General features: G+C 41.9%; 6 protein-coding genes across 9 annotated transcripts in view; 4 read left to right on the top strand and 2 right to left on the bottom strand.

Annotated features, from left to right (window-relative positions):
- The window catches only part of LOC118775189 (connector enhancer of kinase suppressor of ras 2-like), a 48987-nt gene extending 30072 nt beyond the window's left edge, over positions 1–18915 (top strand). The window contains exons 10-22 of the mRNA XM_036524954.1: positions 750–883; positions 1279–1481; positions 1634–1723; positions 3932–4134; positions 6403–6448; positions 7013–7185; positions 7839–7912; positions 8125–8196; positions 10007–10074; positions 10162–10262; positions 12002–12515; positions 16039–16238; positions 17502–18915. Of these exons, the coding sequence (XP_036380847.1) occupies positions 750–883; positions 1279–1481; positions 1634–1723; positions 3932–4134; positions 6403–6448; positions 7013–7185; positions 7839–7912; positions 8125–8196; positions 10007–10074; positions 10162–10262; positions 12002–12515; positions 16039–16238; positions 17502–17543 (1920 nt within the window). The 3' untranslated portion in view covers positions 17544–18915. The remainder of the gene's footprint in view (positions 1–749; positions 884–1278; positions 1482–1633; positions 1724–3931; positions 4135–6402; positions 6449–7012; positions 7186–7838; positions 7913–8124; positions 8197–10006; positions 10075–10161; positions 10263–12001; positions 12516–16038; positions 16239–17501) is intronic.
- Positions 18916–20696: 1781 nt separating this feature from the next.
- Positions 20697–34650, top strand: sms (spermine synthase). The gene is made up of 11 exons (XM_036524803.1): positions 20697–20855; positions 26487–26607; positions 29056–29143; positions 29247–29311; positions 29817–29992; positions 30773–30927; positions 31057–31146; positions 31310–31424; positions 32956–33035; positions 33500–33615; positions 33788–34650. Exons 1-11 carry the CDS (start codon positions 20810–20812, stop codon positions 33816–33818), a joined length of 1083 nt encoding a protein of 360 aa, XP_036380696.1. The 5' UTR covers positions 20697–20809; the 3' UTR covers positions 33819–34650.
- Positions 34651–54306: 19656 nt separating this feature from the next.
- LOC118775325 (patched domain-containing protein 1-like) lies at positions 54307–63830 on the top strand. The gene is made up of 3 exons (XM_036525191.1): positions 54307–54654; positions 58766–59426; positions 61936–63830. Exons 1-3 carry the CDS (start codon positions 54307–54309, stop codon positions 63582–63584), a joined length of 2658 nt encoding a protein of 885 aa, XP_036381084.1. The 3' UTR covers positions 63585–63830.
- An 8095-nt stretch (positions 63831–71925) lies between these two features.
- Positions 71926–99701, top strand: LOC118775542 (mucin-5AC-like). 4 transcript variants are annotated; one of them, XM_036525511.1, is made up of 36 exons: positions 72136–72194; positions 74278–74358; positions 75845–75948; positions 81643–82221; positions 82753–82776; positions 83864–84643; positions 84758–84814; positions 85334–85381; positions 85820–85893; positions 86024–86142; positions 86493–86544; positions 86665–86702; positions 86812–86942; positions 87520–87637; positions 88040–88116; positions 89968–90015; positions 90125–90192; positions 90467–90522; positions 90831–90873; positions 91023–91048; positions 91414–91541; positions 91633–91753; positions 92327–92751; positions 93122–93344; positions 93788–93944; positions 94310–94477; positions 94996–95118; positions 95231–95276; positions 95440–95543; positions 95749–95873; positions 96073–96344; positions 96562–96661; positions 97117–97400; positions 97840–97941; positions 98134–98286; positions 98787–99701. In XM_036525511.1, exons 3-36 carry the CDS (start codon positions 75849–75851, stop codon positions 98888–98890), a joined length of 5073 nt encoding a protein of 1690 aa, XP_036381404.1. In that variant the 5' UTR covers positions 72136–72194; positions 74278–74358; positions 75845–75848; the 3' UTR covers positions 98891–99701. The 4 variants fall into 4 exon arrangements, with proteins under 4 accessions (XP_036381402.1, XP_036381403.1, XP_036381404.1 ...); XM_036525509.1 differs by lacking the exon at positions 74278–74358 and having other exon boundaries at positions 71926–72194; XM_036525512.1 differs by lacking the exons at positions 72136–72194; positions 74278–74358 and adding an exon at positions 74823–74907.
- Positions 99702–100407: 706 nt separating this feature from the next.
- Positions 100408–111968, bottom strand: LOC118774892 (gamma-aminobutyric acid receptor subunit rho-3-like). The gene is made up of 9 exons (XM_036524479.1): positions 111760–111968; positions 110457–110569; positions 105587–105654; positions 105264–105487; positions 104488–104570; positions 103788–103925; positions 103363–103515; positions 101523–101716; positions 100408–100874 (listed from the first exon to the last, which is right to left on the bottom strand). Exons 1-9 carry the CDS (start codon positions 111891–111893, stop codon positions 100575–100577), a joined length of 1407 nt encoding a protein of 468 aa, XP_036380372.1. The 5' UTR covers positions 111894–111968; the 3' UTR covers positions 100408–100574.
- A 19394-nt stretch (positions 111969–131362) lies between these two features.
- LOC118775738 (SH2 domain-containing protein 1B-like) lies at positions 131363–142668 on the bottom strand. Its single transcript, XM_036525795.1, has 4 exons — positions 142484–142668; positions 136274–136337; positions 132211–132373; positions 131363–131908 (listed from the first exon to the last, which is right to left on the bottom strand). The coding sequence occupies exons 1-4, from the start codon at positions 142615–142617 to the stop codon at positions 131865–131867; spliced, it is 405 nt and encodes a 134-aa protein (XP_036381688.1). The 5' UTR covers positions 142618–142668; the 3' UTR covers positions 131363–131864.
- Positions 142669–144179: the final 1511 nt, after the last annotated feature.

The following is a 144179-nucleotide window of genomic DNA, read 5'->3' as shown; positions in this document are numbered from 1 at the left end:
TTGGGTGCGGGTGCCTGCCTCTGTCACGCCATACATATGCCTTACAGCTGTGACAGGATCTTAGTGTCTTTTTGTTTTACAATGGGAAAGCCTTTCAGGAAGTGCTCTTTGGCTTTACACCCTCACATAGGAGTTTGAAGCGTATTCAGGGCTGCCTTTGTGTGAACTAAACTCATGTGCAGTCACTGCAAACTGCCAGTAGAGCAGATTCGAATTTCTGATTCTTTTTCTTTAAGATCACCCTGTCCCTGGCTATGAATATCTGTGCACAGGGATCTGCCATCATAGAATCTGACTCCTCAGATTTTGAAGTATTTTGTTCCTGTAATTACCTCCCAGCCATGACCTGAAAATCAGATAATATAAATTTAAACCCAGGAAATTAATTATGGGAAATGACACTTCATTTAATCTCAAGGTGCACTGTGAATCAGAGTGAAAATGTAAAATGTAAATGTAAATATATATTTTTTCCACTTTTGTCTGTCCCATTATTCAGTAACAGGAAGGATGTAGGCTTTTGGTGCTCAGCATAGTAATTTGTGTTCTCCTGGCCAAGTAGCTGCTCCTATACAGAATTCATACCGGTGTCTCTTATTCATTGCGTTTGATTGTTACCATTGCAGAGTTCACCTCTTTTCACCCTCACCTTGATTGCCAGACACCCGTAAGAACCATGTTGTATCATCATGACTTTGCATTTCTCCTGTCTGTGCACTTCAATTGGCCATTTTTGTCTGTCTTTACAGCCAATCATCCCACAGAGCCCAACTAGCAGCGTGGCCACACCCTCCAGCACCTTCAGCACCCCTACCAGGCGGGAGAACTCTGCCCTGCATGACCTTTTCATCCCCCCTCCCCCATCAGAACCCTACACTCCCAGGTGAGGATATCCTCCCTTCAGCACAGATGACACCAGTTCTTCCCTGCTTCTGTCAGACTGGCTGGTTCTGTCAGTGACTATTATAAATCTCTTTTGCCTTTTGTTTCATACATGTATTTTTATCTGTGGAACTATGTATGTTTTGGAGTGGTTATTCATGTGTCCCTTTACTTGTGCTAGAGGCCTGTGTGATAGCACATCTGTATGCTTACTGCTCCAGGAGGGTAGCTGTGTGTTCATCTGTGAGATATCTTATTTCTGTGCTTACTTTTTCCAGTAGAGTATATGTGTATTAAGCTGTACTTTAGGGTATGCGTGTGTAAATCTGTACAGTAATTTTCCTTTGTGTCTGTTTATCTCCATTAATGGATAAGAGACACTTTTTATTGCTACAGGGATGAAAAGGGAAACCTGCCTGGAGATGAAATGTTGCATCACCATGGAGGTGTCCCTGTTACTAAGGGCTCCGAGTCTCCCAACTCCTTTTTGGACCAGGAGTGCCGAAAACAGTTCACCCTCGTGGACGAGGACGCAGTGCTGTACTGCTATGAGTATGACAAGAGCCAGAGTCCACAAAGAGATGGCAACCCCACATATGGTACACTTAGTTTCTTAATGGGGTGCTGCTCCTTTTGTGTGTGTGTGTGTGTGTGTGTGTGTGTGTATGTTTTTTTTCTGTGTATATTTTTGTGTTATACACTGCTATGTTGCTACTGATTATGCATGTATGTGTGTTTTTTTCTCCCTCAGGAAGGCTGAGGCCGATCTCTATGCCTGTTGAGTACAGTTGGGTGGGAGACTATGAGGAGACTGCCAAGCTTAGGAGAGAGAGCAGGAGAGGTGAGTGTGGAAGGGGAGGGGAAGAAAGAGGGGGGGTTCCCATGTGGCTTAGCTGGCAAGGCACTCGTCTTGAGTGCAGACAGAACACTATGTCCTGGCCTTGATTCCAGTTGTGTCATCAGCTGACAATGACCAGGTCTCATCAGTGGATCTCCTCATCTGTCCACTCTTAAGCATGTTTCAAGTTATCAGGCATATACACTTGGCTGACAGAGGAGTAGAACCTCTCCTGCATCTTATGTCCACTTCACTGTGGTGCATCATGGGACTTGTAGCGTGTGGAAAAAAAGCCGTTGGCTGTGTGCAAGTGTAACTGAGGATTGCATTGTGTTACTTCACCACTCCTGTACGACTGCAGTGGTTGTCGCTGTGAGATGAGCCTGGTGTGTTGTTGGTGATTTCAAAACACGATTGCATGAAGGGAAAAGCAGACGGAGGGAGAAAGAGGGAGACAGTGAGCTGTATTCTCCCTCTTTAACTGGTCTACTGTGACTCTCTCATGGTGTAACACTGCTGGCGCTCAGCTGAGCTTGGAAGGGGGGTCTCTCTTTTTCCCCTGTAAAGCTCTCCCCTTCCTGAATGCAGTGACAGAACCGCCCTCTGGCACAATGCTGTGAATCAGAGCTGTCTCTGCCACTCTCTATACATTTGAATCCTAAATGATTGCACACAGATAGGGAACACTATACTGCCACTCTAACTCTAAAGTATACACCTTTCTGTTTCCTCTTTCCTGTAAGTGTGTCCCCCAGATGTTGGGTTACTTTAGGTGGTTGGTGGGGTGGGGGGTTGAATACAGTACAGTCTGAATGCACGATACTAGCGTTGAGCTGAATCAGAAAGCAGTTGCCAACATCTCTTTCCTCCTTAAGCTCTCGGTGCGCCTCAGCTCCGTCTTCCCCCTCTCAGCAATGCACACGCTCGCGATCCCTCTCTTCCCCCTAATCTCTGTCTCTTCCCAAAACGTCAACCCCACTGCTTAATAATGTGACTTATAGATGGAGACTGATCACCATGTCTCAGCACATCATATCTGTACTAGGATCAGCTCTTTATGTGACAGGCAGGTAGTCCGTCCTTTGATTCTGTATGACAGGAGGGACAGATCGGATTAGATAATAGTGGCTGTGTTTAATCCCCAGGAAATGGCAGAGATGTAAGATCCATGTGTCCTGCTGCAGAATGAAAAGATGACAGTCACCCCTCCCACCCTGCTCCCTCACGATGTTCCCCCTGTGCACGTACTCCAGCAACGTGGTGGATGATGGGAGGAGAAGTCATGGTGGCTGGAGGAAATCATTAGACACACTCTATAGGCTCATATTCTGGACTTCACCTTCCAGCATCTGCTGTGTCAATGTTATTTGATGCTCTGCTTTTCTGACAGGCTTCATATCAGGCAGTCTGAACTCCTGACCCTGCCTTCACGAAGCAAAGTGTTTCTGTGACTTAGTTAACTGATTAAAGTTGTCTTAGTTCTGAGCATGCTTTTCTCATTTTATCTGCCCCTTCCTCCCATTCCCCCACTGTCATTCCTTCTTTTTTTCTCTCTCTCTCTCTCTCTCTCACTTTGTCTTTCCGTAAATACTGTATACTCATAAATACTCAGTGCTGTGATCACTCTGTTGCCATGGAGCAGTTCTCCCAAGCGTCTTCCATTCCATTGGCTGCTGTTGAGCCTGGGGGATTGAGGAGGTGGGAGCAGCAGGAGAGAATCCAGGGGTTTGCCTTGATTTATTTATGGAGACAAACAGTATGATATTCTCTGTGGTGTGTGGAGCCTATACATGTAGATTTGCTCAATTAGAGTGGGAGAATCCAGTGGGAGGACAGGTTCCTGTAAGGGTTCCTCCTGTTTTTTTTTTTTGAAAATGAAGAGAAATGATAGAATTTTCAGGTTTGGTACTGAGTGTAACCTAATTTGGCTGTTATATTGGATGCTGAACACCAGAACAGTTTTCTTGTATTCCCTCCTACACATCCCTGTGCCAGAATATAGAGATCACAAAGGATGACCTGTTGTGGGTGTATGTACTGTGGCTGGTGTCCTCTGTGATGAGTGTATATCTGTGATTTGTGTTTGTTGTGGTGTGGGTGTGTCCAGTGTCAGTTTCCTTTGATGAAAGCATGTCTCGATGTGAGAGCTTTTCCTGTGAGGAGAGCGCCTCTTGCCTCTGGAGGCAACCGTGTTTTTTGTCGCCCTCTTAGACAACTCCCTCCTTCGCTACGCGAGCGAAGACAAGGGGCCCCCAGAAGAGCACCCGACTGGACGCAGTAGCAGGCGGTCCAAGAGGAAGGGCGACAGGGGAGGCAGCCCTGGCCACTACGCCCTGCTGCCCTCCCTTCAGATGGAGATGCTGAGACAGGAGTCCTCCTCGACACCCAGCTCCGACTCCTCCTCTCTCTACCACGTGAGTGTCAGACCTGTGCTCCATCTGTGCTCCTCATTCAACGTCCAGTCACTGTCATCACTGATCACTCAAAACAGGCATGCTGTAACCACCGATTACTGACACACTGTAGCTGGTCACCGAACACAGATAGCCCATTGCTGCTTATTACTGAAAACAAGCACGCTTCAATCCCAGCGGCTCTCTGTGATAGCTGAGCATACCCTTGTCTTCTCTGGAGTGGGCAAATATGTGTGGTTTAAAGCCGTCTCAGACCACCCAATTATTATTACCACAGAGGGGGCAGTGTGGTCCCAGTATTGCTGCTGATGTGTGGGATGAAGTTGTTGTTATTTTGGGGAGTGAACAGGTGTGTGTGTACGTGTGAGCATGATTCAGGCAGAGTGGGATGGAGAATAGGAAGTAGTGAGATGGAGAGGCAGTGTAAGAGGGTCTAGCGGGAGTAATTACATCCCCCTGCAGGTGTCTCCCTCAGGCATCTTGATGGGACTTTATTTCAGCCTGGAGGACCTGGGGGGGGGGGGGGGGGGGGGAGCAGAGACATGGTTCTCATGTCTCTGCACAGGACAAACACAACAGCCACGCTGATCCAAAACCAGCGAACTCTACACAGGAACTGGGGCATGTTATTCTGCCATCTGGAAGACAGCAGCACCAGAGCTGACGCGTCTATCTGTCTTCCTCTCACTTTCTCTCTCTCCCTCCCTCTCTCGCCCTCCCGCTCCCTCCCTCTCACTTTCCGCGGAGATGCCTCTCGGCGTGTTGTCCCCTCCCTGCTGTAGAGACAGATCAATGTTTACATCATTGCTCAGTGGGATCCGCCTGCTCTGCCAAACTGGTCTCTATATATAGGCAGGGTGGGAGAGGCTCCACTGAGCGTGCACAGCCTGGTGCACGTGACCAGCTGATGATGACTTACACAGGGTCACAAGCCCTGCTGAGAAACACTGGACACAGACAGTGAGAGATTTTACAGCCTCTCATGCCAAAAGCCCTTTTTGGGCTTTGGAGGACAGAGGGCTGAAGGCCTCTTGCTAGAAGTCATGTCCTGTATTGCAAAGGTCACTAGATCGTACCTTGGGGTAGGGGGAGTTGGAAACTTCAAAGCTCCTACAGACATATGCGCTCAAACATGCACAGCTCTCATGCAGGCAGACACACCTGATGTAGCTTGGATTACATTTGCTTCTCCTTGTTTGCCCACTGTTTGTGCTGCAGGCAAATGTTACAGTGCCACTGTAGTCTAACTCCAAAGAATCTGGCCACAAAGACAAAGCCATATTTTAAGCATCAGATTTAGAAATCTTATTTTCATTTGCTGTTACAATTTTAATCTTTTAGAGAAACATCAGTTCTATAAACTCTTTCAATCAATTTTTATTGAGCTGTGAGGCAAAATGCTTACATGGAGAAAAGGAAGAATAATCACACATACAGTACTAGGAAAAGCCTGAGCACATAATCATCCAGCATGACTCATTTCAACATATAGTGTTCTACTGAAATTTGTCAATGTATGAATTACAGACTTTTTCGTAGAGTTGCGAAGTGTGTGGTTACTGTTCCTTTTCTTACGGTATGCAGTTATACGGGGGTGTGGGGGGGGGGGGGGGGGGGATAGTGTGATTTTAAGTCAGTTACGGTAATAGGCTGTTTAATTACTGTGAATCACATGTGCAGTGCAAGAGAGTCTTCAATGGTGTATGAAACAACCCCGTCAAATGAAAGAATATGAGACATTCAGGGTGTTACTGTTAAGCAAATTAAGGCTCACAATTTAGAATAACCAACCCAGATTTTTGGAGAGCTCTAATATGTGCTTGACATTTTAAACATTCAGTTTATTAGCTATTAAAAATGCTTCTCATTAGCTGTGACTGCATACCTGACTGGTCCAATTAAAAAAACAGGCCATTTCCCTCATGACCTCCCTTATAAACGCAGAAATCCCTCTGAGCAGCTGAGCATGAGACTCACCTCTAACAGTGAGGTGACCAGCATGCACATCACATCCTTACTCCACACACTGACTCAGACAAGGTTGGCTGTGTCTCACCATTGGTCAGACTTTTTCAGCTACAGCCACTTACACTAATCCGAGACTGTAAAAACAAATAAACGGCAGCTGGAAAATCGTTACCCACTGCCTCTACACCTCAGGGTGGTGTGAGCTTGCTCAGCCACAGGTGCTTGTGTGAGTTTGTGAAATTATACAATTCTTTGGGTCCTGATGTCTGTATGTCTTTTATGGTGTGTTATGTTTTACAGACCTTTCAGCGGTCCTCACTGCTGTCCCGGTCCAAGAAGAACAAAGGTGAGAGCCATGGCATTCTGTGCATCTGTTTGTCAGTGAGTATTTCACACAGTCAGTGGGTGATTGAGTCAGTCAGCGTGTGACTCAATGGTGTGGTAAGTTAGTCATTCAGCATGTGACACAATGGATCAGTCAGTCAGATCACTCATCTTTGTAGGTACTCGTTTATGCATTGCATACCTTAATAATGGTTTCTATCGTTTACATTCATACATGTGAACTTATTTTTGCAGCTTTATGTTTAGAAGACTAGTTTCTTCACCACTACACCACACTGCCAAACTCCGTTTACAGTGTAATTTCCTCACTGGTATTGGCAAATTTATTTTAACCATGGGTCTCAGCTCTCACCTGTGCACTTTACTCTCTCTCTCCCTGCGTTCTGTCTTGTGTGGTTTGTCCAAACAAATCTCTCCTGTTTCATCTCTCTACACTGGTTTCTTCTGTTTGGTTTCTCCATACCAATCTCTCCTGTATGGTCTCACCATGCTTATCTCTCCTGTGCGCTCTTTCTCTTATTGATCTCTCCCCCCTGAACCTGATCTCTCGCCCTTCCTCTGGCAGGGCCCCTGCCCTCCAGCAGTAAGCGCAGGATCTCCTGCAAGGACCTGGGGCAAGGCGACTGTGAGGGTTGGTTGTGGAAGAAGAGGGATGCTAGGAGCTACTTCTCTCAGAAGTGGAAGAAGTACTGGTTTGTTCTGAAGGACGCCTGCCTTTACTGGTATATTAATGAGGAGGTGAGTGTATTCAGGCGTCCTCTTTGAGAGTAGTGTGTGAGACTCCTTTCTGAACAGCCTCTTGCTTTAGATGAGGTGCCTCTGATGTGCTTCAGTGGTCTTGCTTCATAGCTGGAGTGTTTGAAATCTCCTGCAATGTCTTGTTCAGCACACCTCAGCATGATGATTACAGCACTCAGTGAAGCAATTAAAAAATCAGTTGTCCACGTCTTGAATCCAAGGCCAGCAAAAGCGTGTGCATCATCATCTGGCTATAATTAATGGCCAAATGTGCTTGTCTGCATTACGTCTTCATTCATGTCTGCTGTTTCAGCTGAGCGTGCAATCAAACCATGACAGACACAGCGTCTTCGTTCCAGACAATTTAAATGCATGGGAAAGGCATGAAATTCTCAGAATAATGAACTGGCACATGCACACTTGATCATGTGTGATGCCTATCTGTGATGAAGCAGGGAAATGAAAACCTATTGAAGTGTTGTGATGATGGAGTATTTTTTCTCTGCATTGTGTTTTGTTGTTGTGAGTGGCGGCAGTGTGTGGGGTTTATTAGGCGTGTGTGTGTATGTGTGTGCGTGTCTGTGTGTGTGTGTGCACGTGCGTATCAGTCGATGAAGGTAAAGTGTGTGAATTGACATGCTCCTGTCCCACAGGATGAGAAGGCTGAGGGCTTCGTCAGCCTCCCAGAGTTCAACATCGATCGGGCCAGTGAGTGCCGCAAGAAGTAGTGAGTATCCACAGGAACACTTAGTGCCCTCAGTGTAGCTGGGAAATAAGGGCCAGTTTAGATGTATGTTTAGATCCCTGTGTGTGTGTGTGTGTGTGTCTGCATATGCATGTGTGAGTATCCACACATGCAAGTGTGTTTGTATGTGTGCGTGTGTGTGTGTAACTACATGAATTTAAAATTATGATTTTGACTCTTTGTATGTGTTTCAGTGCTTTCAAGGCCTGCCATCCCAAGATCAAGAGTTTCTACTTTGCTGCAGATGGCATGGATGACATGAACAGGTGAAGTTCTGATATGATGGAGAGAGACATGGTGACATGTGACACAGACACAGTCAGAACAGACAGAGAGGTGTCATTAGAATTGATAGGTGAGACATTTGCAGTCTGATGAGCGAGTCAGTTCTTGTGTTTCTTCTCTCTAAGACAGGCCTCCAGCTGAGAATAGAGATCCATAGCTTCAGCTACTTGTCTTTTAGAAAGCTATGTCAGAATCAACCCTACTTCCTTGACTGTACCACCAATGCTAACTACCCATGATGGATCACACTTCCATGACTACACCACTGCGTTAGTACTGACTATACATAAGGCATCACACTGTCAACACTACCACTGTACCAGCACCTATCCATAGTATACCACATTGTCATGACTACCATTGCACCAGCACTTACTTCCCATAATGAATCACACAGCCATAATTGTACTGATGTACCAACATCGCATTACAATGCCATGACTGTACACTAGCCCAGCACTGACTAACCATAATACATAACACTGTCATAACTGTACCACGGGCTTTCATTTGAAGCTCATTAACCCTCTTGCCTTTTCCCTGATTCTCCAGCTGACTTAATTAAACCCTATTGAAAGCCCTTATTGTCATGCAGCGCCGTTCTGTTTTTCTCCTGAAAAGTACTCATTACTCAAGCGTCCAATTATCATGTTAATGAGGCCTTTGTCCTTCGCCGTGTAAAGTGCTCATGTTGGCGCCCCAACCAGGAGATTCTGTGCCATGTTCCAGCAAACAGCTGAACTCTCAGTGACATCATATTATATCTCCAGGAATCATAATCACTACAGGTGATTTCATGCAGAGGGGAAAAAGCCTCGGTAGAGACATCTAACATGGTATCATTTCAAATAAGGAAAAGCATATGGTGGTACATCACTGACCTTGTTGACATATCCCTTCCTGGCATTATGTCTTGTCATTTCCATGATGAAATCATGTAGCTTTGAAACAATTCCAAACAATACCAAGACCTTAAACTTTACAAGCAATATTTTGGTAATGCTTGGTACATTAAGGTTACTTTAGTTAACATGAACTAATGTATTAGTTATCATATGATTAATCAATACATTGACAAAGCATAGATTGGACTTAAGTAGACTCAGTAAATAGTTAAAAAATACATGAACATGAATACTGTGTGCTTGAACCCAAATGTTCCAAAACTATGTTGATGTTTTACCACATTAAATGGATTACAAGCTGTCATGACACATTAATTAGATATTGTGGTGACACAGGTCTTAATAAGACATGAAGCTGTAAATGGTTGCCACTTTCCCATAGGTGCTAGAAGAATTACTTCACAGTGAAGCACCATGAGTTAATGTTTTACTGTAACAACAGAAATGGATGGGCAGTAGTGTGGCATAGTGGTTAAGGAGCAGGACTCATAACCGAATGGTTGCTGGTTCAGTTTCCCATGGGGGCACTGCTGCTGTACCCTTGGGCAAGGTGCTTAACCCACAACTGCCTCAGTAAATATCCAGCTGTATAAATGGATAACATTGTAAAAACCTGTAATTGATGCAAGTTGGCCTGGATAAGAGTATCTGCTAAATGCCAATAATGTAATGTAATCATACATTAGGTAATCATTGCTAAAGGTGTGAATGATAAGTGATACATTAGTTCACATTAACAAATGTAACCTTAATGTAAAGTTTTTCACGTTTTAAACATTTTAAACATCATCTCACTGATTTATGGATGCTACACAGGACATCTTGGGTGCTTCTCTGTTCTCCTCCATTTTCCTTCCCTAACTTCCTGTTTCCTGTCTGCCTGCAGGTGGCTGAGTCGTCTCAGCATGGCAGCGGGTGGCTATGCAGAGCGAGAGCGGGTCAGGCAGGATCAAGGTGAGACTAGAGAATGGCTCACTCCTCCAGCAGGTAAAGGCAGCCATCACACTGTCTGAGCTGCTGTGTTATTCTCCCGCCCTGCAGAATACTGGAGCGAGAGCGACCACGAGGACAACGACACACCCTCTACACCCAAACAAGACAGCCCCCCGCCCCCTTACGACACCTACCCCCACTCCCCCTTGGTGAGTCCTGGTTTGTCTCTTCAGTTCGGGTTCATAGTCAGTGGATTATGGACATATTGTCACATGGGGTTGGAAAAAATCTGTCACCAACGAATATGAAAATTCAAATCCTCCCACACACGCCTCTGATCTCTACGCAACGCAAAGTAATTAATAAAATAAACCTGACCAAACTTACCCCACTGCGTAGTGAGGGGGGTTGGTGAAACGTTCTTCTGTGTGTGTTGGAGTGGCGTGAGGGGGTAGGCGTTCCCAGTGTTCTCTGTTCCTTCTAAAGCAGGTTTCAGGGAATAGGAAATGGCAGGCAATTTTTGTCACCACATTTAGTTGATTAATATCTGGTGACAAATATCACACTGCAGCAATACTGGATGTGCCGCCCTGCAGTTACTCCACTCTCACCCTGCAGTTACCCCACTGTTGTTTTCAGATCAAACTACTCTGCTGAATTTCTCTTGGCAGCTTGCACTACAGCCCCCAACAGGGCAAGTTCCATACTGTTCCTGCAGTGTCTGATGCTGGCTGTTTTCAATAGTTAATTTCAGTGAATCACAGTTCTTCACTCCAAGTATCTTCAGTCATCCCGTCCATGGTGTGACGCATTAGCATTTATTCTTCTCTTTCCAATTTGGGGGGCTGCTGGGGGGTGGAGGCTTTCGGTGAGAACTGGTGAGGTCGCACAGGGAAAGCCAAAAAGAAACAAATGAATGTGACACGGGATAATCCTACTTCACTGCCCTTTTCACGTCAGAGCGGGACGAATGGTTTTATTCCTTCTTTCTCAGACTCTGCTTCTCTCCCTTTCTCTCGCCCCCCTCTTGCCTGCTGGACCAGGAGGTTTGCAGAGAAAGATGGGGGAGGAGGGAGAGAGCAACACAGCAATTTCTGGATCCTTAGGAGTAATTTGCTGGTAGAAGAATACAAAAGAATGTGCAATTAAAAGTCCAGAGGACGTTCCCTGGCTTTGCTCCCCCCCACCCCCTTTTCAGAGGACAGAAAAATACATCATCCACTTAAATTTTAATAGCTGTGTAGAAACGGCAGGAAAATGTGTTTATTACGCATTAGCTCATTGAAATGTAAACAGAACCTGTGTGCTGGGGGTCTGCTTGAGTGACTGACTAAGCATTTCCCACGGGGTGCAGACAAACAGCAGCACAGGCTTTCTCACATCTAATCAGCACTGTGTCATTCAACATCAGCACCAGTCACTCTGCACTAGCCGACACCACGGCTTAATGCTGACTAATTTCCTCTCAGTTTTCCTAGAGTTGGTCGGGGTAGCACTAGAGCAGAAATTATCATGTAAATCGTGTGCGTAACACAGTGTTTGTCGGTGAAAAAGGGGTGCTTTCAAAGGTATCTCATTGCCCCCTTGCCTGTTAGCATGTAATCCATCATGCATTTCCAGGTCTTTCGAGTCAGCACAATACCGAGAACCTTGAGGCCTATTCTTTCTGGAGGGCTTGATTGGAAAATGGTCTTGTCTCTAACAGGGCCTGTCTGTACCCAGCAGCTCAACCCTCCCTCAGCAGGCTAGGACAGAGCACAGCTACTCACACCAGAACGTGATGGGAAGGGACAGGTGACACATTTAGGTGCACCTGTGGTAGTGTCATCCTCAAAAAAGGTAGCAACTGGTGTTAGCACTGTTATGATACACCACAATACCACTGTATTAGAGCTGGCTGAGCGGTGTCATAGGCAGGAGTTAACCCTTTGTGCTTCCTATGTCACAGATGAGCACCGATAGCCCCTACCTGGAGCCCAAACATGGCCGCCCCTCCTCTACGGAAACGTACCAGTCCCATTCGTCCCACGAAGAGTTCCGCTCTCAGCCTCCAGGGGGCAGCGGCAGCTGCAGTGGCTCCCCGGGACGCAACTCGAACAGCCAGCGCCGCTCGTGGCAGGACCTGATTGAGACCCCGTTGACCAGCTCGGGGCTGCACTACCTGCAGACGCTGCCCCTGCAGGACCCCAGGTTCTTTGAGGTGGGCGGCGGGGTGTCCGCGGAGTGCCGGCGCCAGTCCACCCTCCCGGCGCAGCGCAGCTTGCTGCAGGACCGCTACGGCCCTCTCCTTGTGGCACAGGGGGAGAGAGTGCGGGAGCTGGTGGGGACCGGCGAAAAACCGCGCAGCTTCACCCTGCCTCGTGACGGGGGCCTTCATGCCCTGCTCGCCCCATCTGCCAGCACTGCCACAAATCAGAACCCGCACAGGTACCAGCTGGGACAGAGCCATGACAGGGACAGAGGTGAGCTATTGTTCTCCGTAGAGACGTGGTTAATGGAGTAGATGGGCTTCACCACTATTAAGGGACGAATAACTTAGCAGACACTTCTGGCCTGTCGAGTCATGTTTGAGTATCCCTGTAGACAGTGTGCCCCTCCAGGACCAAGGTTTGAGTTGCACAGCTTTTAACTGTTTGTAAATTTTGTGTTGTGTTTTATGCCCATGTTCATGGACAGATATGCATCAGGGTAGTCAGGGCAACAGACTTCTTAGCACAACCTTGTAGATTTGAATCCATAGTGTGGCACTGCTGTTGTGGCACTGTGCTTGGATCTTAACCTGAATTCATTTTTTAGAATCTTCACTTATATAAATGGATAATATTCAAAAAGACATGTTAATTATGTTAACTATGTATGTTAAAATAAGATAAACAAGTAGCAAATTAACAACATACTGTAAATATCACATTTAGAGCTGAAGCATGTTGCCATGACTTCTCTGGGATTGTTTAACATCACTGGGCTATGGTTATACCTATCCTTGGTCTTGCTTTTTCACCACTCTGGCTCCTCAGTGCTGGAAAAATTTGCCTGGTCAGGACTCCAAGGTCTCCTGAGTAAAAACCCATCCCTTAAGGCTATTTCTCATGGATTGTTAGCCCTGTCTCCATATGCAGCATTACACTCTGTGCACTTTGTCTAGCAATGTTCATTTCAATTTGTAACTGAGTATTAGCTTAGCGCTGAACTTCAGTTGTGTCATTGTCCATTCTGTCTGTTGCCAATGGTTACCACATGTAATCTGCATTTACTGTAGCTCACCATAATGGCCTTGTATGCCACTTTGGATAAAAGCCAAATGAATAAAAGTAAATCTGAGTAAATTTACATGATAGCAAGGGAAAAAGAGAAGATTGAGGTCTGTGTCACACAGCGTGTTCTGTGTAATCTTGCTAGAGTAATACTACCACTGTGTGGCTAAGAGTGGTACTGACAAAAGTCTGTGTACTGTAAAAACACCAGGACTGTATCAGGATTCGACCAGAGGAATCATGAGGCTCATTCTCTCACATATACAATAGATCAGACTTCATTGAAGCAATAAAATCAAAACATTTTTACAACGACCTCTGTTTACTTCCTGCTATAAAAGAAAGCTAGACCTGATCCAGGGCTGCTATGGAAGCGTACTGTCAAAATGATTGACTTTTGCCTGTAGTTTACAGGATGAGAGCCAACAGAGGAAGCAATGACCACTGAAAATGATTATTAGCTAAAATGACCTACCCCTCTTCCCTGTTTAAGTGTTCAGACACACAGTCCTAGTCTTCTGTCCACATGCTTACCCTAGTACCTACTAAATGCTGTATAATGCATGTCTTTGTAAGGACTCAAAGATGATAGCAGTGCATTGAGGCTGACGGGCAGGTCTTTGAAAGCTTGAAATGCAATATGACAGTGTTTCTCAATCCGGATCCTGGAGGCACACTGTCCTGCACGTTTTCCATCTTTCACTGCTCTACCTACCTGACTGAACTCATCAGTGGCACTTTTGATTACCTGAGCAGACCTGATTTAATCAAGAGTATGTTAATCACACTAATCAGGTGTGTTTGGAGCAAGGATAGATAGAAGATATACAGGACAGTGGGCCTCCAGCAACACGATTGAGAAACACTGCAATATGATATGTACACTATGTGGCCAGTACGTGGTACATGGACACTCCTCCTAATTATTGAGTTCAGGTGTTTCAGCCACACCGATCAACAGGTGCATAAAATCAAGCACATAGCCATGCAACCTCCATAGACAAACCTTGGAAGTAGAATGGGTGGTACTGGAGAGCTCAGTGACTTTAAACGTGGCAGTGTCATAGGATGCCATCTTTGCCACAAATCAGTTCGCAAAATTTCTGCCCTGCTAGATCTGCCCCAGCCAACTGTAAGTGCTATTATTGTCAAGTGAAAGCGTCTAGGAGCAACAACAGCTCAGCCACAAAGCGGTAGACCATGCAAACTTACAGAGCAGGGCTGCCGAGAGCTGAAGAGCGTAGCACGTAAAAAACACCTAACCTCTGTTGAATCACTCACTACAGAGTTCCAAACTGTCTCTGGCTGCAAGTGCAATATCAGCACAAGAACTGTGCGTTGGGAGCTTCATGAAATGGGTTTCCATGGTCGAGCAGTTGCACGCAAGCCCAACATCACTATGTGCAATGCCAAGCGATGGCTGGAGTGGTGCAAAGCACGCTGCCACTGGACTCTGGAGCAGTGGAAACGTTCTCTGGAGTGATGAATCACGCTTCACTATCTGGCAGTCTGATGGATGAATCTGGGTTTGGCGGATTCAAGGAAAATGCTACTTACCGGAATGCACAGTGCCTACTGTAAAGTTTGGTGGAGGAGGGATAATGGTCTGGGGCTGTTTTTCAGGGTTTGGGCTAGGCCCCTTAGTTCCAGTGAAGGGTAACATTAATCCTACAGCATACAAAGACATTTTAGACAATTGTATGCTTCCAACTTTGTGGCAACAGTCTGGGGAAGACCCTTTCCTGTTCCAGCATGACTGTGCCCCCGTGCACAAAGCAACGTCCATAAAGACATGGTTTGACGACTTTGGTGTGGATGAACTCCAGTGGCCTGCACAGAGCCCTGACCTCAACCCCATTGAACACCTTTGGGATGAATTAGAATACTGATTGCGAGCCAGGCCTGCTTGTCCAACATCAGTGCCTGACCTCACAAATGCTTTTGGCCGAATCAGTGGCGTTGTTAGGTCTGATCATTCGGGGCTATAGCCCCGAATATTTTAAGCCTAGCCCCGAATATTTTTGTCCTGAAAAAGGAGGTGTTTATATGGTAGATATAACTTCCCCAACCTACCGATGCCGATCTCCCTTCAAAAAAAAAAAAAGATAAGCCCCAGGCAAACTTGACTTAGCCCCTGGTATTTTCAAAAGCTAGAAATGCCCCTGGGCTGAATGGGCGCAAATTCCTACAGACACACTCCAAAATCTTGTGGAAAGCCTTCCCAGAAGAGTGGGGGATGTTATAGCTGCAAAGGGGGGGAAACTCCATATTAATGCCCATGGTTTTAGAATGGGATGTCCAATAAGCTCATACAGGTATGATGGTTAGGTGTCCACATACTTTTGGCCATATAGTGTACATCTAGAAGAGGCCAGAGCTGGTATGTGTGTCTATAAGGAGTCAAGAGCTGTTGTGTGTCTCTGAGAAGGATTAGAGTTGCTGCTGTAACAGTGAGCAGTTTAAATTTCTTGCTGTTTTATTTGAGAAAGGAAAGCTTCTGCTTTTCTCTGTTTCATGCTCTGTTAAAGATGAAAGTGATTTATGATACACTTAACTATATTCTACAGGAGTTGTCCTCTCTTTTGCTAGGTCACTGTGTATGCTGTTTTTTGTCCTCCTGAACTCTTGTTCTATTGGTATGTAAAACAGCAAGACAGGTGAATGGGTGAGCATTTACAGAGCCCCGGCCCGAATGTGATTTCTAAACCTTGCTCTCTTGCTCCCCCATAAGGCATTGAGCGAGAAGACAGGCAGCACGCAGACTCCCTACAGGACCTGTACCGGGCGCTGGAACGGGTGAGCCTGTCACCCGTGGGCGAGCGCAGGCTCTCTACCAAACTGGAGTACAAGCGTTCCTTCACGCGACGCTGCAACAACGCACAGCTCAATGACAAGCTTCACCGCCTGCAAATCCTGCAGAGCGCGCTCAAGGTCCGTCTGCCCGTCCAATTGTCTGTCTGTCATCACTGATGGTCTCCACTCTCCTCTCCCCTCATGGGCAAAACACTCAGACACACTCAAACGCAGTGTCCTGTATGCCGCGCATGCAACATTCGGTGTCTCACGTATCCATGCTTATAAATCACGTGTCCCCCACCAGTTGCCAAACCTAATCCACAAAATAACATTTACTTTAAAAAGTACATTGTATTGAAGGAGTGGAGACAGTGGAGACTACTGGAGAGAGGCAAATGAGAGAGTGAGGTTATGTACTCCTGTACACCCAGTATTTAAATCTGTAGACTTTGCCTCCTTCTGTTTCTACACCACCCACACTCAGGGTAAGGAGAGGAAGTTAAGATTGACAAACCCAAGGGCAAGCATTTTCTAGGAGCGGAAGAGAACATACCACCAGCTGCAGCACAGTGCACAATCACAGTGAGAGGTCCACCCTCTGTTTCACACTCATGACTATATCAAGCCCCTTGCAGCGCACAGTTCATGAAGGAATCATTCTTTGTGAACAAACATTCTCAGTACTTTGAATGTGCAAGGTCACTGTTCCAAAACATTCACTCCTCTGAGTCCCAGCCACAGATGCTTTGACCAGCTCCTGAGTCAGCCTACAGAAAACCACAAAATCAGAAATGACTAGCTTGTGAATGAAAATGCTGCAGTGGGGCAGGCTGCTCTGAGCACAGTGTATCAGAACTATAATGTACGCCCACAAAGTCACTGAATGTAAATGCCCCCAGGCACTGAGCCAATCCACTGTAAAATTCAGCACACTGGTAGAGACCTAGGTCAAAGATTCCCCTCAAAAATTAAAAATAGAAAAGTAACTACTGTACATCACTTCAGTGTAAAATCATCTCATCTCATCAAATTATGATAAAATGATTGCAATAAACGGCTATTGAAGTGTATTCCTCAATTAGTGTCTACAAATAAAATAATAAGGATTGCACTGCTGAAATGAGGTATACTTTACAACGGTATACTTACTGTTTTTAACATTTTAGTTAAATCTGAGTGACACCGTGCCACCCTGTGATCGGAGAACGAAATGCATGTACTGAGGGAACACATAGACTGCTTATGTATGCTATGTTTGTGTGTACGTGTGCTATACATGTGCTGCATGTGTGCGTGCATGTGTGTGTGTGTGTGTACGTGCGTGTGTGTGTGTATGAGTGTGTGTGTGGCCTCATACCTAGTGTCCACTTACCCCTCACACCTCTTTTCTCTTGGCAGGACGTACAGCTCTCTGACACAAAGCCACCATCAAGATACTGAGATTAGCCTGTGGGAAATATCAGAGGAACATGGCTTCAGAAGAGTGAACCCACACTGCCGGTTCTTCATCATTCTGCCCCAGAGGGAGAAGTCTTGATGGAAAAACACAGAGAGACATGCTGATACTGTGCTGTCGGTACCTGGACTAAAAGCCCATCTGCCCTGCACAGAGGCATTGTGCTCTGAGACTTCCCCATCTCACAAACACACAATCATTGACATGGCAGTGAGGATGGATCTAGTTTCATAACAGAATAAGATCCTCTGTACTGTGTGTGAATACTGCATGTCCCCATGCCTGGCAGGTCTCTCACCTGACTGAATGAAACACGCCTGCTCTTTGGTCTTTGTAGCTCACACTCATAAAGACAGCCGATAAAAAGTGCTTTGGTACAATTATATGGAGGCCACTTCTTGCCTGAGATCACCTGATACACTAACCCCTTGATCAGATTGCCAGTATGACACCTGAACAATAAACTGCCCACAAGATTCCACCTCAGCTCTTTTTCAGTGCATGTCTGACCCCTACAGTGCCTTCAGAAAATACCACTGAAAACATGTCTTTCCTTTTTAAACAAGTGTTTCGGAGATCATAGATCTGATGAGTCTTACGTGGAGACCCAACATGTTATATTGGATCACTCCAGAAAACCATTTGTATGGTTACAAGAACCCACAAAGCTTCCTAGTTCATGTTTTAAACCATTCATAAAGCACTGACCTTTCCAATCAGGAGAAATACACAGAGGTGAATTATGGACCATACGGTGTGAAGGTCATCACTTACTGCAGAAGAGGCAAGCGATGTTGCACCAAGTTCAACCAATGAGAGACCCAAGAACTTTCCCATTCCCTTGGTGGTGCTGCGGTGACTGTGAAAGGGTCAAAGAGAGACTTTGCCCGATTTAACTCCACAGTCCATCTGAACGGACCCTTGCTCAATCTCAGTCTCCCAGTGCAGTCTGATGAATGCAAACCTCTTCTCTTTCAAGAGCAGTACATCAGGAAAGACCCCATCACTTTGACCTGCTATCAATGTGCACACAACATTTTTCATTCCAAACATAAAGTTATGATGTGACAAGCTTTCAGGGGCCTCTAATGGACAATGTATGATGACACTTCCAAAGCCTTTATTACCTTGGCAATTGACAACTAGCAGTGTACAAGTTGACACTGTTGCAGGTTATCAGAGTTAAGAAAGCAATTCTGCCATCTGTCTCTATGTTCCTCTTTGTGAGAATAATTCTGAAGAGGGGGCCTTGTGGCATCAGACATTGGAATCACTTAATCTACTTATGAATATTTACACTGCAATTAAATATGTATAGTGCAGTATATGTGTATACAGTCCTTTTGTTAATACAGAGTTTTTTATGAAAATAGCAAGGTGTTTATCTTGTTTGCTGGTGCAGTGTGTACATACAGTATTTGAGGGAACCCATGCTGGCATTTCAGTGTTGCAGTTTTCCAACTGGCTCTTGTGAAAGTGTGTGCTTTACTCTCCTAAAACTTGGTATTCTTCCTTCTTGCACAAACAGAAATGTGTATTAGTTGGCAATAACAAAACAAGAGTTATATTAATCTGTTAAACTAAACTAAACTAAACTTTTAAAGGGTTTATTTTTGTATGTGAGGTATTTATCTGAATGTCTCTGAGTGGTTTTGTATTCCAGGGTGTGTAAGTCTCAGACAGAAGTGTAATAGAGCAGGCATTTCCTCATCATGGATTGTGCAGACTATCACACTTTGTATGAGGTATTTTAACATGTTGAACCCTCTCTGTAAACATCATGTGAATCTGAAGTGCTATTAAGCTTTTGTTTCCATGTCAAAACAACCTGGTTTTAAGAATAAATTGTTCAAATGTTTAAATGATTTACAGAATGGAAAAGACTGTTAAATATAATAAGCAAAATGAAAGTGTACTTTCAACTCCAGATGAGCCGGTACCCCCCCCCCCCCCAGGAGTCTCCCAGGGTCAAAGGTCATAAATGCCCCTTAGGCTGTGTTCCAAGTAACATACTTTCATACTAGCCAGTAGGCACAGAAGCATGGAAATTCATGGCTGCCATATTAACTGCATTTTGAAAATGAAAATAACTTGCTGTTGCTTTAATCAAGAGCAACAATGCTTAAAAATTCCCCAGTAGTGTTTACACATTCTCTGTGTGATTGTGTGGTATGTATGATATTTAAAGCATGACCGTTGTCCAGTCTGGTTCCATTCCATAGCATACCTCATGGTTTTTCAAACCCACCCTGTCCTGGGGCAAAACGGGAGAGTTTTGCAAGAAAACGTTCGGTTTCCTCATATCATGTGGGGGCTTAGACCAATGCAATATCCAAGCGATAATGGCTTGGTTAGCTGTGGTTAGTGCAACAGGGTACTGATTGTCATGACCTATGTGAGATCTCTTTGTGTGGAGCTACTCGGAGATGGTCAAATAGCATCTCTGTTAGATCTGTAAGGATGCTGAATCTCTCCTGATTAGGTATACCAGCACTCTGAGGTCTTTTTCATCATGTTGTATTCCTTTTGGGACAGTGCATATTACTGCTGGGACTCTCATTCTGTCCCTCCTTCCATATCTACAAAAGATACAGAAGCACCATTATGTCTGCATATCTGTATGTAAGCAATGCATAGGAATGGGACACAGATAATGATCAAGACAAAACAAACATTCACAAGAGCCTGAAAAATATTTTAAGATGATTACAAATTACTCAGGTCAAGGCTGAAAAATACCATTATTCTGTACACTGTGTCACTGCCAAGAGTACAATATGTCGCGTTGACTGGTTCAAAAATACCTGTTCATTAAAAAAAAAAGTCAAATATTGACACCCCAAACGGCTGCTGCTTAAATGCCCTGCTCTGCAAAATGACAGATCTGGCAGATATATTCTTTTCCAAATGTTAATGAATAGGCTTCCGCTTAGAATTATTACGAAAGTTTAAAACGTAACAAGAAGAGTCCCAGCAAGTAATCGCGGTTAGCGAGTTACACAATCGTAGCCATGGGTCTTTAACGGAACGGCACTTGCGTGCTGCTGGCGTTCAGACACTACAGCGCCCTCCCCCAGCCCCTGAGCAGCAGTGGCCAGATCCTCCCCCTTTTCTGCTCACCTCCCCTCCCACCCCCGAGTCCACGAGAAGCAGCACGAGCGCACCTCCGGTATCTTTCTGTTGTCCCGTAGGCTCGCGCGGTTTCACACGGTTTGCCTATACCAGGCATGGCTGACGGTTGCACCTCATCATGGCCGTGCGACATTACACTCTCGACTTCAGCCTCTCTGCGCCAGGTAAACACTACATTTTGCTCATACGTGCAAAAAGGAAGCGCGGGCCACATTCAGCTGCAGACGGCGGGCCTCCGTCGGGAGACTGCGGCAGTTTTAAGCATGAAGCTGGCCTTTACGTTTTATTATGGTAGATCTAGTAAGTTTATAGTCTATGTGCTGTCCGTAACCTTTTGCTTCTCACAGCAGGGAAGGCTGTAGTAAGTCCCCATGTAGCTATTGATTGTGCTTATGCAATATCTATGTTTAGTAAATCAGCACGGGAGCGGCGAGAATTTGACCTTCCGCTGCTAATCTATCCAGGGGGCTTGTCCTCTGCGTCGTTGCCTCAGTGTGGGATTTCAGGCAATTGACTAGCTGCTGCTGATAGCTTGCTACCTAACGGCACTGTGTAGCTTCAGTAGATAAACTGAGTTTCTTTCGCTAGTTTGCGGAGTGTGGTCTGCACAACTCTTTTTTTTTTTGCTATGGATCCTACATCCAGTGTACGCATATTTGCAAATTATTCTAGCCCGTCTAAATTTGTTAGCTGGCTGATTCAAGGAAACAACGTTGATGTGTCTATTAGCCGACCGGCTAGCTAGCTAGCTAATATTTATTTTTAGAAATGCACACTGGCTACTATGGACGGTTGTGAATATCAAGATACAGCAGTGTTAGGTAGCTGGTTAACAGTGTTGTGCTGTTATAAGATGATATTTGATGTCATTCGTTACAATTAGCCATCTAGCTCAGTCGATTTTGGTGACCCCGTTGTCTGGTATCATTGTATGACCACCAGCCGTATCATCACATTACTCTAAGTAAATTTACAATACCGACACGTGCATTGCACGTGAAACGCAACTGCTCTGCATCTAGCTATCCAGTATTGTTACCCCCAATTATTGCTTCCTCGCATATGTGAATTCTGAAGCAAGTGTCATTTTTTCCCATTTCTCTCTGTTGTGTCGTTTTTAAGTTGTTCTCCCTTAATACATATCGTTTTCAAGATGTATTGTAAATTTCAGTACGACCTAAAGGTACATATCGTCTCAGTTAGGTGATGGTGCCTTTGACCTCGAATGCACGGGCGAGCGTTAGCTAGCTATACATATAAATGCCGCATCGCCGTGGCTGAATTCTATGCACCTGTACGTGTGCACCACTGCACTGCACCCTTGCGTTGACGCGGGGCTGTTTTGACATCTCCTCAGAGGGTGGGGGGCGGGTGGGTGCTAGACGTACTGCCGGATGGGGTGACCGAGGATATGTGTTTCAGAAACCAATATGGCGAAGAGAGCTCCGCCACTTTAAGATTGACTTTTATGGAGAAACTGCTAACTTTTTCTACGAAACCAGTACATTAAGATTTCCGTGTCCCTTTACTTTATAATAAATGTAAGCACACGAAGTATTGTGTGTGTTCTTTTAATAATGGAGCTTGGACCCTTTGCTTTACTCTTAATACGCTCAAACACTGGACACTGATTGGTATAAATCTTGGCTGTGATTGGTGGAAGTGTACTGTACTGTGAGTAGCCTACGATGTAGGATACTGTAAAGTAGTGTGACTCTCCAGTATGAGAGGATTCAGCACATTCTGTGGTGCAGTCAAGAGACTGTGGATTGTGCCAAGATCTGAATTTGAATGCTACGTAAGGTGGGGGAGTAGGATTGTTTATGTCATGGAATTTAACTTTATCTTGCTAGCTACCACCATTAGAAATTGTCATCTAGCTTGCTCACTTGCATAGGGAAAGAAATTACATGTGTCTGGCTAGTAAAATTGGCCAGTAACCAGGAAAGTGGTGATTCAGGGCAAATACAGCATTTCGGTTGACAAGATCTTTGGTTTCTGTCCGCTCGCTGAGGCAACTAATGCAGTTTCTGAGAATGTAGCTACAGCTTGTGAAGAAGCTCCTGAAAAAAAAGTGGAACCACTGTCACTGCCCAATCTGACCTGATTGACTCACCTGCTGCAGTAGATTAGTGCTGACATCATTCTGCAAATATGTGTTTACAGCATATAAAATTGCTAGCAAGATGTGTCTGAAACAAGAACTATCTAACTAACAAATGTAACCTCAATCATTATTGTTAGCCACATGCAAGTAAATGAATTTCCTGCTAACAGTCGGCCAGCTTGCTACCTAGCTGCTAGCCAGATACCTGTAGTAGGTAAAGCGAAGTCTTCTCTCGGAAAAGGTGGAGTTTGTACATTTTTATATTTCTCGACCTGCTGAAGCAGTGTGGTGCAGGGAGGTCATGCAGATTGGGCAGTGGCAGTGGCTCAGCGTGGACCCTGATGTGAGACTTGAGGTCTCCGGTTTGGAACCAGACATCCCCTCACCCACGTCTCATCAGGATGGGGTGAGTGCAGCTACAGTTGTTTAACCAGTTTTTAAAGGAAATAATTCAAAATGACGTTAATATTTTTTGAGTACAGTTTGTACAGCTAAAGCAGACAGTCATAAAAACCCCAGGGGGGTATGAATAGCAAAGCAAACACAGAGGTATTCAAAGTTATGCCAAGTCAATTTTTTTTCCCATTTTTATTGCAGTCAAACCATGCCATATCTGGGCAAGTATAATATTGGTTTGGACAAGTAGATTTCTGACCCCCTTGTCTGACCAAGCAAGTCAACATTCAATCTTAATGTTGAACCCAAATCGTATCAGCTAATTTGTTAGTTAAATAACTCAAGAGGAAATTTGCATCATCAGCAAACTGCTGCATTTTTACAGTGGCAGGTAGCTAATGTAGTATGAGCTAAAAAGTTAGACACAACTATGTTATCGTGGATAAACTGGGTAGATCACAATAGGGAAGGGGAAATGAAAATATACATATATATATATATATATATTGGTGTAAATTGCTGCATTTTAAGGCGGGTTTTTATTCTCCCATATACTCTTCAGGAGTAATGAACTAGAGGAGCAAATCTTAATGTTGAACCCGAATCGTATCAGCTAATTTGTTAGTTAAATAACTCAAGAGGAAATTTGCATCATCAGCAAACTGCTGCATTTTTACAGTGGCAGGTAGCTAATGTAGTATGAGCTAAAAAGTTAGACACAACTATGTTACAGTGGATAAACTGGGTAGTCAGATCTATGGCTAGCTGGCTGCTTTGATGCCAACTTTTAATTGAACACAAGTGGCCAGGTATGTTAAGTTAAACTCCTCATTAGGAATTTCTCTTTCTCCCATACCTCTTTCTGAATTCTGTCATTTTTGCCATGATTCACCCAGCTTGCTGGCTAGTAGTACAGTCTAGCAGTACAGTAGCTAAATCTGTGCTTCCCTTGCAAGAAAATGCTTGTCTATCTGTTTATTCAGAAATGGCATGTCCTTACTGCAGCACAAGATTCAAAATTAACACCTGTCAGCCCGGATGGGTTAAAGTTGGAGAGTAAAACTTGCAGAGTCACTAGCCATTCTTTCAGGTATTTATTTTACACAGATAAATAAGATTATTATGGCCTCTACTGTCTCAGTCAAAGAACCCTTGTAAAATGCAAGATGCCCAAATACATGCCCCTTTCAGTACAGTTTATGCTGATTTTGTAGGCTGTGTCAATGGCGGGGCCCCTCTCTCGTTTTTCCAGTTGTGAAATCTTGTGTTGGTAATTTCTGTACATTCTCTTGTCCAATCACAAGCAGCATATGACAGTGTGATGCAAATTCTTCTACCGCAGGAAAATTACACTTGACAAGGTGACAGCTAATTTGCTACTTTTAGTCTGAGAGGTAGTTAACTACCATTTGCAGTGTCTGTTACAATGCATATTTAGATAGCTGGCTCTACTACCAGTTTAAAAATGTAGACACATATTTTGGGTGTCAAACCACCTAAGTGTGAAGATGTGATGTGAGAAGCACCATAATAAGGATGGAAAATGTAGGTTTCTTGAGAAGTGCACTTAGTATGTGAAAAGTACTCAGATAATGTCTGCCTGGGTAGCTAACTAAATAGCCAGAAGTAGTAGCAAACGCCACTGTTTTACCTGTCAGCTGTAGTTGTACTGTTATATTCCTGGCTAGCTAGACTCTTAACTAATAATATACCCTTGTAATGTTGCTAATGTTACCATACAGATGTGTGGCTTGCAGGATCCAGCTAAAATGTAGGTAGCTTTATTCACTGTAATATTTTGCTGCTGATGAATTAATTCTCAAGTGGAATTAGATTGCCAGCTTGTCAGGACAATCACTGGTTCATCTGACTAACTACCACATAAAGAAAGATTTGTATGAATGATCACAGAGTTTGAATCAAAATTTGGAAAAAAAAAAACATTTGTATTGTAAGTTTGATTGAAAGTTCCAGAGTCTATTAGGTGGCCTGTGCAGGTACAGATATTCATAAACATTCCTACTTAAATCAGTAATATCCCAGCTGCCTTTTAGAAAGTAATCATTTTCCTAAACAGCTTTTCTCTAGAAGGTTCTTCTCCTACTCCAGGGCGTGACACTGCCCTGATTGGTGGTGTTCTTTTCCAGGGGGTTGTGGGTTGGGTGACTGTTTAAGCAGTTGCCCTGCCCAGCCTTGTCCTGTTGTCCTAATTCCCTCATCTTAAGTATAACCTCGGCTCAGTACTGCTGCAGCTTGCTTCCTCTTCCTCTTACACTTCTAAGCTGCATATCAGTAAATGTACACTGTAGCACCCATAATTCTTCTCTCAAAATGAATCCTGGGGCATTTTGCCATTTACCAGAATATTAGGCTTGCTCAGCTGTTGATGAAGTCTGAAAGCAAACTGATGCAGTGAATTAAAACAAGGGAGTCTATAATTGTTAATTATTGTGATGCAGTGCAGATTTTTGATAACCACATTTTCAAATAGGAGTACAATCGAGTACAATATATAAACATTACATAAAAGGGGAACAAGATCACAATAGGGAAGGGGAAATGAATATATATAGGCGGAATATATATATAGGTGGAAATTGCTGCACTTTAAGACAGGTTTTTATTCTCCCATATACTCTTCAGGAGTAGTGAACTAGAGGAGGAAGGTTTGGATTCTAGACATGCAGGATGTGGTTCAGAATGCGCAATCAGTTATACTCAATGCACACCGTAAAACATCAAAATTTGCTTTGTGACCAGGCCTCCACTTTATATTACATTATTATCATTTAGCAGGCGCTCTTATTCAGAGTGACTTATATAGGTTACAGTTTTTACATGTTATCCATTTATATAGCTGGATATTTACTGAGGCAATTCTGGGTTAAGTACCTTGCCCATGGTTAGAGCAGCAGTGCCTCTGCAGAGAATCGAACCAGCAACCTTTCAGTAATGAGCCCAGCTCCTTACTGCTATGCTACATTGCCACCCTTTAACCACTTATGCTGGAGGTGTCCCGTCTTGGAAATTATATCTGCTTTCTGGTTACAAAACTGGCTTCCAAACCACTAGTGCCACGCTGCCTCGTGTACCTTTGCTAGCGTATTTAAGTCAAAGCCAGGATGAAAGCTGGAGGTCAGTGCCACCATGTATGAAGAAATGAACCAGTGTGACAGAGTTGATGAAAGAACTCGGGAACTGTGTTAGGGCTTATTTGCAGGTCGTCTATAGTTTACAGATGATGTTTTCACTGTGTTTCTCTCTCTCTCTCTCTGTCTCTCTCCCTCTGCAGCTGACTGCTCCGCGACTGTGCATGGACTGCAGTCAATTTTTCAGGAACAAGAAATGACAGAGACTGTTCACAACACAGAAGGCCATGGCTACTTGGCAACCTTCATTGGCAAAAATGGCAGGTGTGTGTCCCAGCATCACTTTCACCACCAACCTTGGCCATCACAGTTTTCTGTCTTTTTCAGTTGAGGATGCTGCTGTAATGGTTCTTGTTGCCTTGGTCCATAGGCCCAGTCGGGGTTCCTCAGGTAGGGCGAATCCAGGTTGAGTTTAAGTAGTCCAGCATTCGTTACTAGATTTTTTCAGTTGCAGTGGTGAAGGTTTTAGCTCCTCTGTTTGCATTAACAGACAGGTTAGAGGCTACACTGTCTTAACCAGTGGAGTTACTTTGTGTCGTACACTGTGCCCTACATCAGTGTGTGTGCAGGTGTGTAACTTTGCATTGATAAGTGTATGCGTACAGCTGTGTGCACCATCTTAGGAAGTGGGTTACTGGGAGGTTATTATTATTTTATTACTAGTCTCTGTATAAAATTATGTCAGCTTGAATGTTCAACAAGTTCATGGTTTACGTACATTCATTGTATACCTCAAGCAATTTCTAATTTTCTTAAAAGAATTAATGGTTTAATGCACTTGTGTCTCTACCAGTTAGCTTGTAACTTGTCTAGCCAACTATTGAAACTTGGTCATGCAGCACTTCTAATATTGTGACTCCTTGTATGGCTTTCGATTGTGTTGTACTCTGCCTCACTTGTAAGTTGCTTTGGATGCATGAATGAATGAATGTAAATGTACATTATGCAATGGCATGTGATTTAATTAAATAGATAATAATGAATAGTTGATAATCTAATCTATATTCCCTGCAAAATAAAAATAATGACTAATCTGTCAAAGCAAGTGATCATTACACCAGTACACACACCAGCAGAACAGGTTATCATATCGGCGTGATCATTCTGTTTAGTGGAATTGGGAGATTTATTGTTCTTTAAATTCAATACATGTGAAGAGTGATAATACACCTAATGTTCAATGATTACTTATACCCATAAAGTAATGTTTAATTAAAGTGACCGTGATATATATGTGATGTAGATTCCTACCACCAGTTTGTCTCCTCGCATCTTTATACAAGCAATCAAGGAATGCCTGTGTATTAAATGCTGATGCTGAGCATTAGATCCATGACATCTTTAACATCCTCTCTCCTGGTTCCTATTACATGGATTGGTTTTGAAGATTATGTACTATAAATGCATTGACAATGTGACAAAGGTTCAGCTCTTTGCTGAACATTCTTAGGGAACCTTTGAAGGGGAATCTTTGCTCTTAGGAAATGTCAGCTCAGTATTTCTCATTGAGTTGAAGAGTTTTGGAATAATGATGATGATGATGATGACGATGATGATGTGAACGCTTGGCCCCCTGAGACTGTGGCTGAAAGCTCTGCCCTTAAAAATGCTGGCACTCCGCTCGCCTAATACTCTCCTGGTGTCACATGTCCACCAGGAGGGCACTGGATTGCCTGGTTAAGTGTTTCCTCCGTCCAACAATGGCCTAGGCTGAGCTGCAGGACCCGTTCTGTGGCCTGCCATTATAAAGGGCTTTGTCTCTCTGATTTAAGGGATTTAGGGTTTACTTCCTGTTTTCTGTGCGGCGTGAGGTAAACACAGCTGCGCGGGCCTTTGTTAGGGGCTAAGCCTGGATGAATCACTGTTTCACAGCGCTTAGCTTTTATGGAGTAAACAGTTTGCTTTGAGCAGGTCCAACATTCAGTACTGTTTCCATCCAGCCCTGGGGGGACCAGGTCTGGGACCTGTTGATGAAGTTGGACAGGGTGGGTGGGTGTGTGTTGGAAGAAGACACACCCACGTTATGCGTCCTCTCAACAGTTGGTCATCTTCAGAGAGCAAGAGGGATTTAGTCAGGTCATTAGGGCACACTACTGCCTTTGAGGCACTTTGGAATATTTGATGACCAGACACAGTAAGGAAAGTAGTTAATAGTTTTATTTCCAAGTCAGTAGCTCTCACAGCACAGTGTCCCAGTCATTGGAGCATTGGGCTTTCACTTGTATTTGAAGGAAGATTATTACTGATGGGCCAGTAAGGACATCTAGTATCACTTTCAGCAGCAACTCAATGTTGATTTGTTTTAAATGATGGGAGAGTGGTAGCACATGGTGTCTTCAGCCCCAATACTCATATTGCTTTTTTGTGGAAATTCAGACAAGTATTAACCAAGCTCATCCCCTCTTAACTTAAGATACTTGGTGAACAAAGGCTGCAGAATGGTATGTCTGCAATGCTAACACCAAATAACACACCACAGTAAGTAACATAGCCAGTCATATGGAAAGAATGAACTTGCTAGTCTAGTTAACAAATAACCTGCTTGAAGTTATAACAACTACAGTAGATTTTCTTTCGTAGGAATGTTTAAAAACTTCATTAAGCAACAGTATTTACTATTTCCCCTATGAGATTTGCAGTATTTTGAAGTGGTATGCAATAATACCTGTAATCTCATAATACTCTCTTTTCTACCCTATTACTCCTCTTTAGGTTTGTTGTTCTACGGTGTCACTCCCATGGGCTGGTGACCCTTGACCTGCAGTGCTACGAGGCAGACAACCTTGGGCAAGTTGACCATGTAGGTATTCCAGTTATGGCAGCCTGGAGTGTGATCTGTAGACCCAGCAATGTCAGGCACTCACCAGCGTCACCTGTCCCCTGGCTTTTCTCTTTTCTCTCAGCTGCTGAACGCACTGGAAAAGAAGCTGAAATCTGTGCTACATGGGAACATCAGGACGATGAAGAGGTCAGAACTGAACTGCCGCTCTGCTTTTCTTACTGCCTCCTCTCTCCAAAATGAGATAAATTCAGATGTCAGTGAAGTTCATAAACAAAAGTTTGAAGCACTGCGTGTTTAGGACGGGGAGTGTACAGGGGTGTTAGAGAATGTGTGTTAAGGGTGAGACAGAGTTGTACAAGCAGAGGGAGGAAAGAGGGAGGTTTGCTGTGTGTGGATGGAGGAAAGGTGGGAAAGGCGCTTCTTAAACTGAAAGTCACCCTCAGTCAAAAGCTTACCTGTGCTCTGCGGTATCAGCAGCAGTGGCTGCACCCGTTTGTGTATGTGCAACTGCAAATGCGGGTGTGTCCATGCTTAGTCATTGCAGTGTTGGTGGCCAGTGTCCCTCCGTGCGCAATGAGGAGTGCTGTGTGTCTGAGCGTGTGAGTGCAGTATCCATATCTGCACAGCAGCTGTGACAGTTGCCTCCCTGTGCGTCTGTCTCGGTGTGCCCTTGCGATCTGCGAATCCCCAGGCTCCCAGCACTGCAGCGCGGGTCGGAGGTGGACCGCTACTGGCCCACAGCCGACGGCAGACTGGTGGAGTATGACATCGATGAGGTCGTGTACGAGGAGGACTCCGCCTATCAGAACATCAAAATCCTACACTCCCGCCAGTTTGGGAACATCCTCATCCTCAATGGAGACGTCAGTGAGTCTCTCTGTTGTTCACACAGTTGAATACAGCTGTGAGGTTCTCCGTCTTTCATAGTCCATTATGGCTTTGCACACCCTTGCACACTCTCCGTTAATCACAGATGTTGGTCTCTACCTCTTTAACTTTAATTGATTACAGCTGTGAGTTTCCCCTTCTGTTACAGTTAATTACAGCTGTGAGTCTCCCTCTTCCGGCACACAGTTAATTATAACTGTGAGTCTCCCCCCTCTTTTTCCACAGTTAATTACAATTGTTTGTCTCCCCCCTTTCACACAGTTAATTACAGCTGTGAGTCTCCCCCTTCTTTCACACAGTTAATTACAGCTGTGAGTCTCCCCCCTCTTTCACACAGTTAATTACAGCTGTGAGTCTTTTCCCTCACAGTTAGAACTGTGTCTCCACTCTCACAGATAATCTAACCCCCCTTTAGCAGTGAATTACAGCTGAACATCTCCTTCCATTTCACAGTTAATTATAGCTAAAAGTTTTCTTCCTTCTTACATTTAGATCTGTGAGTCTCCCTCTCTTTCACAGTTAATCAGACCTGAAAGTTTCTCTCCTCTCACAGTTAATCAGAGTTGTTAGTCTCTCCCTCTAGGGGAAGAGACTAGTCTCTGGAGAGCATTGTGGACCTGTGTTAAGGACAGTGGACTCTCCATAGTGCCACATCTTCTGTATTTATTAGAGGCTCAAGGAGAGCTCCAGACGTTTTAATGGCAGAGGAAAGCCCACTTGAGCTGACTTTAGACTTCTGTCTCTTGTGCTCTCTGGCAGACCTAGCGGAGAGCGACCTGGCGTACACACAGGCAATCATGGGGAGCGGGAAGGAGCAATACGCAGGGAAGGAGGTGCTGATCCTGGGGGGCGGCGACGGGGGCATCCTCTTTGAGGCCGTCAAGTTGAAGCCAAAGATGATCACCATGGTAGAGATATCCTTTTAGTGCGCCACCTCACCTGACCCCTGGACCCTCCGTCTGTAACGTTACTGTTTCAGTCCAGCATCCCACAGTGCGCCAGGCCATTTCCCAGTGTAGGTTGATCCTTGACTCTGTGCCCACATTGACCAGCTGGTGATTGACGGGTGTCGAAAGCACATGAGGAAGACTTGCGGAAACGTCCTGGACAATCTGAAGGGAGACTGCTATGAGGTACGGCAGGATGGGGGGGCCTGTGGAGGAAGAGGAGGCAGAGAGAGAGAAGAGAGGCTCATACAGCTACTGATGTCAGCGTCTCTTCTCTCACCATGTCATTCTCTGTCCTTCTTCCCTCTGTCTACTCGTGCTTTATCCTCTCTCTCTCACTCACTGCCAGGTGTTAGTACAGGACTGTGTCCCTTTGCTGAAGAAGTTTGCCGAAGAAGGGAAGACGTTTGATTACGTCATCAATGACCTCACTGCAGTTCCCATCTCTACAGCACCAGAAGAAGGTAACACACAGTCTGTCCTCTCTTCCTGGACATTTGCCTGGTAGAGCAAAACTTTATACGCTATATTGCTATTGCTTTATCGTGATAAAATTTTATTGCTAAAAAACCCTTGCATGTTTTATTCTTTTACATCAGCCTGTTAAACAAATTGTATGTCAGATTCTCACTGCCGAAGGAACTTTTATCAGAAGAATGTGTTGCATTGGTGAATGGCTGAGGTATTTGATGTGGTGATGTGCTGTTTGTTCAGGGCAAAATATGCTTAATACTTACAAAGTGCAACAGTAGAAAGACAGCAGAAAGTAGAAAGACAATGGCAGAAAGAATTCCTGTTCAGTGATATACTGACCATGGATGACCTAGCCTTTTTAGTATAGCCTCCCACGGTGCTATACTAAAAAGATACTATTAATGTGATTTAAATTGACAGGCAGTTAAGATATTGGTGCAGTATTTGCTGTTACAAACGGAGTCTTTGATGCAAAATAATATGCAGGTAACCCCTAGTTGATGACCTACGTTTCAATTATATTTTTATCTAGCAGGTTTATTGAAATATAAATTGATTAAATAAATGTTCAAGACTGAGATTATATTACATTGTGTCATTTAGGAGAAGTTCTTATCTAGAGTGACTTCCAAAGTGCATTTAACAAAACAGCATGAAATGTAAAAAAAAAAAAAAACAAGGAAACAAAAAAGGCTTATTCAAAACATGGGTGTGTTCATGTTTTAATGCCCGAGTGAAATGCAAAATCTGTTATGTTATTACGCAAATAACTTATATGATTCCAACTTTGTAAAATGGAGAAGTACCACATACAATGTGACAAAACCACAACATATTAAAATTACATTAAAAAGGAACAGGAGATTGAGGGAAATGAGGTACAGCCTGTGACGGAATGTTACTAGCGATTCCGCTGTTCTGGCCACAGAAGGAAGCTCTTTTCCACCACATAGGGGCTTAGATAGACAGAGGATGCAGTTGGGATGGGCAGTTGCGGGGATGGAGGGCAGCAAGCATCTTAAAGAGATCCACTGTTGATGTGCTAAAACACAGAAGAAGCTCTCATGTGTTCATTAATCTGAGCATGAGCTAGTCTCCAGTTTTGTCTCTGTCATCAAAGTTAACACTATAAAACAGAACGAAATAAATTACAAGTGCCTAAAGTACAATTTAATTAACATAAATGGGTTGGGCTAGGCTGTGAATTCAGCAGGCTGAAATTTCAGGCCTGGTCAAAATCGTACATTGTGGTCGTTTCATTAATGATGCGCTTAGGTATTGACTGGATCTCTGTATGGATATATGGCATCAAGTGTTAGGTAACATTGTAGGTCCTTAAAACAGATGTCAGACATGGGATGTCTGTACCATTGAATAACACGACAACATTGAGCAAACATCCATTTCAGAGTAAGAAATTTGGCGCTTCATTGTGGCCAACGTCTGTCCGATCACACTAAGTGGGATGGAAGGGCAGTCTGGCATCTAAAGTCATCTTAAGTTCACCTTGTCTTCTGTCAGATTCCACTTGGGAGTTTCTACGGCTGATTCTGGACCTGTCAATCAAAGTTTTGAGACCCAGTGGGAAGTACTTCACACAGGTAAGTGGGAGACCTGTCAGTGCAGCATGGTGTATACCATACCTATGACAGCGGTCAGGTGTGGACCGTACCTTTTCCACTGTTCATGGGTGTGCTATACCTGTCATAGCATGCAGGTACTTTAACCATACCTATCGCACTGTTCAGGTGTGTTCTATATCAGTCTCAGTGCTGAGTCGTGTATCATATCTGCCTCGGTATTCAGTAGTATAACGTGTCTGTCTCAGTAATGAAGAGTTTATCATACTTAGCTCAACACTGAGGTGTTTATCATCCTTGGCTCAACTCTCCAGCATACATACTGTGCATATACCAGCCATATACCTAAGAATAGTGAAAATCTGAAGCATTCTGGATGCTCCTGGCCTCTGAAGTGTTGACAGTCAGAGCGGTTCCAGTATGGGTTAAATTCTGTAAATAAAGTGTTCTCTACTGTTCACTGCCATGTTTTCTACTGTATCTAGGGGAACTGTGTCAACCTGACAGAGGCCCTGAGTCAGTATGAAGAGCAGCTGGAGAAGCTTAGCAATCCAGTAGACTTCTCCAAGGAGGTAGTGTGTGTCCCATCGTACATGGAGCTGTATCCTTTTGGGGAGAGAGCCCATTCCTTTCGCCCCATGCGTATGTGAGTTGTGAGTCAGTGTTTAAGAGTGGCTCTGTGTGCATGTGTGCGCTTGTGTTTGTGAGTGTACGGTGGTGCACACATTGGATTAGTGCTTTGTATGCTGCTTGTCCTTAACTAACCATTTCAGGTGGGTTTTCTACACGATCTGGAAGAAATAGCAACTTCCTTCTCTCTCAAACCTGAGCTCCTGTCTGCACAAAGGCAATTGACACGGAAGTGTAGCTGTCCTCTGTGGCACTGAAGAGAAATACAGCTGTTTTTACTGTCCCTTTTGTGTTGAACTTGCAGATATTTTTTAGCTGTTGTTATTTCATTGTGTTGAAAGTCAAAAAAAGAATGTATTACCTTGTTTGTGAGTTTGGGTTGGGCAGTGTTTTTTGAATGCCTCCAGAGGGCGCTGGGTGGCAGCATGGAGTGAAAGCTGCTTGATACACTGAAGGCTGGAGAGTGACTCAGCATTTTACACAGAGCAGGCACAGCCAAACTCCTGCTTCTGTGGGTTTGTTTATACTTCTCATTTTAGATTAAAGACAGCATCCATAAACCCGGCTTTTTGATTCCCTTTCAGTTGTGACGGATTCTTTTGTAGTTTTAACTGTTTTATTTTTTTTCCTGTAACTTTTGCTTGAATGTGATTTGATTCACGGTGCTTCCTGAGGATGATCGGCAGTCGTGATGCATTCTGGGATTACCAGGGATTCAGGACCTGCACTGCCCCCGCCCATTAAAGTTGATGTGTTTAAATGTGGTTTAAAAGGGAAATGGGTCCTTTTGCCTTTAGTTTCTTGCTTGTTTTCTTTTTGCCGAACTGTGAAAGCCTATAATCAAGCCTAGTGTTCCATGCTTGGTTTTGTTTTCCCCACAGCTTTTTTTCTCATTTGAACTCAGTGCATTTCTGTGAAGTTGTTTGGTGCACATGCTGAAAATGCAAGGTTTTACTGTATGTAGCATGCACATACATACGCATTTATGCATATTTTCCTTAATGAGGTGATTTGTTGAAGTTTATTTATTAAATTTTACCAAATACCGATTTTCCAGGATGACAAGGTCGTTTTTGTGTATTTTTTCTTCTGTTTTAAAAATGACCTGCTGTGCAAGTGAATGTTTTTGCATCTGTCCACAGTAGAAGTTAAACGTGTGACAATGCTGTATTCATGAAGTTTTCCTTGTCCTGAAACAGCCAGTGCTGAGGCTAAATAAAAGGAAACTTGCCCTTTGAACAGACTTTCTATCCAAAACCTTGTATAGTTGTGTCTGTAGAGCTGCACATATTGTTGTTTAACATGTCTGATGGCTTTGATTGACAGAATTACGAACCAAAATCTTTGATTTTGTGTAGGTCAGCTGTAAGTTACACCTAGGGAAGTTAATCATGTATAGCCGCCCCATATTTATTATAGCCTGACTAAATATGCTTTCTATAAAATAATGTGCATATTAGATATATTTTTGCCTTAAAATGTTGTACTGTAATCAGTAGCATTGCACAGAGCAAAGTCATATTAACAAATACTGGTGATTATTCCAGAAAATAAAAGGGTACCATTCATTCACATCACTTTAATTGGTATTTTATGAATCCTCTTCTGTCATGGATTATACTGACAAGATGCTTCCTGAAGTGTTTCATGTGGTTCTGGCACATCTGAATTGAGTTTTACTCTTTCTCCCTGGCAGAACCGCTTTGGATGCTTCAGGTCTTTTGGTTTTTCATTAATGAATTGCTTTTCTGTGCAACTGGATTGAGGGCTGGGTTCAGTTGAGAACATTTATTTTGTGCTCAGTTACCTATTTCTTTGTAGATTTGGACAAGTGCTTTTGATTGTTGTAATGCTGGTCTGTCTAAGTTTGAGCTTCTTGGCAGTGGGAGCAAGGTTTTGCCCAAAATGTCCTGTTTTGTAACTCCATCAGTATATATTTATAAGGGCTCCATGACCGGTAGATGTAAAACAACCCCAAGCCCCATACTCCATAATGGCATGGGTTATTTTTCAGCATAAGCTTTAAGTTTTCTTGCCAAGCATAAAGCTCTTTAAAGCGCTTTTATATACAAAAATCTCATTTCGTCTGACCATAAGACATGATTCCACTTGTCATTCTAAAATAGTTTGGTCGTTTGTTTTAGTGGCATGCCTTAAAAAGAGGCAGCTTTCTTGCAATCTAGCTATGAATGAAATTTACTTGCATGCAACTTTCAAAGGTTTTATTTTGACACCGTAACCTGAAAATTCCAGTTTGTTAAGGATTGTTTGTTTGTCTCCAGCTATTGCCTTTGGAGTTGTGGTTGTCCCCTGAACCACTTGTCCTGCAGTCTATGGTGGCAAGATAGACATGCATATGCATCCTCTCCCTGGCAGGGTTACCAATGTATCAGTAGCCTTAAATTTCTTAATAATGGATACTACAGTACAAAGTAGTACATAGCTTTTTTAAAAAAAAATACCTTCAGTACAGTCAGTTTGGACCTTCAGACCATCCTCAGAAAGCTGTCTGAACCTAGCCGTGTTAGTGTGTGCTACTGATGAATCTCTTCTCTGTGTTACCACCTTTAATTCCACAGGGAAACAGGAACCCTTTGGATGCCTCTTTATAGTTCCAGAAGCTTTAAGCAATAAACAGAATGTTAGTGTAGATTTGTTTAGTCAGAATTTACTTCAAAGATTGCTTGAAGGTTGAATTAATGTGACCCCTAATTTCTTCTGTATTAAAAGTTATTAGGTTTATACAATCTGAATTTCTGCAGTGCTATTAAATTTTTTTTGTTCTTATTTATTTAAGGGCATGAATGAATATGGAGGGCATTGTGGATAGTCCAGTTGACAAAAGAAATGTGTTTAAAATGATGTTTATCAGGGCTCACTGGATGGATCTGCTCAGATGCATAACCTCTCCTGTCGTAATGGCTACATGGCACTAGGCATGAGACAATACATTCAGCTCACAACACAATATGTCTTAGGAAATGGAGTTCAGTGGAGCTAATTTTATCATGAAATGACATTTCCTGAGAAATAATGCCGATAAGAAAACAAAAAATATAACATGATTGAAAAAGTTCATTTCTTTTTCTTTCCTTTCTTCAGATATCAAACTACTAGCCATGCAAATATTGATGATGTACAACAGGTATGACTGCCATTCGCATTCATAAAACACATCCATAATTGTGTGAACTCTAGTTAGCTGCATAAACTAAAAAGAAACCAAAATTAACAACCTGTTTTGATTACATGAAACTGCCAATGAAAGTAGTACCTAGCTTGTTATGATACATACAACCTTCCTGAAATTGTACTTCTGGATTCGCTAGCTAGCCAGAAAAGTACTGTTTGTCGTAGCGCTGCTTAGTACTAATGGACAGAACAAGAAAAGCACATAAGAAATCCATGACCATTTTGGCTAGTTATCACATGGTAATTTGATCTTGTGGTATGTTCTCAGGGCTGCAAAACATTTCATTTATTGATTTTGCAGAATTAAAAATAATACAATTTTGTCTCATGCCCACATGTCCATGCCCTGGCAGGGGATCCAGGATGGTGTTATCGCTGGTGTGTTTTGGCAGCTGAAGAGTAGATATGTGGAGTGGTTGAGTTTTCTTTCTGACAGCCAAGAACTTGGGGGATTATGCAGGCAATTTTTTTAAATCCCTGCTCTGAGAAAGTGCACAACTCTCAACTGGAGGGCAACTGCCTGTGCTTTTGTTCCCCTTTAACATTTCCTTTGCAGCGCTGATCCAGCTTCCAGTGCTTGGCTGCTAGTTTTATCACAGGGTTCACTGGGCAGGACAGAAAGCCTGTCCATATTGTTTGCCATCTGTTTTACCATAACTCTCTGGAGCAACAAGTAATGTCTGCCCTTGAAACATGAAATGCTATTTCCTTCTGCTTTCTGCTTTTTTTTAAAAAAAAATCTTATTAAATACAGTGACCGAACAATAAACAGAGCCTTCAGGGAGGAAACTTCACAATTGAGTTAAAAAGCTTTTTACAATTACGTCCCTGAAGGACAGGAGCTCTGTCCTAGCATGTTCTGTATTTCCTGTCGGCAGAAGGCATGCCTTTGTTTTATGCAGGGTTTCAGAGATAAATGTGCTCATGTCAGTTTACAGTTTGAATGCAAAATGCAAGTCATCTGGACCATTTCAGTGCTGTAATGACCCTTTATTTATTTATTTATTTATTTTTTGGCAGATGGAAGTTAGGGGTCAGATGGAGTGAGCTTGAGGCCTCTTTCACCTGAACTCAAAACAATGTAGTGGGCACTCTGTAGGGGTTTTTCCACTGCCAGGGCTAGAACCAGGAAACTGACTGGAATTCTGGTTTGACCAGTGGGGTGGGGGTGGAACTGAAATCATGTCATGCATAACTGTGCTACTTCAGCCCTATAAAAAAATGGTTCTTTTGTCTGGTATTACAGGCAATGTAATTTTCCTAAATTGGGCATAAACCTTTTGCAGCGATGTGGTTTACAGAGGGGATCTTTTTGAATCCTGACTCCTTCGTGACAGGAGGGTGGTTAATGGGGGCTAGACGGAGCACGTAGGCTTTGGCAAGAGCAAAGAGTTCCCTATCGAGAATGCAGTCTCACTAGAATGCACCCCTGTGTCTGAAATTTGACTTGGAAGGATGTGCCCTAGATGTTTTGATTTAATCTAATTAATGCGTTTTGTCACCCACCAGCAGCACCTCCAGCTCTACCCACTCTCTAAACAGTGCCCACACTCTCTGCTGTACCTACATTCACAGCTCCACCCACTCTTTAAACTGTACCTATGACTCCTCCTATAACCAACCTCCCATTTCTGCCCTTGTGAAGAGGGATCAGATTTTTCCACCGCAATCAACACATCCCAAAAGCTTTAAACAGTGCCCTCTGTGGGTTCATGGCGAAATGTCTTATAGCTCTTTTTAATCCATGAAACACTGTATTTGTTGGCTGTATGAAATAAACAGCCAACAACAAGGGCAAGTTCACTGCCCTTGCAATTACCAAATTGCAAAGTCACTTTTTATAGATATTGAAAGTTCTAAACATGTCTTTTCCTTGAAATCCTCAGGTGGATGAGCCACAGAAATTGAGGCAAAAATAACTTACAGCCAGGCTGCATCACTCTGGGACTCGTCTTTAGATCTACAGTTCAGTCCTGTTTTTCTAGGCCAGGTCTTAGCGCAATGGTGCTTAATGACGTTAAAGTCTGCTCCAGGGTTTAACCTTTTCATTCTTCCCTAACCTTACTTCCGCAGTGACTTGAGTGTGTACTCTCTAGTGCCACTAACATTGATAGGATACAAGAGGGTGGTTTGGGACACAGTTCTTGGTCCTTCTTCCCCTTCTCCCCCCCTCCCACCCTCTGTATGCGCTCCTCCAGGAGAGGGCCACACAAAACTGCAATGTATTTCCTCACTGCTGCAGTTTCCATGGCGATGGAAGTTGCATCTGAAATAGGGTGTGCAGTGAGGCTGTGATGTGGGTTATGATACTCCTGTTTCATGACTGTGCATGTCTCTCTTGAGACAGACCTTAATCTCCATATCATTAATTGCCTGAGTAAAGGTTAAATAAAGATAATGATTGATAATGAATGAACAGGATGAATATGAGGACTCAGATTTCAATTTTGTCCACTACCATCTTTCCTTTCTTTTCTACCTCAAGAAACACTATTGTTGCTTCAGCTCTTTCATCTCAGTTACTCCTGATCTCCCTCCATTGAACTGCAAATGTTAATTAGTGCTGTTCAAAGGCATGCCCCTGGGTAATATTGATTTCAGTTTGATATAGCTCTGACCAAGAAGTGAAAGCTGTTCTCTGTTCCCTCTGATCCAAGAACTGTCCTGAATCCTCATGATTCACCTGTAGCCTAGTTCAGTTTCAGTGACTTGCTTTAGCTTCCAGTTTCAAACTAACTCCTCTCCACTTGTGCTCTCTTCATTTCAGAAGTTATTCGTGTATGCAAGCACACTTGCACTTTCAGAAAAGCTTCAGTTTAAGCTCTGTCTCACATTAGCCTTCCTGGGTATTCTGTTTGCTTGAAGTGTAATGCCATTATTTTTTGTGCCATGGAAAGACTCACTTTTGGAAGCAGTGTTCTTTATGGAACTTCAGCAGAGTTTGGTGCCCTCTTCAACAGTTGTTTCCCTGTTTTCAATTTTACTTGATTATTTTTTTTTTCCACACTGCACAAATGTTTAATGGAATAAAATTCAGAGACCTCCCCTCTCCAGTGGTAAGATTGTTTTATTACCACAGCCTGGTGTGATTGTGTCACTGTCAGAATTTACACACATAGCTCCAAAGGAAACAAACCAAAGTGTTCTTATATTTGAATCAAATGGGAAAACAAACTGTCTTTAAAACAGAACATCCTTGCATGTGCAGTAAAGATCTGACAAATCTGTACCTGCAGAGTGACAAGCTGAAACACCCTTACCTGTAAAGATCTGACATTTTAGATTTGACACATTCTTACCTGGGAATTCTGCTCCATTACAAAGAGAACTGTGGCATGTTTAGGCAATGCTGTGCAGCTCTGCATAAGGTTAACTCAGCCATCCAGAGTAACCAGATTTCAGTACCCCAATTAGTTGCAAGGGCTGCATTAGCGGCCTGTTATTGTAGCTGTTGTTGGGCTCTGTCTCTTATTATTCATTCCTCTCTCCAACATCAACTGCATCATACAAATCAGACAAATTATTTCCAATACCCACACACTCCCCTGAAGTAAAGCCTGCTTGATGAGACTAGATGAGATCAAACAACCCCCAGGCCCAGGCAGAGCATGCTTAATTGACGTCTGGCTGTTCCATTTAAATGGAATTAAATATTTTAAATGGATGGGCCATTATTGAAAAAATAATGGCCCATCCTAGTTTCTATTAGTCAAACAGGATTCTGATCCTCATTGACATTCACCCAAAATGTAAACGCACATCATTATTATGTCACAGTATGCCTAGCAGGCAAGCTTATCCATGTTGATTTACAGATTATAGAACTGTAAAAGCAGTGTATTCACTGATGAAATTCAGGTCAAGTGCATTCCTTAAGTGCACCTTTCTGGTTGTAAGTCCAGTTCCCTAACCAAGCCACACTGCCAACAATCATTACTGGCAGAAAATCAAGCCAAAATCCTCCCACAGTAATGTGAGAACAGATGAAATGGATGTCGGTATGAGACAGCTAAACATGATGAACAGTCCTCTTTAGAGGTTGCCTGGCAATTCAGCTAGTGAAGCTGTGGGATGCCAAACACCAACTCCGGCCCTATGTGAAGAGAACTGCAAACATAGAGCAGAGGAAGACAACCGAACATAGCGAAAGCATTAGACCTGCAGGGCAGGGGTCTGTACTGGTATTTTGAAATAAAATTTTGAAAATGCTTTGCTTTTGCCATTTTCTAATGTTAATTAATGTAAATGTTTGTGTTGAACGTCTTAGCTGAACACTGGTCCTGGAAGGCTGCAATGTCCAGCCAGGGTCTTAGTTAGTTAATCATTTAATCATTTTCTTGATTCGACAAATTGAGCTTTCCTTCTCGGTTGAGTGAGTCTTAATGGATTTATCAGAGTTGGAAAGCTGATGGATTGCAGCCCTTCAGGAGAATGCTACTGCTGAAAAACCCTGGTGAAGTTGTGTGCTATGTTCAAGTTCTCTGCCTTACACGTATTATCTGAAGGGAAGCCATTTCTCTCCTCCAGTGAACAATATCTCTGGTGATGACCGTTCCCATCCACATCCACTGTCTCAGGTGGTGAGAAGAGCAACAACCATCAACAGCCTCAGGTCACAACTGTTCCAAGCCAAATTGATAGTTTCTTACTTTGTGACAAAAGCCATGACTCCCAACAGTTCCAAATGTGACGACAGGAGCCACCAGGCCTGCTGCCAGGATAAATAAAAATGAAGCTTCTACTGAACATGAGGAAGCTTAACGGAAAGGGCATGTTTATCTTGTATCATACTGTACTGTACACTGAAGCTGTTTGTTGACCATTTTGAAATCATTACATTCTTTATTTGCTTTGGAGACACCCTTAAATAGAATGACTTGCATAACATCCATCATTAGAGCTAGATATTCGCTAACAGAGCTCAGCGAAGTACTGGTTGTGCTCAAGGGTACAACAGCAGTGCCCCACCAGGAAATGAAACCAGAAACTGTTCCCTACCACTACACCACACTGATGTCCCTCATAACAGTTGTTTGTTTATACAGTACCCTCAATATTTATTTGTACCTCTGACTAAATGGTATTAAATACAACGTATTAACATATTGGAGAATTTGTTTTCTGTTTAAAAACTAAAAATGTCATTTAAATAGCACTTCTACAATGCAAATACAGATTGTTAACAAATAATATATTTTAATACAGAAAACCTTAAGCAATCTTTTATATAAAATGTGATTAAACAAACCTCCACGGCATTCTGCGTACTGGAATTTCAATAAAAGCTTCTGGAACTATACAGAGGCACCCAAAAGCTTCCTGTTCCCTGTTGTTTAAAAGGAAGTGAAAGAAGAGATTCAGTACATCACATATTATGTGCCATTTTTAGATCAGTACATCATACACAAACAGTACAGGGAGTACTGTAATCCATGTCAGAAGAGCATCTATAAAATGCTAACTACAGGGGTGTGAATTAATAGATCCTGTTTTCCAGGATAAAATTCACGATTAGTGAGAAAAATTACTTTTGTATGTGCAATGTACATACAAGGAGACATTGTTTCTTGAACCTGTGAAATGCTTAACTCGCTCGCTACATATATTTTATATGATGAGCTAATAAATAAGGTGCATATTAGTATATTAGTTGCTCTGTAAAGAAAAAAAAACTGCAGCATTGTCTGTGTTTAAACATGGCTAAAACATGTCTCTAGCTAGACCTGGTAACAAAATCGGCAACACAATCTCTCTACAAGTTGTAATAAAGGAACATCAGATGAACATCAGTCCCAAATTCGCTGATTATAAACTGGAACTAACAGTGCTCTGAAATAAAGTTGAGTTTTTCCACTGTCATGGTGCTTTGCTTTAAATCACATAGAAGTTTTGGATCGTTGTAAGTTGATAAATTAAATCATTTTTAAAACTTCAAACAGGTCCAGCACAGACATACTTGTAGATGGTCATTAGCCAGTGAAACCCCTGATGGCACCGGCCATGGGAGCCAGGCCCATCAGCATTCTCTCAGGCGATAACAAGAACCACACCCATTGCATAGGCAATGTCAAGAGTCTACACTCACACAGAGAATTGGGTTTGGGAGTTACCACAATACAGTAGATGCATATTTCTTCTCTCTTGTAGTTCTCCTTGTGCCTGCCATGTTGGTACAGTGGGAATACAGACATGCCATCATGTTGGCTTTTATATTTTGAGATGCTGTTCATTTTTGTCCCAGTCATGTTCTGCCCCCTCCTTCATTTTTCTCTGTTGCTGAAATGTCAGTAAAGGCCACAGCCCGCTTTGAAAATGAAGCGCAATATAATTACAGTCGCATTTCATGAGACCAGTTTGTTATTAAAGATGTGTAAGTGGCAATCAATCAATGTCCTTCAAATGTGTCTCTGCCAATCAGGGACTGAGAGGCACTGTGATTTGCACTCAGGCAGTCCTCAGGCTGAACTTAATTAAACTATGCTTCCTCATGGAAATAACTGGCCAATACTTTGGAATTGGCATGTTGAAATAATGGAAGTGACTGTTTTTCAAATGAGTTTATTGTAAAAAAAATCCACAGAATTACACATACATGCATACACACATATTGTTTGGGAAGATTCTTAGACAGCATCAAGTTGTGCTCATAAAGAGTTTTAATCACTTTATTTCATGGCCTGGAGGTAGTTTATGTGTAATGTTGCAGAGCATCATTTTTTTCGGTTCAAGCTCATTTTCAAGCACTGGAGTCTGTAATCCCCACCTTGTTTCCCTACTCTGAATATTTATGCCTTGAAATCCCTTCCTATTTTTGGCTTGTAGTCATAGCTAGACTGTCACAGTCTGTACTTTTGATGCAAAACTGTCTGTGATTTAGTGCAAGTGCACACATACTTCATATGCACAGGCACACACAGGCAGGAGCAGGACCAGTGCATGGGTCTCCTGTCCTATTTCACATCAAACACATGCTTTAGTAACTCATCCTTTAAAGCAAAAACAGTCTCCAAAGAACTGACTTGAGGGAGCAGACCGTACTGTATGAAATGTCAGCTTTATCAAGGAAATCTCCCTCCTTTGCAAGAGAAGGAGAATTGAGGTGACATCTTCGTGTGCCTCCATACTGCACGTGCGTATCCACGTTCATTCTCTTTTTTTGAAAAATGAGAATGCCTTTCGTTTTGAAAAGGAGGGAGCGAGGAACTGCATGCAGCAATCGCCCAGCAGAATCTTCCATCTGTGCCCTTTCCAATCAGGCACTCTGCACTCCTTAAAGCAGCTCTTTTATCAATGTTTCATGTCACACCAAAATAGTTTTTTTTCTTCTCTTTTTCTCTCTCATCCCCTACATAAATAATGTACAAGAGAAATACAGCGTGAATAATTCAGCCCAGGTGAGCAGAGATAAGCCTGTCTCTCCTGTCACCGCCCCAGCACTCTGCATGTCGGCTCCAGCGCTGTTCACAGAGACGGATGGAGCCCCGCCGCCCCTACACTCTTCTATCGCATTAGTGTCCCTTTACTACTTTGGCTCATGGATCTTTTATTGCAAAACAAAAATAACCTGGAAAAAAAGGCACGTGAACGAAAACAACTAGACATGAAAGAATGATGTGCGTCATCAGGGTACTTACCATAGCACATCACAACATTGACACTGTGGATGTCCCTAAATGGTAAATAATTCGTAATTACTTTGTGTAGAAACCTTGCACCTGAACTAACGGCTAATCCAGTATGAGGACTGGTGACTAATTAGCACACCAAGAACACACAAAGGGAAGGAGAATAATATGTATTATTGGCCTGAATGTGTGAACGTGTCCTGAATGTAATGTCTGAACGCTAATACTGTCTATGGAGAAGACATTTGTAATCATTCTGTAAATTTAAGCAGTATCAAACACTCACACCTCAATATTATTAACACCAGCTTTTCTCAGGAAATTAAATTCAGTCCATAGTTAGTGCTGTGGGGGAGGCATGCCTATGTCTTTTTTATAAGAGCATATTAGTCACGCACACACACACGCTTCAGAAAACCCAGCATGATCCATGACTCCCAGCAGAGTCTGACCTCCTACACACATAGCACAGGCAGTCCAGATGCTCACAGGTCTGCAGTCTGGTAACCCTATAAAGCCACATGACCCAGATAACCCTGCTGAGCACCTCATCTTCTTTGAATCTCATGAGACAATCTTCTCATTTTTCAAATATTACTGCCAAAAAGTAAGGGACAAACAGCACGTCTGATGGGATTTTTCCTATCAAAAAGCACCGAAAGACAAGAACAGGTTCTTTAATTTCAAGGTGAATTCAGTCTCAGCCCACGAGATTCCTGTGCAAAATAGCCGACTGGCTTTCTTTGAGGCAAAAATAAAAAGATTAATAGTGAAAGCTCTTTGCCTGAAACTGTATTTGGTCTGGCACCTCCACAGAAGTGTGGGAGTAAAGGGGGGGGGGGGGGGGGTGACACCAGTGATTTGGTGAGACAGGTGTGTGCTGTGTGAGGGCCCACTCCCACTGAAGGAGGGGAGTGGGAGTTTCTCCCACTCCCCTCCTTCACAACACTTTCACTTTCTTGCCTTTCACAATAGCAGCTGCTGCTGTGACCTGCACACCCCAGTTAAATTGTTGGTCCTGCTGGGCCTTAATGTCAGGGTAATTACACCAAGGATTTTATTAAACCGATATATGCTTGCTGGGAATTGCTTTTTCACTCTAATCCTAACCCTTATCCTAAGGCTTTGGCTTTAACTTCATGCTTAACCCTAAGCTACCCTAACTTAATTTACCTACCTTAGTTCAAGCGTCGGTAACCTGTAAATCCGGAGCCACATGCGATTTTTACTGCCCTCTTGCGGGTCCGAAGCAATCTATAAAAATGAGCAATTAGTCCGCCATAATTGCCTGTTCTCAGACTTTTTAATTAGCCGGTTGTTCCTTGTTCGTACATTCGGACATTTATCCGACAGATTAAAAATGTGAAAATTACAAGATTACGTCAGAGCAAGAGATCACCATGTTTGTTTACAGACAAGTAACGGCCAAAACGTCAGCAACTTGAAGTTGTGAGTTACCTGCAATTGTCATATCAGGTCATGTTTTTTTGGTAATGTTAATCGATCATATTACCCATGTGTATTTCTCTGAGTCTGTAATTTAATTTTGTGAACAAACTCTCTGTTAATTAGCTGAGATAAGACAAGTTACCTTGCTTAATTGGCTTGTCTTGCTAGCTGACGTTAATGTTTATGTTAGTGGCTCAGTTTTCCGTATTGATACAGAGATGTGTTGCGTTGAAGCGTTTATTTGATGTGATATAAGTAATGTCATCTTGCTGTATTCATTGAATAGACTGCTGTAGCCTACTTGAGCTACGGCGATTGGGCCAACTGAGCACATTAAATTAGCTAAATTAGCTAACATATCTAAAGGCAAAGGTACTTTTGAGATAGTGCGTACAGCTTGACAGTATTGAAAGCATTATATTTCATCCGCTCCTAATTTGTCTAACTATCAGGTGCAGCTCAGTTGTTAATTATTTATGCAAGGTGTTTAATTCGCCAATTTTCCCCGTTTTAGCAGTGACTGCTTAAACCAGCACTTCCACTCAGTTTTATCGTTGGGTTTCAAGCACAGTTGGAAAGGCCAAGACGTGAAACGCACAGATGAATTACAGTCCAGATTAGCTTCAGTTGTATCCACAGAGGAAATAGTTTCAAATCGAATTCAAAGGGAGACCGTCCTAACACTAGGTGAGTTTGTATGTTGTTTAGTATTTGACAGCCAGCTATCCAGGTAACGTTGCTCGCCCATTGTACGTAAGAAAGTGCAGAGGCCGTTACATGACTTTGAACGACTGATTTAATTTCTCATTAAAATCCTCGCGCAGATTCTTGTTGCGACATAATGTAATAAAGATGGTGTTGGATTGCTAACATCCTTCTCGGGTATTTATATATTTATTTATTTATTTTCCACATACACATGACAAACGTTTAAGCACGTCATTCAGTTTTGTCTACGCTCGGAAGATGTATTGATAGAGTGGAGACCATTAAATGTGGATTATGGACTAGATACAAAAACTTCTGACAATAGAGCCCGTAAAACATTTAACTAGTTACTGGTATCTTATTTTTGGGTAATGAGACCCCCATGGTTATAAATGGAAAGACCCCCATAATTTAGCAACATCTTTATATTAGTGTACAGTCGTACTGCAGTACTATTTTGATGGTGAAATTAAACGGACTGTTCAAGGACATCAGGCGAGGGCGTCCTGCATTCTCCTGCTTAATTAAATAGCTGTTAAATAAATAACAATTAAATTAATTTAGTAAATTATCAGCCGTTAAATATTAATGTAAATAATCAAGCATTTGATTCTGTGTTTAAAAAAACAAATAGCATCTTATTTTTTTTACAGTTTTGTAAGGTGAAAATCTATGGCTATCAGAAGATTGTGTTTTGTGAAATTTTGAACAAGAAAAAAGGCCTCCCATCATTTTGATTCCTAACCCCTACCGCTAAATCCACCTCTATACCTTAACCTGTGCGTAATTGCACAAGCTTATTAAATACATATGCAGAAACGTTGCATGTGCTGGTTGCAGAAATACATCAATTCATATTTTTCCAGAGAATACCCCCTGCAAGTCTCTGACAGTGAGGCTGCTGAAACTGGATCAACACTGTGCCCACAGAGCCGGTGAACTACTCACAGATTCCAGGAGGTGTGAGGGTCAATGTAATTGAACTGGCAAATATGTCTCACCCAAAAAGCGACTCTGCATCTCTGCTGCAACTGCTTGTAAAGACCCGGGTTTTATATGATATTACTGGTGATGATATTACTGGTAATGATGGTGTGTCTGCCTGCTGCAACCTGAGTTACAGACGAGCAGAAGTAATGGTCTGTGGTGACCCTTCTTCACATTACTGACACCGCTCCTCACCTTTCATGACTAGTTTGAGGAAGGGAAGCCAGAGGGACACAGATGCCGAGAGTGAAATGATCTGACCGGGCTGTCCTCTGCCTGTTCCATGACCACCAAACACTGGTTCACTCTGAAAGATAAGCACAACTTATAATGAAGTAAAGCACTGGGTTTTGAGTTTTGTTTGTGAGATCTGTTTAAAAGAGACAGTGACACAGCGGGTACTTGCACCCACACACGCCGACGCAGCTCTGAGGCACAAACAGAACCTGGAATAGACAGAATCTCTGTCGCTCCGCGTGGGAGCAGCTCTTTGTCTGCACAGTTGATCCCTCAGACAGCCACACAATGTACACCACTGTGTCTCTGGAACCGGGGAGAGACATGGGGTCGTGCGGGGACAGATGTGCACATGCTGAAATTTTTCACACGTGGCTTGCCTCTCCTCTTTTTGCCTGCCTATGTCTCTCACTCTGTCTGCCCACATGTGTCTTATTAGCTTGTGTCCTTGAAGGTGTGAAGCTTTTCACAAATACAGACTGGGTACTGCTAATTCCCAGTGCTTGGAGAGACTGCACATTTACTAAAGGATGTATGGGAGATGAGAGCATGGAGGTTAAGGAGCTCCTGTACAAACAGTATATGTTTGGTTTGCCTTTATACCAGCTTTGGTAGGTATGTTCTCATATGCCATAGCCTGTTCCTCTCAGCACACAGGATGGTAAGGATAGGATAGGAGCTGTATGGGGAGGTGAACAGCTGGGGTCTAATCAGGCTTTAAACCTCTTTCTTCCATGCTTAGTCAGGAAGAAATCTTACACCTTATTTACACAGTCAAAGAGAAATCAAGTACTTGCTCCTTCTTCACTTAGACCTAGCTCAAGCAAAATTCACACACTCTCAGAGAATTTTCCGTGATTAAACAAGCACCATGTACAGAAAGAGAGGGAGAGGGGCATGTAAAAAAAACCATAGTGAAATCCCCATGCCATTTAATTCCAGTGAGAATAGACGCCCAGCGTATATGAGACAGGACCTGCATCTTCCTTTTTTGGTTTTGCAGGATGTGAGATAATGCCTACACACTATGTGCAATCTCTTAGTCTGTCACTCTGTTTCTCTCTATCCCTCTTTCAGTCCTCTCACTTTCTTCCATTTTAGGCCAGTTTGCCTGTAGACAGATATACCCATTACTGACAGCGATGCCCAAGAATGCTGACAGGAGCACTGCCAGTCCAGTTTGCTATAATACCACAGTCACACTGTGCACAATTTGGAAGGAAAAGTCCTCCACAAAATATGTTCTAAAAATATGCACTAAAAATGTGATGTGGTGAAATAGAATTCACAAGTTACTGCTGTTTCTCCTTCTTTATCACTTGTAACAGGGATATATATTCATTCACATACAGTATTCATTCTGTCCTCTGTGCATGATAAATGAGGAGAAAAGCAATGCTGTTTGTTTTGTGATCAGGGTAAATTTTCTTTGAGATTAAAGCAAAATATATTTCCAAACAAGAGAGAGGGAGAGAGAGGAAGGGAGGGAGGGGGAGAGAGAGATTTTTATGAGAAGTGGTGGCACATATCCCCTGAGTGCTGTGTCTGACAGGCTCGGGGGAGAGTGGAGAGTGGAATGAGACAGATGTACTCTGATATGAACATCTGCAGTTTTGCTGCCAAGCCATTAAGAAAGAGAGAAGTGCACGAAAGAGAAGTGCCTAAGCAAAAGCATTTCTTCTGCGGAGCAAAAGAGCACTATCTAGTGAAAAGGAGCACTATCTGGTGAAAAGGAGCACTATCTGGTGAAAAGGAGCACTATCTGGTGAAAATGGCATAGTTGAGAATATGAATGACCAGTAAGATATGTTTGTTCAGTAAACATACCGGCAGGCTTAACTGATCTGCTCTTCCATTTTAAGATTATAAAACTCAATATTTATGTATTAAATTTTATTTATATATTTTCCTTATCAAGACTAAAGTAAAAAAAAAAAGAATAATTCTACATTTAGGCCTGTATTCAGTATAACACAACATTCAAGTTGTGGTTTAAAGAGGGGACATGACAGGCCATGTATCAGAGTCTACTGCGTAGTGTCTCAGTGGTGTTCTTGGGGTTTGCTCTCTTCATTCTTATTCCCTCAGCCCGGGGCAAACAGCAATATATAACAGAATCAGCTTTGTCAAACCCAGGATGTCATCACCATAATGCATCACTTCTTGTTTCTCCCTGACATCTAGAGCCGCAGTGCAGTGGTGGAGTCTGTACATGCACGTGTGCATACATATGTGTGTTTATGTGTGTGTGAGTAAAGGCAGATTAAATTTAACATAAATAACTGCTTATTCTCATGGTTTATGCCATAGATCTTTTGAATGGGTTGATATTTCATTAAAAAATCTGCTGCTGTTACCCTCCTTGCTTCTTTCACCCCATCTTGTCCTGTTTGTCTCTCTATCTCCCTCTCTCATTCTGTATCTTCAGAACCATTTCTTATAAACTGTATATACTATAGACACCATGCAGCTGATGCTAAGCAATATGATACATTATTAATATCTGGCACAGAATAACAAATGAGGTTTGTGGTCACAGTGTGTATTAAAAGAGAGCTGCTATGTTTTATTGCTGTTGGGCCATTTCATTCTTGACTTTGGGATAAAAATATCAAATGCATCAGCAGGGAAAAAAACATGCTGACAGCACAAAAAAAGGAAGAAAAGAGATTCTCACACCTGCAGCTTATTTTGCCGCCTCTTTTACACAAATGTATGCAGCCTTGTGAAGGAGATAAGATGCCAAGCAGGCAAACTGCTGCCAAAGCAGTAATGGTGAGGGGTTGTTGTGTGGGTTATTAGTGCAGTGATGGAAGGAGTGGGTCATTGCTGGCCCAGTAATGGTGAGAAGATGGCAGATGCTGGGCTGGGGGAGAGGGTTCATTATTATAAAACTCCAGGCCTTCTCGTCTGCTGGGCATTTTGCTTGCGCTGCAATAAACTGCCTCAGCTTTACTGGGCTTCCCATTGGGGAATTGGGCTTCTCATTATTCACTTTGAGATATTCTTATCCAGTGGTGACCTGGATATTTCTGTGTTTACACATTTATGTAGGACTGTCCAGAGTTTCTTTTAGAAAGACTGCTCTGTCCGACTCGACGGTTTTGTGAGCAACAGCTTTTAGAGCCCTGTTGACTAAAATAGAGTTTATGCCTGCATTGATGCAATAGTGCACAATTGTACAAGAGCACACACACACACACACACAAACACATACATGCACTTAATTCATCATCTCCATGGGAACAGCTGTTCTGTTTGTCAGGTTCTGGGGAGGAGGAAGTGAACCCTGTCTACTGCCTTAGCCAAGGGTTACCGTGGAAACTACTCAGAGGGCTCCTTTCCTGTCACAAGAATGTGTCATTGACCTGTGAGTGAGGATAGCCTGGGCATAAACCCACCCCACCCCATCTCAGAGGAGTGTTCATAGACACATGAATCAGTCCATGTCCCTTCACTTTCACAGGGCTGATGATGATGATTTCAGAGACAAAGGTCTGGGATTCATGCCTCTGAAAAGGAGTCCTTTATCACTGGCATTAAAACCTGGCAACAGCTGAATGAACCTTGGTATTCAAGACACCTATCCATTCATTACAAAATTGCCATCATTTTAGCATACATTTTACCAAGGGCACATTATTGTGTAAATGAAACTTCATAAACTGAACTGTGTCTATTACACTTATAATCAGTTTTGGACCAATCTGTTTAGACCTTTCAAGAGTTATGTCTTTCTGTTAAACACAGAAAATATTCAGTGCAGCCAATACTGTAGTAAGGTAAGTACCAGTCAGTAAACAAATGTTTGTCTGATACCAATTTGAAGCTCAGAAGTTCTCTTGTGACAAGGCCTAGATTCTTCATGCCAGTTGAAACCAGTTATGTACATTTGTTTTATAACTGTATTACAAGGCTACTTTACTTTGAAATGTACTTTAAACCAAAAATCTTCATTAATGTCTCCAATTTACATAACATTATTTATTTTGCAAATGCTATTCTCTAAGGTGACCCGAATGGCTTAAATATTAGGCAATACTGTAAAGCTTGATGCTAACTGAAACAAGTACCTTGAACTAGTGTAGAACAGTCTGCCTCAATAATGCCCCAAGCCTGTTACCTTTTGCTTAAAAGCTAAATCTCTCAACGTCTTAGCAGACTACTGCATCGGGTCTTACAATGGAGGACATTGTCGATTGAAGTTCGTCCAAAAACGATTGCATTAATGTCTAACGACAGAGAAAACTTTCTCTGCGCTAGCCATGGTGCTGAAATGTGTCTTGTAGAAAGAAGGGCGGCTTGCGCTCGCCTTTAACAGTTCGAACGATAGAAATAACCTACCCGCGTTTTTCACCAACGGGTGTACGCACCATTACCAAAACTGGGTGGGGGTGGGGGCGTCCCCATATCGTTTGTCACGTGGTAATCAGCATGTCGACAGAGAAACAATTGGAACGCTGCTGGAGTTTTGCTTCGGGAATTTGTGTGCGTTTGCGTATACATTCGTGGTATATTGATCAGCCTTCCTTTGTGCTATGATAAACCACTTCAGTTCGCGTATTCTTTCAACTGGGACCAGTTATTCACACGTAGGTTTACAGGATTTATTATTCCTGTGTGCTGTCTACCAAAGGCGTCTTCCGTAAATTGGTGTAATGAATGGGTCTTGAGATAAATGGAAGTGCTGAACAGCTCGTGCTCATATTCCCAGTTAAGACAAAACATTCCTCTGCCCATATACCTATATCCGTCATAAACTGTAAAGGTTTAACATTCTGTTATATCAAAGGTTGTACCAACCCTTTCTTCTCCAGCTGCAGAGCTGCAAAAGCAAAATCCAATCTGTCTCGCCCCCTCCCCGTCTCTTTCGCTATCTTTACGCAATTCGCTGATCATCCAATAAAGAAATTTTGTATCTTGTCGATCTATCTGCGCTTCCAGGATGCGTGTAATGGAGCGGACAAAAGATAAGGCGAAGACACAGAGACCACATGAGATCCTGTCCTCCTACAGTCGAAACAACAAGCTGCGGGAGTCAAAGCGCGAGGGCTTCTGCAGGACCGGTGATTCAGCACTTGGCTTGCCTGAAACCACTGGCACAAACGGACTATTCCGACAAAAACCTATACGAACGAGAATGCGCATTCACGTCGTTGACTAAGGCGAAATGTCACAGCGTATCAGAAAAACATTCTGTAGCGCGATGTGTTTTCATATAGTGAGGAATTAACAGACACTTGCTTTGAAACCAGCGTCTGTCGTCTGAGGTCGAAGAGAAAAAGGGATTTTCTGGTACTTTCAAAGAATCGCCTGATGTCTCGTGGTAACTGATGGGAATAAGAGCTCACCATTCCCACTTCACAAGCCCTGCCATTGCACGCGCGGCAGAGGGACAGATGGATAATCACACAAGTGAAAAGGACGCACCTGTTTGGACCTAGCCTGTGACTGAGTTGGTCTGAATTGCGCTCTATAGTTGAATACTCAAACAACTTTGACGCATAGTTAGACGACGATTTTTTTGTCAATACAGACAATATACCTAAAACAAATGAAACACACACACAGCTGTTTTTATGCATTGGTCCATACGAAGGAAGACGGTTGTAGATAGCTATTGATGCACCACACCAATGCGCCGACAAGGAATTCTTTTGTTATTGGCTTACATTAACCTTGCTTGATTTAACCGTTGATATCGTGACGTGTAGCAAGCAGGTTACATGATGTCTGTAGCTGCGAACGAGAAATGCTTTACCTGTACAGCCGGATTAGCTGCGCATCTGTGGAAATACACGACATTAAGATATGACACAGCGAGAAATCTGCAGCGATGTGCCCGTTCATGTCAACCGTGCAAACTCAGAAATGCTGTGGTGATGCTGTAGTGCAAAACAGAAATGATTATAATTTAATATGTTCTCAGTCTTATTACGTTTCTGTAATATTGGGTAAAGAATTGACAAAAGAGAGTTAATAGCATTTAAAGCAGCACTTTGTTGTATTTTTTCTTTTCTCACGGTGCTTGCCTTGAGGGTTGCTCACGTTTCTGCCCGTGTTTCCATCGTGCTTTTTTAAAAAAATATAAAAGGTGAGGAAAAAATTCCAAACGGCATTATTTACATAATCTACAATCTTTCATGAACCTGCCTTCATAACGTAAAGATAAATTACCATAGAATCGATTTCTTTTGATACGTGAATCGCGTTATCCGTAATAGGAAAATCACCTCTGAGAGCGGGGAAGAAGCATGCTGCAAGTGATGTAAAAGTGGCGGAGCATAACCAGCGAAACTTGAGCGAAATTGATCTTACTGGCGGCACCCATTAGCCTGGCGTTCTACTCTCAGGTATCTAGGGTTTCCCTATGGTCGAGCCCCCCGATGGTGGTGTCTCGGCGGTGGGAGAGGCTCGGATCCCGCAGGCCTTTCCTCACCCTCCCGCTGTGGCTGCACTCTAGGATGTTGCGGCAGGTCTTGCACGAAGGGCTGAGGACGTCTTTCTACAAAATCGGTCACTTTATTGCCAACCACCCGGTGTTCTTCTTTTCTGTCCCGGTGCTCATCTCCATTCTGCTGGGAGCCAGTTTCAGCCGCTACCGCGTCGAGGAAAACGTGGAGTACCTGCTCGCGCCCAAACACAGTTTGGCCAAAATAGAGGGCAACTTGGTGGACAGCTTGTTTCCTGTCAACAGATCCAAACACACGCTATACTCTGACCTCCAGACTCCTGGGAGATACGGCCGAGTGATAGTAACTACGGGTCGGGGGAATGTACTGGACCAGCAGCACGTCGACCTCATTCTTGAGGTAGGGGTGAACGGGATGACCATGTGTGTGACAGAGAGGAATGTGTGTGTGTGTGTGTGTGTGTGTGAGAGAGAGAGAGAGAGAGAGAGAGAGAGAGAGAGAGAAAGAGAGAGAGTGTTTGGTGGGAGGTATTTTGTTAGTTCCACGCAATATACCACAAGATCATTTTGACAGCAAGTAGATCTGACAACTGACCTTAGGCATACATTAAGTTGCAGACCTCCACTAAAGGACTGAAACATAAAGAAGCATAGTACTGTGTGTATTTATGAAATTAAATTATATCTTCAGAGATATAAAGCATTGTCTGTATATGTTTAAACGCTTCTCTGTCGTCATTCAAGTATAATAATAATAGATAAGAGTAGAGAGAGAGGGGAGGATGGAAAGCAGCTCCAGTCTTACTTTTTAACATAGGCCTACGTGTTTGGATCATGCGCCATCATTCTGAGCGCATTTCGTTAGAAGATCTCCTCTGAGGCATTGTGTAGAGATCTAGATTGGATTTGATTGTTTGTAGAGGGCAAGCAATGGCCCCTAAGTACTGCGTCTGGTTTTCTGTTTGTGCAGTGCTGCAAGCGTAGGGTTATCCCTAATGTGAACTGTGCGTGCTCAGGGCTAAATGCTTAGTGCGTTCCGCATAATGCATACTGATGGCGTACTATTTACTCTGACCTCTTCTGTGCTTTTGAATTTTGAGCTTTACATTCAACAGCTGTGAGAAAGAGCAAAAGTAAATAGGAAGAAAGACAAATTGGAAGAAAATTTCTAAAAATAAAAGCAAACCACCAAAAGGGAATAAACAACAATGCGTATAATAAAAAGCTCGCGCTCAGTCTACTTAAATTCGCTTAAATTATTGTTCGGTTCACAGCGGCTTTGTTCAAATTGCAAATCTTGGTTTGACTTTTCAGATTCAAATGTAGCCAGTTTAATTTTGCCGAAACACGTAATATTTCTTCTTTTATTTAATTTCTTTCTTTCTATACATACATACATACATGCATACATGCTATAATACATCTCTATATAGAAATCACAGTTATTCAATCAATCAACAAAGTTTTATTTCTTATAGCACATTTCTGCAATCAAGAGCGTCACAAAGCACTGTACATAGTGCCTATGTAGTGCAATTTAAATAATACATAGTGCAATGTACATAGAACATTCTTCCATGAAGGATCCTCCACTGGAGGTCACCAGCAGGTTTATGCATAGGCCTACTTCTAAAAATGTCAGGATCTTCTGTATAGCTGCTAACCATGTCTTTCAATGTGTATCAGCTACGTTCTTAAATTTGAAAACAGATTTGAACCAGATTACTTAACACACTGCATGTATGACAACTTGTGAGCAATTTTAAAGGCAAAAACACACAGCTAAAAGCACAGTGTAAAATGGGTCCTCTGTAATTGTCTGAGAATGAACATAAAATTTACTCTGAGATTTAGCGTTCACCCAATAACTTTCACACTTGTAATTAGCCCCCAAGTTTTCAAAACAATACTGCAGAAATAAGGGCATATATAAACCTGAAATCTACTAATATTCAGTAGGAAAAGTTGGTGATCTGGTTCAAATCCCATGTTGTTCTGAGGACGGCAGATGCAAAGAAAAAATGAAATGCGGGATTGTAATAGAAACTGGGGGTGTAATTGTTTTTGTTCTGTTCTGTCCACTTCTGGAGCTCCCCTCTTGCTATCTCTTTTTCTCAGTTTTATCTCAATTTTTCTTCATGGAGTTTTATGTGCTAGGGGATCTTTCCCAGGGTTTTGAAACTCTTTCTATTCCTTTATACATATCCTGCGAGATGGAAATCTATTAAATAGACACTCAGAAAAGTAAATATGTATCCTTGTACATATTCAATGATTTTAAGCACATCATTTGTGTCATCTAGAAAAATCCAAAGCTGTAATTCTATTCAGGTGATCCTTTAAGGTGCTTTAGAGTGTGTTTAGCAATTGGAGAAGGAACTAAAGGAACCAATAGCCTTCAACATTTTTTTTTTAATTTAGGGCAAGTCACATTTATTTTCTTGTTCATAATACAGTGTATCTTATCAGTGAGTGTTTACTCATGACACTTATAAATGTTTTTGTCTTTTTAAGTGACTTGCTGTCCACTCCCAAAATTAAAACAAACTGCCAATTTTTAAACAGCAGGGGTCCCACTTGTCACTTGCCTCTCTGTATCTGAAAGGAAGCTTTCTCCTTTGCTAGCTTTCAGCAATTATATCAAAGTATCCTGCTGTAATTGGATGCCAAAAGAACTTAAAGAACTCTGCTGTAAGCACATCACACGCTGACAGGCACACATTATTCTGCTGAATCACGGCAGCAATCAAGTGACTGAGGTGTGTCATAAGTCTGTCACTCACATGTAGGTGGTTTGGGCAATGTCTGATGTGGTTCCTCCATTACATTGCTATTCTACCACTCAGCTCTGTGAAGGTCATTGTTGAAAGAGACAGCAGTGTTCCTACCACCTACTGGACTGGTCATGTCTCACCTACCTGGCAATCTCCAGCAATGAATGTTCTTCCTCACCTCGCTGCTTTTCTGTCTCTGACTAAAAATCAAGAGATGGATGCCATGCAATTCAAACATGTTAAACATGCATGAATGAGCCCCCAGGGCAGTGTCTCCTTTGAAAATGTTACAAGATCCCCTACAGTGAGAAACAGGAACTGGGTCCGCTCCTCCCTTCACCTGTTTTTCAGCAGCTCCAAAACCTTTCTCCACTTTTCCATATATTCTCTGACTGCGCTGTTGCCATTTTGTATGTAATGTTAGCATAAGACCGTCACTTGCACTTTATCTACACCCTGTTGCTATCTCAAGGACTCCTGTCTAACCTTCTCTGTCTTTCAGCTCTCCCAGAAGGAAGTAAAAGTCAGAACAAAGGAGTGATCATGCAAGAGCTTGTTATTAAAGTGTCAATATCTGGACCCATTCCAAGTTTGTGGAAGGGAAACAAAGACAGAGCAAACTGATAATCACAAAATTCATCCTGATAAGGACAAAAACAGATTTTTTGAGGCTTTAGGACAAAATTGGTTGAACCCCAGAAGTTTGATTAGAGTGTACCATTACCCAGAAATCTTGTATTTCACAAGGTTGTAATGTTCTGATGAATTCCCTGGGCAGAGTTTAGGATCATCTCTTGTTGAGGGTAGGGCTCCAAGTATAGAGCTAAAATCCCAGGCGAGTATAATTATACTTTCTAGCTGACATTTGCTTAAGATTCAGATAGTACTTTAGACATCCACCCTTGAGAGAGAGAGAAAGAGCGAGCAAGAAGGTGTGTATATTGAACAGAGACACGGGGAAGAGACAGACTGAGAAGGATATTAAACATTGAGTATAAAAGATTTTGGCAGGCAAAATTATGACCCAGGATAGTTTGAATAACCTTTTCTCATTCTAATAATGTTATTATGTTCATAGAGAGAAAAGGAAGTGAGAAAGACATAAAGAAAGGGAGAGAAAATTATGGAGACAGATGGGGGGGGGGTAGAAATTGAAAGAGAATTGAATTGAATTGAACTGAAAGAGAAAGAGATAGAGAGGGGGTAGATCCCCCCGCACTCATGCTATAGGACCCTCTCCTTTCAGTCAGTAGTGATATGCCTGAGGGTTTAAGAGAAAGACCTTGCCCCACCCACTCATCATGGTGGATGGAGATGGGTGACAGAGCACTGTTTCCCCCAGATAATGTCTCTAACCATCTGTTGTCCTCACACTTACCTCATGCAGGAGCTGCTAAAGAATGCTTTTTGTTTACTCCAGTGTTAGCCTCAGGTTAGATAGACAGGCAGAGCTGGCCCTGAACCAACACAAAGCATTTTTAGAGCCTTGTGGCATCATGCTATCCAAGTCTTTCCCTGCACGAGATAACCCTAGGTGGTCTCTCAAGGTCAAATTAGGTCTCAATGTCTTAAACCTCTGTACGATTTGCTTTCTTGTCGAGTACTGTATGAGGTTACCAACACAACTTCACAACATTGCCTTATTTCTTTCATACTTACTTCTTGCTTCTGCTTCTGTGGGTAAAACCACTGTATAGACTGTGCAAACTGGCTCTGATTCTTGTGTTTCTGCTCCAGCTTCACAGTGCTGTCACCCAGATCCAGGTAAACATGCTGGGCTTCAACTACACGTTTGCGCACCTCTGTCTGCTGGATGACAACAGCAGCTGCATTGTGGACGACATCCTGCACGTGCTAGAGGAGCTGCGGACAGCGAGGACCTACAACCGCTCCGCCACGCCCCTGCAGTACCCCATCACCAGGCTGCAGGATGGGCGCGAGGCCTACATCGGGCACCAGCTGGGCGGGGTGCAGCCGGCGGGGCGCAGGAGCGTTCGTTCTGCCCGGGCTCTGCAGCTCACCTACCACCTGCAGGCAGTGAGTCCCCTGAACGACATGGTGGCCACTCACTGGGAGGCGCGCTTCTGCCAGGTACTGGAGCACTACCAGGAAGTCCACCCCGAGGTCACCCTCTACCCTTTCACCTCCTCCACGCCTCAGCGTGACTTCCAGAGGACCAGCAAGGTGTCTCAGCGCCCGCTGCTGGTCAGCCTGTCGCTGTGTCTCTCGATAGCCGTGCTGTGCTGCTCCATGAGGGACTGTGTCCGCACCAAGCCCTGGCTGGGGCTTCTGGCTCTGGCCAGTGTTGGCCTGGCCTCCCTCACTTCTGCCGGCATTATCAACCTTACCGGCGGCAAGTACAACTCCACCTTTCTTGGAATCCCCTTTGTCATGCTGGGTGAGTCTCGAACTTTGCTTTGTTTCATTCATTTGTTTGATTGTTTTTTCTTACATTCATTCAGGAAATACTTGTGATGTCTAACCAGATCAGTCTGAGAGAAGAACCTGAACAAGATTACTCTTGCTCTGTACCCTCTTCTTTTTCAGTTTTAACCTCAATTCAGGTTTGTTTTATTGGCATGCAAAGCAGCTTTTCACATAATAGAAGGAGAAAAGGATAAATGAATAACAAAGATAACAATACATCAAATCCAACGAACCCATATAACATTAAACCCTGTATTTCTAAGATGAAAGGGTTGCACTCATCCAATTTGTGAGGTACAAGAATAGAATATGTCTGTCTAATCATTTATGTCTTATGGCTTTATATTATGTAAATTATGTTATACATTGCCGATATTATTAGCTAAAACAGCAATCCAACAATAGAACGTTACAACTGACAGAGGAGTCTTGTCATTGATTTACAGTGCAAAGCAATAGGAACCACACTGAAAGGGGCTTGTATCCAGGCATCTTGCATTTTATTATGTGAAATGCACCTGTGAGAGAGGTTAGTGCCCCTGGAGCTGGGAGAGACTTGCTCGTATTTGCTGATTGGCAGGTGTTAATTTTCAACCCTTTGGTGATTTTCTCATTTAGTGTGGTATTTCTGACTGATTGGACCCTGCATTTCTCTTCTCTTAGCAAAGTTCTAATTAGAATATTAATAACTGTATTTTGACTAATAGTCAAGTCTGTGTTGACTTTTTTCCTTTTTTTATGCATGGAGTGCCAGACCAAAGTCTGACACACTGATTTTCAGTCCAGGGAAGTCATAACATATGTTCTAAGGCAGTGTGTTTCCTAAAATAAAGCACTCTCTGCTTTTCTGAGGTCTGGACTTTTTTTAGAGGACCATATGCTATTTTCTTTTCAAGTGTTACTTTCAGACCCCCCCTCTGCTGTAACCCCAGTTTACTGAGTGACAACAGAACTAGGTCATCTGCATAGGGCAAAAAATATATATATAGAATAATACTAGACTGAAAGTACACCTGTCTCACTCAGTGCCCCTTTATTAGTCATTCTGTTTTCTGTTTTCTCCACATTTGTTTTGCACATTTGTCAATTTCATTACTACCTTACATTATTGTCATTTAGCAGACACTCTTATCCACTTACAGTTGTATCCAGTTATACAGCTGGATATACTGAAGCAACTGTAAGTACAACAGCAGTGCCACAGGGTGGAATCGAACCAGAGACCTTTTGGTTACGAGCCCTGCTCCTTAATACTACACCACTGCTGCCTGATGTGTCATAAACTTTACCCTCTACCCCACATGCACTGCAGAAGTCTGTGGTATAGGCTTTCATGCAAGATTGAAGTAAATGCTTTCTTGAAGTCAATAAATCATGTGAAAACATTCCCTTTATTTTCTGGTGTCCATGTTTATTGAGGTGTGTGGCATGTAAACATGTTCAGTAGTCAAGCATTTTGAAAGAAAGCAAATCTTTTCTTACTCAACACAATGTGTTTGATATTCTTGCATTCAAAATACCACAGAAACACTTCCCTAGATTACTACACACAGACACGGTTCTGTGATTATTTTGGTCAAATTTAATTTTGTCTGCCACTTCTTTTAGAGGTAGGAATAGTTGCCCAAAGGAGCCTAAACTCTTCTTTTGATGTGTTAAAAGAAAAGCTTTTCAGGAGCCCACCATTGATGTGACTCTCATACACACAAACGCACTGTCAATGTCAGTACAATGTCACTGTTCTGTAAGATGAAAACACAACAGAAACCAAACTTTTCCATCAGACACACACATTTCCTCTCAGAACTGCTCTGGTGTGCCTCCTCTCCACAGAGCCACCCTGGGGTCACCATTAGCAGCACAGCTTTGATACCTTGGAATGGGGAGGGCAAAGTGGGTGGGGGTATCATGGAGGTCAGCAGAGCTGAATGGAGATGAATGGAAGCTGCTTTCAGAGACAGATAGTTACTCTAAGCCCCTAGCCTCAGCAACAGGAGCACAACAGCAGAGTGTTCCAGTGGGATCCTAATAAAAAATTGCTATGGTAATTACAGTATCAGGGTCATGCACTGGCATAATGGCTCTTATCTGTGCATGCCAGCGGGCCTTCATTGAAAAATTAATTGCCTTACCGACACATTAACCCACAAATGGCTTGCGTGATAGTGTCGAAACCATGGAGGCCAGGGAGATGGACGTTGTCGTAACATTTTCAAACATTCACATTATCTGTGTGAGCGCAGTGGTGTTCTGACGTGGTTTTACTGTAGATCTGGCATTCTGAAATGGTTTTACCATTTTTATAGCAATCCCTTTTGTGAGTGTGTGTGTGTGTGTGTGTGTGTGTGTGTGTGTGTGTGTGTGTGTGTGTGTGTTCGTGCAATCAATCAGCATAATGTATTATTACAATAATTATTATATTATGACAACAATTATGAGAATTATCAGAATATAAAGGCTGAGTATTTTATGCTTGACAGGTCATGGGCTGTTTGGCACCTTCGAGATGCTGTCATCATGGCGGCGAACTCGGGAGGACCAGCACGTGAAGGAACGTGTGGCGGCTGTGTTCTCAGACTGCATGCTGCCGTTTACCGCCAGCACCGCCTTGTACCTGGTCACCTTCGGGATCGGAGCCAGCCCCTTCACCAACATCGAGGCCGTTCGCCTCTTCTGCAGGAACATCTGCATCTCCGTGCTCTTCAACTACCTCTATGTCCTAACTTTCTACGGCTCCAGTCTGGTCTTCTCTGGCTACCTGGAGAACAACTATCAGCACAGCCTCTTCTGCAAGAAAGTCCCTAAACCAGAGGTGATGCAGCAGAAGCCTGCCTGGTACCGCTTCCTCATGCATACGCAGTTCAACGAGGAGGCCTCTGAGCTGGGAGACCTGCGTGCCTACGAGAGCCACCTGCTGGTGGTCTTCATGAAACGCCACTACTGCGACTGGATCACCAACACCTACGTCAAGCCCTTTGTGGTTCTCTTCTACCTGGTCTACGTCTCATTCGCGCTGATGGGCTATCTGCAGGTGAGCGAGGGCTCGGACCTCAGCAACGTGGTCGCCACGGAGACCAGCACCATCGCCTACACCAGGGCCCAGCAGAAGTACTTCAGCAGCTACAGCCCGGTCATAGGTTTTTACATCTACGAGTCCATTGAGTACTGGAATGCCAGCGTGCAGGAGGACGTGCTGGAGTACACTAAGGGATTTGAGAGGATCTCCTGGTTCGAGAGCTACCTGAACTACCTGCGCAGCCTCAACATGAGCACCAGCTTGCCCAGGCGCAACTTCACGGAGCACCTGCGCTCCGGCTTCCTCAAGCAGCCGCAGTTCCTGCACTTCTCCGACGACATCATCTTCGGCAGGCTGGTGGACGGCGAGGTGGACGTGGTGGCCTCGCGCATGTTCCTCGTCGCCAAGACGACGGAGAACAAGCGCGAGGAGATGTACATCCTGCTGGACACGCTCAGGAAGCTCTCGCTCACCTCCAGGATCAAGTTCATCATCTTCAACCCCTCGTTCGTCTACATGGACCGCTACGCGTCCTCAGTGGGGGCCCCGCTGAAGAACTCCTGCATCGCCGCCCTCTTCCTGCTCTTCTTCTCCGCCTTCCTGGTGGCCGACTCCCTGGTCAATGTGTGGCTGACGGTGACGGCGGCCTCAGTGGAGTTCGGCGTGATCGGCTTCATGACACTGTGGCGGGTGGAGCTAGACTGCGTCTCTGTGCTGTGCCTCATCTACGGCGTGAACCACGCCATCGATTCCTGCGCTCCCTTGGTCTCCACCTTCGCGCTGGGACGGGACTCCACACGCACCCGCTGGGTGAAGCTGGCGCTGGAGCGCCACGGGGTGCCCGTGCTGCAGAGTTTCCTCTGCTACGGCGCCGCCCTGCTGCCCCTTGCTGCCGTGCCCTCTAACCTCACCGCCACGCTCTTCAGGTGCCTCTTCCTCACCGCACTCATCACCCTCTTCCACTGCCTGGCCATCCTGCCTATCCTCCTCACCTTTCTTCCCCCATCCAAGAAGAAGAGGAAAGAGAAGAAAGCGGCAGAGACCAGGGAGGAGATAGAGTGTGTGGAGATGGCGGACAGCACGCGTGTGGTTGACCAGATCACTACGGTCTAATGGAGTATCTTGGCCTCCAGATCACCATGGGTACAAGCTAAATACATTTTTGGAAGAAACCAGCAGACATGGGGATGTCTGGCGTCAGCATAATAGAATGGGCTGGCCAGGAAGTTACAATAAGTCCCGCCACTTGAGTGTGTAGTAATGTGAGACAGTTAACAGCACTCTTGGTGAGTTACAGGCTATAGATAACCATTTTGGTGTAACCCCTTTGAGGAAAAATTAACAACATTTCCTCTGTCTCCCCTGCAGTATTCTTTGCATAATGAATGGGTGACCCGAGAGAATAATTTTTTCAGTCACCTAGACCTGCTGTGGCGACAGGGCATGTTCCTGTTAAGGGGAGCTTTGTTTCCTTCTCTGTTAACAAACATCACTGAAACTGCAAACAGAAAGTAGAAACAAAGAAGTGTGGGAAAAGGGGATGTTCAGGCTTGTTGCTGTCTACTTTATCATGTCGCTGATGTAAGAATGGATATTGTTTCCAGAAACCTCTCTGAGAATCCTGTCTTTCTTTTGTTCATACATTAGCTGCATGTCTTATGCATGATTCATTCAGCATTCAAAAATAGAGGAAGAAAAAAACACAACATCCATTTTACAAGCCTCCTACATAGTCAGTTCTAACCCTCTCTCTCTCTCTCTCTCTCTCTCTCATGCACACACACACTGTCACAAATTGTCAGCCTGACAATTGAGAAAACTTCCTTCCAACCCTCCCAAATTTTTGTATTAAGATTTGGTAAAAAAGGATATATGACACAGAACGTGACTTTAATACTTTGTATTGCACAGATGCAATATTATTAATATTATTAAACATTAATTATTTTGTATGTATGGTAGCTATATTTTTAATGCATTAGTATTTTTGAATTATTGAATTATTATTAAATTATTTATTATCATGTTAGTTTAGTTACATAAGTGGGGACATTTAATGCCATTAAATAAAGGCAATGTAGCTGTATGTCTCATATTTAATGTATTTGTATGCAGTATGACTTGGCAGCGGAATTGATTTTCCTATTGAAAAGCGAGTAACTGATTTCACAGAGAGGACCCCTTCATTCCCTTCCACAAGTTTGTCATGCTGTAATGTGAACACAAGTCATTCCCTTTCTATAATGCATAGGAGATGAATGTACTCTTCATTTCTTTCTCCCTGCAGCAAGGTTATTTCAGGTCTCCATACAAGTATTTAAAATATTTAGTATTAGATGTCTTGTCCAGAAACACCATTGGTATTTGTTGAAATGTTGAAATTTCTTAAAAGAAATACATGAAACAGAGTGTAGTCACACTTACTTTGTTCATGGTTACCTCCAGTCTCCAAAATTTGCTCTGAAGGTAGTTGTGCCCTCTTTAACTGTCAGCACAAATATTCCACACAGTAAGTCTCAGAGTACCATAAAGAGTGGACTACACCTACATGTTAGCTACAAGTTTTGACATTATCTATGTGCTTAAGTGTGTAAAAAATTTAAAGAATGAGCACAAGAGTACAAATATAATTTGCCCCAGTAATCAGAGAGAAAGAGAGGCTGAGAATGTATTCTGGGCTTTGTGTGAGGGTTGGACAGCTTAAAGTAGGTCAGGAAAGTACCCAAAGGAGTTTGAATTAGCTTGTGTTCTTAGTGTCTAGAATAAACCAAGAAACTTTCAAAATGGTTTACTTTAGGAAGAGTAAGTAATTAATTTTTTTCTAGGTGAAATTTCCTTTTTGAATCACTTTTCCGGTGTTGAGAAATGGGAGGAATGCAGTTACCCCTAGAGACTGATGATCAGCATTACACTCTAGGATCCAGGATGGGTGTGAAATATTGTCTGTTCCTCTGTGTACAATAGCAAGGAAGCTGGGGGCCTGTCTGCTGATTACGCAGACCCTTTTCATCTACAGGAGCTGTATATTTAATACAATCAACAAAGCATCCCTACGATCCCCTGCTCAATATCCTTCCTCTCTTTCTTTCTCTCCCGTTAAGCATCCATATCTGACTCTTGTGTCTCCCTTTCCCCTCTCTATCTTTCAGCGTTCAGTATCCTTCTGTCCCTCAGAAATGTAGTCTCAGCTGTGAATATTATTATTGGCACATGTTTTCATCCAGAGTAGCTTACAAAGTTTAAAATGGCATAAAAACATGGTACCTAGCTATTGTCTTAAAGTAAGCATAATTTCATTATACTCAACCAAACACAGAATATTATAATTTCATTAATAATATTAATGAAAAAGAGCAACATTACGCTAAATTGTAGTGTTTCCATTGTACAAAACAATGATTCTTAACACAACTAACAATGTATTAAAACTGCTGTGCTGGAATATATGAGGGCTGATTGAAGTATTGAGTGATGAGATGTGGGTGTTAATATAAGCCAGCTCATGTGGGACATCACTAGCAATCCAACGGCGGTTCCTTTCCTCTGGCACGGATAGTGTGCTAATGGATGTTCTGCATTTAATGGACAGGAGGTTTGGAAGTGGAGACAACATCACCAACACGTTCATCAAAAGAGGAAGCTCAAAAGACGAGCATGGGTGTTGGGATTTTGCAAGGTGGGGGGAGGGGGGTTCTTTTGCAGCTTTGAGTTGAGCAGCAAACAGTCAAGGGCCGGCTGTAAGGTAAACTTTCAGCTCTTTGGAGGTGAGTGCATTTCATGAAGCTAAATATATACACCATACACACTTTCTACATGGCATGGCATTTCTTTGTATGCGCATTCCACCAGAGTAGAATTTCTGAGGGTGTTATTCAGGTAATTGAGAAAGACAATGTGTTGTAGAGAAGGGAGGAGGGTCTTGCTTCCTTCACACTGATTCAAATGACATAGTGTCATGTTCATCCACAGAGTTGTGCTTAAAGCATTTTCACCAGCTCTAACAGTGTTTAAGGTTATCCTTATGCCCTCTGCTCACTGGACATTCAGTGAACTGTTCAATTAGCATTGATAACCTTTATCTTTCATCTTGATAAATGGAAAAAGAAACCATGAGAACCTCTAATAACAACAAACTACAATCTCCATTTCAAAACAACTGCATTTAATACTTCTTTCCATACCAATAGTGAAACCACACATGCTTTTGAAAAGTACTTGACGTGACTCTTAATGCTTGAGGCAAATGGTTTTGCAATTTTTCAACATAGGTTTTTTCTTTTGTTAACCTAGTTGATAAAAAGTAGTTTGTTTTCAGAAGCGCATTGAAGAGTGTTGCATTAACCTGACTGCGGGAGTTCGGAGGGTTGGTCATACCTAGTTGTCTGATAAACATTTTGGCCTGTGTATTATCACCATGGAAACAATGCGTCACACAAGGTGTGTCTGAGTGTCACTTGAGAACATGAGAACAAAGCAAAACAATTCTACAGGTAACACCAAGAAGAGATTGATGTACAGATAAGACAGAATCAGGCATGCATACATACATAACAGTTTCTTGGCAGACATCCTTACTCAAGGAAACATTCATGGTATATAGCTTTACGGAATATGAATGTATACAGCGAGATATGTACTAAGGAAATTTTTGTCAAGGACCTCACTCAAGGGTACACCAGAGTCAAGTTACCCAACCACTACATCACACTGCCTTCCCAGATAGCATGGCCTGGCAGATGATGAAGCCTGACAGTATCACGTGTAAACTGAAGACAGCTCTGCAGAGTAGCTACTCCACTCTCACCCTTGTTTCCTGCCGCTGCATCCACCAAACCTTCCCCTCGCACTACGTAGCACCTGAGCAGATATGAACTCATACTCTAAACCATCTCCTTATCCAAGCTGTAAGACTCCTCCCTGGAAATGACTTTCCAATTAATTTAATTGGCAAATATGTACCAATGCCAAGACATGTGCATAGATTATGTGATATCGTGACTGTGGGGAGAACTAGCAGATTCCTGTTTCAGTCAGAGCATGCTTCTGCTCTCAGTGACATTGTCCTGATAGCACTGAAACTCCTCTCATTTCACATAAAAGTACCTTTGCACATGTGTCTACCAGTATATGTGTGTGAGTGTGTGTGTGTGTGAGTGTGTCAAAGACAGAGAGGGTGACAGAGAGAGCTCAGCCTCTTTTCACAAGAGCCCTTAGCCCAAATTGCTCTGGGGCTCACTGAACACTGAAATTCACCGAGCCTCAGAACCAAACCACAGACAGCATAATATTCCAAAACAACAGTTAAAAGATGAGAGCTTGACTTGAAAAAACTAAACTGAAATTGGAAATTTAACCAGAATTTAACTGAAATAAAATTACTATCCTGCTCAAAATTATGTAAACTGTGTGACAGATATTTCTTAAAATCAGAAGAATCAATCTCAAAATTTACCACTCTTCTTAACATCTGAAACATCCATAGCCGATAGAGAGAGAATGAAAAAACTGTTTGCCTGGCAGCAAAATATGTTTACTCTTGTAATCATACTCTCTTGGTAACTCTCAGAAACTCTTCTTTGGAAAGTCAATCCCTCTCTTACACAGTCTATGCTGGGCTGAAGCTCTCTTTCAGAGAGACACAGCCTGTCAAGGCAAGGTGTGAGGAGGAGCAGGAGGAGACAGATGATGAGGAGGAACTGATAAAAGGTGCTGTGTCTCTCACAAAGAAGCAGTGAGGAGGTATTGATAAGGAACATCATGTCTCTTACTCAAGAGCAGTGAGGAGGTATTGATGAGGACTGCTATCTCTCTCACACAGGAGATGTCTGTGGCATTGCTGATATCACCAGTAAGCAGGAGGAAGGGAACCCTGGCATTGAATTTAGGACTCTGCTTGATGTATATTGTGAGGTCATATGTCACTGTCTCTTTGTCTTTGTTCTCTCTCTTTGTCTTTGTCTCTCTCTCTCTCTCTCACTCACACTCTCTCTCTCCCTCTCCCTCTCCCTCTGTCACACACACACACACTTCTATATATCACATTCATGTTGTACACAAACTGAAATGTACACACATATACCTACATATCTATGCACATATTCCCACATATAAACACATTAATACACACACAAAACGTACAAAACGTATGTTTTCAACATAACGGAGACATATTCTCACAGTCACATGCACACACATACACATTAATTAGGGTGTAGGCATACACTGTAATAACAGTGTGTCCAACCATCATGAAAGCAAAAAGAAAACACTGTTGTTCTTTGTTTCTATGGCTTAGGCTGTCAGTAGAAAGGTCTTTTGATCTCACACAAAATGCTTGCATGCTGCCCTTTGAGCTTGAGTTTGAAATATTGAGGCTAATAGACCTCCTCCATTATGGAACGCCTTCATCCAATAAAGGAAACGCTTGTGCTGTGATAACATTCACAGCTGCCAAAAACTGCATGCAAACGCAAATACCATTTTTCAATAGCGACTTTAAAGTGCTTGGTGGCACCCTAATCTTATGAGCTTCAGAGATCACAAGTCATGCCTGTAGCATACACGGACAGAGTTCCTCTCCAGGCAAGTTGCATAATACCAGATCACATCAACTCACTGTGTGCATTCCTGCAGACATGTCTCCAAGTCAATACTAACAGGCATCACAGCAACCCTTCAGTGGATCAGTGGTCAGGGCCTGCAAGATTCATGGTCACTTCCCACAGAGACAGATTAAAGTAATACATAGGTGTCCTGACAAGCTATGACCCCAGACTCCAAAGGCCTTACACACAGCATTCCACTCAGACTAATACTGTTTTTTCCTGCTTCCAAGAACACTTGTATGAATCCAGTCATTTTGTGAAAACACAGGTAATACTCTAATTTAAATGCCACAAATAGCACTGACAATCCAGATGTCAACGCAGCAAGAACTGAGCAAGCAGTGAGGAATCTAATGCCGTTTCAAAAGAAGAGAAAAGAATCTATTGAAAATGTTCAACATGTCATAGTGACACCTTCAGTTTGAAATTTAATTTAGTGTCACTCTCAGACTGCATGTTCTTAGGAATAGATTCCCCCATCCACTTAAATTTGATAAGTTGTACTTTGTCAGATGAAGTCTCCTGGACTTGAAATGCTGTAATATCAAAACAGAGAGTACACCCTCATATCACTTTTGTATTCCAAATGTGTTATTATCCAGTAATAAGAAGACTAATCGTGCGGCAAAACTGAGGCAACATCCATTTCAAAGAAGTGATGTAAGTATGTAATGTATTGAATGTCATGTAATGTGATGAAGTGTTCAATTCTTACTACGGCTTGGTGAAAGGCAGCAGAGGACCTGGTTTGTGAACCTTGCTGAAAAAAGTAAAAAAAAAGGGGCACCTTTTATTCTCTATATTTGATCCAACTCAGCCTGCTTCCTTCACATACGACCCTGAAGCCTTATGTGTGTTTGTGCCCATAACACTGATATGCCAACTCATATATTTTCCAACATCAATATCAAGTCAGTCTTGATGCAGAGTGAATATATAAAATTCAATCAGCTCAGTACACAGCACAAGAGTGTAGTGTATGGCATGCTGCCCTCTCTCCATATCAAATGCACTGAGATCTCACCATGTAGTAATCAAGTTTTATAAGAAAATAAAAATAATCGTTCTTCAATTTTTGTTGTGTGAAATGTGAGTTATTTTCCATTGTGTCATGTTTTTTTTTGCATCTGTCGTATGAGGGCCACTGACGCAAGACATTCCTGGAATTCTGAGAGCTAGAAAAAGCATTGCACTGACATGCCAGGGTGTGTTGCTGATAATATTCTCTCCAATAGAGGGCACTGTGAAGAGCCAAAACTTGGTCACAGATGAACCAGGTACAAGAGAGTACAGGTGAGGTCAGAGGCTAGAAGAGCTGTCAGAGCTCAAAGATAAAGACACAGGGTCACAGGTGATGGAGAAGTACGAGAGATTATTCACAAGCCAGCAACCAAGAGTGACAGCAGAGAAACAGGCGGATCTGCATTGGCTCAAAAGTTGCCTCATGCTGCAGGTGGATCTCAGCAAGTGAGAACAATCCAGGTGCAGTCAACCATGTAACAACAAGAGAACACCCACTGGAAAACATATGCAATAAATGTAATCATCCTTTCATCTTTTTTTGGTAACAGACTTTTGTGTAGCGGGGAAAAGACACTTGACCGGTTTGGGGAGGACTGTAAAATAATGCAACCAATTCAGTCCCAGGCACTTATCAGTAACATGAATGAACAACTCTCCTCCTGGCATGTGTGTGTGTGTGTGTGTGTGTGTGTGTGTGATGGTGCAGTCTATGGGTGGATCCTCTGTCCTGAGGGCAATAGTACAGTCTCTGCTGCCATAGGTCGCAATCTGTTACATAGTGCAGAAATACATTGTGGGTGTTGCAAGCAGAGCTGTGACTTTTACGTCCTTAAAGCAGAATCCCAACTATTAAAGACAGTGTCTCTAGGAAAAAAAGAGTGTTCTGAACTTCAGTGCCAGTGACATAATTTTCTGACGGGGAGGTTAACCTAGCGACAGCTGCACTTCATGTGGCCTCGACCCTCTATTCCTCTGTACAGGAACTACAAAATTGTTCATCCTGGTTCCTGTTGCTTTGGCTGTCTACAGCATGGGGGATGAAATGCTTCCCCCTCTGCACAGCTACTGTGTTACCACAGTGATGATTAAGGCACAGTGGGTGGGGCTTAACAGGCTCCCTGTCCAGGACCTGAGCAGCTGGGATCCAGGACATGCACCGTGTGTATGTGTGTGTGTGTGTTTGTGTGTGTGTGTGTGTGTTTTGGGGTGGGGGTGGGGGGTTGATTATGGGATTATGGGAATGTCAAAGAATAGACATACTTGTGTTACAATTTAATGTTATCATGATAATGCTATCAAGGTTATATATTTAACATTATATATATTTAAGACTATATATATTTAAGATTATATATGTAAGATAAGGTATATATGTATGATATAAGAGAGAAACACACATTCATGGATACAGAGACAGAGATTAGATTAACAATGCTAATATCTACTTTCAGAGATAGAAATGGTCTGTATTCATCTGATATACACTGTGGGTCCAAAAAAAACTTTACACATTTCATGATGATGTATCTGCATTTGGTGTAGTCTACTTAGACTCATCAGAATGTTCGTGACTAAAGGTTGTTGCGAAACATCATTAATTTTAAATCAGTATTAAATGTATATTTGCTCTTTCTCAGTTTGTGTGTGTGGGAGAGAGACTGAGAAAGAAGGAGTGACTGTGTGTGCGTGGGTCAGGCTGGTTTCTTCTTTGAAAGTGTTTGACGTTGGAAAGGCGTGTCTGTTCTTATGTGCCTACAATGATGGGAGTGTCATTTAAACGTCTGTTCTATGCCAAGCAAAACCTTAGTCATAATAGCATACGAATACGTTACTAATATTCAGAGGAAAATTGCGTGTTTCTTTTTCACGGGCGAAACTTTCTTCATATTCCCAGTGTTAAACATAATTTAAGCTGAATTACGGAAAGAAGGCTGGATTCACCTAGCACATCTTTGAGGTGGTTGTACTTTGGGAGACACTTGCACGGTTGCTGTGCTGATGGGAAACACATGTCATTTGGGCGTAAAAGTTTCTATGTGAATTTCTCAGTGGGATGCGATGGAGCGTGTGCTCTTCCCCGGCGCTTTGTCACCAGGTAAGTACACCTCTTGTACGTTGTTTATGTAAGTCATCTAGTTTGTAAATATGCATCTTTTACAAGTCCAACGTGTAATATCAAAGAAAAGAAACCGGACATTCCAGTCGCCTTTTTGTAACGCTGAACTTCTTGTTGCCGTGGTTATTATTATTAGTATTGTTTAGACAGTCTATGTATTTCTGTCGCTACATTCGGAATATAATTGTAGCATGTAATTGTTCCTGTACTTCCTTTTTAATCATTCTTATCAATGGTGATGGTGAGGGTAATGAATTTGTTTGCGGTGCAATAAAGAAAAAAACATAGGACCAATGTTTCCCAAAACACGAGGATACCTGCATGGTCCTATACTGTTATACAATACCCCGTTCTCATAAAGAATGATCCACGTTGAGCTGCATTTCACCATTAGCAAAGAGAAGCCATTTTATTCTGTTCTAAGATGTGACACAGTGAGAGGAGTCTGTCACCTGTAAGATGTGTGGATGTGTCTCTGTTTGCATGTCCATCAAAAATAGAGGGTTGGGCATGAGTGATAACAGCTGTGTGAGACTGAGGTTGTAGTAGAGCAGGACTGCTTCCGGACATCCATTTTTTATGGAATTACCATCAAACCAGCTGTGAATTGTTCAGATGATGTCAGTGGAGTAGTGCTAGTGCCTACTCTGCAATATGCACCCACTTCACTATGGTGTACTATGTGTGTTGTAGTGCAAAAAACAGCCATTGGTTGCATGTGAGTGTATCAAAGGATTACATTCACAAGTGCAGAGGTTGTCAAGGTACGATAAGCCCAATGTCCAACTCTGTGATTCCAAACAGGAATAAAGAAAAAACACATAAAGGGGGGAAAGCACAAAAGTCTACATCTATATAGCCTACCTGTTTGTCTCATTATATTCATTATTGTCTTTTCTCTAAGGTGTAAGGTGTAAACATATACTTCTGTGGATCAGATTTAAAACAGAACAAACAAAATGGAGGAAGGCTAAAACATAAAACAGAAAAAGTGATGTAGGTTTAAAAAGGAGAACAGACATATGAATAGTCAGTAGATAATGGGAAAAGAAAGCCACAGTCAGCTGTCGCCTTGCTGAAATGTAAATCTCCTGATTTAGATTGGATTCCCACTTGATTCCCACTTCCCAATGTTACTGGTTATGTGGGGCTCAGTTGGCCCATTGCTATTGAAATATATGAAATATTCTGGAAGTAGGTAAGCTATACAAGGATAAGAAATCAGCACTCATTTCACTGTAGCAAAATAGTTTTAAAGATCCTCTGGAATATGCCAGCTGCAGGCCTTTATCATTATTACATTCCAGTATGAAAATCAAGAAGTTGGACACGTCTTGATAGATTTCATGACCAGATTTGCCTTATGTATGGTTTTTAGCCCCTGACAGTTTATTTTGCCTTCAGATTCTTGATGGTGCATCCACTGAGCAAGGCTCCTGTTCACTGCTGTCATTAGATGCCAAGATGACTTTGAACTGCCTAGAGTGGAGCTAGTTGTGGGAAGTGCTGTAACGTTTTGGTTTCAGCCTTTGGTTAATTCATATGGTTCATATTTATTACAGCTTTCCTACTGAATGTGTCCAAATGGGCTATTCTATTCCTGCTCTCTTCTCTCTGTAAAGAGGCACAAGACAAGGTTGTTTTCTTTCCCATTCTTATCTCGCAAACTTCTGGCTCAAGCAGTTAGACAGTTATTAAGTCCCTTAATAATGCCCATTTGCATTGTTGGTCATGCTCTATTGCCACTATTTGATCAATCTGGCTTTTTCTGAATTAATCTGCCTAAGCCTGCTTAGATGCCTCTAAGTCTTATTCACCACCATATTTTATTTCAATTCAAATACAGCCTTTGGACTCCACATATTTACGCATAAAATGTATCCAAACATAAGATCTCCTTGTAAGCAGAATCATTCTGCTGTCCTGTATAACATAAAGAAGAATCCAGCTAATTATTAACGTTTGCACCCCATTTTGTATGGCTGAGTCTCAGTAGTGAAAATAAACATTGTTCCTCCAATTTCTATTTTCTGTGACACCTGTTTAACTGCTACCCTCACAGGTAGTATTTGCAGAAATTTCATCTGGAGTAACAAACAATCCAGAATTCGTCCTGCAACTCTATAGCACCCCATACTATCAGGTGGTCTTGCTTTTATAAATTTTAAATTTTATTTTGGTCCTTTCAGTTGAAGTCATTAAGAACTCAGATTGGCTCTTCCTCTAGGGCTCCCTGCATACCATTAAGGACTTGCCTTTACTTAAATTTAAATACCGAGTATCTGCATTACAGATGGGTCCTACAATTAATAATCCATTGGGAATATGGAAGCAAATAACGAGACATTCTTCTCCTGTCTGGCATAATAATTCATTATAGACAGGTTCTAAACTGTTTATTTTCTCCATTTTGTCTAAGAACAATGTTCGCACATACAAATGACATATTTGATGTGGATGGTCTGCAGTCATTTCAAAATTTGATAGTGTTTTTTCTCTCTTCTGCCTTCATCCTGTTGTCTGTATCTCAGACTGTACTCAGCTTTCTGAGCATACACAGTTTCCTGTAATGACTTCTTACAGAGTCAACCCTCAGTCAAGCTCTTATCCTACTAATACAACCCAAGGCTTTGGCTCTATGACAAACATAACTCAGCTAAAAACCTGTCTCTTGAGGAAATTCTTTTGTCAGGTAGGAAGCGTTGTGTACTTGGGGTTGTTCTAAATTACAAAACTATTTAGGAGAACATTTTCCGTGCCTCCAAAAACCTGGCCTGCCAATTAGTGCATGCAAACTTTCACATGGGTTTTATATACAGTGGACTACTTTGTGTGCTTTTCAGATGAAGTGTAGATTAAAAACAACTGGTAAAATGTTAATAAGCATAAGTTACAATCATTAGGTCTATTTCTTCATATATTCTGTGAATACCCACATAGAGTGAATCTCAGTAAATGTGTTGTGATTCTTTCTGTATTTTTTTTAATTGCCCATATGTCCAGTTGTAATTGCTGGGAGATTTTAATGTTAATTTAAATGAAAGGAAAGGTTGGTTTGAACTTGGTGTCCATTTAAAATATGTGTGGCTACATTGCTTTTTTGGATATTCTGACTTTAAAAAGCTCCACAGCTTAAAGCATACTGTATCATATTAATCAAATGTGAATATTTATTTTATTTTAGTATTGTCATTTGTCTCTGTCCAAATTTGTGCTTTTAATCATGCTGTCATACCCGTGTCCATCTGTCTACAAAAGGTAAAGCTCAACCATGTTCAACCATGTAGCACTAAGATGGGAAATGCAGTCTTGTGTTGGATGAAATGAATTACCTACCCACAGCAAAAGGCTCCGAAATGTTGATATAGCGTGCTATATAAATGCGGTTTCAGGTTAATGTTCTTGTTGTTCTCCAGTTAGAAGGTTGGCTACACATACATACTGTACTTTATGAGCTTGACACAATCAGGATCGCACCCCCACAGCCACACCTGATGACTTTGGAAATTACAACCAGACAGAAATGGCCTGTCAGTCCACGTGTTTCACTTTAATGCTCTTTCTAGTTCATTTAGTCATATGGGGCAACATCCTGTTATGAAAAATCTCTCTTTGGTGTTTTCTTATAGAGTGATGCCCTGCTTAGACCCAGATCTGCAGAGAGCAGCACGCAAGAACCTCAGCTGCTATCTTCTCCTCTCTGTGCTGGTGCTTCTGTGCCATGTGGTCACAGGTAAGAGGAGTGGAGTCAGACTTTGCTTGTTTATCATAGGAAGTGGCCGGATTTTGGTTGCATTTCATAGGCAAGGGTAAGGCTGTGCAGGCGTTCCATTGGAGAAGTCACATTTTGTTAGTGTTTTATAGGATGGAGCCATGTTGTGCTGGTGTTTTGTAGGCTGGAGTCATACCAGGCTATTACATCAAACATGCATCTGTCAGAAGCTTGACTTATGTAATATCTGATAGGCTGAAATCATTCTTTTGGGGGCCACAATCCAGCAGATCTTTCTCAATCCACCAAATTTCCCTGGTTTGCTTCTACCACTTCAAAATCATAGCACTGGATATTTAGGAATGTTGAAAAATGAGGCTGAAAGGTGTTTCAGGACCAGGGATGAGGCGCAAAAGGCATTACATTACATTATTGGCATTTAGCAGACGCTCTTATCCAGAGCAACTGACATCAGTTACAATGTTATCCATTTGTACAGATGGGTACTTACTGAGACAATTGGAGGTTAAGTACTTTGCCCAAGGGTACAACAGCAGTGCCCCAGAGGGGAATCAAACCAGCAACCAAAGGCTGCAGCTGATCCCAGACAGTGATTAGTGGGATCCATGAGGGTTATGTGGGAATGCTGAGGACATAAACATTCATAATATTCATCTGTGACAGACAGATCTATTATGGGTTGTTTTTGTTTTTTTTTTTAATATTATTTTTAGGGCCAATGATGTATGCCTCACTATTTCCTCACTATTTACCAGGGTGAACTGGGTTAATGCTTTTGAGAACAGATCTGTGAATGATGAGGTCTGGGTTGATTTTACACACACACTGGGCTGGTGCCTGACACAATCAGCTCAGTTACTCTTCTGCCCCGTAGTGTCAGAGATTAAACTCTCCTTTCCTTGCTCATTTTCAGATTAATTAGTAACACAGCCATGTCTTACATTTAATCCTTTTTAATTCTTAGATGAATTAGGAACATTGACAAGGTGATAATCCCTTCTTTAATTCTCTTATTAATTAGTGACACTGGCAATTTGGCAGTCTTCTGTTTCCAAATGAGTCACACTACTGATGCGTGCGCCATGTAGGCAGTGAAAAATGATTAAAATAATACCCCACCCCATTCAGACAAAGGAAAATTGAGTTTATGTTTGTTTTATATACACTCTTGGGCAAAAAATGGGCCAAGCCCAAAATGGCAAAGCATTAAGCTTTTAATGGTCTTACTAACAAATAACGTTTCAGGAAATTAGCAAGAATTAAACAAATAGATAAAGTAACTTAGTATGAGATAGCTTTCCCCTGTGATTTGTTTAAATGTTGAAGCCTTGAGGGTAAACTTGCAGACAGCTTTTTACAGAAGGAAGAGTCAATATTGTTCCACCCAGCGTTAATGGCTTCAAACAGTTGATGAGTAGTTGAAAAACATTTCCTGGCTAGTTTGTGTTTAATGTGAGACCAAGTGTTCTCTATAGGGTTCAAATCTGGACTCAAAACATGAGCCTGATGGATTTGTTCTCAAGCCACTTCTTGGTAGTCTTTGCAGTGTGGGCAGGAGCATTATCTTGTTGAAAAAATAAGGTCTGATTGTTTCTCTTTAGAAAACAAGCAAGTCTTTCTCCTGTACTACAAAGCATTAATTGACTTTTCACAGTGAAGCAGCTCACCAGTACCAGCAGCTGAAAAGGTTCCCACACCATTACACTGTGGTAGAGATGCATATAGTGTATTTCTCACCAGGTCTTTGAAGACACCTCTCTAGACATCACCATATAACTCAAACCATGATTCATCACTCCACACAACTCTGCTGAACCATTCTGAATCAAACTTTCCATATTCAGCCAAAAACTTCATTCTGTCTTTGATGTTTTTCTCAGACAGCAATGGCTTTTTAACACATCTTCTAGACACAAAACCTGCAATAGACAACCTTCTGTTAATTGTTTTTCTTGAAAGATTCTTGTTGTCTGAGGTCTTGAATTCTTCTGACAGTTTTTTTTCCTGTCTTTGAGAACTGTAAATTTCAGCAGGTGGTCATCCCTGCATGACATGGCTTTGGGCCTTCCAGAACCTTTCTTTCTGGCAACATCACCTGTTGTTTCAAAGCATTGACCTATTGTCTTAATAGCTGATAGAGAAGTAGGGATTTTCTCTGCCTTTAGGGTCTTGTAAATTTCAGAATAACTACAGTTAGCCTGATGAAGACCAGCTATGTGATTTCTGACAGCAACCCCTGCATGATATTTTGCTTTTTTTGGAGCAGATTTTCCTTGGGACTCACAACCCTGCATATTGTAGATCTTTCTATCACTCCTGGCTCCACTTATGAGCTCATTATCAGGCCTTTGATGGGCTGCGTAAGGTGTGGCAGATCACCAAATAATGACTTATCTTTTCAGAACAAAAACATCCCAGAAGATATTTTTAGAAAATTTTGTACATCCAGACATGTGTTAGTTTGAATTTTATATCAAACATTTTAATCATTATCATTATTTTACCTTGTGTACAAGAACACTATATAAGTGAATTTCCCTGTTTCCAGCTTTTTCCCAAACTATTCACTGCAGCAAAAGTTAACAAGCAAATGGTGGCGCACAAGGTCTCAGGAGTGTATTTGTATAATTCTTGCTAATTTCCTGACCAATGATTTGTTATTAAGACCATTAAAAGCTTAATGTTTTGCGATTTTGAGCTTGGGCCATTTTTTTTTTTTTTGCCCGGGAGTGTATATAGCGTTCATGTGTATGCTGGTATTATTAACAATAAGCTGCATTTCTCAATAGCCTTGTAAAATAAATTTTTAAAATGGACTCATCTGCAAGAAAATGGAACACTATGGCCTGTCCTGGAGTTGTTATATGCCCATTATATCCAGTGTTGTGTGTGTTGCCTGAATCTGGTATGGACATAAATCATTGTGAATCATTGTGTGAACACACTATGAGAGACATTGGAACCGGAGTCAAATTTCTCGTATGTGTAAAACCATATTTGGCCAATAAAGACTGATTCTGATTCGAACATGCAAGAGTTGCAGCTAGAGTTATCATACTGGAATTAGTTTGGTTCTAGACTCTTTGTTCAACTCTAGTGAAAATTTAAACTACTTAGTAAAGAGAACGTAGTTAATCTATGGCAGAAATAGAAGTAACCAGATGCTTTGTGACAGTATGGAATGCCAACATGTCAGTGCACATTCCTGAAGAGTCAAATAAACAAAAGCACATTATTGGAGGTATCAGTCACATGGCTTTCTGTGACTGAAGTTTCCAAATCTGCTATCCTTACCATGCCTGACTTCTGCTCCAGTAATAGAGAACCTTATTCAAAAGAGTCTGCTGAAGCTAGGCACAGTGTTGTGGCTCCCAGCGTAACCAGACCTGAGAATGTCTGACAATAGAAAGGAGGAGAGGGTACAGCAGGTGAAAGCAGGAATACAGCAATGGCCTCTTGTTGTCTCAGAGTGAGAAGACAATGGCAGCCCCTCTGCTTATTGTCTTATTTGTCTCACTGATCTGAGGCCTGTATCACTGTCTGAACTTGCCCTCACCTTCCTCTGTGCCCCTGAGCGATGTGGTCAAATTCTATTGCTACTTATTCACCCTCATCTTAAATTTGATCAGCAAATTGCTCCTTATCTCTGGGTCATGAGATCCACAATGTCTGCAGGGCCGCTCAACCCTAGATCCTGAGAGACTCTAGCCTCATTTCCAGTGACCCATTTAAGTTATAGGGCAGGTATACCTGAGAGGGTAGGAGAGACAGTTGTTTCCACAACACATTTACACAGACCCTGACACTGAGGCCCAGCAGAGGTAGTTGTGGACACAGCCCAAATGTCAGTGCTGACTCGTAGGTAAGTAACACAGTTACATTATCATTAGTAGTTCATGCTAGAAATTAAAATAAGCATTTTACCTCACACTATGCTATGATCTGCATAAACTCTGTATAATTTCCTGCAGTCTTTTCAGGGTCCGTTATGTTTAATATTTGTCATCTAGCAGATGCCCTTATCCAGAGCAGCTTACTGAGGGTAATGCAGGTGTAGGTCTGATGATGGGTTGACGTTAAGGGGGATCCACTCCTCTCACCCCCGGCACCGGTGTTTTGAAACAGATGAAAGTTGTTACTGTTAGAGAATGGAGGAAGATCAGGAGAGGAGAGACACTGGAGAATTTGAGGAAACTTCTGGACCAGCCAGCTGGCAACGTTATCGATCAGTTGCAGAGTTCTTATTGTATGAGCAAAGACTCCAACAAAAAGGGAGTTGCGGAAGTTCAGTGGGTAGAGAACCAGGACCTGGAATAGGCACTGGCTTGAGTAGGTGGTGAAAAAGTAGTGGATTCTTTTGAAATAACACAAGCACAGTCATTGTGATTTCTTCCTTCATCATACGTTTACCTTTTAAGTAATTTTAGTGATTTTCTAGAAACAGCCACAGTTGAGCAGTTGGTCACATGCTATTAGGTGAAATGATCTGTATTGGGTCAAATGAGGATAGCTCACATTCAGTCAATTCCTATTCAGACTATGCAGCTATGTGTTTACTTGTTGAAACAACCATTACTTTCAATGTCATAAATTAGACTGGCTTCATGCATCACGTATTGAGTGAGCGCAAACTTTGTGCTTAGCTCTTACAGACACATCAAGTCTATTTGTCTTTCTTTCTTTGCCTATAAATAGTTTGAAACAAAGGGAAGACTGACCTATACTGTGGTGACAAAGCATTGCAATGTGTTTTTGCTTTCAAATGAACATAACTTTAAATTCTCCCTATAATTTATTTGCATTTATTTCAAATGAAATTATTTATTTGGACTTAAAAATGATTAAAACTAGTTTTTGTCACTAAGAAATTAAATATTGCATTCTGCCATTAAATAATTTTGATTACATATTTTAAGGAATAATATGCCTAGGAATATGATTATGAATACTCTGAGGATGTCCAGGATGCCAATTTCTGCATCTTGTTTTCCTTGCTGTAGTGACAAAGGGCATGGAAGCCACTTTATCTCTGACACCTTCTGAAACTGCTATCAATTTAACTACAATTATTATAATATATATGATATTAATATGACAAGTATTGAGCAAATTATAGCAGCAAAAACAGTGGTATAATATAAGGCTATTGAGATTTAGATATTAATTACACTTTCACAGCATGGTAAATAAAGCTTGTGAATAAGAGAATATGGAATTTTCTCAGAAACATTTCTCGGAAAAAAATCCACCCCAGTATGGGTTGACAAGCATGGGCGGAACCACACTAAGCTTACGCAACATTTGTGACGTACATCAGTAAGACATGTGAGCGGTAACAAAGGTAATGCATGCAGTGTCATTCAACCCTTGGTTCTTGAAGAATTTCATTATAAAATCTACAAAAAGACATATACATTTCAGAGAAAACTGAAAAAAAACAGAAATATCAGTTGTTGGTAAAATGAATTTGTTGTTTATGATGGATAATGCTGTTATGAAAATAATGCTTAGGTTAGTGTATGCCTAAGATATGGAGCTGTGAGGAGTGATATATTAAGCAGTACCCTCTCATCTCCTCTCCTCCCCGGTCCTCCCCTCCCCTCTCCTCTCCTGTTCTCCCTCATCCTCCTCTCCTCTCTCCTCTCCTTTCCTCTCCTCTCCTCCTTTCTTCTTCTTTCATGTGTGTTCTTGCAGTGGAAGCCAGCTTCATGCATGATTCAAAGGCACATTTCCCACGTGGCTGCAGGGACCCCTGGACTCTGGTGGACAGGGTCCGGGTGCCCACTCTGGTCCAGGTGACGGTCTGCATGCACCTGCGAGTGCTGGCCCAAGGGGAGTGGACAGCCTTTACCTACGGCCCTCCTCATGTGGAGCAGTACGACCTGGCCCTGGAGGGTGACAGGAGGACCCTGTACGTGTGGCTGCTGGGTGTGAGGCATCGCTTCCCAGTCCGCCTCCTCCCCCACAGGTGGTACCACGTGTGCCTGAAACGGGACGCGGCCCGCCACAGCGTCGCCCTAGACGTGGACGGCTCCCCCTCCGTGCGCACGGTCACCGGGGAGCCTATCCCGCTAGGCGGGGACCTGCTGTTGGGCTGCAGGGCTCGGCATACCCCCCTCTCGCACCTCGGGGAGGTGGAGCTCTACCTGTTCCGTGTGTGGGATGACATCGGCAACCACGACACCTGCGAGAATGGGACTGTGGTCGGCTGGAGTTCGGAGGAGTGGGACAGAGGCGAGTGGGCACCGGTGCGAGACGACAGGCTGCCGTGCGGTGAGTACATCATGCTCTGCCACTACAGTAACCTGATCTGACTCCCGAATAGCCATGGAGCCTATCTGAGTAAATGAGAACATGTGGCAATCATAGTTACATAGGTTTCTGTACCTGAACCTTTAAATGAACGCATTCATCACATACGGAATGCTCCCATTTTCCACTGGTACAAATCATACAGGAATACACATGGTGCTGTGTGATCTCAACACAGCCTCTCTATCTGCTGGACCTACAGTCAGCAAGTGTCTGCATGAACAAATAACCTGGATCTTAGATGATACCTAACTTATTAATGTCAATAGCATTTTGCATGTATGCCTGTGTGTAAGTGCGTGTGAGTTTATACTAATATGTATGTTCTGGTGTGTGTTTTTTAGTTAATAATCCAAAATCACAACATATCAAAGTAGCTGTCAGATTTGCATGTCATCGGAGATGCTATTACTGTAGACGATGGCTCATAGTATTTGTAGAAAAACTCTCTGAAGTGAGGGCTTAATGTGGGTGTCGCGTTTAATCTTTTAGGCCCAAGGCGGGTGAAGCGTGAAGGTAAGACTGTCAGAGTGTGGGACTGGTGCTTCTCTGTGCTGCTGTCGGTGGGGGGTTTCTGCTGCCACTCTGCCTATTCTTCCTACTCCTTCTCCTGAGATTTGCATCACACAGTGTGCAATCCCTCTGCACATACTCCAAGGAGACATGTCCATTCATCCTCAAAAATGCTTAGGAAATTCTTGGTCTTGCAGACGTACCCAAGGGAGGACATGGCAATAATTAGGATTATGATTATAAGATTTAAAGGTGTCATCCCTTTTAAAGAGGACAATCAAGTCAGTCACTGTCATTCTTTTTCAAGGACAGTATGTGGATTAAAGAGAGGTCCTTGTATGTGGCACTTTCTCAGTATCCTCATATGCTTCCTTCGAAAACAATAACAACAGTCTAGTTTCCAAATTGATCCTGTCTCTTTTACAGATAAGGTAAAAAATACACAAACATGCACGGGAAGGAAAGACAATTACATAAGCACCCCCAAAATATTGATCTATTGAAGTGATAAATGGCCACTGAAAACATACAGGAATGATGAAAAGAAAGTCTTCATCAAAATCTGTTTTTGTGTTTTTTAATAAAAAGGGTGACTGAATCTTTGCGCTATCAAATACACTGCACAGGAGTTTGTTCTAAATTATTCTTGTAAAAAAAAAAAGCTATTTTAAAAAAGAAGATATTTTGAAAATGTTTTGTATATAGTTGACCCCTGATAGTTGCATAAGCTTGGGACTGGTCTCATATGCATATTGGTAAAGTTGGTTGGATTAAAACTGTGCTCTTTTTCACTAATGGGTAAAAAACTGAAGGTGTTTGTTCTTTCTCCTGCTCTGCACTTGCTTGTACTGTGTGTGGATTACTGTGCCCAAATCTCCATCATAAACTCCAAAGGCTTTTCTCCATTTCTTGTTCTGGTCTCAGATGCAGGGAGAGAAAGCTCAGATAATTTCAAAGCAAAGCTGTTCTTTGTTTCAGCATGTTTTGTGTGATCTTACTGTCAGTGGGATGTACAGAAAGTGGGTGTGTCTGGCTCTTTAATGCGCACACTCAGAGTGCTCTGGTGTTGATCTCTGTGCTTTCGTTTCAGCACTACCAGTGGGTCAGGATAGGAGCCTTGTCGTCACATTGCCTCCGCCCACCATATCCCCTCCACCTTTGTCTACTGCTCCGCCACCCTCTGAGACCACTCTACCTCCACCCACTATACCCCTTCCAATTGTAATTCCACCCATTACACTCACACCACCTCCTCCTCTACTCGCCGCAACCCTTCCACTTTCATCCACATCACCCCTTCCACCTTTATCTGCAGCACCTCTAACTTCACTCACAGCATCCTCTTCAACAGCTGTCACCTCAACATCTCCAGAAACCTCTCCAGAGTTTGTCACACCCAGTCCCCTAACTTCAGCTCTGCACACTGCTGCTTCAGTTACACCTTCCACACTGCCTCCATCCACATCCAGTACATCACCTGCAATCACATCCACCATGCTTCCTCAGACCACATCCACCATACTGTCTCCAACCACATCCACCACACTGCTTCCAAACACATCCACCACAATGACTCCAACCACATCCACCACACTGATTCCAAACACATCCACCACACTGCTTCCAGACACTTCCAGTACATTATCTGTAACCACATCCACCATGCCGTCTCCAAATACATCTACCACAATGCCTCCAACCACATCCACCATGCTGTCTCCAAACATTTCCACCACACTGCTTCCAATCACCTCCACAATTATGTCTCCAAACATATCCACCACACTGCTTCCAACCACACCCACCATGCTGTCTCCAACTACATCTGCCACGCTGTCTCCAACTACATCCTTGGAGCTCACAGTCAACAGTAAGCCATGCAATTCTTAAGCATGCTTAGTTTCAAGCATGACTTCATATCAGATGTAACTTTAACAAATTCAACATGAAATGGAAGTAAAATGCCCTCCTTTTTCCATTTTAGTGTCCACTACTGAAACTTACACACTCACCACAACTCCTACCCACAACAACACAACAGGTAGGTACAACAACAGATGTGTATAACACAAGATTAGGACCAGGACTGGATAAGATGATCCTGGATCAGTTGTTGGCCCTGCAGACAGAATTTACACAATTTCTCAGTATGTCACTGATTACATGTCTCAGCTGAATGGTCACATACAGTGATGAGAGCTGAATATATATATATATAATATACTGTATGTAGCTGAAAAGTTCTAGGAGGAATTACATACAGAAAATTTAATGGAATAAGAAGTAGAGGAAATATTAAGAACAGTAAATTTACTTTTCCAAGACAATTTAATCTGATAGATTTAATTGCTTAAAATTACCGTATGGCATCTGAAACTACCAACAACGGTTTTAAAGTCCACGGAGACACACAGAAGGTGGATTCCATACTTGCAGCCCCACTCGTTCACAACTACAGGGCCTCATTCATCTCGCTTAGACTACAGAAATGTCTTGTCCTCCGGAGTTAGCGGTTTCGGCATTGCTTGTCCTCATCCCTGCCTCCGCTTCAATATTTCAGGGCCTCTGGCAATACAGTGCACATTCCCAGAGTTCTGTGCCAACGAAAGTGAGTGAACTTGTTTTGTCTTGTTGTCTTGTCTGGTTTCATGGGAAATTTCTGAAACATGACAATGTAGCACTTTGTTTTTAATCATCCTCACACTTGCTGTTGTACTTTGATCAGGGGAACTGTTGAAGGTTACTTAAATTAGTTAGCCACAGGTGTTCTGGTTGGATGTCACAAGCAAATCTCCATCGACCTTATAAAGGCTACATAATTGGTGATGGACTGATTGTCCAGTAAAATGTTTTCTTTGAATTTGATATTAAACCATAACACTGAACAGTAAACTGAAGTAAACATTAAAATTAATATGGAACTCAAGTTAGATTTATCCTAGCAGGTGAAAGTAGGTAGAGAGTTTTTTTTTTTAACTGAAGTATTTTAAATGCTATGTACTTTTTCTCTCTGAAAGTTCTCTATGTGTGCTTTGTGTGGTTACAGCCGCATTCTACTGGATGGTCCTGGAAATGCAGGCGACTAAAGGCAAGAAGACTGAATCAGACATCTCCAACTGGGTAGGCATGGTCATATGACACAGATCTTTGAGTTTATTAAGGACAGACTCTAACTGTCTTGCTCAGCTCCAATTATGCTTGCATGACCACAGAATGACCAGCTGCGACATCAAATATTACTGTCTTTCAGCTCTCCGGTGTCTTTAACATCTACACCTGTGAGCTGTCCAGTCAAGCAACAACTAACATGGTGGCCAGCACAACCAGCTCTCCACAGAACACCCCCTCTGACAGCACTACCTCTGACAGGTAACCATTTCAGTGTGATCCAGTGGGCTGTGTTATTGTTGGCTGTCCACATACTTTCAGCAGGAGTTACACAATGAGTCTAGAAGGTGTTATTTGATGATGGGTTCAACTTCTGGAAGTGATTCATGCTACGTGCTACTTCTACACTACTCATGTGGCATGAAAGTAAAGAATTAAAGGTCAGATTGCTTACCATTATTTGGATTTTTGGATCATTTATCTAGGCCAAAAAGATCCCCCTTTTAGAGGATAAGGTTTTTGATCTGCGGATATGTTTTTTTGTGCTGGCTTGGCTGTGGTTTGGATTATGTTGTGTGAAAGAGCTAAAAAAACAAGTTTTAATTCCACAGGGGACAGGAAACATGCCCGGGGAAAAATGAAACAGCCGTTCTCCTCTTCCAGGTAAACACTCAGTAACAGACTGTATGCAGGTCTAAAATGCACTCTTTGCTGAATGTATGTGCATTAATTGTATGTGCATGCATCAAGATCATATAGTCCCTTCTCTCTGTTTTTTTTTAGGGAATTGAGGTCCTGTGTGATGACAAAGAGAAAATAAGGTCAGTCTTTGAAATATCAAGCAGATTCAGTGACTTCTGTGGGACTGGTCCAGTAGTGTACAGACTTCCATTTCCAACATGCTTGTCCTAATGCCTGACCCTCCCCCAGGATAACTAACTGCACGGTGCTGCTCCAGCTAAGCCGTCCCACAGACCCCTGTGTGCTATACCAGGCTCTTGTTGATGGCAGTGGGAGCTCCTCCATACAGGCCCGCCTGCTGGGTCAGGTGGAGCAAGTGGGTGAGTGACCACAACCTGCATCAGAGCAAGGGGCAGGTCAGAGCCGGGCGGAATTTCTCTTGTAACAATCACTGTTTATTTACTCAGTGTCCGCAGTGTTATTCCTGTGTGGACTTCTGCTCTTACCTGTTTATCATTGCATCATGATAAACCTATGCGTCATGCTGTGTGTGTGATCTTATTTCCTGAATGCTTAATTATGGAGGGTAGGCTTAATAGGGAGGGTTAAGGCCAAATCCACATGTGTCACCCATTCCTTTCATTATCAGGTCATGGAAAAGATTTCATTCTACAGCATATTCCATTAGAAAAATCAAGTCTTTCAAAGAAAAATATTATAATGTGTATAACATAAGTATAAAGCATAACACTGTATACATTACAATTAGCAGAACAATGAATCTCTAGCTCGGTATTGTGTGTAGTAGTTTTTAGATGTACTGGTAGTATCTGAGGAATAACAGTTGCAGCATATTCTGCACAGCAGCACAGGGAGCACAGGATGTCTAAAAAGTGAACACCTGCCGTGGTGGTATCATAGCAAGTTCGCCAGCATGAGCTGTTTGCCTCTCGACAGCCAAGGGACTGTGTTCCAGTGAAAATGTGCTGGCTCCTGGTGGCAGCTTTGAGAAGTGCTACTCCTCCTCTCCCGTCTCTGATGTCTGTCACTCTGAACACCCTCTGAATGTCACATGGTAAGACCCAGTGGATGATGTGGAGTTGCACATGGTAATTGCTCAAAGAATGCTCAGTTATGTATGACATTAAAGCCAAGCTGCAATGCAGTCCTTCCTTCACTGCAGTGTTAAATTATGTATTTAATTGGTTGAAACAGCTGGCAGTTCATATATCATTCTCTTATACAGCTGAATATTTTACTAAAGCAATTCAAATTAAGCACAAAGATCAGGGGTACAACAGCAAGGTGGCACTAAGAATTCAAACCTGCAGACCTAGTTCTTCAACAACCATCTAACTCTTCTGAAAACCATGAGATGTAATCATTTGGACTGTATTTTTATCTTTCCTCATGGGAAGTATGCACAAGTGTGTGTAATATATATATGTGTGTGTGTGTGTCTTGGTGTGTGTTTCAGTAATAGTTCTGCAGGAAAAGTGGTTGTGCCTGTGGATGTTCAAAAGCCCGTGAAACAAATCTGCTCTCAGAGCAACAGTGAGTAACAACCACAGCTACTGTATCAAACACATACAATACAGAAGTTTCAACCCTTCCTCTGTGGTAGCTGACAACATACAGTGCTGGCCAAAAGTATTGGCACCCCTGCAATTCTGTCAGATAATGCTCAATTTCTCCCAGAAAATGATTGCAATTACAAATGTTTTGGTAGTAATATCTTCATTTATTTTGCTTGCAATGAAAAAACACAAAAGAGAAAGAAAAAAAAGTCAAATCAAGTATCAATTTACACAAAACTCCAAAAATGGGCCGGACAAAAGTATTGGCACCCTTTGAAAAATCATGTGATGCTTCTCTAATTTGTGTAATTAACAGCACCTGTTACTTACCTGTGACACATAACAGGTGGTGGCAATCACTAAATCACACTTGCAGCCAGTTAAAATGGATTAAAGTTGACTCAACCTCTGTCCTGTGTCCTTGTGTGTACCACATTGAGTATGGAGAAAAGAAAGAAGACCAAAGAACTGTCTGAGGACTTGAGAAGCAAAATTGTGAGGAAGCATGGGCAATCTCAAGGCTACAAGTCCATCTCCAAAGACCTGAATGTTCCTGTGTCTACCGTGCGCAGTGTCATCAATAGGTTTAAAGCCCATGGCACTGTGGCTAACCTCCCTAGATGTGGACGGAAAAGAAAAATTGACGAGAGATTTCAACGAAAGATTGTGCGGATGGTGGATAAAGAACCTCGACTAACATCCAGACAAGTTCAAGCTGTCCTGCAGTCCGAGGGTACAACAGTGTCAACCCGTACTATCCGTCGGTGTCTGAATGAAAAGGGACTCTATGGTAGGATACCCAGGAAGACTCCACTTCTGACCCAGAGACATAAAAAAGCCAGGCTGGAGTTTGCTAAAACTTACCTGAGAAAGCCAAAAACATTTTGGAAGAATGTTCTCTGGTCAGATGAGACAAAAGTAGAGCTTTTTGGGAAAAGGCATCAACATAGAGTTTACAGGAAAAAAAACGAGGCCTTCAAAGAAAAGAACACGGTCCCCACAGTCAAACATGGCGGAGGTTCCCTGATGTTTTGGGGTTGCTTTGCTGCCTCTGGCACTGGACTGCTTGACCGTGTGCATGGCATTATGAAGTCTGAAGACTACCAACAAATTTTGCAGCGTAATGTAGGGCCCAGTGTGAGAAAGCTGGGTCTCCCTCAGAGGTCATGGGTCTTCCAGCAGGACAATGACCCAAAGCACACTTCAAAAAGCACTAGAAAATGGTTTGAGGGAAAGCACTGGAGACTTCTAAAGTGGCCAGCAATGAGTCCAGACCTGAATCCCATAGAACACTTGTGGAGAGATCTGAAAATGGCAGTTTGGAGAAGGCACCCTTCAAATCTCAGGGAGCTGGAGCAGTTTGCCAAAGAAGAATGGTCTAAAATTCCAGCAGAGCATTGTAAGAAACTCATTGATGGATACCGGAAGCGGTTGTTCGCAGTTATTTTGTCCAAAGGTTGTGCTACCAAGTATTAGGCTGAGGGTGCCAATACTTTTGTCCGGTCCATTTTTGGAGTTTTGTGTAAAATGATAATTGATTTAATTGTTTTTTCATTGCAAGCAAAATAAATGAAGATATTACTACCAAAACATTTGTAATTGCAATCATTTTCTGGGAGAAATTGAGCATTATCTGACAGAATTGCAGGGGTGCCAATACTTTTGGCCAGCACTGTATACTGTAACAATTATATACATTCAGCCATTACACTGTGAGTAATGACCACAGCTATTGCAGCGGTAACATGCATGCAGCTATTCAGCTTTGTATTCTGATGATTGAAATGAATGAATGAATGAAAATGCTTGCTGCTTGTCTGGGTTTCAGTAATTGAGACGTTTAACTGCAGCTGTTCTACATTCTGTAATGACACAGGTAAGCACCTCAGTAATAAGCACAATCAGTGTAGTCAACAAATACGGCAAATACAACACTGCTTATCACTCTAGAAAGTAATAGCTTCCTCCTTCTCTCCCTCTCTCAGCTGCATACTACACTTTAAGCGTTCTGATCGTTGCTGGCCGGATCACATTTGAAGATGTTCAGTCTTTGGTGAGTTGTGGCCATTAATGAGTACATTTCATAAACGTAGTCTGGCAGTTACAATTTGTTACAGGGTGCTTTGTTGACACTCTAATACTAATTTATGGATGGCAGTGACAGGACAAAATCTAGCTGTAAAACCTAATCCTATCGATCATCAATTTGAAAAGCCATCTCTAGCACACGTGTGTGAGTGTGTACCAGTGTGTGTGTGTGTGTGTGTGTATTTTATAAAGATAGTGAGGAGGGAGTGATTTTGTTGACCTCTCTCCTTATGCCTCAGGTCAACCAGCTGGGTTCAGTTCCACCAGCCTGCAACAGTTCTTCAACAACCTCAGAGTATGTGCTGCTCCATTTCAATGCATCCTCTTAGCTCACTGTTGATAATCTGTACACGCAACATATCTTCAATTGCGCCAGCATTATAAACATACATATCTGTAAGCAAGCCCACATCGGTCACATACAAACACTGTCTATGATTGAATCAGCTTCAAACACATCTGTAGACAAATGCATCTGTAAGCCAATACCATCCATGCACATGACTTATCTACAGTCAACACACCATGCTCTTTCACTATGTATTTTCCCAGTGTTTCTATGACCATTTCTTGAAAATCATTAATTATGTTCTCTTTTTACAGCTCACTTTGCTCAATGGCTTCCACAGTTTCAGGAGTTTTTCAGGTATTTCTATTCTTAATGTGTTCGTAGCACTCTAGCTATAAAGCACTATTGTTCAATTCCATTCAAAAAATATATGCAATATTTCATTCCCATATGGGATGAGTGAGGACCAATGAGATAAAGCCTGTGTTTTTTTTTCCTTTCTCTAGGAAGCTTACCCGAAATGTTCAGCAATGTAAGTCTCTCTCATTTGGGTCAGACAGTAAGAAAACACCATGTCTCACATTTCCTGATAAGAAGATCCCTGTGAGCCAAACTTTTTGTGAGAAACTGTGTAGTGATATACCATTGTTTTAAGTACAGACATGACTGTAAATGAATCACTGAACAGAGAGCTGGGGTCTCTCAGCCTTAGTGATATCCCTTGTGGAGCAGAGCCGCTACTTCAAAAGTCACTGAACTTGCTGTCAGCACAGAGGCGCATGTCAGATATAACTTCTGACCAATGCTCATTTTCTCTTTCTACCCTTACCCCTCCTATTCCACTCCCCCTTCTTCACATCCTCCCCCTCTCTCTGCCACACCTCTGCCCTCTCCCAGGTTTGAAGTCTGTACTGTAATCCTGAAGCTGGCTAGACCTCTGGACACCTGTATGATCAGAGACGTCCTGGTGCCGCTGTTTCAAACCATGCCGGGCATCATCTATGACTCCACCCTCACACGACTGGGTGAGTGTGTGTAGGGTCATGCTCAGTGCAGGGGAGTGTCTGCTCTGTTCTCTCCGTGATACTGATGCCATGTGTACTCTGTCCTTGTCAGCAATCTGTGATTGGCCGTCAGGATCCACTGTCAATATGTCAAAGATCAGCTTCCCTTTGATCAGCACCGACCTCAGCGTCTCCCAGATCTGTGACCTCCACAGTTCATCACTCCTCACCTGGTCAGTACAGGCCTATTCATAAGGCCTCTGGGGTTATGTTACTGTTTGCTGTAATCAAATTTATTCAAAGTGATATAGAGGTTATTGATTATCGATTATAACATTGAAGATTAAAAAATGTGCTTGAGATGTGTCTAATGTAGAATGTTATCCTTTGGGACTATGATAGGATTCAAGGTGTCTTTTAAACATTTAAACACTTATTGTTAAGTTGGGCACAAGGGTTTTTATCAGAACCTGGAAGTCATTTTACAAAGGAATTAATGGCAACCCACAGTGACTCCAGGTATAGTGAGTGAAAGTGAAAGAGAGCAAGTGAGTGGCATACATTGACAGGTGCAAAAACCACCGAAGTTTGAATATTTCCCCCATCTTCAAACGTAACTACCCAAATGGCATGTCAATAGAAAAATATTGGTTTCAATGGAGTCTGTCTTTATAAAATATGAATATATAGGATATGAAAGTTGTAAAGGATGAATGTGTGTTTAATTAGGATATTTCTTGAGAGTGTATAATGAGGATGCTTTGTTCTAGGATGTAACCAGGATGTTTTTGTTTTTTTTTCTTTAGCAATATGGGTGAAACTGTGGGTGTGTCCCTCAGTGAAATGTGTATGCCAGGCCCCATCCCTCCCCCATTTACAGCCGCACCCCCCAATACTACCTACAGCCTCTCCCCAACACCACCCATTGATACCATGGCCAACACATCCACAACTTTCTTGCCACCCAACATCACAATACAGCACAACATGACAACAGGCTCTCTGAAGAACACTACAACCCTAACATCCAGCACATCAAACATTACAGAGGGGGTAACAATGACATCACCGAAGACGCCCACCAACGTAACTAAAACTGCATCCACCACAACCCTGTCTACTCCAACCAACTCCACAACTACTGCAGAAAGCTCAGCAAGTCCCATTATAACGCCAGGGAAGCCAATGACCATTGCTCCTGCCAGCACCACAAACCCAGCTGCTACCACAGGTAACTATCTTAACCTTGGTAGAGTCACCATGTATCTTATTAGGATCAACAATGCTAAAAACACATTGCAGAAAGATATGCTCTGTTGACTAATGATGTGAAGATAAGAATATGGATAAAAGTGTCTGCTAAATAAATAAATGTGAATGTAAGAAGGTGAAGTATAAACATGAAATGACCATCAACTGTTCAACTGCATCCCTCTCTGTGCTTAAGAGTATTAGTATTTGAATTTAGATTGAACCTGTGACTCATGAGTTTTGATGTTGTAGACCTTGAGGTCTAGATGTTCTGAGCCCCACATTACTCATTTGGCCCAGTTCCTCTCCCCAGTGTGATGGTCTGGTGTTCCCACCCTCCTCTTCTGCAGTGTCCATGACGACAAAGAGCCTGGAGACAGAGGCAGAGGGACTACTGAACCTCACAAAGGACGTGTCCTCTCTCAACTCCTCCCAGGTGGCACAGCTGGTGTCCCAGCTGGAGAACCTGCTCTCTGGACCCAATGTGAGCCTGAACCTGGGACGCACCGTGATCACCATCGTCAGCAACTTGCTGAATGCCTCTGTTGACACACTGGCCTCCTCCTCCAACAGGTGAGCCTACATTTTACTGCAGTTTGTCCTGCAGGCCACTGCTCACCTGTAATCATTCAATGTGTTGGTCAACAAACGTGTCTCCCAGCAGTTTTCTAGGTATTTACAATAAGGTCTGTTTTTAGTTTCCTTGGTTCAGTTCTCTTCAGGGCAGACAGGTGTCAGAACTGTAAAGAAAGAGAGATTGGGAGACATTTTGTGGAGAAAATAAAATTTTAGACATGACGTGAAATGAACTGGGTACTTTATTGTGTTATTTTCAGTGTTCTTTGTTATTGGATCATAAGTGCATAAATCAAGGTATCAGTTCAGACTAAACATAATTCAAACGTTCATTTTGATCAGTATCATAAGATTATATACACCTCCTTTAATAAAGCATGTGGTCTTCACTGATGTAATGCTTTAGTATGTATTAACCAAAACCAATTGATCCCTGTCAGGATAATAGGAGTGGTGGATACAGTGGGACTGAAACTGGTTGTGCAGGGTACGACAGAGACCATCTTATCTGACTCCGTTGCTCTGGCAGTGAAGAAGGTGGACAGTGCTAACTTTCAGGAGACGTCCTTCTCTATCACAGACCCTTCCAACGTGCAGGTACGAAGGCACCAACACACACAAATGCCTCCCCCACTCCTAGAGTCTAATCACAAGGACCTCTCCCCTCCCCAACAGGCGTACCCCTAAATGAATATTATGTGGCAATTTGCTAGAGACACTGTGTTTCAGAATGTTACTTTCAACTTCAGATGCCTTATGTTTTATGCATTTGCTTAAGTGTGTGAAACCTGTACTGTCATGTTTAACTTCTGTGCAGGTGTGTTCGGTGTGTGCGTTACCACAGTAATTTTTCTGGTGTGTTTGGTGCACGCACAGATTTGTTTTATGCATCTATTGGTGCTTTTTGTTTGTGCACTGCTAATGGCTTTTACATGCACTGATGTGTCTTCCTCATTGTACAGATCAGCGGTAACCTCAAAGGTCAAACCAATACAAGGAATATAGTTCCCAGCTCCCCTCAGGGCTCCATCACGCTGCCTGCCTCCCTGACTGACAACCTGAGCCCTGAGCAGCAGCTGCTGGCTTCCAGGGTCCAATTCAACTTCTACCAGAAGAGCACGGTGTTCCAGGTTGCCTCCCCTTTTCCCCACCGTCTTTCTATCTCTTTTTTCTCTTTATGCCTCTGCTGCTCTTTATTGAAAATGTCCTTGTAGGCCCGATTACTCTCTGAGGCTGGGTTAAACCCTGTCCTGGATGGCCACAGTTACTGCAGGCTTTCATTGCAGGCAGACTCTCAAAATCTGATACAACTGATAGTTTAGCTTACCTCCCAAATGCTGAATGTTAGGTCTGGTTTACATTTACATATTTGTTTAAAACTTCCATTGATGTCTCTCCTCTTCTCTCTCTGTGGCGTATATGAACAACCATATACCACATGGAACCTGCACCCAAACTCAAGCAGTTAATTTAGTAATTCAGGCACATGTTAAACATTACCAGTGTGTAATTTTGATTTAGTCAAAAGTTCAAGATTTAAATGAACCAGCTTTGAAAAATGAAAGTATTTCACATTTCCAGAGAGGACAAAATTCTGATAAGTTATGCCCTAACTCTTCACCCCCCCTTCATCTTTTTTCGTGTCTAGGACAGAGCCCTTGGAAAGAAAAGGCTGAACAGTGCTATCCTAGGAACAAGTGTGGCCAACCTATCCATCAGCAACCTGAGGCACAATGTGGTCTTCACCCTGAGGAACAATGAACCCATCCCAGTGAGTTAGACAGACAGATCTCTTCAACTTCATCTGTTGTCAGCAGGTTGGGTTTATGACTGAAATTGTTCCCCCTTTTGTCTCTCTATCTCAATATTTTCATGTCCCATAGGCCAACTTTGTAGCCTCTTGTGTGTTCTGGGACTTCCGCAGGAATGGTGAGTATTACCGTTACCTCTGTTTTTGGTCTATTTTGACAAGCTGAGGCAGCTTCAACAGATTGACTTATAATTTAATTTGTCTGGATGGTTTTAGTATGATGGGTTTGGAGAGGTTTTGCCTTGTTTGTTGGGTTTCATTTTGATGGACATTGTTCGGCAGGTGGATCAGGGGGCTGGAACCCAAGTGGTTGCTTTGTTCAAAACTCAACAGATGAAGAGACGATCTGCAGTTGTAACCATCTCACCAGCTTTGCAGTGCTTCTGGTAAGTGAGCTCAACCAAAATGAATTGAATTTCAAACCTACTGTGATTGCATCACCATCTTCAACAGACACAGTGCCTTGGAGCCACAAAGAGATTCTTTTTCTTCTCTTGTATTACCATGTTCTTCAAACATGCAGTGGTTGGTTTTCATGGCTGTCGTAAATCATAACTGACTGGTAAATATGTTTCTCTTCTTCCTTTGCAGGACATTTCCAGAGAGGGCATAACTAACCGTATACAGTCAATCATCCTCACCTACATCACCTACATTGGGTGTGGGATTTCCGCCATCTTCCTCTCCATTACTCTGCTCACATACCTGGCCTTTGGGTTAGTTGTTTGACCTTCACTCTTTTGATTCGCCTTGTTCTTACTATACCTGTAGCGCTTACAAAAAGCCATAAACGTGTCAGAACTCAAAAAGGTACAGCCAATGTTATATTTGGAAATCAATAATAAATCTGCATTGTAAATTGAGTCATATATTCATGCATATGGAGAAAACCTCACATTTTACTCCTTCTTGTAGAAAACTGAGGAAGGACATCCCATCCAAGATTCTGATCCAGCTGTGCACAGCCCTGCTACTACTCAACTTAGTCTTCCTGCTGGACTCATGGCTGGCACTGTACCCAAACTCTGTGGGCCTCTGCATCTCCACTGCCTTCTTCCTGCACTACTTCCTTCTCGTATCTTTCACCTGGATGGGCCTGGAGGCCCTCCACATGTACCTGGCACTTGTCAAGGTCTTCAACACCTATGTGTCTAAATACATGCTCAAGTTCTCCCTTGCTGGCTGGGGTAAGTCATCAATCAGTCCTACAGAAGGACTGCAGTGAGTAACCCTGATCTGTTTCACAGCAGTTTAAGTGTACATACAGTAGTTTCCATTGCCCTTTGAAAAAATTAAACCTAGATAATTTATTGTACTGGATTTATATAGGATGCATGTGTGGTATTTATTAAAGCTAATTTGTTTTTAATCCAAGGGTTTTAATTTCTTGGTGTTTTATTCCAGGTGTCCCACTTATTGTGGTCATCATTGTCATTGCAATTGACAAAAACAACTATGGCCTTATTTCCTATGGAAAGTTTAATGATGGTTCCACAGATGATTTGTGAGTCAACATTCACATTCTTATCAAATACCAGTATGGCAAGATGTTCTGATAAATGTCTCAGGCATAGCAGATGTTTTTCTTAAAAGGCCAGTAATGTAGACAGAGAACAAAAGACACAGACAGACATTACACTGAAAGACTGTTACTCACACAGACAGAGATAAAACCCACAAAATTGTTAGTGGCCACCTAAATGCATTAATGAACAGAAGTATTAAGGATAAGTCTTGTTCCTGATGATCCCCAGACCAGCAGATTTTTAACTGATTGACAGCTGGAACAGTAGGTTAACCAATACCTCATGCAGTCAGCAACTTTTATGAACTGTTGAACTTTAGGTGAGATTTAGCAGGGTATGGCACCCCACTTATACAGGAGAATGTGGTTCTACGTTTTATGCATATAGCCGCATGTGAACTCAGTGAAGTTTAACCTTTCCCCACCTTCCTCAGCTGCTGGCTCAAGAATGATGTGGCATTCTACGTGGCTGTGGTGGCCTACTTCTGCGTGATCTTCGTGGTGAACCTTAGCATGTTTATAGTGGTGATGGTGCAGCTGTACCGGATCAAGCAGCAGAACCCCCACAATGTCCAACAGCGCAGTGGGCTGCAGGATCTGCGCAGCGTAGCTGGACTCACTGTCCTCTTGGGACTGACCTGGGGCTTTGCTTTCTTTGCCTGGGGGCCTGTCAATCTGCCCTTCATGTACCTGTTTGCCATCTTCAACTCCCTACAGGGTGAGATATTCACATCAATCATCCCCACTGAATATACTAAACTCATTTAATTAGCTCCATGAGTAACTTACTGGCCTTGAAAAGCCTTGCTGTGCCTTCTTGATATCCCCCATTCCCCAGATTTTATCTTATTTTCTGTCTAATTTTGGATCAAGCAGAACTCCCAGTGATGTCTATACACACTAATGCACATGCATGAATCTGAATAATAGTATTGGCCACCTCTCACAGTAAATGATTCTAAGGTAATACTGATCGTGACTGTCTCTATAGTAAATCATTCTGAGGGAACACTTATGCTGATCATCTCTTATAGTAAATTATTGAGAATACCGACCCTCATTGTCTCTCACAGTAAATGATTGAGGAAATACTGACTGTGACTGTCTCTTACAGTAACTGATTCTTATGCAATACTGACACAGCTTGTCTCTCACAGGATTTTTCATCTTCATCTTCCACTGTGCCATCAAGGAAAATGTGCGGAAGCAGTGGAGGACCTACCTGTGCTGTGGGAAATTGCGGCTACCTGAAAATACAGGTTTGGCCTCTGACATCTTCTGTCTCCTGCACAACCCCCAGTGAGAGACCAGTCTCTGTGACTGAGAAGAACTAACTTTATATTCCCACAACCAACTTGCTGCTAAGATAAAGCTATCATGTTTCTGACAGGTGCAAGAGAAACAGAATTCTCAGATCCCCACTAATGTTTCTGTCTTAATTATCATTTCAGAATGGAGCCGAACTGCTACCCAAAACAGAACCAAGAAGCTGTCTGCAATCAGGGCAACCTCCTTTGGCTCCTCCAACTCTGTGCAATCCAGCAACACCTCCAGCACCTCTTCCTTCTTGCCCAGTGACAGCACTGAGAGGCCTAATGGCATCGGTGGGTACTGGGGAACCTGTTGCAAAATTGGTTACTCTTATTCATTCTCTCACTCCTCTGTGCCTCACCCCTACTGGCCCTAAATTATTTTATCTTATATGTATTAAACAAATATGTCCATCCTGCGTTCTTGACTAGAGATGAGCATTAATTAGCAAGCAGATTCTAATGAAAGTGAACTATCTCTTACCCGGCGGAAGGCTTTTCTTACCTTTGAGGACTTCATGATAAAAAAATATTTCCTGAAAGTCCCCACCTACCCGAATCTTGCTTCACCACTGGCAATTCCACTTGTGGAAGGTTACAGGGTCACATTGTTGTAATTGAAGTCATTGTTTAGCATAGTGGATAACCAAACGTTGTACTTGGTGCTTATTACTTGCTAATTGAAAGATAACTTTAAATATGGAAGGACTCTGGCTGTGAAGGACTGGAATTGTCCATCTCTGGTATACCTGGTTTAAGTTAAATGGGATGTAACCCAGTGTCTCCCCCTGTAGGTGGCCGGCATGAAGACGGGCAGATAACTTCTCTGGACGAGCCCAATGGAGATGTAGTTATGAATGAGATCAACAGCCGGTACAGAACACAGAGAGGGCAGTGAGGGCATGCTTCCCTAGTGTAGGCCTAAAGATATGCCTTAATCGGTGGCACAGTATGTATACATTAGATTCTATACTCAGTTCATTCAAAGATGTAATGTATATGTGATATAGTGTATATATAGACAGGATGTGCATTATTGTTGGTGCTGTGCATTATTGTTGAAACAACTGTTTGTGATCATGGTCTCATTAGAACAAAGTGGTTTTAACACATGAAACATGCAGAACTTTGCAGAATTATGCTTTTCCTGGGGGTAAAAGTGATTAATAGCTGCTTTCTACAATACCTCAGTTTTCACAGACAAGTGATGAAATCATGCAACATTTTTTCATTGTATGTATCACGTTAATCACTGGAGTTACAAGTCACACATCAAATGTGTCTCAGCAGCCACAATAGTTTGAACGTGAACAGACTGGAAACACTGATGCTTCAGTATCTTCAGTATACACACACACACACACACACACACACACACGGACATTCCCATCAGAATAGACAATACAGTACATTTCTCAATATCCACTGCTTAAATGATGCTAAATGACACATTATATATTCATATATAGTTAGTAAACATGTTTATGTATACGTCTACATATTTAAAATGTAGATTTATTTTCCCAGCTTCATCCCAAATGTGTAATTATTTGCATTTCATTTCCTTTTTGTTTCCCCCCCTCTTCCCCCTCTTTCCCCCACCTTTACAAGTCCTGCATTGACTTAAATTATGAGACGAGTGTATGTCATATGTGTTTATTATGTTTATATAGTCATCCTACAATAATGTATGTACAGTTTAAAGTTATTTAAACCATCAGACTAAAGAATTGTAATTAAATGAGTTTTGTTTTCAGCTTCAACTTCAGCTGTTAAGATCTGTGTTTGTTTTCAGGTCATGTGCCACAGAAATCATATTCACGCATATACCATGCGCATGCCATTTCATACCTCACTTGCAGTATTTGAAGATAAATTAATACATAGATAAATAAATGAGTTGACCCATAATACATTGGTGCTGTATGTAAAATACAGTCCCCTAATGCAGACTTGAGCAATTTCCCATGGTACAGTACAATCCAAAGTGCAGTGCAGTGCCTTCCTGTGGCAATGGAGCCATAATTTCCCAGGGCACACGATCAATATTACTTCCCAAGGTGCAGTGCAGATGTTATTTCCCAGGGTGCAGTGCTGAGGTTATTGTCCAAGGTGCAATATGAATGTTGCAGAAACCTCATTCAGAGCAGCAGTCTGGAACTGTCAAGTTGGGTGAGCAGATTTTTCAGGCTGCAGCAAATACGATTCTGCATGAGGTGTCCATAAATACAGGCTTCAGCGGTTTGCAAGGGAAAAATACTGCTGAGAGACTGAGGCCTAAGGAAAGAGAGTGAAATCATGTGTTTGCAAAGATGGATAGATGCATTATATGTAGGATTACTGCCATTGCACTTGTATTGTGTTTAATAGCACTCACTTTATGAGTACTATTGCAGAGTTTGGTGTTGTGGTGTATTGGTTTTAGGAGTGCTGCCTTTTTTAGGAATACTGGTATTATGTTTCGTACGAGTGTTTTTTTTTTTAGGAGTACCAATGATTTTAGAAATACTAGGGTTTTGCTCAGGAATACTGCCATTGTGGTTCTTTGGGTGCCTCGTTCCTCTGTTCAAAAGGCAAAATGTTTAAGAGTACATGCTCCAGTAGATGATGTTGAAGAGCAGATAAGCCACAGGGAAGAGGACACGGGAGTAAGAGTCAATCATGTAGCTGTTGCTCATGATGAATTCAATGTTTTTTCTAATTGTGCGTTTGCGGCGCAGCCTGGTCCCCTCAGTGGGCGGAGCCTCAGCTGAGTTCTGCGGGACTGGCTGCTGATCTGGAGGGGAGGCAGGTATCTCCGGAAAGGGGTTGAGGTTGATTTCGTCGTCATGGAAGCAGCCGTCGAAGGCCATGGCCTGCGTGGCATTGAAAGACGTAGGGAGCTGCAAGAGAGGCCAGAAAGCAGTGTGAGATGTAATATTCTCACACATATACGTGAGATGAGAGATGTTTTAAAATTCCAACAGCCGAGAAATGAACAACAACAATTTCACAACATCATTACTGGTAGGCTTCAATGTTATGACACAATATCACTACTTTAAAAAATTACCTAGCAACAGTGATTAGCTAATATCTTATGATATCACATGCAAAGTCTTGGTAATTGTTACCCAGACACATAAAAGTTCAAGATACTTGAAATGGTCATTTCTGTTTGTATATTAGCATTACCAAAAGGATATTACATTATGGATATTACTGTTGTATTGTGTATTTAAAATAAAATGTGTAATTCTTTAGTATTAATTTACCATGTTGGGATTGTTGTAGAATAATATGGAACAAGAAATTATATGAAACTAACAAGAAAAGCTGAACAGGTACACAGCAATTCAGAAACCTAAACAAATGTCCAGTATCAAAAGTAAAACACTGTGCATGTGGACACAGCCAGAGACTTTCCAACTACAGACATGTACAGATACTACAGTGCATTATGGCCAAATATCCTCACATAAAACCAAAGTTTAAATGCAAGCCCCAGACCCCTGACCCTTGACCCCTTCAGACCCTGAGGCAATAATAACCTGTCCCCTCTGGAGTTTCTTCATCTCCTCTACGGTAGTGAAGTAGTTGACCGCTGCATACTCGATGACAGAGAGGAAGACGAAGAGGAAGCTGGTCCACAGGTAGATGTCCACAGCTTTTACATATGACACTTGGGGCATGGAGGACGATACGCCCGTGATTATAGTGGACATGGTCAGCACCGTGGTTATACCTGCCCAGATGATGGAGACATAGATGTACACAAACATATGCACACACACACATGCACACACACGCACACACACACACACACGCTCAAACATGTTCTACATTAAGTTTAAAAGAGAACCTGTGGTGTTGTATTCATAAGGTACATAGCCACGCTAGAAGTCATAGCAGCACAACAGGAAATCTCATTGCAGTATAGTCTAGGAGAGAGATCAGCTGCTGTTGTCGCTCATTAAAAAAAAATTATTTGCATAAGCACTTGTTACAGTGTTCAGGCCAATCAGTTATCATTATAGGGGACATCTAGGATTATTCTCTGATTAATGATCATTTAGCGTGTATCTAGCATAAAATTTATATATTTTGAATATTCTGGGTATATAAGTCTGTATATATTTGTAAATGAAGTAAGAGAAAATATTAATTGGAAATTCCTAACACACACCAAGACAATGGTACTTACAATTAAAAAAATGTGTCACACCTAAGCTTTCCCAACTAAGATACCTAATTATTTGGCCCCTAAATGCTACAGGACTCTTGGCTATTCAGGGCACTATTGAGAAACTCAATTCAAACATATTGTAGCAGCGTGAAAGATCTCTTTCCATATATTTTCTTGGCCAGAGAGCATACATTTACGGTTGTATACACCCAGCAGTGTAAGGCACTGCACCTTATATTGACGGCTGAAGATTGAAGATGGTGGCATTAATGTGTAAACATATATTCCTGTCACAAAAGTGTTCCATCTAGGTGCAACAGTGCCTGCAGGAGAAATAGGTGTGGAACCGGCGGTGGGTTTCTTATTCACAGAGAAGAGGAACCAGGCCAGTCATTTCATTATACCAGTGCCCTCTAAATAACCTTTATCTTGAATAGGGCTGGTTTCATCGACTTACTCTCTTTTTATTTCTTCTGTGAGAAACCACGCACCACAGGATAGAAGTCAGACCAACTACGGCTGTGCTATGTGCAGTGAGAAGGGTGGTGCCGTCCTCTCTAATCTTAGGTCGAAGTCTTAACAGGCACAGCTTTGACATGTCAGAACGTGTCAGAATCATTGTTCTTATTGATTGATTGATTGAACATTAGAGTGTGATCCAACATTCTGCTCTGAGTGACTCAGAAACCACACACAAGCCTGAAGTGGAATTACAAATGAAAAGGGCCTTGTATAAAAGCCTCTTGTGGTCATTCTCTAGAAAAGCTCTTAACTTCACCTTAATGTCCTCATTTCACCCAGGATTAATACTTGGAAGCTCCCACACTAAATCCTCTATCTGTTTTGTCATTCCCTGTTTAGGAGTACTAGATTGTCCTGAAGTAATCAGGCTATAAGCACAGCGTGTGGGCTGACACTTCTGCTGAGGTCAGGATTCAACTTCAGTATTCACGTCAGCCCTACTACTGAACCTCCATGAAACCATACAAATGAAAAAAAAAAATTACAATTACAAGCTCATATCTAGAAGCTATCGCAAGGGGTTTCTCCCTGTAAATGAAGATTACTGTATTTCAACATGACTGTGAAACAGCTTAACAGTGAAGTTTCAGTAAACTGAACAGTTCACACTAAGCAGCCCCTAGCCTGGGTGGAACCTCTGACTCTGGGAGGTGGGCACCAGAGATCAGGAAAGGGGACCATACCAAGAGAGACCCGTGCCGGGACGGCCCTCCTGTCAATCCAGAAGGACACCCACGACAGCATCACCATGAGCATGGTGGGAAAATATGTCTGCAGCATGAAGAAGAAGATGTGTCTTCTGAGGAGGAAGTTTATGTAGAGCCGATTATACCAGCCTGAGGAGGGCGTGAGGGAGGGTAGGGGGCGGATGAGAGACAGAGAGAGAATTAGTGCTTTTCTGGTGATCACGATTCAAGCGAGAGAGAGAGAGAGAAACATCAGAACAGATGGCCATTAGGGGTCACGGCGAGGACAGGCTGGCTCATTTATATGTCATCAGGAAACTGAAAAAACCTCAGGGATGATAGTAGAGCTGCAGTTCTGTGGAATTATGTGTTATCTGCACTGTGATTGAGAGAGAGGCGGCCACAAGGGGGCACACTCGTACCTGTACTGCTGTAGAAGGCGAGCCCGTAGGAAGGATTGAAATCTTCGATAAAAAACTGAGAGAGCACAATCTCATCAGTCCTTAAGGAATCGTTCCCATTCTTCCAGTAGAGCATTAAGTCATTCTCGTTATATGCATCTGTGAGAAACAGAAGACAGGAAAAGAGAGAAGACAAAAAGGAGAAGGGGGACGAAAGAACACATTCTCAGAACTTTTCTATGAGAATCTCCACCATATTCTCATTGAAATGGTGATAGTATATTCTTATTGTCATCCCTGCACTAACACAGAGCCATAGAGATGGAGGCCCATGGTGTCACTATGAGGGAGTCCTATTGTCCACATCTCTGCAGTGGGATTTATTGTGCAATTACAATGATGATGATTATCATGACCTGATTACCTTTAAAATCAATCTGATTGCATGATGGGCGACCTACATGTAGGGAATAGAACAGTCTGAGTACAACTGCATGTAAATTCAGTGCAAGTGTACAGCAGCTGTGTATATAAATGGGTGTATTTAAAAATCCTGATCTGTGCATGTCTGTGTACAGATTGTGCTCTGCCTGTTTCAGTCTATGTAAAGAATCTGTAAGTTTGCACTGTAGGAGTGGCAGTATTGTATGCAGCCACAGTATGAGGAATGCATCATATTGATGAGTTTATGGAACACACTATAAACGTGCTTTGTACTCACAGCTTTCAAGCTCCAGGGAGCAGTTCTGTTTGTCCAAGGGGAACCTGCTGAAATCCATGGAGCACAGAGCAGTGACTGTGATCCTGCAAAACAAGGATCAGAATCCTTTTAACAGATAATGTACACAAACACACACAGGTGTGGTTTACCCACTAGCCTGTAATTAGATTTGTAACCACTTCCAGCTTAACCCCACTGACACCCACCAAACACTGTTTCTGAGGTAGAAATATGACAGCTGAAATGCAGTACAAATGTATCACACTGATACTGTTTGAACTGTTTTGACCTGCACCACTGACCCCTAAGAGGTTCTCAGACATTCATTATTTTACATTTATTCATTTGGCAGACGCTTTTATCCAAAGCGACTTACATAGGTTACAGTTCTTTACAATGTTATCCATTTATACAGCTGGATATTTACTGAGGCAACTGTGGGTTAAGTACCTTGCCCAAGGGTACAGCAGCAGTGTCCCAGCGGGGATTGAACCGGCAACCTTTCGGATACGAGTCCTGCATGGACAGGACTCGGTCATTATGGACAGTCTCGGTCAATATCCCATTAGGCACTAAAAGCACCCACTGTACCCGACTCTGGGCAAAATGTCAGAACTGTTCTCAGTGCCCCAAATACCTGACGTTGTACCAGATGTCACAGCACCTGTAGCACCCTGAGAGTCTGAAACTGCACTGGTCATTGGGGGGCTAGTGGTGCCCCCTGGTGTTGGACATTGTGCTGGATGTCAGGGTCATGGTTGAGCCCCCCCCCGTACCTTACGCTGTACAGGATGTTGCCATCGGGGTACACTCTCAGCATGATGTTCTCCATGGTGGTGTCATGGATGAAGGAGCGCTTCGAGTGGACGAAGAAGACATCAGGCACCCAGATCTTCTTCACCAGCCGCGCGTCAAAGGTGCGACTCTTGTTGCTACTGGAGGGGAACGCCAGGCGCTCATCCTGCCAGTAGTGCCGCAGGTACAGCGTCATGGTGAAGTCCTGTGGAGTGCAGCGTTGGGAGGGGAACAGGTAAGTGTGAGGGCACAGTGCTCAGAATGGCAGGTGAGTGTGCGGACAGAGTGTTCAGGGGGAACCTACCATGTTGACCTCTGAAATGCTGTCAAGGCTCTCCACTTGCACGTCTATGCCCACAGGGATGGCCGACCCTGTGCAGGTGACAGGGCAGGTTTATTACATCATTGGTCACTGTTGTTACATCATTACATGTGCTTGTCCAGATAAGACTCCAAGATTGCAGCTGTTGAGGCTGTTGTTGTTGGTATGTCAGTGCATTAGCATGGTCTGAATAAGTGGATGTATAGGCCTCTGCTTTCTAGGAACGAAAAAGATTTTAGCATTTTTTTGTCTTAACAGTGGGACTTATTTTATTTTTATTAATGGGCCTTTGGTAGACATTCATATCCGGAGCGACTTACATCGGTTACAGTCTTTTTATTATGTGGCTGAAGATGCAGAAAGAATATGACATGCTTTTCATCTGTCTGTTCTGCTGTGGCCATTCAGTCCATTATGATCTTAGCAATTCAGGGCATGTTTCACTTCCACTAGTGTAAACACAGCTGGAGTGGAGACTGCTTTAACCATCAGCTCACTTAAAATATAAACCGCCCCAAAAGACAGCCCTGACAGAGTCTTAATAACATTCACTGTTATCTGAGCAGCCACTTACAACTGCCACTGTTTTAACTGAAGGACTACTCTCCCATAAAGCCTAACCTTATGATGGAAGCATCCTATGATTTTATAACACAGTGAGACTCCATGTGGCACAGCCCTGTATAGCACCAATTCCACGTTCCACAAAAAAATCCATGATCAGAGTCAAAAATTACTCACCCAAGTGATTATCTTTAACAGCTTTCTGCAATTGTACTGCACATGCGTACTGTATAATTTCAACATAGCGCATTAAGGAGGAAATGGAGCTTTACTCAGAAAATGACTCTGAGGAGCAGAATAAGGAGAAGCCAAGACCACATCAGCATTGTCCCATTTGCAGCCTATCCTACTTTCACTCCCACTTCTTCTATGTGAGTGCAAAACTACAGGGTCAAGTAAGGTGAAAGAATACACAAATCAGAATTTGACTCTTTAGTGTATGGTTAAGGTAAAGTGATCTAAGGTGGAAGTTGTAAGTTGGCGTCATTTTGATACCAGTTCAATGAGTTGCAAAACTATTTTTACAAATGTGTATGTACTGAAATGGAGAATTTGAGTAACATTTAAGTAATTTTGAGATTACAGTTTGTCCACTGTAATCATTTTTTGTTGAAGTATCCAGGCTTTGAGTGGCATACCTGTCTTTCCAAATTCATATATGTTGAGGTGTATATGGTTTGTTCATGTGAGTTTATGGGAAAGCTTGATAATATGCAGATGAATCTGCATGCACATATACAGTGCCTACACACATACAGTGTCATCAATGTTTATCCATACTTCTGATTACAAATGCACAAAAACCAAAAACAGGACTAACAGACTTTCACAGTGGCAAGCCATATTGCTCACACAGAATGAATGTGACTCCAGAAAACATGAAAGTCACTTTTATTAACACCTCAGTGATAAGTATTTTGTATATAGTGGCATATATTAAACCTTTCTTACCTGTAGTTTGACCAATGTAATTTATCTCCTCACACACTGCAGAATCCATCCACAACTCACAACACAATTAAACGAACATAGAGACACAGTCCAGTCTGTGTTTAAGTCACAGAGACAACGTCAAATCCCCTGTTGCCAGACACAGTAAGGATGCCAATCATCAGGCTTCTGAACTCTATTTTTGTGGCACTGATAATAACACTGACCCACAGACATACAAATTTAGAGGAAAGACTATTACAGTGTGAAAGCAGGTGGATTTTTAATCTTAAACCAATCCACCCCCGTGGCCTAAATTAAGGCCTTAATCTTTTGTGTTTTCTCTAATTTTTCCCTTCCAGACTAGGTCCAGCCTGTATGTACCAACATGCCCCTACTGCAAGTATATAGAGGCCTGTTATGTACATATTTTTCCTTAAACAGATACTTGTTAAGAGACATTCAAAATCTTGAGATCCACATGCTGGCTTTGTCAGATAATTTTTTCCTTTGCTGTTACACAGTTACTAGTAAGTGATGTTAATGGCTTCCCTGTCCATGAATGATATGTACATATTTCCATGTATAAAGGACTGAGGAAATTTTCTGTGCTTGATGCCTAAATTAGTAAATAGCTTTTGCATTATTTTTTTTAAATAAATGAAAATGAATAATTTGTTTCCCTCAGTCAAATGGTGTTATTTTTTCTATTTGTCTTTGATATTTTTCAAAAGCCAAATTGAAATTGATGTGCCAATGTGAAGTGTTTATGAGAATGAAGAATATATTGTTCATTCTGACCAATTTTGGCAGTTTTTTGCATTTTGCATTTGGTGTCTTATGTTTTGCCCATTTTTATCTACATACTCTGCATATTGACTGAAAGAGAGAGAGAGAAAGAGAGAGAGGGAGAGAGAGAGGGGAGAGATGTGCTGCACAGTTGTAAAGTGAACACACTTTTCATTTGAGCCAGCTGTGTGCTTCATTGGGAGTAATGCTCTCTCATTTTAATCTGGTCACTGTAGGGCTGTAGTCCCTCTCTGACATGCCTCTTCTGATGTTCACGTTATTATCACAAGGAAGGGGCATATCTATGATGTTTTATTATCTACTGTATGTTTGTCACATTTCTTTCCTTTCTTTGTGGCAGGGCAGTGCAGCTGTAACTCATCACAACCTTAACAGAGCACTGCCTTAATGGCCCTCAACACAAACACAGTATGGTACATGCAGCCACAATCCAGTACAGTCCCATCACAAGAAATCAGGACCTCTCTACTGCCACAGACCTGCACGCAAACAAGGCCATGACACATTTATTTTTTTATTTATTTATTGTAAAACCACATAACAGCACAGAACTGCTCTAACTCAGTAATACTGTAACACAGCATTGCCTCTATACATGACAAAGCAACCTCACCACAGTGTATTCACTGTCCTAACCCAGTGCATGTAGTACCAGACAACACAGAAGCGTACACACAACATTAACATGGTATCGCCCTCGCCCAGTATTGCCAGTCCTAACACAATACATCTGTAATAAAAAACAGAATTAACAACTTAATAAAGTCCAACTCTTATGCAGGGTTCCAATAACAGAGCACAATGTTTAAATAGTACTACCCTAAAACAGTACAGTCCTAGCATGGCATAGCGTTCAAATGGCCTTAAACAGCATTGCCTTAATACAGTGCAGAATTAATATTGCACATGGTACATACTATACATTTAGCATAGAGAAGCCCTCCACCCAATAGTTCTGTTTATTCCTTGGTGGAACAGTAAGATTTTTCCTTATTCTGTCTACATTAGTAGACCTGGGTTTAATCCAGATTACACTGCATTAAAAGGCATCTGTGTCCTCAGCAGCTGCTGTCTGCATTGTAGTACAGCAGAATCTGGGTCAGATGATTTTAGGATTCCTGGCTTGGATGGCTGCAGTGACACCATAACCTATATTTCACTGATAGTCCATTCTATCAGTCACTCACACATCATGATTACATCACCTACAGTATTTGCTCAACAGATTCTCTACCGATGCTCTATATGATATAAACTTGGCTCCTTTACAGAGACACATATTCACTCCGGTGAGGCGAAGTCTCCTTGGGATTCCTAGTCAGGACTTCAGATCCACAACCACTTCTCCACATTGTAAAACATATTACTCTATGCCTTCAGCTCCAGTCCTGCAAATGTGTGTTCTGCCTCAGACTTTAATTGTTTCATTGAAATTTTAGAATTTTAAATTATTTAAATACAAAATCACCCTTCCTAGTGTTTTGGCATATTGTTCATTAAAACATAACTTTATGGGTACGCAGCCGAGCAAATCAACAGTCTCCCCTATTACCTCCATCACACTAACCTCACGCTCTGACCCTAACGCTAATGTCTTGCTTTGTCCCTCACACTAACTTGCTTCTTTGACACTGACAGTAACCACATGCCCTGACCCTCACACTAACCTGCTGCTCTGAATCTCACACTAAACTCATGCTCTGACATTGACACAGAGGATCTCCTCTGCTGAAAACTGTCTGAAAAGCAGGGAGAGAATGGGATGTATTGTAACTTATTATGTCTACTATGTTATGACTGGGATCTCTATTCCAATGAGCCATTCATCAAACAGAATTAATCACTCTATCAAACTGACGTGTCTGACTGATCAATGACAATGCAGGTTATTCTATCTGAATGGATCAGTGATAACATATAAATGAATCCATACAAAAGTATTCTTGAAATGTGCATGAAAACATAGCAGGTCAGAATGAATCAGCAGTTCTTCAGTGGAGTCAAACACACAATATCTGTCCCTGATATTCTACACTGCCACTGTGAGTCTAAGAGGCCCTTGAGAGCTACAGCACAGACAAAAAGGCCCTTTATGATAATACCAACCACTACAGCACAAAGCAACAACCACAGCCCACTAAACAGTCATCCTACCCTTTCTCTCTCTGTCTCTGTCGCTCTTAGTCTGGTGGTCTGTGACTCTCCTCATCTCTATATGTTAAAAGAGGAGTCCATTTTAAGTCATTGCTTAAATTTCACTGTGGATAGTGTGGTAATCATAACACTAACCACACCACAATGTGCCAGGATAAATCTAAGACAGAGGCTGCAGATTATCACAAAGACTGCCTCTCCTGAAAAAGTGGAGGGTCAGGTAGGGTCAGACCCCTTTGGAAAAAAATGTGGTCTGCATGCCTGGGTCTCTGCAGCTCTGTGCTAAACCTCTCCTACACCAGAATCAGGCCCAGTAGACTACTGGAGGCTACACAAGACCAAACTCAGCAGAGAACCAAACAAGGTTTCAGAGTATGTTTGAGGGTGTGCTTACCTCCAAAGCCAGGCCGCATGGCGAAATCATGTTCCTCTATTCTGAGAAGCTGCTCCGATTTGATCAGAAGGGACTTTGTACTGTCTGACTTCTTCATTTTGTAATCTATTCGCCTGGAAGGAAGAGGACACTGGTTTCAGTGCACAACACCCACGCAAACACACAAGCACAATGTTCATAAATGACCTGCCCTCAGAATGTATCAGCCTCCAGACTTCACTTTCCCCTGTTAGCTGGACAAATGGAGAGAGGAGCATGGAGCATACCAAAGCCACGCTGAGGGGCAGCTTGGACCATATAAGGTTAACCTGGACATTTCATAATTCATAATCTCTCTCTGCTCACATTTAGGTGCAGCTCTTCAGGTAGACATGACCAATATGACCAAGACTTATACCCTCAAAAAGCACCATTCAGAGCCATTGTGTCAGATGTTTCCACTGTAGCAGGTACGCTGCAACAGGTACTGCTAAGCCAATCAGTTGCATTGTAACATAGCCCTCGACCAATCATACACGCTATACCACAGCAAAAGTGATCCACTCCATGCCCTCATAGCACCATTTCACATGATGTACTACAATTGATTGTTTTGCCAGCAATCCCAGAAATATTCCAGCAAAAAATGAAATACACTTTATATTCATCCTGTATTAACATCGATCAATGGAAGCGAATAGAAATTTTGTCCATTCCAAAGGGTAACACTGATCTATAATTATTAACATGATAAAATATTTTTATGTGCAACAACAATTCAACGACGAGTGTTATTTTACTTGGGGTGTCACTTAACCGAGACAGTTCCATCTGAAAGGAATTTCCCTTTCACAGACTGGAAGAATGAATGCTGCTGTTATCCCTATGCTATTTTTTTTAAATATAGAAACTGAATTAATCAGATCTTTTACAATCTTCAAGTACATCCCAAAGTGTCTCTGGGATGGGTGGCATGATGACAAGCAGAATAAGGAAAACATTTACTCTGATTAGTGCAGGGGAAAACATCACAATGCAAACAAAATGCTCCTGAGAGGGAATGGAACCCATTACAAATGAATAGAAGTACATCAAATAGAGCTCTATCATCAACACACATACACCACAGACAGAGCTCCACCATATACACAAAGGCAGAACAGAATGACCCTACAGACACAACTCCACCATTGACACAACTCCACTTTAGACACAGCTGAACCATGCACAGAACTCCACCATGGATGGAGATCCATAACATATGCACCACAGACTGTGTCACAGACAGATGTCACCAGCAGCTGCAACCGCTAGCTGGACTCACCCTCCATGTCTGTTCTTGACGTGCTCCCCCAGGTACACGTCCTTGTGTCTCCTTCTGCCGGGCAGGTGGCCGCTGTTGATCGGGGTGACCGGCCACAGCCAGGCCAGGCAGAGCAGCCTCAGGACCAGCAGCATGATATTTGCAACCGGAGGTGGGGTGGAGCGTGACAGGCCGTGACAGGGTCCTGTTCCAGAGTCCTGCTCATTGCCTGACAGTTCCAACCACAGCTCACCAGCAGCCTGGATCCTCAAATCCTCTCTCTGCCTGTTTTTCTCTTCTCGCTGCCATGCCCCTCTAGTTGAGGATCATTGTGCCGAATTCACTGCCCTCCTTAGAGTCCCATCCACTGTCCCCTCTCTTTTACACGCTCTACTGTTTCTATTTTGCCTCTTTTACTCACCACAGCACAGCATGTCCCTACTGCCCACTACTGCCTCCGCACTGCGATTAAAACAGAATATCAATTTATTCCTATAATGACAAAAGAATGACGTTAATTCCTCCTTAATCTTCTTATCTGTTGGCCGGCCACTGAAATCTTTCTCTAACCTACAAACTCTGACTGGGGATGAAACAACAGGCACTGTTTAGGATCAGAAATTCCGTGGAATAAAATGAATACTGTAACCTACTTTTAGAACCCAGGCTTTTTCCCATTTGCTTAGCATGTGATTAACCCAAAGCGGGGTGAACCTGAAGCTCTTCCTCATGAATATGCATTGTTATATCTATCTATATCTATAGTCCCACTGTCACAGGCAGTCATCTATTCGATTTCCATATATAGCCATACAGTATATAGCCATATATAGCTGCCTGTTTGTGTGAGCTTTGTTGATGAGGAGTTGACTCACTGGAGACCTCTGTGCCACAGAAGGCCTCTGAGAAAAGATGGGGGATCAGAATTCCTGTGAAGTCTACTCCAATCTATGAATCTGTTGATTAGAGAATCATGCCATTTAACCCAGCCACTTCGGAGCAATCAGAAAGTACTATTAACCCAGAAAAGAAATCAGGACCCATTTAAAAAAAGAGGTGAGGGGAAGAGTGGGGTGTAGGGTATGGTAGGTGTAATGGAGGCAGGAAGAGGCTTTGGCAGTGTGGGAGGAACTGTAGAACATACAGTAGGTGTGAAAGAGTGTAGGAGCTGGAGGGGAGAGCAATGACAGAAGGCATGGCTACACCAATTTAAGGAGACAGTAGAAAAGGCAATAATGTAAAGTGGCACAGTGAGATATCAGATCTACATGGAGGGAGAATACCTGGCTCACAGCCTTTTCCTTTCATCAGAAACAACACCTCTGTTTATTCTTCCTTAATGATGTGAGAGGCAATAGCCACCTCTTATAACAGCTGCTTATCATCAAAGTGAGAGTCCTGAGAATGGAAGGATAAAATTGAACATAAACAATTGTGTCCAACTTGTGTCCAGCATTCATTGTTGGCTGCTAGCAACGGGTTTAGCTCTCTCCACCGCCTTGTCTAACTCAGGATGGTGTCGAGCAATATGGGCTCGTATATTAGTCGTATTACCACAATACTTAACTTTAGCGTCACATAGTTTGCATACAGCATGGCTCATGTCTAACTCCCCTTTACCACTTAAATTATGAAAGCCAAAGTTCCTCCATACATTCGATTTAAACTGTGGAGGAGCAGCATGTATCTCTGGTATGTCATCCACCATGATTGTTATTTCTAAACAAAGTTAGCAAATTATTCACTCCTACCACACGGGATGCTGTGCTGCCTGCCAATGTGTGAATAGTTTAGAGCACGCCACCTGTAGGATTATAGAGGAACAGCAACATTTCACCACCTCAAATTCAAACATACGGTATATATATATATATATATATATATATATATATATATATATATACATATAAATTAAAAATTAATGAAAAATCAATTTTGGAGTTAGTGTGGCGATACATGAATCGCCGCACAAAAGAATCGCGATACATAACTGAATAAATTTTTTTCCCACATCTCTAATACATATACATATATACTGTATATATGATTTGTCTGTGCTTTGAAAGAATGGAAGATAAATTTGAATTTGAAGATCGGAGAGAATAGAGAGAGAGAGAGAGAGAGATGAATAATGAAATTGAAGTCGTCAGTGTGTAATCCAGGCCCAATGACATGTTCTCCTGTTCTGTGGATTAGTGTCTGATTGAGGCCAGAAATGAGTGATTCTCACGTGCTGCTCTATAGCCAGACCAGGTCAACCTTTTATCCTGTTTTATACCAGCTATGACGTTGTGCCTCCACTGTGATATCTAATCGTGCCAGGCAAGGAAGTTACATCAAGTTATGCCTTGCTGTGTTCAGCCATATCAGCCCGAATAGTGCCAGCTGTGACAAGAAGAGAGATAGGAAGGGGAGGAGCAAAGGGGATAAAGCAAACCTTAAAAAGTAAAAAATCAAAGAGGGGCACAATGGGTTCAGATACAGAATGACACAAAGCTTGTCTCTCCAGTGTGAGTCTACCGTATTCTTAAAGCATACTTCAAGAGGCATAAAATGACTAAAATGAGATAAACAGGCATAAAATGACTAAAATTAGATGACTGTCTCAATATCTCAAATATAATGGAAGATACAGTTGTGAAATTCTGCCTCAACAGTGGAAATGTGTGACCCAACTCTCAAGGAATCCAGAGAGTCATGCCAAAATGGGTTTGATTTGACAGATGAATTAATGAGTAGGGCTCTAAATTTGTGCCTAGATGGTAATGAATTTGAATCCCATACAGGATACTTTCACCCGTCTTTTTCTCACCCCAGCTGCATAAATAGGCAAGTGCAAGAAATGTAAGCACAGTAAATCATGCAGGATCATATTGTGTATAACAGTGTGTTGTTTGAAAGCTGGCCCTGCACAGTAGAAACAGGCTGTTTTTAAAAAGAACCCAGCAGCGTTCAGTCCTAGATGAAACCCTCATGTGGAACGGAACACTGCATATCCTTTAGCTCCGCTTTGAAGCTGACCCCGCAGCTCCACATGGCCAGATGTAATGCATTTTGAAACGGATCCAACACGATTCTCAGGAAGGAAGCAGGTATCAGAAGAGTCATTTCTGCGTTCCCCTGCTGATTCACTATTTGCAGCCCACAGTCGGAGAGAGAGGGCAACAACATGTTTCCCACCAGAACTGCACCTCCTGAGGGCTGAAGTGAATTTCCATAGAAGATGGTTAAAGCCACGCCTCTTCTCCTTTTTGAGACACTGCACACAGACATAAGGCAGATAAAGAGAGAAAGAGAGAGAGGGAGAGAGAGAGAGAGACAGAGTGGGTGAGAGTGGGCGTGAGAGAGAGAGAGAGCAAGAGTTTCTTTCGTCAAAGTTACATCATTGAAGTAGGAAGTGAATAATAAGCCCCAGGCCTGACAGCTCTGATCACAGAGGGGGTGTGTTCTCAAATCAACCTGCCCGTCCCATTCCGCACTCTACTCTCAAAAGGCGGGCAGCCCCCTCTCACAATGCAGCGGGACAAAGCAGATGTGGAGGTCTATCAGCCATTTCGCTGTCATGGTCACAACGGGGGGAACAAGATCCACATGAGTAGGAAGCTGACGCTTTAAAGTGCTGTCAGAGACCATTGAGCATTGCTGTCAGGGACACCAGGTGCACAGTGATACACATGAGACAGAACTCCCCGCTTTGTCACTCAGGTCAAAGGAATCCTCTCCCCACAGCCAGAGTTCGCAGTGTCTCAGGTTTCCCTCATCCTGACCTCACTGGAAGGAGAGATCACTCTGTTTGGATTGCCTTATGTTTCGGTAAGAGTGCCAGTAATAGATGTGGATTATAAACTTGCTTCTCTGACAAGCAGCTCTTAACCCAGCTCAAGAGATGTTGGGGAGCCCTTTGGAGGCTGCATGGGGGGTACCACAAGGCAGGTGGAATTTTTGTAACCTGTCACAGCCACGGCAAGCACTTTCAGAAGAATACGTCTGCTTACCTCAGATTCTGTCCCATTTCCAGGTCCGGTATGAGAATGCGGCGTGTGAAAGACATGGCAGGAACACATGTCCAAGCTTGTGTTTTGATGTGGATTCTCACAATTACAACCTGCGAGAAGATCCCAGGTAAAGAAAAAATGTTACTTTACTGCCTCTTGTATTTTTATCAGAGCAGAAACGTTTGGTTAAATTCAAGTGTCGAGTCAACTTATCAACCAGTGATTTACTACAGCAGAAGTGCTGTTATTTTGTGAAAGGAAACCAACACATGAAACTCTCATCACTTTTATATTGTGCAAACCATTTAAACTAAGATTAGACCAAAACTATTTCCTTCAGATTTATACATTATCATCCCAGTTTGAAAATATTGACATTGACCTGTGTAGTAGTATTGTAGTATTGTAGGATTATAGGTTTGGAGAATACTGGGACTCTGTGTCTGAGTTCAGGATCTCAGGGGAAATCTCATTTGGCTCACAATCAAGGAAAGTGCAGCTCCTGATGCCTTTTGGAACAGCTGGGTTTCATGTCGAGATGAACACTTCCTAAAAGATTTTTTAAAAAAAACAGGACAGAAAAATGTCATAACTCATTGTCTACAAACTTTGTACACCTTTGCTATTTCACTGTATAAAACTCATAAAAGTTGACTTTTTGACAATTGATAAGCACAAGCATTGTTGTTGAAATTATGTAGGTTAGTGCAATCCCATCAGGGGTCTCAGAACTGTTCCTTCAGCAGAGGTTTACCAGTGCAGTATTCTGAGAACTGTGCACACAGAACTTACTGTGGGTATTTTTGGAAACGCTGATAGCATGCATTTTCATGCCCTGTCAATGTTGTCCCTATTCTGACATCATGGGACATATATGAAGCATCTGAAGACAATTTGCACAAGATAGAGCTGAAAATGTGATGCCAGTGATGAGTCTTCTTATGGTAACCTTTCCTTTGCAGTTTTCAGAGTAGTGTGCTGCAGAGACGTTACACAGGAAACATTTTGCAATTAAAGATAAGGAACCAATGTGGTCTATTGCATATTCATTTCATGTGTTGGTTGGTTTTTAAAGCAAGAACAGCAACAGCAACCTTCCTGTAGAAACAAAGACATGCAGAAACATTGGTAAACAGAAGTGATGGTATCACACAGATGGAGAGGGCACAGGTTGAGAAAGATCACAGTTTGTGCAGTGGAGAAAATGACTACACAAAGCCTACACGGTGAGCTGTGCTGTGGGAACAGGAAGGAAAGTTTAGAGAGCTCATGGTTGTTTATCAAGCCACTTTTCCTTTTTGAAGACAATTCTTGCTGATGGACAAAGAATTGAAAGTGAAGATTTCTCAAAAACAGTGAGGTGAGATGCACCATCAGATGTATCCTCCAGAAAAGAAATATACTGAGCTAGATATGCAAAAAGTTCATTTGGCTGTCACTGCTGCAGTTTGAAAAAAACACACACACACACACACACACACACACACACACACACACACAAAACATGTCAACAGATGAAAGCTGTTAACTTACAATTCATATTAGCCCTAAAAGTGTAACTTATTACAAGTAAATATTTTCAGAATTATGACTACTTAGTGAACTATTAAATCTCAAATAAAAGCCTGGAGACAATTTGGAATGTGCACCATCTGGCGGCAAAAGATGCTATAACTACTTAGATGTAAAACGTTACAAACAGCTGTAAATTGCCAAATAACCCTCTAGCTATATATCTTCAAACTACTCCACACATAATACTGTGTGGTTTTGCAGTTATTGTTAGTCTGTGAAACATAATCTATTTTTAATCTTTCTATTGTATCTACTTCTATTCTATTTCCTTTTAACTGGAATATTAAATGAATTTGTTTCTTCTCTGGTGTTCTTGTTCATTGAAATATCTGGTAGGCTGTACCATGAGTCAATGGCCCCTACAGTACTTAGTGATATGTGTTATTATGCTCAACCAGATGCTTTCGCTTAGGGTGATGTTTTCAGTGAAGAGATACTCCTGAAAAAGTATAATACCTGTTATATGACAAACATTTAATTTGTGTGTTTCTCCTCTGTTGCCTTGGCCTTCTAGATACCCATGTAACCTGCATCTTCTCCAAGGAATGTGTGTTACCGTGCCGTTTCAAACCTGCGGGAGAGGAGGTCATTGAGTGGTACTGGCAGGATGTCCTTATCCACAGCTACCTTAATGGCAGTGACCTGCTTCACCAGCAACGCACGCACCACAAGGGCAGGACGTCTCTGTTTTATGACAGCATTGCCCATGGCAATGCCTCCCTTCTCCTAAATCCCTGTGACGTCCACGATAGGGGCAGGTACAAGTGCCATGTCCGTACCACGCTTGGGGACCACAACTCCTCCATTATCGCCAAGGTGGTGGGTAAGTCCATTTTACAGAAATAACAAGCTGGAGAACTTTCTAAATAAGCAACAGAACCTTGTTAATAAACCTCAGAACATTACAAACAAGCTATAGGAGATTCTTACAACTGAACATTCAAAAGAAGTGAAATACGTAGAATTATTCCATCAGATGTTCCCATTCCCAAGGCTGCATTCATGGCAAGTGGCCAAAACGTACCAAATGTAATTGAATATTAACTCAAATGTGCTTACATTTTTGTACTTGCCTATTAACTATGAAATCATCGTAACTGTCCCTCTGTGCACTGCTGTGTGTCACTGTCATTGCAGCCCCCATCCAGTCGCTCACCCTGGAGATGATCAGGCTCAACAAGTACGAGGAATTAAAGTGCTCGTCACAGGACATCTACCCTGCCCCACAACTGCTTTGGTTCACTGACCCTGTTGCACCTCCTGATGCACTCAAACCCACCACACGCAAAACGGCCAATAAAAAGGGCCTGTACTCAGTGGAGAGTACGCTGAGGAGGCTGGGAAATCTCTCCGATATCACTTACATCTGCATACTCAACTCCTCCTATGGCACACATCCATGGACGGCCTCACTGAGAGAAAGAGGTATAGTACAATGCACACACATACAATGTGTACACATGATTGTTTGTGTGAAAGAGAGGTACATGTGAGCATGTACTCACATAAACATGCATGTACTACAAGTATGAAGTATGACTTATTATCATCACTAATACATTCATAGCTTCTCTCAGTAAATGCGGCTCATGTGGACTGGCATTCTATTATTTTAGAACAGAGATTCAAGAGTGAAGATGGAGGAGGGCTGACCATCCCCTGCCGTGCTCCAACAAACCTCCTCAACTTCACTCTCACCTGGACCTTCACCAGTGGGAACAAATCTGTGGTCATCCTCACATTTGACAGCCTGACCCGACAGATCTCTAACCACTGGGAGAACCATGCAAGAGTGGACCTGGACCAGGTTCTGTCAGGAAACGCAACCCTCTGGCTCCAGAACCTGGAGAAGTCAGCACAGACAGGAACCTATACCTGTGCTTTTTCAGCTTTTCACATCCGACACCTGGTACACACCCACGTCCGCTTCACTGCTGCTCATACAGGTACTGGAAGATAACAATGAATTTAATTGAAACAAAACATACTACTCAAAGCAATGTGGATCAGTGTTCAGGTCAAAAGTTGTAGGAAGCAGTGCTCAGGGCATTAGTATTCAGGTCAGCAGTGTAAAAGCAGTGTAAAAAGACTTTCTTCTGAATAGTTGTTGGGAAATCACATTACTCAATATCCCTCTTGATGTCTGCACATTCATTAAATAGTATGTATAGTATGTAACTGAAAGTACGGCCTTGTCGCGTCTGATACATGATCATCTGTGTTTACCTGTGTTCTCACATCCAGGAAAAAAACCGTCAAGGCTGTGGATCATCGCTGTCATCATCGCAGCCTTGGTCATATTCATAACAGCCTTCATGCTGCACATAAATAGAAAAGGTAAAAATCCTAGACAAGTAAATTGTTAACTGGAGGCTATGACCCTGTGCTGTTAAAAATCTGTTATTGTTGCAAATAGTGAATGGATAATTGTTCACTGAAGCTAATGTCTTTGTGCATTATAGGCAACAAGTCACTAGAAAGCAAGACCACAGTGGAAGACACAGAGATTCAATGCATGCCAACAGGTAAGACTAAACATCCAAAAGAGATAGAGATAGAGGTTTACTTCTCCACAACAGAACCTCCTTGTGCTGTTAGGGCATGAGGATACTACAGCCCAACCACATCTACATTTACATTTACATTTATTCATTTAGCAGACGCTTTTATCCAAAGCGACATACATAAGTGTATATAGTGGCCAAACAATCACAGGCACAAGGGCAAGATGTGTACAGGTCATACTATGCAGATAGTGCTGAAGCTGAGCACAAGGTCAGTGTAGAGAGACTGAACTAATCTGATCTAAGGGTGCATATATTGAATACAATTACTGGGGCAATAAAGTACTGCTATACTACCTAGGCAAAAAACGTGCTACAAATACAAGGTAAGAGATAGAACTACAAGTACAAGCCAAGAATCTTAGATCTACAAGGTTGAAATGGCAAGGGTGTCAGTCCAGGTAGAGTCTGAAGAGGTGTGTCTTCAGCCAACATCTGAAGGGTTGGATTGAAGGGGTTGTTCTCAGGGGGGTAGGGAGTTCATTCCACCATTGGGGAGCGATGACGGAAAAGCAACGTTGTGAGGAGTGTGGGCCTCTCAATTTGTTTCATGAAAAGCATAAATATATGATCACCTACCCCTTTTCAGCAATAGCATTACCCTGAAAAGGGTTGTAGCGAGCCAGAGTCAACATTGGTAGACACAGGGCAAATGCAGGACCATACCCTGGATAGGATGCCAGTCCATCACAGATAGACAGCATGCCCTTAATGAAAGCAAGAGGGCCCCCTCAAAAGCAAATAAAACTATTAGTGACTGTTGTATAAACAATACTGACAGGTGAACATCTTATAGAACCATGGTGGCTGAACAAGAGGGCTGCAGAAAGAGTTAGTGGTGCTGTTTAGAGATTGACTACAATCTCATTTTTTGTCACAGCTACAGGAGAAGGTATGACATCCACAGATAGCAAGTCATGTGACAACAAACCAAACCAGACAGACACAGAGAAGATCAACTCAGAGTGACTGCACCACAAGATCTGCTGCATTGCCACTGACCACATCCTCTGCTGCAGTCCAGTACTATACAAGAAGATGGACAGATGCAGAGGACAGGACAGACATCCACGGAGTCAAATACAAGAGCAATAACGTCCCCTCAGAGAGACCAGGCATAGAGTGACCAGAAAAGTCTGTGCTGAATGACTGTGCTGTTCATTGCATCTGTACCAGCATAAAATACAAATATAAAACTGCACTGTGTTTGCCATACTTACTTCATCATATTTTATCTACTGGGGCATATTGACAAGACCTATGTTTCATCTTGTGATTGGGTGAGAGGAAAATCACCTTGAGGGCCAGAAACCTGTTTACTGCATGCTTTTGCCATAAGGACTGGATATAAAGATTCAACAGTTCAAAAGAAGAGAGTGTGCAATTGAGTTAGGTAGTGCAGGATGTACTTGGGATAAGATGGGAAGTATTTCACATTCCACATTGTGGAGGCAGCAGACGGGATTGCTTAACCTTATGTAAGGAGGAGACTGGCTGAAAGGAAGTGCCTTTCTTTCATTTCTTTCCCGCTGGTCTGGTCTGAACACAAGAGATAACGTGGAGAGGGCCGTCAGACTCATGGCAAGGAAATCACCATTATTAATAGTCAGAATTTCAACAGGGCACACAGCAGCTCCAGGTTCTGCCAGGGTCCTACTACTGTTACTGCTGCTCTTAAACAGAGTACACACAGCCTTTTCTGCTGCACTGCACTGTGCTCACTCCTTGGTTTAGGTAAGTTAGGCATGGCCTAACTTAAGCAAACTTATTTTGTCCATTGGTGTAGTTATCTTTAAAAGCCTGTGAAGTAGAAATAGTGTCACAATTATTTTATATCCTGAATGTTCCACAGGCAACTACATTCTGAACCTCTGGGTTTCTGGCATTCACAGCTTGATCACAGCTACTTCAGGCAGGCACTACAAAGACAGCTTGTTATGTAACTGGTTATGCAAGTCTCATAAAATGTCTTCCAGTGTTTCTCACACACTGATTGTACCACTTTTTGTATTGATGTAATTCTCAAACTGACCAGCCAGAAGGTTGTTTGATGACTTCTGACAGACCCCCACTACCATCTCATTCAGGGGTTCTTTGTTCTCTTCCAGCCAGCCCAGCCACCTGCTGGTGAGAAACACATAGGATCAAACATATACAACAACCATTGATGGAAGGTAATTACACTGAACAAAGCATTCTAGCACCAGTATGTATAGATCTGGTCTTCAAAATATCTGTGTCTTCACCCACAGTGGCTACTTGATAATCAGTGGTACAATCAGTGCTCCATACAGTGTAGGTGTTACATTTTTATTTAAAAGACATGATTGTGCCATATATCCATGACAAGCATTCCTGACTCTTGTGCATTTCACCTCAACTATATTATCCACATACACAAATAAAGCAAATGCATATACACAAAGTAAGAGTGTGTGGAGAGAGAGGGAGAGAGAGAAAGAGTGTGGGGGAGCCTACTACCCCCAACATAGTGCCCCAGTTTGAAGCGAGGCTCATATTTCCTCTTGTCTAGTTTGGATTGTAGAAAGCTTGTATATTTGTAGACTTGTAGACTTGCCCGGGTGATTGCCATGCAGCTTAGCCTGGAGGGTAAAGTCAGTGACTTTCAGCAGGACTCACTATCTTACCATGAAACACTATTGGTTACTCTTGGCTACACTCATTAGTCCAAAGCTGATCTTACCTGAAAGTGGTTGTCACAAGGTGTAACACACAAGAGAGTCACAGGATGTAACAGTAAGTCATAGCTTTCGCTGTTATCAGGAGCACGGGTTCTATAGGCCACTTGTAACTCTGATTTTTCTTGGCAACAGTTAGCAGTTTCTACAGTGTTGAAAGACTGTGGGACTGACAGACTGTAACCATGGAATTGACAGACTGGAACAATGGGATTGGGAGACATTTGGGATTGGGAAGGCGAGTCAAGAACGGGGAATTTAAAGACACAAGTACTGGATTTGGAAACCCTACTACTTCTGTGATTTCTTCTCAATAAGATCAATGCAGGCTTGCAGGTCACGTTCAAAGTTGATAAAGACCCACCCACAATCCCCTGCTTCTTGTATTCTTCCTGCTCCAGCACGAACACGTAGTGATTGAAGTACTACTGCAGCTTTTGCACAGCTGCTCAAAGCTGATGAACTACACATTGGGACAAAAACAAAGAAATTAATTACAAAGGCATCAGCTCTTTTCTGAGTGTGCCCCTGCACACTCTGTCCACACCATACACCTTACAGACAGCTACCTCACCGGATATACAGTATATATCTTCCTCCAACCTATGCACTACTTTTTTTTTTCTCTTTGCATCAGTGCTGTTGGTGCAGGCACCTGGCCCTGTCATAAACCTTGTGTTGGCATGAAGTACCATGAAGTTCTACAATAGTTAGCCTACAATAACATGTAATCTAATTTTGCTACCTTAGCTATCCAGACAAGTTCAGAGAAAGCCAGTTATGATGATGCTGTTATACTTAGCTGGCAAGCTAGCTACCTAAACTTGCAGTGTAGCATTTTAGCTACTGCTGTTCCTAGTATTAGCTGTATCACTAGCTACCATTTTGACTATTTTTTGCAGCTGACAGTAGATAACCATCTAACTAAAGTAAGCTGCATATATATGATGTATTTCAGGGTTCAGAGGTTAAATGTTAGGCAAGCACATACTGTAACCCTCTGGTGTTCCTTTCCTTTTGTAGTAGGATATTTTCACAGTTGTCAAGTGGTGATTGTGTAAAGAAGGTACAGTAAAGAGTCCAGCAGCTGTTTCCTTTACTTCATCACAGGCTTGTAGTTCAGGGGTTCTTAAATAAGCATCCAGGACCTAAATCAAATGAAGACCCTGGTCATCAAGAGGTTGAACACCATGGGGATAAAGAAAAGAGTTTTATTCATTCCCAGACTGCAGAGTTAGCGTTTGAGTGAATGGACTATGATTGGCCTACACAGGCTGCTTGTGCCTAAGCATAATGGGTCATGCATACTCTGTCCTGTAAGCCTCCGTCTGTTCCTCATGCTGCTTCTGTTTAAACTTCATGTTGCCGAAGTGCATGATGGCTCCTCTCATCTTATAAGCCCTTTTTTTTTTTTTTTTCTTTCACTGAGACACCCAGTATATCCATGGCCTCCTGACAGCAACACAGAGTGCAAGTAGCAGCAATTAAAGCTTTATCAGTAAGTTTCATGAACCTTTTTCCACACACAAATGTTGCAGCAGCTCTTCTCTGCATCAGTGGCTAACAGCTCCTCCCCATCATCTTGGTTTGCAACAGTTTGACCCCCTAGGAGCAGAAGTGGAAGTCATATGGGGTTGTTGGACACCAGCAGCATCTCTACAAGAAGGATAGGCCAGAGTAGAACAGAGCCACAAGATCTGTAAGTATAGCTTTCAGTGAATACAAAAGCATAATAATGGTGAAAACATCAGACAGACCCTGTAGCCCCTTACGATGACAGTCAAAATTATAGAGATGAAACTGGATAGAAGCCCTGAAATGAGCTAATGGGACTTTACATGTATGTCAAGGGTGCTTCATGTCACATTAAGCCACTTGAAATCAGTTAACAATCAAACAGTTTACATCTCTTGACGTTGGTCCTCTGTAAGCATTGGAAGTTCTAAGCAGATGTGTTGAATGCTGACCAACAGTGCCTCCTCACCTTGCAGTTCTTGCTTCTTCTTCTGTCCTGAAACCACGGAGGGAACAGAAGTAAAAAGAGCTTTACAACAGTATACAAATCAGGGAACAGAAGCAAGGCCAGAATTTCCTGTGTTTTCAGTATGTCAACCCACATAAAGACGTTTCACCCAATAATAAGCAATCAGCTCAGGAAATAAGAAGAGCAGAGGGTATGGTTAGATTTAAGGAGATTTTATGAAACCCTTTGTAATTTCTCTGTGTTTGTTTTTGAGAACTGTGATGAATGCATACCATGTGATAAATGCCTGCACTGGCACAGAATCAAAATGGATGAACAAACATGGTCAAAAGTTTGCAACATTTTACTACATGCCAGTTATAGTATACATCAACTGGCCACACAATGATAAACAGCTCCAGGAAGTGAAGATCCTGGGGTTGAGAAATGGTGCCATCTGTTGGACCACTCATAAACTACTAGCACTATGAGAGACTCTGGCGTTCTAAACTTCAAATTCTCCTAGCTGTCTTCCCAGGGTTTGAGGTGTGGAGACTGTGGTTAGGTTGCACAGTGCACATGTGGACTTACAATGAAATAAAACTAATAATTAATTTCATGATGCAATTCAGAGAATGTAAGGTAGATGTATACACACACACACACACACACACACACATACATACATACATATAGACACAAACCCATACGGACACTGGGTCAATGCACGTATACACACATTCAAACATACTGGCCACTCACAAAGCGTGAGGAGTGTTCCCAAAGGTTTCCAGTGCTGGGGCTGGCTTGAATGATTTGATCCTCCAGGCTTCCCTGCAACCATACTAGTAAAATTATAGAAATGCTCTACAGACAGCTTCCACATCCCTCAGAACAAAGCTCACAGCCCTGAAAACATGTCACAGAGAACATGTGTTGACAGTCTTCCCTGCCCCAGACTCTGCCCTAGAAATGCATCAGGCTAATTAGCAAAATTCATGAAAAGAAACATGAAAAAAGATGGAAACCTCTACCAAATCTCCTGTAAACTTAACATGTTCTCAAAGTTGGTGAAACACTCCTGTAAAGTTGAAACTTTTATTTTTTGTTGGCAAGTAATTAACATTATTCATGTATCATAACTATGGTATTATGATAACACTAAAGAAGCATTCCAGGAACTTTATGTGTTAGTCTCTCACTCTCACTGTACACTCACGTTATCAGCATTAACTGGTTCTATCGATCTGCAATGCAGACAAGCACAGTCATTCATTCACCTTTTTCATTGCCTTGATTGTACTGTCATTGTGTCATTATGAAAAATACGGACTGGACTTCCTCAGACTCCCCCATTCACTCACTGCATAGCATGTCATGGTAGACAATGGCAAAGATGTGGGGCTGGCAGTCAGAGCAGTGTTTGCCTTTTGAGGTCCTAGTCACATCTGGCATTTAGACCGGAGGAGACTTATAAGGGTTCACATCACACAGAGGACTGCTGAGCATGTCTGCGACAAAGCCATCACACAGCCATTACAACGCCTCATATAAGCATCACACAAACATAACAGAGCCACCACAAGGAGGAGCCCAAAGTACATCTGTGACACAGTCATCTCACAATCAACAGTCATTCAAGTAACACAGCCAGTAACAGCACTGCTCAGTCACATAAAAGAACCCTGGTATTTCTTTCTCAGAACCTTAATTCACCTATCACCCTGGCATGAACAAACACCCATCTTGCTTAAATCAACCAGTTGGAATAGCTCTGGCACAAATTGTGTAGGAAAGAAATATAGCAGTTTCTCCAAAGGCATTCATATCCACAGTCACTGTGAGTTCAGGCTGCAGGGCAAGTCAAGAGAGGATCAATACTGGCCTCAGGACTGTGTGGGTCAGCACAAGTGACAGTAGACTAAGTGAGAAAGAAATAAAGGAATGTGCATCAGTTGCCATCACCCCCCCCCCCCCCCCCCACACACACACACATACACATATACACCCAGCCCAGCAGAGCCGAAAGTGTTGAAAGTGGCTGTGGGACCCTCCTGCTTATATAACCTTTCCATGCTTACAAGAAAAAAGCTAGAGTAATGCAGCACCCTCCTCTTTAAGTCCTCAAATCAATGGAAATGGAGGAAAAGAAAACAAGCGGGTGAGGCCTGGGATGTGACTCTTTGACAGGAGCTAATGCTCCTAATCCAGGGTTTACTCTTATAAAAACCCAGCTCCCACCACTCAGCCAGAGATAATCCTCCACAACACACCTTCTATATGCCAAACAACTGGTCACTCATTGACTGACAGCTCAGACAGTGTGAACACGTTCCTCAAGTGATCAATCAATCATGTGCTCATCAACTATTGTCACATAAAAGTCAAACACTGTTCTTCATTCTGTGTACGTATTTTCTGAAGCCAAACACACAACTCAAATAGACAAAAAAGCTAGGTAAAAATTCCCCAAAGCTGTCTGAGGTATACTCAAGATGGGAAAACATTTAAACAGCTATCGATATATCCACCCTTCAGACATCTTCCAGCTCCCAGTCGGTGAATGGTAATGTGTCATATTTCTCACGCATATTTGTTTGTTTTGTTGTGCTTTTTAATCGAAAATGAGCAAATGTTTCTGTTGCATGAAGGAGCTGACTATTGACTGATGATCCAGTGTCAGCCAACATGAAATTCTTCCAAAGCAACAAATTCAAATGAATGAGGGTTTGTATTTGAACATGTTAATTGCTGTCACCCTAGATAATGTGATTCACTTTCAAGGTAATAAACCACTGTTTTATTTTTTCTCAGCACTTTAGCACACATTTCGACAAAAAACAAGTACATTTGTGCCAGTGTTTACTAATACTAACCTAAATTTTAATAACATTATTGATTAAATTCAAAGCAGTGATTGCCTGAATTTCCATGAAATACCTCTTTGCTATGGTATAAAACATAGCCTTCCCTCCATCAGTAGTCATCCTAGCTACATTTATTTCATGATCTGAGCATGAAAACCAGAGTATATCATAGGTGCATACCTTATCTTGCACTGTAAGGTCAAGGTGGCTGTGCATGTGCTGTTTAAATGCACTTTAGTCTATTGAAAATAACCCAAAGTATTTAAATATTTTTGTTGTATTAATTACATTGCAAAGCCTGAATTATAAGATTTGAAATGACATTAGTGTTCTCAAAGATGCTCCAGCTGTAGAATTAAATTTACATGGGCACTGCTCTGGAGGGCGCCCCCAATGAGGAGTCTTTGCCTTGATCAGGCTATTTTCCAATGGCCATCAAAACATTGTTTCTCAGAATTGATGCATATACAGTATATATGGACTCGCATATGTCGACTTCAGTTGTTTGGGAGTGTTATGACTATGATTTGCTTCTTTATCAGTGCTATGTTAATGTTCATAGTTGACTTATAGTCTATTTGAAACAAAGTATACTTTGTTTAAACATGGTTTCATGCACTCATATCTCTACCGTGCTAGTGCTTGTACCTTGTCTAGCCAAGTATTGAAACTTTGTCATGCAGCACTTCTAATATTGTTGACTCCTCATATGAGTTTTTGTTTGTGTTGTATTCCACCTCACTTGTAAGTCACTTTGGATAAAAGCATCTGCCAAATAAATAAATGTAAATGTAAATCCTTGACTCATAGTTGACTTGATTATAGATCTAAACATTTCTGAGAATAAACATTCATGAACATTCTTACGGTAATTGCTCATGATGTTGTGATGCCTTATCACTAGCAAAGTTTATCATTTCATCTAAGCTCTGTCTGTCTGTGTTACAGTTCTGGTCACTGTCCCTCCCTGTTCTTCACTAGGTTTCTCTCTCTCTCTCTCTCTCTCTCTCTCTCTCTCCAGTGGCAGACATTAAGGTAGAAAACCTACATACATAAAATCTGTAAAGAAAGTATGTGGTAAGCACTTGCCTCAGATTTTATGCAGTTATACAGTTACACAGTATGTGATATGTGAGTGCTCTAACAAAAAAGTGTGTGCATGCATGCATGTCTGCTCTTACACAGAGGTGTGTGCAGTAGTGCAAAGTGTTTTCACATTGGGTTTTAAAGTAAATGTTTGTCTCTCTCTCTCTCTCTTTCATAAACACAGAGGCACATACAAAATTATGCGGAAAGAAGAAGTGTTACGTGTTACATGATACTGTCATTTATTGAGGCAACACAAACTTTAAGCAGCTAGGAACTTGTGGTTCATTGTTAATGTCCGGTTTGGAGGAAAGTGTGGTTTCTGTTTTAAGACATGCTTAAGAATAATGCTAAACATAAATTCATAAGGTGAAATATGGCCTCTGTACCTCCCCCCCAAAAGAAAAGATGTGTTTCTATGCTCGAAATGATATGTTCTCCAGACACTGGGACTTGTTTTTTTTTTTTCATTTTTAAAATACTATGCTTGAAAAATAGGTATTATCAAACTTTCTAAACTAATGTTGCAAACCTCCTGTATATGAGGAAAAGGATATAAAAATCTAATCTAATAAAAAATCTAATATAATGCTGACATTACAAAAACATTTAACCCATTGGTATTTATGTTCATGTGCTTGACATCGTATGAATTAGTGTGACGATTAGTTTCCATGATGTGTTGGATTTTACATTGATTAAGAGGGTCACAGTTTCCACATCGTGTCTGTTCTCGATGAGACTTCAAGCCACAGACCGCTCTTGGATACCACTTCCTGTTTGTGTCTGATAAGAAATGCCATTGGAAAATGCAGTACAGCCTTGTGACATCATGCATTCTTAATTATCAGAGATTAATCTGCAATAAATTAAAGTTATTAGATGATGATGATGATGAGATGATGGTGATGATGATGGTTCTTGTTGTTGTTCTCCAAGGGTATTGCCAGGTAGGGCTGGGATTGCTGTGAAACTATCTGGTGACCCAATAGTTTTCTCCACAGAAATATGAGAAAGACAACGCACACATGTGAAAGATCTCTATTATAACAGTTGGGCACTTGTCTGAAAAGTGTCCGGTGTGCTAATGAAGGTGTGTAAAGCATCTTAAACCATAATCTCATTCCTGCAGTTGCAAATTTCTATGTCATTGCAAAAGTTATCAAATATCAGTGAAATTGTCTTAGCAGTAAGGCTTCCGTTTTACATTACTTTTGAATATTGGTTACCTTCAACTTAATCAGACACCAATAATGTCCTTTGCATGATGAGATTATTGCCCAATTCACGTGTCTAATTGAATCGTCAAAGAAGAACACCCCCAAGTTATTTTAAATATTCGTGATTGTGATTTGTCCAGGGTTAGCTCCACACACTGGTTTGTTTCTCAGTGTTATATCAACAGTTAGTTGAACACACTTTAGTAACTAAATGCAGTACAGTATTGCTGCTGCTTTGTTTTTCTTGAAATGAATGGTATACAGTCCAATCAGTTGCACATCAAAAATGATTCCTTTCTGTAAAGCCATTAGTCTAGTCGGTTTGCATTCTTCAAATATTGCACTATTAATAATTTGGTACATGCTGTTATGCAGCGTGACTTACAAGGCCATCATAGCAAGGTGTATTACATACATATCACATGAATATGCTCCCCAAACACCACCATGATGTGACATCCAGTTCTACTTATCATTCAAGCCCCAGCTTCTATTTTCATATCAACCCAACTACACAGTACACCAAACAATATAAATAAATCACAATCACAAGAACTTCAATAAAGTGATAACTATAATTGAATAATTCAGACAGCATTAAATGTGTACAGTATGTAAACATATTGTAGCCTCTCACCATTGCAGGGATGACCTTCCTGAATTGTCTCTGGGATGACAAATCTGCAGTTATTGAGGGCTTGAATCTATAAAAAACTGAGGGCTATGGGAATTCACTCTTGAAAGAAAGATTCCAAAAAAACATTAAAGTTAGAAAAAAACCTTCTAAATGTCAAAAAATCATGTTTATTTATATCATACAGATGTAACAACAAAATAATGTACAGTCACAGCTGATAGCCAGTAGCATTCATAGTTCGCATACAAATAAGTTAAAAAAATTAACAAATAAAAAAAAACACCCAAAACATTTCATACTGTACTATACTATACTTCCCACTGCACATCAGCTAAGTAGTATTTGGTACCTGCATGACATTTTCCCAATATCTGCACAAAATGTGTAAAAGGTTTTTCATACATTTCTTAAGGCAAACTCCATGACTGTTTTCTCAAAACAAGGCAAAAATGTTTCGTGCCAAAACCTCTTACATTTTTGATAATGCATTTTATAAATTCCAAATGCCAAATGCAATTTGTTATTTTAATATGCAATAGGCTTTATTTACTACTTTTACGGCTTATCATTTGTAGCAGTTGGCCATGTTTGGCTTCAGGAGCACAAGCTACACCACACTATGCAGAAGCAGCTGTTTTTGGGTGTTTTAGGGTGATCATTTGGTGTATTCTGGCCAGTTAGGGCTTGTTTCAAACCTTTGAATCTCGCCACATCATGGGACAGCCAAGACCATAGGACTCTACCAAAAGCGAGGATTAAATGGGCGCTCTCATAATCTGGTTTCTTAACACTAAAAGACGAGAGAATAGACAGAATTACACATATCGGGTTAGAACTTGTAAAAAAGATTATTTACATTATTTGCCTAACTGCTGTGACACTGTTCTTTAATGTAAAGATGTATTCACTGACGTGACAGGAGAAAGCAAAAACAGTTTGAGCAATGTCCTATGGGCACCCCAAGGTGCAAGACCCAAGACATTCCTTTTAAACCTGCACATAAATGAGATATGTTGTGCTGAACTGGTCATGTCTCCATTCTCTTTATCAATTTCACTATCACAGGCATTTATTCCTAATGGTTCTACTGTAACAGTATAAAATGCAGAGAAGGTAGAGGTAAAGGTGCAGTTCTATAATAACTCAATGGGCCCTTGAGCCAATGTAACAGTTTGAACACAAAGAGAAATATACTTGCTCACATTTGTATTACACATACATTTTTTTTCCACATGTGAGAGCATATTACTGTGACATTTTAACAGACTGGAAATACAATGGCTGAATAGTGGAATAATAATATTGGACGGTACTTGAACAAGCATGAGCAATCATGCTACATTATATACACGAGGAAAATGTGAGGTCAGAGGCATGGAAGATTAGAGGTACTGCAAGGAGACACTGTCCTTTGTATGCCCATGCTTGGACCTGCCCAGAGAGGCCACACTTCAAAGCTCCATAGGCCATCCTTGTGGTCACAACCATGTCATGGTTGTAGAGCGACGCGGTCTACAAGCTCAGGATGGCAGGACATCGACATAATCAGATGAGCATTCCACTTCTGAAATAAAACACACACATACACAAATACATTATTTGAAAGATTGCTTGAAGTTTGAAATAACAGTGACAGCAACTTGCATGGAGGATTAGCACTGCTCCGTGTAGGTCACTATGGCCTTCAGTAGGCTTGATGCCCAGTGTCCATGTTTCTCATCAAACTGTGAGAGCCATTGGTGAGCATCAACAAAAGAGAGGAGAGCTTGCTCCTTTCACCTGCTGAGACTTAATAACAGCTTTCTTATTCAGATGCACAGGCTCATATTATCAGGGCTTCACTTGAGTCTGAGTTTGTGTACTTACCCTCATAGTCCAGTGTTTCATCCTGGACATGCTTGTCCTGTAGCTGACTCTTCCTTTTCACACCATGGCGGAGACGCACAGCCAGGCCCTGCTCACTCTTCTTGTAGTTTTTGATGAGTTCTTCCAGTGTCTTGAAGAACTTCTCCTGCACACCAGCGGAGGCCTAGTCATGGTGAGACCGTCGGGTGGAGTCAGAAACAGTGGAGCACTACTGCTACATACATTAGGCTTTTGTTGTACTCCAAAATAACGGCACATCTAGGTTTGTTTGAAAGCCATGCTCTGGCCACTGTAGTGTTTCATGAGCCAGCTCTGGGTTCAAAAATGGCTTCTCCTTCTTTGAATAGACAAACTGTGGTCTAATTGGTCAAATTAGTCAGCCACTATGGAGATTGACTCTTTGTTCTGTGTCTTGGTTGCATTATCCTAAAGCCAGTTTCACTTTCTTATAAAACAACCCCTGTCAGTTCAAACATCTTGGGCAATCCATCTGAGAATTAGAAATAATTTGAACCAGGATTCAATATGTCTCTTCACATGAGTGGTGATGAAGAGGAAAAAGAGGGAAAAAGAAAAGAAAAAGAAACAGCCTACACCTTTCAACATCCAAATGGGGAATTAGTTAGTGCTAGTTTCAAGAAAATGTGAAAAGACAAAGCCACATGATTGAGACAAACACATATTGAGAAATATATATTTCAACACCTTGAAAATCCAGGAATGGAAGCTATTTCTCAAATTTTTTTTCTCCTTCTTTCTGCTGTAAGAGGCCCATGTAAGATATATATATATATATATATATATATATATATATATATATATATATATATATATATATATGTGTGTGTGTGTGTGTGTGTGTGTGTGTGTATTCCATGTGTGTCTAATTAAACAGGAAAAAATCCTTGATATAACACAAACAGTATTGGATAACATCGGTTTTTACACATCACCATCATCCACAATCACATAAAATATTAGCAAGTATAGCATCCACACTTGTTGTTGTCATGTGTGGCAGTTGTAGCAGTTGGGTAAGGTGTTATGGGGTGTGTCATGATGGTGCTACTGGTGATACTCCGTTACTCCAGTTGTGATATCAATCGGTTTACCAAAGAATTCAATTTTAATGTCTATTCCAAGTCCCATGTCTCCTGTATCAAATCCAATAAAGATTTCAGTGAGAAATGACAAGGCTGAAGATGAAAGCACACAATGCAGTGGGGAGGTATCTGGTCAAACTAACCAATGAACATCTGAAGGTGAGTGAGCAAACAGTGAAGGACAGTGCAGAGAAACAGAAAGAGAAACTGCACAGTACAGAAATGAAATGATTACCTGGCCTGGGGATCACCTTAAAGAATGTTCAAGACGACTTCAGACAAGAGAACAATTAACGATTTGATAAGGATGCCAACACAAAACGACTGGTGCCAAGCTGCAGCTGTTAACGTGCCTGGGAAGCTGTGCAGGCCGAGAGATTAGTGGTGGGTTGCCACATCCTCCAGAACCAGAAGGCAGAGTCTTATCTATGGGACTCCACAGCTGCAACTGCTCTGGCTGGCGCACAATGCACAAATCAAACCTGACAAAACAAACCTGGCTCACATGGTGCTATCAGTCTACCCTCAAGTGCATTTTACTCTGGGTGACTTCCAACAGTCAAAAAAAGGGAAAAAGTGTCTATATATATATATATATATATATATATATATATATATATATACAGTATTCTAGTTGTATCGCTATTTTTAAACATCTGAAAACATAGCTTTTACTCACCTGTTCACATGAACCACTGCCACCTAAAGCAATTTTTATGTCCTAAACTCTGTTTTCCATAAAAAAAATATGTAATGTTTAATGCACTTGTATCTCTACCAGCTAGCTTGTCTACCTAGTCTGGCCAACTATCGAAACTTATTCATGCAGCACTTCTAACATTGTGACTTCATGTATGGTTTTCGCTTGTGTTGTACTCTGCCTCACTTCTAAGTTACTTTGGATAAAAGTGTCTGCCAAATGAATAAATGTAAATGTAAATGCCTTAATACAGTGTCTGGTCACAAGCCATCAAAACATCTTCAGTGTGCCTTGGTATAGATTCTACTGTCTTGAACTCTATTGGAGGGATGCAACACTCTTGCATGAAAATTTCCAGAATTTGCTGTTTTGTTGATGGTGATGGAAAACACTGTCTTAGGTGCCGCTCCAGAATGTCCCATAAGTGTTCAATTTGGTTGAGATTTGGTGACTGAGATGTTCATGGCATGTTATTTACATTTGATACATACATCATCAAACCATTCAGTGACCACTCATGCCATGTGGATGGGGACATTGTCATCCTGGATACCACTCAAATCTTGATAGAAATGCACCAAAGAATAAAGGTGATCACCTAGCATGACTTTGCATTTTTTGTCATACACCTCACCTTCTAAGGGTTTGAGTCAATCTAAATCATGCCAGGAGGATGAAACCTGCACTATCTGAGCCACCAGGTTTATTTTGGTATGTGCCACACATGTACTGACCCAATTATTGAGAACGTGGTGAAGGATGGCTCATCAGTCTGTAGGACTTTTTTCCCACTGCTAAGAAGACCTCTGCCTGTGTTCTTTGCACTGTTTTACTCACAAATGCGTTTTATTAGGTGGAACAAGGGGTTTATGCATTCCAGCCCCACCATAGTATTGCTCTCTCTGAAGTTCTTGATGGACTGTTCTTGGTGAATCTTCCTGCACATTTCCAAGATTGATATTTGCAGTCAACTGCTTCAGTGTTGCTCATCTATTATTTCAATTGTTGTTATCAAACCAGCACACAGACATCACATTTGAGGAGCGCGCACTTTCCACCACACGTGCCCCTAGCCGATTATCTTTTTCACTCAGAGTTCAATGCTGGGCCGAATCAGTATTTTTATACAGTACATACCCCTCAGCATGCTGGGATATTAATGGCTTAATTAACTCAAGAGCCAAACCAGTGTGGAAGTACTTGCTTTCAATATACTTTGCAGCTCTCATTTACTCAAATGTTTCCTTTATTTTGGCAGTTACCTGTAGGTTGGAGCAAGTGGCTTAATCCAAGCAAAAAAATACCAGGAAGGAATTGCAGATAATCTGAGACATATTTGTTGTTTAATACTTTTTCTTTTACCTTACATTTATATTGTGAATTTTCAACAGCATGAATGAGAGCTGTTTTGTGCGAGGACAAAAACCAAGGTTTATGCTCTCTTGCACACTGCTGAAAGTTCAGTAGGGTATGGGAGGTAGTTTACTTCATGAGGGTGCGTGCACATGTCAAATATACGTGTGAATCTTCAGTATGCATGTATATGAGAAGATTGCATATTTTCTTCTATAGAAAACATAATTACAATACTGCTTTTGAGATATTGAGATATGAAGTGCTGAGAGTGATTTAAAGCCAAGCTTTATCAAGTGCTGTAATAGACTAGAGTCCTTTGTTCGGTCTGTGACATATTTTCTCGTAACTGGGAGATATATTCATAGCAAAGAAAATATAATATATGACTAATAATATCATAATCATAAAATATGGTTGAGGAATGCATTATAACTGAAAGTGCTCTGGGAAAAATGCTGTGGAACAATGTTAGCAAGTTAATATGGTTCAAAATAAAAACCTCAAAAAAACATACCTCCACCTACTATTATAGTTGTGGGTCTGAGAAGGACTTATACAGTATCCCTTGTTTTATCATTTAAGGAGCTGCACTGAGAATTCAGGGCTGTGGTCAGCCTATTATCCCCAGATAAATGCATCAAGGCTGATACTGACAAAGACTCAAGTGATCTGTCACTGCCTGAGGTTCCACAAACACCCTGACCCTAGTTGCAGCACAAAACTACATTTACCCTCTGCTCAGTTTTTAGCACCACTCACTCTTTTGGTGTTATGGTCCATTCAGAGCATGTGTGTTTTAAGTGGATACTGAGTTTGGATTTAACCATCAGCAAAGAAAGAAAGTTCTGCCAAGTTATGGCAGCTACTCTGCCTTTTAGAAACTGTAGGGTTTAGGCTGACTTACCTGCAGGGTGTAATATCCTGCATGGTTCTGTAGGATTCGGTAGGTATAGACCACCCTCTGTTTGCTGCAGACACATACACACACAGGAACGCACACACAAACACAAGAGTCAGCATGTCCCAAAACACAGTGGTTCCCAAGGCAAACGTTTTACTAAGAGTAAATATAAATTTAAGAGGGTAACAGCAAGACACATATGTTCTATTTTCACTCTCCTGTCTGTCCCTTTTTCATCTGTGTCTTGAGTGATATGTCAGGAAACAGGAGTGTGTCTGTGTCTCTAATGAGCACTGGATTGTTTTAATGGCATCATGAACTAATAACTCAGAGTCTAAAGGTTTCTGTGCATCATGCCTACATATGGTTGCAAGTTCCTCTTTCTCCTGTTAATATGGTCAAAAACACACATAGTGTGGTCACAAGCAAGAGCACAGTTGTGAGTTCATTAGACCACTTTTGCAAAAATGGCTACTGGTAATGTGTAATTCTCCCTATTAACACTAATTCATGATAAAATGGATAGAAATTTAAATTCTATATGTGAGCACACAAATTAGCTAAAGGTATAAAGGGTTGATTACACCTGGAATTTCATACTGTTTGAAGTCTATGTGTATGTGTTTAAGTGATCAAAAACTTGGTAAAGAATAAGTGACAACAAAGAAAATTGCATTCTGAAGGAGACAGAGCAACAATTTGTGGGCTTTGTATGAGATACCCTGAAGTAGGTTACAAGGAATTATAAGATTTCAAATTCATGTAAAAAAAGCTATTTCAAAATCACATTCTTACTTATTATAACAAACTGAGAGTTTTTTTTAATGTGAATACCCACCACTGTAAAAGTAAGGAGAAAAAATATTAATCTTTCACATTGGTGAAGTCACACTTAAAACAAAAACACACGATACAACCAAACGCAAAATTCATTACATAATATAATTATTATATTATGTAATGCATTATTATGTGTAATATATTTCTACAGAAGAGGGCAATACAAGAATTGCACATAATAAAACACACATAGCAATAAGTACACTTCTTAAAACAGAATACCTGTTCACTCACAGCACGAAATGCAATTAAATTTCATACAGACTTCCCCAGGCAGCAGGGCCTTTGCACACCAAGTCCGTATTTTCGTCCGCAATTGTCGCACGTTTAAAAATAAATACGACCTCACGTTGTGTCAATCACGTTTACACACCGACTCCGAAACTTTCATCCGTCATTAAAGTTTTCGGAACAGGTTCGATTTTCTGCCTTTTTTCGATTCCGTCAAAAGCCTTTGTCAATAATAAACAATGCCTTTGGCCACTCAGATTGATGTTAAAATTTAAAAGAATCTCAAGAGGGTGTAAACACTGTGCATGTACGAACTCACGCAGCACAGCCTCGAAACACAAATACTATCCGCTCTGGCAGAAAAGCGTGATAAACAGGCTGGTCACAGGACAACTACTGACCATGATATTGTAGGGTATGTTGCAGCGTTTTGAGGCTGTGCCCTGAATATAACTTCGGATCCAGTCGAAAGGCTAATCACCTATAGCGCGCACTTTTCCAATTGCGCAATTTGGATTGCCTATTAAACTCGTGAAGTGTGTGTGTGTGTGTCCCGACATACTGCAAGCCGCTGTTCAGGATCAATTGGATCGCGGAAATTGGTGGTCGTTTATTTAATGTGTGGTTCCAGTGTAGCAGCGTATCAAACTGGACCGCTGACATGCTGAAATAGACCTGGAAACGATCGGGATAATTCCGCAGCTCCTTTATCAGCAGATGAAACTCTCCTTCCTCTTGAGGCATTCTCGGGATTGGATGGACCCAATATTTTCTTTTTCTTTTTCTATTTTCAAGAAGTGAAAGGACCACAAAATCATCCTCACTGCTTGACGACTCCATTTTGTCTCGTAATGCGAATTTTCGCTACGAATAGAATAATAAAACTCAGAGTGCAAGGCTTCTGTGCGTAATGACATTTATCGGATGACGGATTAAAAAAAAACGCATACGAAAAATACGGACTTGGTGTGCAAAGGCCTTAATCAGGCAGCAACTTTTGGCACAATGTGCCAGTGAAATTTATAATGCCTTTAATTAACTAGCAAGTTACGTATTTGTTCTTTGTATTATTTATATTAGGGAGATCATTTTCAGGTTTTCATGACTGATTGTTTGTCTTCTTGCTTTCTTATTTAGCAGAATCCTGTACAGATGTTACAATACAATTCTTGATGCAACTATTTTAACTTTGAGTGTGTTTTTTTCCAAATCTATTAACGCAGAAAAATTGACGGTTTTTATTATTTCCCCGTTTCCACAAATAACAACGCCAAAAACATAGGCTACTTCAGCGAAATTCTTAATACGAATCTACAAATTTCGCACAAATCTCAGCACTATATTGAAACTTATACTGAATAATGCTGGTAAATAGTAAACTGAAATTCTAGGTGTTTAAGCTTAACATTAAGTTGTTTGAAGCCAAATGCCTTAATATACACTCTGACTTGCCTGCGAAAACTGGGAATTGCCTATTCCGGTAATCACCAAGCAGGCTTTTATCAAGAATAACAGGGTCCAATTGTTTTTTCTAGAGAAAAACAGCGATGCGCAGAAGAAACACTAGAGCTAGGTAAAAGAGCGAGAAGAAGAACAAGAGGAAGAGGGACAGCACGTTATCTTTCAAATGCCGTTGAGTTGCACTAACAGTCTACCATACCTTTTGGAGTGTATTTACGCCGTTAAGTCCACTGTACTGTAATTCGTCGGAAAATGGAGTTTAAATTAAGCGGATTCCAATGAAGTCGCTATTTTTGTTTTCTACTTTCTTATCTTCGATACAAACAACAGGAATAGTATCGAGTGCTACGTAATCACCTTCTCACCCTTTGAATGCTTCCCAGTAATTTAGGGATGTATTGTTGTGTCTCTTTCAATCTCATCCTGGCTTCCTTGGTTACGCCCACGAGGAGAAGACAAAAAGAGGTGATCGCTAACCGTGTGAGGTAGCCTACATGAAAATTTCACGTTGACGATTCTATATGACATTTAGCAGGAAACCCTTGCTTCTTCAGTATGGATTTGTTTTTGGCAAGGAATGTATGGAATAGGTTAATTTGACAATAGTGCTAGCTAAATGTTTCACACAAATATTGGAGTTTTTTTTAAGAAAGCTTTACAATACATCACCTCTTGACGAATTATTCAGAGTAAAAAACACATAAGATCCAAGCATAATTTATATATCGTGATTTGTGACTTTGTACTCTGGCTGCTCATATATTGTATATATTTATATATGCATTTGTGTAGGTATTGGTTATGTTACTGCATCAATAAATGTGTCAACATATGTGTGTATGTGTGTGTGTGTGCGTGTGTGTGGTGGGGGGGGGATCCGAAGGATCTGGTCCTACCTCACTATATATTCAACGCAGTTACTAGTTCAGGCCCTGGTCCTCTCATGCCTGGACTGCTGTAACTCCCTCTTTGCTTGTCTACCTGCCTGTGCAACCAAATCCCCGCAGCTAATCGAGAATGCAGCTGCGTGACTTTACATTTACATTTATTCATTTGGCAGACACTTTTATCCAAAGCGACTTACAAGTGAGGTGCAATAAAACACAAGTGAAAAACCGTACTGAGTCAACAATATTAGAAGCACTGCATGACAAAGGTTGGCCAGGCAAGGTACAAAATAGCAGGTAAAGCTAATGAGCGTGTTAAACCATTACATTTTTTAAATTTTACTTTAGAGTTTCCTAAAGTAGAGTCTCCATAGAGCATTAGAGCATTAGAGTAGATCATTCCCTAAATGTAGTGAATTTACACCCCTCCTCACTTCACTTCATTGGCTTCCTGTTATCATCAAGTTCAAAACCTTGGTGCTGGGATGCAGGACAATGAATGGGACAGCCCCTTCATACCTACGATCGGTCTTCAGACCCTATGTTCCATCAAGATTGCTATGCTCTGCAACTATTGGGCAACTAACTGTCCCATCCAGATTGTGGGGAGTCCATTTCACCATATATAGACTATGTCTATATAGTGGTGAAATGAACTCCTCACGGAGGTTAGGACAGCGGAATCACTGGCCATCTTCCGACACAGACTGAAGACCCACCTCTTCAGACTGCATCTCGGTTCCACCTCATTCCCCACATACCTAACACCTGCTACCTCTCGTATTTGGTATTTATTTTACATGTAGTATTGGGATGTATTTTAGATTATGTTATCTAGTGATTGATGTATCATAGTATACTTGGCTTCCGTTGCCTAGAGAAATTGTTCAAGTTAACTTGTGGTAGGACTTGAATGGTGTTATGCCAACAATCACTGGTCTCATTAATAGCCTGGTCTGACACTGTTGCTCATTTAATGTGAATGCATACACTTATGTTCTATTGTGCTGGAAGCGACTCTGGATCAGAGCAGCTGCTCAATGGAGGTAATGTAATGTAATGTGGAAATGGAATGGTCCCTAAGGACGTAACCATTATCCATTGCTAGGTCACAAGATGCGAGAATGCAGGAATCGAGGAAAGGATGAAGTTTAGCAATCTGTGGAAACAGCCCTATTCACTCTATCATGCATGCCCCCCTTGTGAAGAAGTGACCATATGGAAAACTGCACATAACTATGTTGCTGTAGCAAATAGTAATGGTAATGATACAAGAAAATTATAATAACTTTGATAATGTAAGTATGGCAGTAATGATCACAACAGTATTGCAAAGTACTTTCAAATAATAAATGCCTTAAAAATATAAGGTTACAAGAGCAACCATTGGAGTCAAGTAATCAGTCAGAGATTAAAGATGAAGGAAACTGGGCAGAGGGTGCAGGACAATTTAACGCATCAGTGGTTGCATCAATCACCCACACTTCCGGTAATGAGAACAGGAAAGAGAGGTGAGGCTAATTTAGGACAATAATATTTTTGCAAAGGAGTTAGTATGGCATCAATTCACTGTATTCAAAAGAGAAAAAAAAAATTAAAATTAAGTGTACCGGGTACCCTTTGAGAGGAACACTAGCAGAATATCAGAATGTGCAAATAAGTCATTGGCTGTATTCCTTACTATATTATAGCTTACTGTGATGTACTGTAGACATAAACTATACTGCTTACACTAAATCAACAGCTTGATTTTACATACTCCGTAAACGTCACCTAGATTTGGTGTTTTTTAACCTTAGCCAAGCTTTGGTGTGACAACGAAACCTTCCACCCTGTTGCAAGGGGCAGTTGAGGCTTCCTGTAAATCAGCACTTAATGCAGAAATATATCTGATACCATGTGCGCAGTTCTTAAAAAGGATCATTACTTCTCTAACTCAAGATATAAATTTCATGATTGATGTGCGGCCACAGATAAATGCCAGATGTAAATAATCTGTCCAAACACAGTACTCCATTTTACTGGTCCAATAGCTACTTTTTGTTTTCTAATTTGAGTGCTTCATTAATCTGGAAATTTTAAGACTAATGTATGAGTGTTGAAGACATTTTTTGTTACTTTGTTTATTGATTGTTCAAATAATATCATGACAAGGCAGTAATTGTCTTTTGTTTTAATGATTTAGTGAATTCTTTGATGTCAATTTGGTAACAATTTGTTGTTTGAGGCAAAAATGTGTGCTTTTTAAAGATGAAAAATGCAGGGTCAGGGTTTTTGAAGAACATGGGAAAACTGTTTTTCAATCCAAAAATGCATGTTTCAAAAATTTCTGACAGAAGTTGTAAATAAAACTGCAGTAAGGGTAAAGAGGTTGTGGTTTTCAGGATATTTTACTCTATTGTTTTCATGTGAAAGAGGATGGTGAGTAAGCACAGGTCCAACAGCAGCCAGGCACAAAAGGCACAAAAGAAGGTCGAGAGAAGAACCCAAGATCAGGGAGTAAGGTGCAAGTATGCAAGAGCTGCTGAAATACCAGTCACCATAACATAAGTCTGTACAATGAATACCATTATCACTGTAAACACAATTTCATACAAAAAGAGGGAGAAGGAGAGTGGGGGGAGAGAAGGGAGAAAGAAGGTGATGGGAGCGTGAGAGCAGACACAAAGAAAAGGAGCCAGGAGAAAATCAGGATAGGTACAGAGAGATGGTAAATGAAAGGGGGAAAAGGATAGAGTTACAGGAAAGCATCAGGGCAGAAAATAGATGAGGTGAATAGTGTGAAAGTACTCACTAAACACAGAGGCAGAGGGCCCCCTGGATCGTCTCACTGTCTCGTATCAGGAACGAACCATCCTTTCCTTTCATGGAGAGCAGCTCCTCACAGGTCTGCTTGTTGATACTCCCATGATACACCTTGAGGTCCATTTCCACACAGGCAGGGGCTTTGAGCTCTGTCACACATACATTGTCCTCTGAGCTGTGTAGACACACGCACGCCCACATATACAGCTCTCTGAACTCACGTACACACACAGAGCTGAATGGTGCTTTCTAAGCTCTTTGCACATGCATACAACTCTCTGATATTGGTATGCACTCGCTCCTGATCGTAATGTGTTAAGAATACGCTGTCTTCCTGGACTCCAGCACCCTGCCTGTGCTTAGCGACACTACCTGCCGTGTCAGTGTCTCAGGGTCTTCACAGTGTTCTCACAGGAAGTCTGAGTTTACGCCACAAAGGGCAGGGGGGAGGGGGCTCTATATTCACTTTTTGTTCCACAGTGGTGATGCTTTCCCTCATTAACAAGCACACGTCAAGAAGAGTCCATCTGAGGGTGGCCATGTTCCATACCTCATTCATTCCGCAGAGTGGGTGACCTCAGAAAGGGGTTAAGCTGACCTATGTTTCAACACACCTCACCATTTACAATATTCATTGCGCTGAATTTTTCACTGCCATCACCAAAATCACACAGCAATATTCAGGGGGAGATTCAGTTTGGATGGTTCAACCAGCTTTGGAGAGAAGGGTGATGGATTCATACTGACTCTCAATGAAGCTGTGACAGGCACCTCACTTTGTCAGAGGATCCAGAGTAAAGATCAGCCGTCACCATAAATGTTAGAATTTGCATGTTTAATAATACACCAGTGAACTTCAAACTAAAGACAAAAGACAAACTTTTTTCTGCTAAACAACCTCTGGAGGAGAATGCAACCTATATTGCCCCCTGGTGTCTACCGTAGGGTTCATAACCACTGTCTGAAGAAACTCACAGCCAATCAGATGATGTATTTAAATTAAATATATTGAGAATATAAAATTAAATCTTTTAAATATTTTAAAGATATGTAAAATAAAATAATTTCTTAGTAAATAAATGATGTATTCCTATGTGTGTACCTGTATAGGTATATGTATATACAGACAGTGCATACATGGACTCTATTTAATAAACCCACTGTACTGACATCTAAAAGTAAACATGCCTACTTATTTACACTTACTAATATTTGTCCCTCTGATAATAATACAATATATCAGACTAGGTTTGGCTTCTCCCTGTTTCTCTCTTGTATGTTGAAGTCTGGCAATCAAGTCAGTTTCTGTTCATCAACAAATATTGTCTTGACTGTTTCAGTATCATTGTTATTGCAATATTCACTAAATTAAAACACTTCTACCACACAAGTTATCTAAAACTCTGCAGAAGGTCCTGGAGAAATCTGTCTGACATTACTGAATTGAGTAATAACCTGCTAAGAATGTATTTGTATGTGAAAGAATCACATTGAGATGCGCACATTACATCACATCATTTACATCATTGTATTACTACTACTACTTACTACTACTATTATTATTATTATTATTATTATTATTATTATTATTATTAACCTGTTCAGCTTATTCTGCCAATGCCTATTGATCCAAACGGGATGAGAACATCTCGTGCAACAGTTTTTTTTTTTTTTTTTGTCTTCTT

The sequence above is a fragment of the Megalops cyprinoides genome, chromosome 3 (assembly GCF_013368585.1).
Source record: "Megalops cyprinoides isolate fMegCyp1 chromosome 3, fMegCyp1.pri, whole genome shotgun sequence".
In the NCBI taxonomy this organism is placed as follows: Eukaryota; Metazoa; Chordata; class Actinopteri; order Elopiformes; family Megalopidae; genus Megalops; species Megalops cyprinoides.
This window is presented reverse-complemented; position numbering and strand designations above follow the sequence as displayed.

Excerpts from the sequence above, each read along its gene's own strand:
- LOC118775325 (XM_036525191.1), top strand. The coding sequence starts at position 54,307 with ATGTTGCGGCAGGTCTTGCACGAAGGGCTGAGGACGTCTTTCTACAAA. Across the intron at positions 54,655-58,765 it reads ACGTCGACCTCATTCTTGAG|CTTCACAGTGCTGTCACCCA; the intron begins GTAGGGGTGAAC and ends TTTCTGCTCCAG. Across the intron at positions 59,427-61,935 it reads AATCCCCTTTGTCATGCTGG|GTCATGGGCTGTTTGGCACC; the intron begins GTGAGTCTCGAA and ends TATGCTTGACAG.
- sms (XM_036524803.1), top strand. The coding sequence starts at position 20,810 with ATGGCCGTGCGACATTACACTCTCGACTTCAGCCTCTCTGCGCCAG. Across the intron at positions 29,144-29,246 it reads ACCTTGGGCAAGTTGACCAT|CTGCTGAACGCACTGGAAAA; the intron begins GTAGGTATTCCA and ends CTTTTCTCTCAG. Across the intron at positions 31,147-31,309 it reads TGAAGGGAGACTGCTATGAG|GTGTTAGTACAGGACTGTGT; the intron begins GTACGGCAGGAT and ends ACTCACTGCCAG.
- LOC118774892 (XM_036524479.1), bottom strand. The coding sequence starts at position 111,893 with ATGCTGCTGGTCCTGAGGCTGCTCTGCCTGGCCTGGCTGTGGCCGGTC. Across the intron at positions 103,926-104,487 it reads CTCCCTGGAGCTTGAAAGCT|ATGCATATAACGAGAATGAC; the intron begins GTGAGTACAAAG and ends TGTTTCTCACAG. Across the intron at positions 100,875-101,522 it reads AGAAACTCCAGAGGGGACAG|CTCCCTACGTCTTTCAATGC; the intron begins GTTATTATTGCC and ends CCTCTCTTGCAG.
- LOC118775542 (XM_036525509.1), top strand. The coding sequence starts at position 72,109 with ATGTCATTTGGGCGTAAAAGTTTCTATGTGAATTTCTCAGTGGGATGC. Across the intron at positions 72,195-75,844 it reads CCCCGGCGCTTTGTCACCAG|AGTGATGCCCTGCTTAGACC; the intron begins GTAAGTACACCT and ends GTTTTCTTATAG. Across the intron at positions 82,222-82,752 it reads AGACGACAGGCTGCCGTGCG|GCCCAAGGCGGGTGAAGCGT; the intron begins GTGAGTACATCA and ends TTAATCTTTTAG.
- LOC118775738 (XM_036525795.1), bottom strand. The coding sequence starts at position 142,617 with ATGGACCTCAAGGTGTATCATGGGAGTATCAACAAGCAGACCTGTGAG. Across the intron at positions 136,338-142,483 it reads GCCCTCTGCCTCTGTGTTTA|CAAACAGAGGGTGGTCTATA; the intron begins GTGAGTACTTTC and ends ATGTGTCTGCAG. Across the intron at positions 131,909-132,210 it reads TGAAACACTGGACTATGAGG|AAGTGGAATGCTCATCTGAT; the intron begins GTAAGTACACAA and ends GTTTTATTTCAG.